The following is a 130724-nucleotide window of genomic DNA, read 5'->3' as shown; positions in this document are numbered from 1 at the left end:
ACTCTTTGTAGCATGAGTCCAAGAAGCATAAGTAGGAGTGCTCTGTGAACTAGGAAGGTGCATGTACTTTGGACCACTACCTACCCAAAGACAGAATTACCTAAGTGGGGCATCAAATATAAGTACCTATTATAAAAGCCACCAGATACCCAAGAACGTACCTATCTCGCCTATGTATCTGTGGCTTTAGAGTGGCTTTGCTTGGGGAGCAACCCACACCCCCGTCATCTTTTTGGTGGGACAGCTGGCTGAATGTCCTTACCTAGACAGTACCTAACACATGTACAGGTCAACCATACTTACAGTGAGGCTCTAAAGTTATCTCGCCAGTAACATTGCGACAGCAAACCGCAGGCCTCAACTCCTCCCCCAATTCTAGGCCTCATATTCAATTCTCCTTCCGGTACCTTGTTTAAACTGTCAAGATGGTACGGGTTCATTTAGTGCCTTGTTAACCATCATTGCAAGCTAATGCATGTGCTGTCTCTAGGTTGTTCTTGCGGCCTCCATCTGTACCCGCGGCGGGAAAGCTGTCCTTTCCAGGCAGTTTCGAGAGATGCCCCGATCACGGATAGAAGCTCTCCTGGCTTCATTCCCCAAACTTGCCGACTCGGGAACTCAACACACGACTGTCGAGCAGGACAATGTCCGCTTCGTCTACCAACCCCTGGACGAACTGTACATGGTTCTTATAACCAATCGACAGAGCAACATCTTACAGGACATCGACTCCCTCCACTTATTCGCCCAGGTTGTCTCCAGCACATGCAGAACCTTGGACGAGAGAGAGATTGTGAAAAATGCTTACGAGCTGCTCAGCGCTTTCGACGAGCTCGTCACACTCGGATACAGAGAAAACCTGACTCTCAGCCAGATCAAGACATTCCTAGAGATGGAAAGTCACGAGGAACGTATTCAGGAGATCATCGCACGGGTATGTGGACGCAATCCCAAGCATTGACAGCAACCTATTAACCTTCGTGACAGAACAAGGAGTTGGAGGCCACTGAGGAGCGGAAGAGGAAGGCTAAGCAGCTTGAGATGCAACGGAAGGAATCCGCCCGCACCGGCCGTCCCAGCGCACCACGAACTCCTGTGTACCCCACATATACACCTCCCAGTCGGCCAACTCCCACAGATACATATGATTCCTATGAAGCCGAGAAGAATAAGTCTTACAAGTAAGTTGAGTCCCTAAATAAAGGAACCACATCGCTAACTATGGCATAGGCCGGCGACCACAAAGGTGAAGGGCATGCAACTTGGGAAGAAATCCAAGACTACAGACATGTTTGAGCGTGTTCGTGGGGATATGGGAGCCGAAGTCGACGACACTCCACTGGTACCAGCCGCACCAGCCCCGGCTGCCGAGCCTGTTGCGCCACGTCACTCTTCAACCCTAGATCGTGATGCTATACATCTCACCATCAACGAGGCTATTGGGGCTAAGATCTCGAGAGATGGCTCGCTCACCTCCTTGACTGTTAGCGGTGACTTGAGTCTTCGCATATCCGACCCCAGCTTGACCAAAGTCAAGCTCCAGCTAACAGCCAACGCTTCGCATGGCGCCCAATTCCGCACACACCCTAATGTCGACCGTGGTCTGTTCACGAGCAACAAGGTCATTCAGATGAGCAACGTCGCCCGCGGCTTCCCTGTCAATAACTCTGTTGGCGTTCTACGATGGCGAACCGCGCCCAAGACTGATGATACAAGTGCTCTCCCTATTAGCTTTACCGTGTGGGTTAACAAGGGCTCAGGAGGTAACCACACAATTACGATAGAATATGAGCTCACGGGAGGCGATACGCTGAAGGATGTTTCTGTGGTTATTCCATACGCTACAAGTGAACCTTCAGTCAGCAGCTTTGATGCCGTCTACGACGTGTCTGGAGACACTCTGGAGTGGACAATTGGAACGATAGACTCTGATAATGGAAGCGGTTCGTTCGAGTTCGACGCCCAAGCCGATGATGAGAACGAGTTCTTCCCGATGCAGGTGCGATTCTCGAAATCTTCGCCGTTTGTTGATGTCGACGTAAGTGATCCCTGTCATGCTATGGTTCGTGGTGACTTGAAATTAACTGTTTCACTTCAGGTTTCGTCGGTGAGACTCGTGGAGGAAGACGAAGAAGTCGCATATTCAAAGGATATTAGGTCGGTTGCTGAAAACTTCCTGGTTGAGTAGACGAGCAGGTATTTGAATGATCAAATAACTTTTGCCTTGTGAGCGATTCACCTAGAAATGATGAGAGACGGCCGTTACATGACGGGGTTTGGCTGTATGCTATTGTGGTAGGAAAATATTACAGGAGTTGCTAGTAGACTACGTAGGTACTATATGACGGAAGGAGGGTAATAGTATGAATGAATACCATGAAGTACAGTAGGTCAATACGTGATTCACATAGCAAAAATCATGATCCTGATGTCTTGAGAATTGTGTCGCTGTAACTTAGTGCCTACAAGTAGAAAAGCGGGTCATTCCGGCGGTTTGCCTGGACACTGCACTGCAGGTGCTGTCGCGAAAAGCCCGTCACCTAAGTACGTTGAGCTTTCATAGCTTCAATGCTCCTCTATATATAAACGGTTGCAAACCGTCAGCTTGGAGGCTCGTAAAACCCCGGCTACATCGAGATTTGCATCATGAGCGATCGCTTGCATGCAAGCACGGCAACAACCCTTGTCACGCCGGTCGAGATATGACGGAACCAATCGAGCTCCGTCTCCTGCACGAGTCTAGGCTCGAGCCCAGGCTGCATGGTGGAATAGTAACATACAATCCCACCATCGAGCTATTTGCAGGAGCTGCTGGTCCAACTACGCTTCAAATATGGCGTGCGAACAATCAGGTCGTCACCAAGAACAGCCAGCGCGGTGACCGGGCGTCGGTACAGGCTGTCCGCTGGAAATCCGACGGTAACAGCAGTCTTGAAAGCCGCAAATTGTCGGTACGGTGCTGATGTGTGCTAGGCCAGTTTCTCGCTGTGGGATGGAGCGATGGCATTGTACGCCTGATGGGGCTGGAGACCAACAAAGCTGTGCATCAAATCACCATACCCGAAGCCGCGAAGTCAAGAATCACCTGCATCAGCTGGGCGCAGAACCTCGCTACTAAGCGTCCAGGTGCGGCCATTGAGACCTCTATCAGGACATGGGAGCAGCTTGCTTCACAGGGTCTCGATCTGACCAAGAAGAAACCTGCGGCGGATCTGCCACGAGAGCTGACATTCCTTGAGATTGAGACCGCTCTCCCTAAGCTCAGTCCCCTCCCTGCAGGAGGCTCGGGGTTAGTCCATGGATGATGATATTCGCGTGATTGCCCCAACGGCTAATGATGCCTGCTTTAGGGACGACACCTTCGTGTTCACAACAAGAGCTTCGCTAGAATTTCTATTTAGACCCTTCTCAAAAGATGACAGCGATAAAGTTGACGTTATGGTCGTGGGCACAGACGACGGCCAGATCCATATCAGCATCTATGATTCCTTCGTTATAGGCAGTTTTCGGTACTCCTTACCGCCATCATTCGGCAGAAAGACAGAGCTGAAGCTTTGTGGAAGCGCCTCACACCTAGAGCTTTCTACTCACATGCTTGTCTTCAGCCCATCTACGGAAGACAAGACCAAGACTTTATACCTTGTACCTATAGATCTCACTTTCATCAACTCATCGCCAGAGAATTTATCTCTATTAGCTTCCAAAACAACCACCCTGCAAAAACTGCTGAGATACGTCAAACAGGTGCAGACTCACATGTTGAAAGAATGGCAGTCAACGCGAGAGCTACCTAATCGCTTTCTGAATAGCATAAATCAGACCTTGAAAGAGTCCGAGGCTTACGGTGATATGAACATTGGCCAAGCAATGTATCATTCTGTCGTCACAGGTCACACGTTTCCAGAGGTCAAGGAATGGCTCGTGGATCAGCTGGCAGAACGGGTACGTCCCCTTCTGGTCTTAATCGTTCCAAAACTAACTGTTGGCTAGGGGCACAAGAGATGGGATAAGGCTGTGGTAACAGGCCTACAGGCCCTTCGGTCTCTAGTCCACGAGAATTTCCTCCCCGCGCTGGAGCGCGTCAGCGTCATCCTTAGTCGTCTGCTGGGTATTGCTAGGTTTCACGAATCCAAAGCCGAGATCGGGTTCACCAGCGCACAGATCATGAAGGTTATGGACATTGTGTCATGCTTGATGTTGGTCGGCAATAAGATTCTTCTCCTCGTGATGGAGGAGTTGGAGCTATTCCATGCCTTCTCGATCTGGCTTCGCCATGAAATTGATCGCTTGGCCTCATCATCCACCACGGATGATCTTACCGAGAAAGATGCTACGATGGAGCATGGCAAAATCCTGGCTTATATACAACAATATATGCCGGCAAGCCCGCTTAGACACTATCTAAGTGACATCGAAGCGGAGGACGTTGGACGAGATCGCAAGCTAGCTGATAGCGGTAGCTCACTTCTAGAGTTATTAACGAAGCAGATTCAAAAGCAGGAGTCTACTCAAGCTGATGCGGGATCGTATTCTCAGATAGAGTTCCTTTGCAAGTATCTGGACAGCCAGGCCGCTGGTGTTCTTGAGGGCATTGCGGAAGCCGAGCGGCGAAGTGTACGTTTCGGACAAGCGACGAAGATCGTATTGGATGGCAATGTATCGCGGTTTGATGTTCGGCTGTCCGCCACACCAGTCGGGGTAAGGAATATAGGTATTCATCAAAAATCTGGCGCTTTCAAACTAAACTGGAGACTAGGATGCATGGCGAGGCGTGACACACACGGCCTTGATCACCGAGGGTAATGATTCACAAGGTAAAACTGTCCCCTAATTACAATATCTAATCATTATCAAAGCTTACAATACATCTAGTTTACATCTTCCGAACTTCAACAACGATAACAAATGGCATCAGCAGCTCCGTCGTAGCCGAGCTATCCCGCATGACCCTCGGCGACGGCAAGATCGTCGATCTCAAATTCCTCTACGACGACAGTCTACTCGTGCTCTGGGCTCCAAAAGGTATAATTCATGCCCGAACACTTCCAACACTTCTAAATCAACAAGTGCAACATGGAACAGGTAACTAATCAATCCCCCAGATTCACCTCTCCGATTGATACGAATCCCACACAAGTCCGAAGACCTCGGGTACCAGCCCTACACGGCCGGGACCCAGATCGCCTCGCACGAGCTCTCCAACGAGCAGGTCACCAGCGTGTTCCTGAACATGATCGTCCCGTGCCCGCCGGGCTTCGTGCCGGCGCAGATGGAAATCAAAGAAGCTAGCGCCGAGCGCGGGACGTTGCCGCCTAGGCTGTGCCTCTTGGGCACCGATATGCAAACTTATATAGTCTTCGCCTTGCCTGAGGATCCGTTTGGGGAGGCGCTGGGGAGTCGACGGTGAGAATGGCGTAAGGAATAAGCTTTCCGGTTTCTGGTGTGGGTTAACCATGCTTGTTAAACAAGGGGGCGGTGGACACGGGTTATTTGCTTGCTATAGGAGATTCTCAAAAGTGACGGTGTTTACAGCCTTATTTATACTAAATGACACTAAGCTACAACCCGCGAGACTTTTGGACTCTTGTTTTTTTTTCGAGCATATGTGACTTCTCGAATGAATATATCTACGCGTCGTCCTCCGCTTATAGTATATACTATTCGTAAATCTCCTCTGTTCCCACAAACAACATCCTCACCTAATTCTCTGCTCTAGTAGCTCGTTCTATCTTGTATATCCTCCACTGCATCGCTGTCCAAGATCCATGGTATACAACCTCCCGAGTCGCTTCCTAATGCAGCTCGCGTCAACTAACTTCCCCTTCTCATCCACGCCTCTATCCCCCCCGTCAACCAACCAATCAATCAAGCCTTCCTCCCTTTCTTCGCCCACTCCCGCAAGACGTTCTTCTGGATCTTCCCCGTGCTCGTCTTCGGCAGCTCGGCCACGACCTCGACTTCCCGGGGCACCATGAACCGCGAGATACCGCTGTGGTTCTTGGCCCAGTCAATGACGGCCTCGGGCGTCGGCGTGACGGCGCTGTTGGCCTTCACTGTGAGATACGCCTTGACGCGCTCGCCCCATTGCTCGTCCGGGACGCCGATTACGCCTGCTTCTAGCACGTCGGGGTGCTGCACGAGCATGCTCTCGAGGGCTACTGAGCTGATGTTTTCGCCGCCTGGATGTGAGAGATGTAGATCGTCAGTATATCTTTTTTTTTTTTTTTCGAGTTTCTAAGTGGCTGAAAAGGACGAAGCACAGCGAATATTGATAAGAGGATAGACAGATGGGATAATAGCAACAGACTTACCGCTGATAATGATATCCTTGGCCCGGTCCTGGATCTGCACACTTCCGTCAGGATGCATGACGGCCAGATCCCCTGAGTGCAGCGCGCCGCCCGCGAAGAGCTTCCTCGTGGCTTCGGGGTCCTTGTAGTAGCCCTTGGCGCAGATGTTGCCGTAGAAGACGATCTCGCCGAGCTCCTTGCCGTCGGGCGCGACGTCGATGAGGACGCCCCGCTCCGCGGGCTCGGGCTTGACGACGCGGATGGGCAGGCTCGTGACGAAGCCGTGGCCTTGCCGCGCCATTTGCGCGTAGCGCTCCGCTGGTGGGAGGGTGTCCCAGGCGGGCATGTGGTACCCCTTGGTGATGGGGCCGTATGTCTCCGTCATGCCGTAGACGTGGACCGGGTTTAGGTTTAGGTTCATCTTTAGGTGGCGATGTAAGTATTTGCACTGCATCGTGAGGGTTGAGGGATATGGGATCTTTGAGACGCACCATTTGCTCGAAGAGATGACCAGTTGGCGGACTTGCCGCCACAGTCACGCGAACTGGATTGGGTAACCTCTCGGCTTCGGGCGATGCGCAGAGCAAGGTGTTGACAGTCGGCGCGGCGTTGAAATGTGTAATTCCATGTTCTTTCAGCAGCTTCCATATTAACGGGTAGTCGATTTTCCTTAGGCAATAATGTGTGCCTCTGACGGCTGTTACTGCCCACCTACGCGATGGTATTAGGTACTGCTTCTACAAAATCAACTCATCGGATTACTTACGGGAATGTCCATCCTACAGCATGGAACCTGGAAGTCTTTGATTAGCTATCTATGTTTGTTCCGGAGATAGCTACTTACATTGGGAGTGTCCACAGATATTTACACCTCCCCTGATGGTAATTCAAGCCGGATTCGATGACGTTGCCGATTGAAGCCAGATATGCGCCTCTATGAGTATAGACACAGCCTTTCGGTCGCGAGGTCGTTCCCGACGTGAAAGGGATCGCAACCATGTCGTCCTCTCCCGTACATTCTGGAAGGCCTGCCCAGCCCTGGATCTTCTGACTGTCCTCATATTGCAGACCCTCTATAACTGCTTGATCAAATTGCCCCGCATCAGGACCTTCTGTTGCTTCCGTATCCTGACCAGGCCGTTAACGAGAATATGAATCAGGGCGAGTCTCGATTGGGGGTTCTTACAAGATCAATGATGAAGCGGACATTGGGATGTGTCCTTTTGAAATCGTCGAGAAGTGGCAAGTACTCTTGGTCGACGATGATAGAGTCCACCTCGGCGAAATCGAAGATGTAAGAAACGTCCTCTGACTTTAGTCTGCATCACACATCATACTTAGTCACATTCGCCGCACCTCCCTCGCTCACAATACTATCTCATATATCGTGGTGCCGTCTGACGACCGCTCACTAACCTATAATTCACAGGCACTAGGACGCCTCCTGCCGCAACAATCCCAAAGATGGATTCCAGGAAAGCCGGTGTATTTGAGGCGAGCACGCCGACGCGTTTCAGGCCGTGCTTGCGCAAGTAATACGCCAAGCCCCGCGCGCGGTCCGCAAACTCGCGGTACGAGCGTCGCAGGATGATTCCATTGGCTGTGATGTGGTAGATGGCCTCAGCGTCAGGCTCAATGGCAGCTGCACGCTCGAGGAAGAAGGTCGGCGACAAATGGTGCAGATGGTGGGTGTGGTCGAATCCAGCTGGCGACTTGCTGCTCGTGCCGCTGAGGTGTCCGAGGATATTTTTCAAGCGCGAGGCCGCTCCCGACATGGTTAATTAGGCGAGACAATCCCAACCAAAGTGTATAACCGGTATATTTCAATTTAATGAGATTGATGTCGTATCCTGGACAAATGGTGGTTGCAGTTCGTTACTACTTCGTACGTCAAAAATGGTAGCCGGCTATATGTAACCATCACACACGGAAATATGCCCAATGGTGGAGTGAAGAGACCCCTAAATACCAGGTAAAAGAATTAAATACTTGGGTTTAGTAAGACACGGCATCATAATGAATTACAGCTGGTACTTCATATTACCGAGGTCGCAGCCAGCCTTCGATGTACCCGAGGTACTTTTACATACGAACATACATAAGGAACGCACAGTAAGGCATAAGTACACACAGCCAACTAGCTGCAATAGAGTGCCGAGCTGTCACGGGTAGCAGGCCGGGGAAGCGGGTCAAGAGGTTGGGGAACCTAGACGGGTTTGGACGGGCAGAGGCGGGGGCGGGGATAACAGCACTGTAGGTATAAGTAGTACTAGGCACGTACTTGGCGATTTTCGAATTATAATTACATGAGGCTCTTGTTGATGTAATGCAGCAGTGGTTAAGCCTATGCTACACTTACATATGTAATAATAAGGCGAGGATATCGTCGTCTGTCCTTTCTGAATGCTACACCTTGTCTGACTATCAAGGATTCATGATACTAACCCAGAGTTTTAAGACTATGTGAGTTATTACTAACAGCTTGTGTTAGGTACCTAAGGCATACTCTATATAGAGGTAACATGCACCTACAACCGAACATGTATTGCCTATGGCTACTGGTGCATGCTTTACAGAGGACCCTTTATGAGACATATGGAAATGCACGACTATATGGGGTTGAATAGACTTTAGAATTTTCGGGTTTTAAAGAATCGCAAAGGCTGTACTACGTATAGTATAATTAAGTGTAAGTTGGAAAAAATAGGAGGTCGGGGGAACGCGTCGCATTTTAGGTGGCTCGAATGCGGGCGGTTACCTAGGTGACCCATCTCAGTCATCAGCAGACCTCGACACGCGTAGCATATCATTATTATACTCTAATAAGATCCTAAACCCTGTATAAGCACATTCGGTATATATAGAGAACGAAGCTTATATATTTAAATAAGATGCATGTATTTAGTATTATCATTATTATTTCCCACCTATATACTCCGTATATAATTGCATTAACTACCTAAAGCTAGAGCCAATGCGGGAACAGGAAGAACTAGACTCTACATTATGAATGATGTATAGATATCAACTCTTATTCTTACATCCTTCATTCAGTTTATGAAGACAAATGATGTCATAAGTTTTATGAACGGAAAGAATAGGAGTAGAGTGTTGGCACGTGGTGCTTATTATCCATAGAGTCCAGTGCTTCGCGTGGGTTGATATAACAGAGTATGACTCTTTGAAACGAGTTCGAACTAATGAAGTAAATAATCCACATTCTTATGCGCCATTTCACCTATTAGATTTACTGTCTACGATTTCACATAACCATACCGGCGAGCCATGGCATTGTTCTGTGTTATATCGCTGGTGCCTAAGCTTGAGCCTGAAACTGAACGTGGACAATGCCGATTGGAGCTTCATTCCTCGTCAGAGAATTTCCATACTGCAAATTCGAAATAGACAGATATTTTCCCATGATCAATAATGAACCTACCCCTTGATAGATTTGCTCTAGATCGGTAGGGTGAGCACTGTTCAATATTGAAACGACGCTATATCTATAGGCTCTGTTTGTACCTTGATTGAAGTTCAACTGCAACAACCACCAATACTGAATTCCTTTTGAAACTTAGGCTTCTACCTTCAAGGGCGCCACGAGTAATAAGGCTGTCAAATGCTGCTGTCTAAGTTGTCTCGCAGGCTTAACGGGAATTCAGAAAGACTCCTATTCATCTCATGAAGCTGGTCACATAAGTGTCTTTCCTGGTTGTCATTGCGCTATGATTAAGATTAGCGTATGAAAACTCCTCTATTATATCGTATGCAATTTTAAAGCATTTATAAGGAGCATATATGTAAACATGCGAAGAGCTAAGGAATAGAAAAGGTTACAATTGATCCTAAGGGATGCTATATGTGATCACGAGGTTGCTTTAGAAGAAACAACCATGTCTGGGCGAAACGTGGCAGACTGTGAGATTAATTCACAAATTATTATCTTTTCTTCGTTGTAGTTCTTGTACCAAGACGTAGCCTTACATGTTAAATTCTCAGGGGTGTTCTTAAGAGACCTGTATGTGTCCGTTTCCTATTATGTTGATAATCTGCGAGCCTGCTTGAGACGTCAAGACTCACGTGTCAAGCCTATTGTTACTCGTCATTTTAGACGTGTTTGTTGTCCTACACGTCACGCCACTGAGTTTGCGCAGTGAAAAAGTTTTGCAGCCACCCTTACCAAGCCTTCTTATCAAGGGAGAACGATATGCCCTTGAATGATTCCTCAGTGAGCACTACTATGTTCAGCTTGGCTGACTGACTGTTAGCGAGGGAGGTAAATTACGCGGTCACGTCGCGAGTTACCATGTACCTGGTACTTCACCATGTACCATGTATGGAGCCCCCATGTAGGTAGTACTAGTACCAGCTTCTATAAAGGACCATAAGTATGTAAGTGCGAGAATTTGTCACCAACTTGGCACTGCTGGTGCGCGCCCCCCCTCCCGAGCTATGTGCTCGCCTGGAACTGTAGTCTACAGGAGGTTACGTTCACTGCCACTATCACATCATCCAATTAATTGCCCTAAAGGGGCTGGCGTATCTCAGCATGTACCTACCGTTTGGATGGATGGTAATGGTAGATGATAATAGCAGATTTGTGGATTTATGTCGTCAAGGTCGAGCGTACTTAAAACCTGTAGAGCCTCATCGTGACTTGGACGGGGATTTCTGTAATGTAGAAACATTCTAGTGTCGATTGATTCAATAGAGAAATGTTGTTGTCCAAACCGAGGAAACGCGCGTATTCTTCGTCGCCAGACTCGAATCCATCCCTCCGTCCAAAACACAAACAAAAACTCCGGCACCAGTCCAGTTCCACATATAAATCCACGAGACATCAAGAGGTAACTAACTACCTACACTCTGATGGTCATCATCATCATCTTCCCCTAGCACCCTTTTGACGGATGCCTCAGAAAAGCCGAGCATCACTACGGGCGACCCCTCCTGGGGCCATCACTCTCGCCTGTCCCTTCTACAAATTCAATCCAAAGACATACCAACCCTGTGCCCGCCTCAAGCTATCGAAAATCAGCTACGTGAAGCAACATCTAGTTCGAGCGCACATAGTCCCCCCACACTGTCCGCGATGCTTCGAGGTATTCTCCACGTTGCTAGAGCGCGATGCACACCTCCGTCGAACAGAAGAAGAGCACTGCGAGGTGAGGCCGGGCACGGTAGAAGGGATCACAGAGGCGACGAAGGAGAAGCTATCGCAGCGCTCCGACCAGTCGGTCGACGAAGCAGAGCAGTGGCGCGACATCTGGAAAATCATTTTCGACGAACCGCCTCCGCACTGCCCGTACATCGACCAGGATCTCCCGGAAGAAATAAACCTGTACAACGATTACTTATTTAGCGAGGTGCCCAAGCGGGTGTCGTCTTCGACGGAGAGGCGGGAGCTGGTGCAGCGCACGCTGGAGGAGGTTGCGCGCGAGTGGAAGCATCTCTGGCGACAGGGAAAGGTGTCGGCTATATAGCGGTCTAGACCACGGGTACTTCAGTACCACCGCTCACTGGCTGGCCTACACGCGCTTGCATAGGAGGAGGACTGTGCGTTCTGCGAGCTCAGACCTTCTTCTACCTAGTATAATATGAAGCATTTCATGATAATAACACCTTCTGTCTTCATCGGGAGAGGTGGCCATTTAATACTATTTAACGACTGACTGTTGAGAGATACAAAGGGGCGGTGCTTAGTACCTAGAATCTCACACGGCTTTTACCCACAGTTGATTGCACTATTTTGATCTGAAGCTAGGGTACGCTAAACCAGTATAACCATCGCTTCCTACAGTATGCAAAGGCATGTTTACCGTTGTAAGCGGGATCACGAGCAGATTCAACCTTGATTCTAATAATGTAAGTTGGGCTTTGTTTGCCTGAGAATCAGCTATCTAAGGTTACCTAGGCAATGATGGTGTTGATTCGTAGTGGCATGGTTGAATGCTACCACCTATATACAGTCAATAGACACTCCTGATAGAAAACAGCACAATAACGCGTTTACAATCTCGAATTAATCTAGACAAATAGGGTATTCTGATGCCTTGGTTGCCTTTTAGAGAAACGAGTTTTATCTGTTTTATTTTTTATTTTTTATTGTTTTTTTTTTTTATTGTTTTTTATTTTTTTGGCTCATGAACGAGGACAGGTATGTGGTTTTTTGCGCTGGGAAGACATTGGGACTTTGCAAACCGCTGAGTAGGCTTTCTTTGAGCCACTGTATACCTACTTAAAGCAGGCTGTATAGGAGTTCGATGATTGCTGTGTCGTATTCTCGATATGTCTTTGACCTGTCCGCAGACCAAAACACGGTGCTACTACTATATACCCTCTGGTCTTACAGGAGCCGTTAGGCTTGCTCTCTTGGTTGCCAATAGGTGGAGGGCACGCAACTGTGCTCCAATCTCATCTGCCGGGTGAGGGGAGAGGGCGCGCTATGCGGTTGCTGGGAAAACGTCCTCCGGAGAAATTAGTGAAGTTGGTTGGTGCGAACGGATTTATGCATACCTATATATTCGTCCGAAGTCGCGCATGGTTGAGGCGGAGGCGTCCTTGGGGCGGCTCGTGCCTGTTTCATCAACATCAACGTCAACGTCTCATCTAAGGGATCATCAAGGGGAATTCTACACTCAACATTCCCATCGCGAACGAGGATTTGTAGGCTAGGTAGTCTCGATCCTTGGCACTATGAGTCTGCCGGGGTCCAAGTTGGGCGCTAGGGTACGTGCCTTATACTAGTTGTTATATCTCTCCTCCCCTGTACTTGTCACGATCCTAGGGCTATACAGACCAAGGGTCTCTCTGTATATAGCCCTAGCCGCGGCACGAAGGCTTCTTCGAAACTGTCGTGCAATGGCAATTATCATACAGTGAGTACCCCCATGATGCAGCTGCCACACCCAGCTTCTAGGGTCCATTTTCACTTCCCTCATCAGAATCATCACTTTCGTCCATCTATCGCCATGAGCCAGGAATAGAGATGATATCTGTGTGTCATGACTCATAGCGAGGAGTGTGGGTATCCCGAGTTAAGAGTGAGGGTATTCAGACTCCTTCTGACTATATACTTTGAATTCCTTTATTCCCAAAACTGGCTCTATTGTAAGTGAAGAATGTATTGCGTACCGTTGTTTCGTTCAAAGTTAGTTCATACATGCCAGTTAGACAGCACTTGTCTCTTGAGTACGGTGTGCTGGATTTGGATCATAAATATACTCAATGTTAAGGATGTTACTTCCATAAGTGGGATTCACCTTTAGGATTTCTGTTAACATAGCACGGCCAGGATCTAAACAACGCGAATCACCGGTTCGAGAACCTACTATCACTAGTCTATCGTCTCTTCTAAAAGTCCAGGAAAACCTTGTTGAATATCGGAGAACACGGGTGAAGTCCTGAGATAAGACATCCCTACCTAGAAGATGCACAAGGCTTACTTATAGTCCTTTCCACGGTCATTCGATCAGGGACTCGATTCCTTGATGGCTTAAATTGGAAGGAGATAAACTCATTAGTCAGTTTTCCCCTTCGGATTCTACGGGATCTTGACATGGGCTTACGATCCCTTGCATGGGGCATATATAGCCCTAGGAGCAATCCCAACCAACATTTACAAAATTCTCACCTTGCTTCGCAGAACTAAAGTTAATGAGTCATTAAGCCGTGGAAAACCATGGAAGACGACTACTTGTGCATTTATGGGTTACAGGCATTCGAATCTCCTGATTACTCAGGCCACCATTTTATATGCGGCTGATCCCACCTCACGTGAGAGCCAGCCTTGGTCAGCCGACGCGCTTCAGCCTGCCTTGGAATCAACCCCTTTTTCTCTTTACTTTACTCGTTGGTATTATATATCATGGGCGCTGAAGTTTGGTGGTCTGAAGTTCCCTCGATATCATAGCAAAAGTAGGGTGAGTCAGTATGCCCGTCCCATCGGCAGTGCCTCCCTATCGAATTAGCTGACCATCGAACTAGTAGGGAAAGAGTCTCAGAATACTCACAGGGTCCATCTGCCTTGATCGTTCTGTTTGAGACAATACTAGCACCCATGGGGCATCATCTACAGCGTATCGATAGGATCACGGACAGAGTGGCGAAGCGGTGAAAGAAAAAAGTGAGACTCAACACCTCTGTGTTCAGTGTAGAGTCCCTCCCTTTTTTCTTGCACTGCCTCGAGTGGTACGATGGCAAATAGAGAGGAGCTGTCATTCATTCATTCTACCTTTTGTCTTTTATATTTCCTCATGCCATTGATGGCGCCAGTTTATCTTCCAGCAGGACCGCTCTCCTTTTTGCGGCAGGTAATGCCGTTACTACCCCAACAGCAGGATCCTCGTTTTATCCTCGTATAGCGCTCTTTTGCTTCATATCATGACAAACCACGGCGGCTGTTTCCTTGTGCGATGTCTATATTTGTCATGGTACGTGTGACGATGGTCCTCGAACACCGGGTAGGACGTGATGTGGGTGGTGGGATATGAGGGTCGGACGATCGAAGCTTACGCACAGGTTGTCGTTTCACAAGACGGGTAGCGGGGTCCGAACGATAGGAGGGACTACCTATTCAAGCTGGTACATGTTAGCAAGATCAGGTCCGGGAAATTCTCTGAACGAGCAAAGACGAGCAAAGACGATGCGCATACCTGCTAATGACGGTTGCCGTTCCGATCCTGTGGGTTCTGGTTCTGAGGAGGTGGGTTCGGTGGGTTCTGTCTCGCCGCTAGGTAGCGGGCTATTTGCGCTAGCCTCTCCCTTTCACGTTCGTCCCGCGTCTGGTGATACATCTCGAGAATGTACCTGAGTTCGGCTGGCCATGGAATGACTGTCAGTAAGTATCCCTTGCATACCGTATCACGTACTACTGGAAGCAGCAAAAGGTGTGATGGGGTTATGTGCACAAGGGATAAGGGGGGACCTAGATACCGGAGGTTTCAGCCCGCCTTGGTAACCTCCTCGTGGGACACACTGTGGAAGACATATTTGTTGAGCAGCTTAACTCGCAGGGCTTGGGAAAGAGATCGATTTGAAAAGAGCTCTAATAACTGGCGATACATGCATTCGATAGACGGTTGAGATGCCCAACTCTCTTCAAACCTCTAGACCACGGGCCACGCAAGGGAGGAAACAATCAGTGGCCCGACACTAAACTACTTACTAGGTACCTACCTACGCTAAAACTTACTAGCGCGCTTTTGCCACCATCACAATTGTTTGCATGTACGTATCCGTGCCGGGCTTATCAATTACACGTAATAGATCAATCCCATGAAACATTCTATACCAGATCTACTGGAGTTACGAGATGTTAAACCCGTAGGCTGACATTAAGAAGCCCCTGCGAAACAATCACACGCCGTGTTTCCATCGTGTAATTGTGAGGGAGAACCGGGGCTATCTAGGTACGTACTAAGTACCTAGTGAGATATCAAACAGCACGATCGTGCTAAGTTTAGCCCCTCAGTAACTCTATTAGTTACCGACCTTAGGTAACTACATAAGGCGCTAGGTGTGTGTGCTACAGGGTTCGGCTAGCGGCAATTCCACTATCAATATGCCGTGTAAGCCACTGTGGTCACCTAAACCACGCCTACAGCGTACCGCACCACTGGTACCTGCATCCCTGCACCGCGAACGCCACTTGTTTCGGCACCACAGTAGCCCGTGCATTACTTACGTATGTCCATCCTTCGTTGGGTTGTTGTGAATGTCGTACCTATTCCACGAAACATACCGGTATCGGAGTAGAATGGATTGAATATCCCTAAGCAGTGTGCGGAGATATCATGGTTGAGATTCTTTACAGAGATGTGAACTGGTGAGTGGAAGTTACCTAGGTAAGCAAGATACATAGGTACCTTATGGTTCCATTCTCGTCGCCACTTTACACACATAGATGAGTGATTCTCACTTTAAGCCCGAGTTAAAGATCATAAGTATCGTATGATGATATATCAGCTGATCTACAGTAGAGACTTCATGTGTACGCTATGTCGATTGGCTCCCGTGCTCGCTCATCCCATGCCTATAATTCCACTACTGTACTGTATGTAAGATGGAAGATCCCCTGCCGTAATCTCCCCGAGAGCCCGGTAACAAATGAAGACGAGTTTGATGATTGTGTAGATCCCGGGAAACATCGATCCTCGATAGTAAATATTTCCCTTTGGCTGAAGATAAATGCCGTCAAAAGAAGCAAAGCATACCTCGAGCAGGCTCGGGCTAAGAATGGCAACACCTCAATGGAAAATATGGTCCTTTGGTGTGTTGCCCGTGTTTCATTCATGCTATGTACGGTACTTACCGTAGGCACACACACGTAATGACGCTCAAATGATGAAGGTATATTCGTGCACATAGTTAGGTACAAGTCCTACCTCTACACTATGTTATCAGCGCCGTCACAGCTTGATAAAGATCGTAATTCTATGATATTGTAGGAAAACAACTAATATGTATGTAATAGAACTTAACAGGGCCTAACAGGACCTAACAGGACCCTATTTAGCAGCCTTCAAGCTCAGCTTTCTTGAGATTCCCAACGACAGACAGGAAATGAGATACATTATAAAACGACCGATGACGTCATTAACCCCGCCAAGTCGCTACCGGTAGTGGGTCTGCCAAGCCGCTATCAGCTGGCCCCAGTCTGTTACGTGCCTAAGGGACACGAGAGACCAAGTCCAGCAGCCAGCCCTAAAGGAGCTCTCTTCATCTGCAAGGGGCTCATAATCTGAATCCTAGACGATGCTCTTATGACTTGATATCGCTACCAAGGAAAAACACTAGGACAGCTGCAAACCTGCTTGAATGGTCAGTGCAAGTCGAGCCAAGGTGGCAGGGTTACGCTGCGCTTACGCTGCAGTGGCAGCAAATATCTCTTGAAGCGACGCCATCGTGAGAATGCTCATCGAAGTCGAGAATAGTCCCGTTAAAGCCGCAATGACACCGATCCGCGTAGGCATATCGCGCACATTGTACAGAACAACAATAGCGGCAATCGGCAGTGTACAAGCAATCAATACGGTGAAAGCTTGTGTGAACCGAACGATCGACTTATGGCTATATGTTACTGTATGGCGGTCGTCTTGGTAGTTTAGCGGGAGGACCGTTCCCTCTCTCGCTCGCTAAGTCACCTTCCGTTAGTCGAACAGAACGAAAGCACGCTAATTACAGTATAGAAAAAGATGGCGGTGTTCTCAGCGGGATGCGCATACGTGGATATGCCTCCCAATGAGGCGATGGTAGACGTCAATAATTGTGTACGTTACCAACGAGGTGAAACGGTCCATTGCCGAGTTCTCGAACGTCACCAAGTCAGCTACGTCGTAGTAATCCCATGTTTCCCAGTCCTTGCTTGTAATATGGATGAATCCCATTTCCGGACGCCGTATCCATTCACGCAGGTCTCTGAGCATTTTGACATGAGGTGTCCGAAGCGCCAGGGTTTTCTTTTGGTCGTCGAGTGCTTGATCTACCAAACGATTAGATGAGCGTTGTTAGCAAATCAGTCTGATCACTCCGAAGAGGACTAAGGCAAGATTCAGGAATCAGGACATACGGTACTGGGCCATGAGCTCGCGAAGTTTCATGATCAACTCGTACTGTTCTCGTTCCGGGCTTCCAGGTTTAAGACAAGCTGAGTAGGACAGTCGGTTCCATGACTGGAAATACTTTTGCCGAGCATCGTCATTCGTCTGGCTATCCTCATCCTGAACAAGCTTCAAGTGATTCTCAAGTTCTACGATCTCAGCCTGAAGGTACAACAGGTTCGCATTAGCCAAAGTTCCAAATCTTCGGAAGATAGCGAGTTGGGGCTGCTGGCCCATGTACTCGGCCAACCTAGTATATCCACCTTTCTCCACACGATCTAAGTCGATCGTCGCTGGCGTGGTTTCCTGGACCATGGCTCGGGGCAAGAATCGGGACTAGCGCACAAGAGACAAGACGGGATCCCGCATATTCCCCCCCATGGTGGAGTTTCTGGCTAATTGTACTCAACCCACAACCAGCAGAGCCGCACAAACGAACAACCTACCGCTCATACATGTAGATGGCCGGGGCGGTGCCCATGTAGGACTATCTACATAAGATGCACGTTTCTCCCTCCTTGAGTTGATCCCGTGGGCGAGCAAACCCCAATAAACGCGGCTCGCAAGTTTCGGTCAAGCTGTAAAGGGTGGGTGGTATGGCATCAGTCACGATTCACCAGCTTACCTTCATGGAGGTCGGTAATACTACCCCTAATAAATGCTCGTAGGGCGCTTCGCAGTTTCTTTCTCAAGTGACGATGTCTCAATCGGGACTTGCATGCTTACGCGAAGCCAGTCTTATCCCTGTGTGCCCATTGCACACATGCAACATCATCCATGGCCTTACTTGCTCTCTAAGGGATCATTTATACTGCCCCAAGTGCAAAATCAGGCGTATTTGGAGTTGGACATGGGTTTAGAAGCAATGATGAAGCCCAACCCAACGATAAGTGCACATCAGCACCCAGCCTGCTTGCCTTCTACGTTAGATTTCAGAATGCAACAACAAATTAATTGGCTGATGCTATGAGGTTTGTGCCATGAGAGAACAGGAGATCCCAGCGCTCCTATTCTCTCCCTCTCGATTCAAGCGAGAGAGATACGTTCCCAACCATCTTTCCTTCTCCGCCCGACGAAACAATAACCCCGCCATAGAATATAGAATCGATCAGTCAACCAACTAACAGGTTTGGTAATTATTCGACAATATGTTGTTCGTTCCCATAATATCACACGCCAAGGAATAATCTCAGGGATATTGAATAGACAATATTTTACTTAACAGTCAACTAGAAGGCGGCTAGTCAAAACACTCGTAGGGTTCGTACTAAACACTAATTAGCATATCTGCTGTCACGCGGCACTGCGTCAGGCAGAGCCAAACCTGCACATATCATCAATTGACTGTCCTAGTAAGCTCGATGTGCTACCACCTACTCGAATGGACTATAACATAATGACTATAACCAGCCCTGGTGCGAGCATGCTTACCTCTCTATTCTATTATCCAATCGGATATTCCTGCGCCAACGCCGTAATCTGCAGAAGTGGGCGAACTCGTGAAGTAGGAATGCTCAAACATAGCAGCCATATGACAATTCATTGTATTATCATGATAAATGACTGCATCTTGGGACTCACAGTCAAGCGACGAGGTATCTTGGTAAGACGATGGCCCGTCTATCTGAACAAACTGCGAAGGATCCGGCGACCTCATAAGCATCTTATGGCGTTCGCTTGCATCAGCACCATCCCAGATAAAAGGGCATATTTGAAGCTCGGTGTCGTAAGACAGTATTCCGGACTCATCATCCATGGCAAGAGCCTTCTCCTCATCGCCCCTGATGGCTGAGGGGCTTACAATAGGGTTTGCATTATGCTCGCCCGGCATTGGAGAGAATGAAAATGGCTCTTCGTCGTTATTCGTGCTTGGGCTTCTGCAAGAAACTAGCCAATCCGCGCCGTCAGCCCCGACGGAACGGGAAGACGAGCCGAGACCCAGGGCCTGCGTCAATACTCGGTGTTCAATCCTCCTAAGTAACCCGTCGAAAGCCTCTTGATACGTGCGGCCGTCTTTCAAAACATGCCGGAAAGCGTCCTCGAGGACGTGGGGCTTGGAATCGTCGTGGTAGAATGCTTGGATGGAGGACAGCACCTCGGCGAAGTAGTGGCTCTTGACGAAGGGCGAGTCGGGCTTTCTGGCGCCCGGGAACAGGATGGCCCATATCTGATACCACTTGACCTCGCATGTGATCTTACGCCCGGCTGCTTTCTGGATGTCCCGTTTTTGCTTGGCCGTCATGCCGTAGAGTGTGCATTGGCCTTTCTGGCAGTCTGTGTGGGAATCTTGCTCCGTCGTATTGATGAGGGGATTCTGGCATGTTGGGCGATCGCATTCCAGCGTGTCGTGATACCGCAGTAGATGTTGCTTTACGTAGCTTATCTTTGACATCTTGTACGTGAGGCATCGGTCGAATCTCCAAGGATCCCTTTTATAAAATGGACAGGCCAAGCCGCCCGTATCATCTGGCGTTATTCTTTTCCTAGCTGTACCGTCACTCGACTCCGGTTTCTCTGCGAGCTGCTCGCTCTCGAGTTCTTCGGAGTCTTTACGCCGCTTTAATAGATTGTTTCTGAATGGGCATCGTGAGGTTTCCGGATCCTTCGGGGCTGCTGAAGCTTCGCGCATATTCATGGCAGCCGCCATCCTATTAGGTTTTGGTTGATTGGTTGTATTTTTGTGCTTTATAACGCCTTTCTTATTGATACAAAGAAAATCCACTTTTAAACATGATCTTTGGTAAAATATCGAGGTGTGTGGGTCAGGATCACCCTGTTTTGCTTTTCGTTCCACGTTGTTCTGGAGACTGAGTTGGATCACGGCCTCGGTGCATGCATTTATTCGAATAGTCACACAACGAAACGTTTCTATGGTTGATAATCCATAGATATAGGACACGGAGATATCTACGCAATCATCGCGCTCGGCGATAGAGTGATATCCCCATGAACGTGATCCGGAGGAGCATATAGACCAATGTGTCTCCGTTTCGCCATTGTGGTGATAAAGATCACCGCGTATTTCGCTCCAAATAGAATTGTGTTGTGCGCTATGAGATATATCATCCTCGGGGCCGGTATACGTCTCTAGCATTAGCTGGTAGTAGAATCCCATTGACTGAATTGGCTCTGAAAGTTTTGCACAACTGTCCAAATCATTGTAATAGCCCAGGCCGTCCAGTTTTAGGAGGCCGTCTATTTCTGGTTCTCTGTCTGGTTTTCGCTCCTCCCAAGAAATTCGAATTTCCGTGATATCGGAATTCTTATCTACTGTGGTTTTTCGAAGGAATATGGTACCGCTTGCAAGCCGGTCATTTGATAATTTCTCATATACTTCCAGTTCGGCCGAAAAGGAAGATGTTGGACCAAACTCTTTGAGCACTATGAAAGCCCCGGCACAATGAGATGTGATGGTCTTCAGCAATAAGTTCTTCCGGAAACTTTCCAGGCCAAAACTGTCCAGGGAACTTCTGATGGATTCCCTTGGTGCATGATTGGTCCAGGGACAACATGGGAAATTTGAGATACTTCGGGTTGAATCCACGCTTTCCTCCTTGAACCGACTCTTGTAATCGAACTCATCGTTCTCTGTCAACGTCATTGTAGAGGCCATATTCTTCCGCCGTTGGGAGGAACTGATGTACCTGTCGTTATGGTATCTCTTCTTCGCACATCCGTGACGAAGGCAAAATTACGGGACGTTGTGCTATGGTGCTGACGAAAGGGGGTTAGAACTGGGCACAGCTGTGATGACTTGCCCGACCTTATCATAGCCTGTTATATAGAAGATGGTGGCGCAGCCCCTCAGAATGGTTGCATCTGATATTATCAGTTTCATTGGCTCGCTTGCCCTGGGCTTCTGTAGGCTCCCGGGCGCTTTTAACCCCCGATTAGATTGTCCGTATGTCTGTATATGAAATGCACTATAAGACGCAGCCTGCTTATGGATGTCGCACTCAGTGAAATTTCTAAGCCGCCGTGATGCGAGGATACTACCCAACCGATGTATCGCACCTATCGATAATGTTTACGCGGGCTATATTCAGCGAACCCGATAGCTCAAGCATAGAATGAGGCTCCTAACATCATTGATACGTTTGCACTCGCTTGCGGGATTTCTTCTAGCGTGTTGGCTTCTAAGAGGAGAAGACGTTGGGTGTACCGGAAGCTTGATTCTATTCGTTCACTAATATGTAGTCAGACCACCCCCTCGGGACCGATGGCATAATGTTGGTTGTTTCACGGGCAGGTAAGCCGGAAATGGATGGCGGAAACTTGGTTTCTAATTTGAAGAAGGACTTACTGTCCTCAAACTACGTAGATCATCAATACCTATTATGACTGTGACGGGTAACATTCGAGGCCGAGTTACCTAATCTTAAATTACTGTCACTGTGGCTGATCGTTGGGGAGGCTGGATTCAGCCAAAGAAGATCTTTGAATCTCAGCCCCGAGGCCTGAGCTTACATCGACAGGGTCTCTAAAAACATAAGGCTAGACACAGATAGATATCTCCCAATCCAAATACGTAAATGATAGGCGGAATCGCAACGACGTTAGAGAGGTCGGTAACATAGGCAAAGAGTGAGATACATTCATGGCGCTTTACCAGTAGAGAAGAGGCATCGTTGCCGATCTTTAAATTCAAGAAACAGGGGTATCTAAGTAAAAATAGTCCGAGCACTGGCCAAGAAAATAATAAAGCGAAGTCAGGTGTTATCCATCCTTCTCGAAGTTATCATTCAAATACACCACGAAGCTTTCACGTATCCTCGACGGACCCATATTCCCTATGCCCTCAAGACCAATACCGCCCCTATTCAGCCCCATGAAGGCCCTCCGTAACCTCTGAAGTTGAGGCAACCCGACTTTCCTACTAGGTAGTTCAACGGTCAAAGTGTCGTCTCCCTGCCCACTGGCCCGCGGTATCGAGACGTCGCCCCCACCTTCATCGCCCTGTTGTTCGAGGATTCGCTTAACGATATCCTGCGTTTCGCGATCCAGCACGTACAAATAATCGCCGTCAGCATCCCGACCCCGTTGCACAGTTGCCTGATTCGGCTTGACGATCTTGCGCGTTTCTCCCGCAATGGCCTCCCACAAGCTGTCGAAGACCTGCCTCGTCTGCGCTTCGCCGTCCTCCCATATCAGCGTGAAGAGCGGGCTGTCCCACCTCGTCATGGGATTCGGCTCTTCGTAGCGAAATACCAGGTTTTCCCAATTCGCCGGCTCGTACGCGCCTTCTGCGTCTTCGGCATCATTGCCTAACTTCCGCGCTTCCTGCGCGCCCGCTGCTTCGCCGTGCAAGCGCGCCTCGTTGATCTCGCGGGACTTCTCTTTCGAGCATCCGATCTGTAGTATGCAGCTGGGAGTGCGCACGGCCTTGGACTCGCAGTGCAGCTGGTAGCGCCATCCCTTGATGTAGTTCAGCCCGTCGAGGATGACGATGTCCTTGTCGCTTAGCACGCGCTTGACGGCGCCGTATATGGCGGCGCGCGCGTCCTTTTCCGAGGCGTTCGCGGACCGGGTGTGGGCGGGGAGAGCGGACAAGTCGTACACGGACCGAGATATGGAGAGCGTTTGATCCGATATCAAGTGCAGGCGATGCTTGGGGGTCGCACCGTCTGGTGTTGCAGCTTTTATGCGCTCGGAAAGATATGTGTGTAGTTGCTTTGCGCGGGTCGACTTGCCGGACGTGGGGAATCCGGTGACTATAATGAGCTTTTCGATGGGTTAACACTGATTCGTATAGAATAGCTCTGGTAATGGGAAGTCATACCGGCATGGCTTAAAACTAAAGCTCACGCAGAGGGATTAGGAGAAGGCGTTGTTTCTTGCAATGAGGTGAAGGGGAAATCTTTGGATAGGCGAACTATTCAGCGTTACGTGCCAAGAGTCAGTACCTCCCTCCCACCATGAGTGTGATTAAGTTTTACCCCGCCAAAAAAATCACCTGCCTAAACGCTCCCATTTTCACCAAGAGCTCACTATGGATATGCTGTGATTCTCACATGTTTTTTTCCTCCATTCCATGTTTGTATAAATTCTATTTATTCTAAAACATGTAATATATAATAATATTCGCGTCGTGCTTTTATGTCCAGCGAACAAAACAAAAGAGACCAGTTGGGTATCCATCTAAACGCCTCACGCAATAATTCCTAAAAACTCTTACACATGCCCCCAGAAACTTTTCAACTTCCATCATCCTAGCACTGCCCACATCATACCCCAGAAACGGGGCCATATCGTTGTTCATATCGTCGTTCATGTCGGCCCTGACGCCGGCCCTGACGCCGGGTCTGATGTTGTCCCACGCCTTGCATTTCAATAGCATCATAGCGTCCCTTGAGACGATCGTACAAGCGCCCCAGAGGCCGTGAGCCACCGGCAGGTGTATCGGCTTTTGGACGCACTTGGAGTGTCAGACCAACCACTTCAATAATCACAACGATGATGATCTCCTCAATGACGGCGGTCCCCAGAAAGACGTAGGCATTCCCTGACACGCTGTTGAACGCAGAATGCCGGTCAAAGGTGCCGATGGCCTGGTAGAGGAGGCGAACGAGGAGAAAGGGCAAGCAAAAGGCAATGGCCAGAACTAAGCGCCTCTCGCCGGCTTCGACGTGCGAGATGCTGAATAACAGCTGCGCTGTTGCGATGACCAACAGAACGTAACCGGCTATCGTGAGCCCGATACTCGCTTGCGACACGGAGGACGCCTTGTACATTCCTGTGTCGGCATAGTTGCTGCCCGCTGTCGTACCGCCAACGATGCCGAGAATCACGGCCACGAAGACGAGTAATTGTGCCCAGTAGAGGACGCGCGGGTTGACGAGGACATTTCGGGCTTTCTCGGCACTCTCACATGCCCTGTTGATCAGGGCTAGCAGCATGACGATGAAGTCTGTGAGTCCGATGGCTTGCAGGGTCAAGGCGCCGAAGAACAAGCCGATATTATCTGGCTGAGCTGTGGCTGCGAGCTGTAACGCCGCGCCAATGATGCGCAGGAGCGAGAATAAGAACAGGAATAGCCATCCTGCGTTCTGTCCGAAACCGTGTCGTACGCAGAGAAGCGTAGCAACTGCGAGGAATGGTACATAAAGTATGATTTGGGTAATGGAGATGCCGTTGCGCACGGTGATCTCCATGTTGAGGGTCGTTCGAGGACGGTATAGCAATTCCAAGCTACAATGGGTCGAAGTCAAGTGAATAAATATATAAGATGAATTCTCTATAACGAAGAGAGAGGTATGGAGATGGATGTCGATATTCAATGAGCTACATCTCGAGCCAAGACTACGCATACCTACCTCCTTATATAACTTTCACGGCATGCTATCCCGATACCTACCTCCACACGAAGGAATATGAAGCACCAAGATCGCGACCCTGCTATATTCTCACTCGTTATTCTGTCCAATGACAAGGACCTCAGCCAGGCTGCGCGGCGGAGCATGCTGTGTGTCGTCGTCGACGGCGTGAGGCGTTCCATAGTCGAAATCCCAGCTTTCAGGCCCTAGTCCCAAAGTGGGCAAACTAACGAAAGCGAAAGCGAGCTTTTGGCTGAGGAGGGCTTGTGATTGGACGCTGAAATTAATCGAGACGTGACTAAGCCTCAGACAAGCTTCTTTGACCTGCATGCGTGGATCAGGTATGATGTAGGTATGTGAGATGGTGAGATGGTATCTGACTTGCATTACATATTCGCATTCGCATTGAAGCTCAAGTGCAATTCTTCTATCTTTTGACCAAAGGAGGCCTCGTGATGATCATTGCTGATTGGTCTTTCTGAAAAGGGGAAAATAACCAATTGAATTGAATCTAGACAAGTAATCTTTGTGTCGGTTTCTATATACCTCCATCTCTACGAATAAATGGTCCTCAAACGCGTTTTACCATGCTATCTACAGGCTCTACCATGATGAATTCTACTCTATGAAAGCGCGGAGATCGTTCGGTATGAGTTCGAGGCTACTATAAAAATAGAGCAGTAGCTGAATCTGCAACGAAGGACCCTGAGCTTGAATCCTTTAGTACTAGCGTACCTAGCTGTTACTTGGCCTACATAATAGTCACCAAAACTTGAAGAACTCTCGACGTTGATCAAAATAAGCCAAGCAGCACTTAAGATCAAGTGCCGTTTGCCGCTTATATTCCACCAATTGATGGGTCAAATTCAATGCTTGCAGAGGACCCATCCGAGATCCTACAGGTAGATATATGCATATCCTTGTCTGTTATAATTCAGACAAAGAGCTTAAGACTGCACTGGGTTCAAGCCGTGATTTTCAGATCATTATGGCTTGGTATGACGAGAGTGAATTTAACAATAGGAAAAGAGCGTGGTTACTGCTTCGTTAATAGTCTGTGTCGTGACTGAGAAGGCACCTTCAAGAAACAGTCGATCTAGCTCTGCAGCAGCCGTTTCTTCATCAACCGCCAGCTTCAAGAAAAACCGATTCCGCACTTTTTCGTCCCATACCCATCGATTCGTCCCATCAGCTTCTACGTGATTATACCCATATTCGTTTCCAAACTGGAACAGACTCCCCAACCCATTCATGGCGTACAGAAGCGTCAGAGGATCCCATGATTGCCGCGACGAATAGTACGTGTAGTAGATATACGCCATTCGCGCCGGATCCGTGCTGGGTCCTTCAGACATCAGCCGTCCGCCGGATTTGACAGGCTTACCAACTTCTTCGCCCAGGAAAACCATTCGGCCCTCCCATGTGTGAACTACATGTGCCGTCAGACTGGCATTAGAGCCCCAGAAGTTGAATTCGTGTCCCGAGGGATAGCCACCGCCCATGATCACGAGCTCGGAGACCTTGCGCGCGACGAGTTCACGGCCATCAAGATCGGAGTAGTCATCAGCCGTCGAGTTTAACAATCCTGATAGCTTTCGTTCTAAAGTTAGAATGCTAGTTGTAGATTGCTTCATCAGACGACTCACATTATCGAAGAACCCAATCGACGCAATCGTCACCGTGCCATCCTCGGCCTCGGCAAGTACCTTTCTATACAGCGCAACGGGATCCCATGCCTCTTCCGCATGGCCCCACGGTAGACTCCCGCCAGACCAGTGAAATGCGATCTTGCTGGCGTATTCACCAACCTCATAGGACCACGCGTCGAAGAACGTGGCGTTGGTCAACGGACGTCGAATTCCAATTGGGATATCGGGGTGGCCATAGTGCGCCAGGATAGCCGATGCAGCAAGGGCTGAGAAAGTGGAAGGGTAGTTGATGTTGACGGCGAGGAGATTTACGCACGGCGATGTGGCTGCGAGAAGCAGGGCTCCTACGTCGCTGTTTTGATGTCTGTAAGTGGAGAGACTCGCGAGAATTATAGATATGGAGAGATTTATTTCCCCAGCGCTTACTCGACGTCACTGAAGAGGTCGGTGTCAATGATTAGATTCTTCTTAACTGCGAGTGCAGCGGCAGCAGTGGTTAGAAACTGCAGAAGGGTATTTGCCTTCATCTTAGGCACACACAGGAGTATCTCGCAGGTAGGTATTTGTTGTATTGTGATGATGAAGCTCAGCGCCCAAGTACTAGGAGCCCGACTTTCCCTTCAGCTTATCGTCGGGACGATATTGAAAGAGGTTTTATGGCCTCGAATATTAAGATCATATGTTCCTCAATTGTAAATCTATATTCTAGCTATATTCTACTGTATCACGACCTAGAAAGGCAGCTTTATGTAAGTAATGACCCTAAGCTTGCAATGAGGCGCATTGGGCATTTGGCAGGCCGAGTTAAACCCCACCTGGAGCTCTCCAGCTGTGCCCCTCCTTGGACCTTTTGGCTTCCACTGTACTTGACCTGCAGAGATGGCATCAGCTCATCTCAAAGTCTACTCTTATTATTTATTATAAAAGCTTCATCAACTTCTTCTGATCACTATACTTCGAAGCGTATGCTACAACTCTCTTGAGACCCATAGCAACCCCCCTTTATTAACGAAGATACACGCCCATCCCACCTATATATGCCATGGCTGCCCCGCCGATAAACCACCAGCAAGCGACGGTCATGAACCCGATCACCTCGATGAACGAGCCATGGCCGAGCCCAGAGCACCTAGCAGCAGCCACGACAACGCACAGACAAGGCCCCTTCGCGATATCCAGCCGGAAGCTCCCGATCTCCAAGGCCGGCCCGATCGAGGCCATGGAGAAGGCCATCGGGATCCCGGTGCCGGAGATGATCTTCGGCGACAACCTCGTGAGCATAGCGCACATGCCGAGCGGGTGGCGCATCGAGTTCAACGCGCGCGACGCCCTCGACGCCGTCGACAAGACGGGCAACAACATGCTACAGGTCGCCTACGCCGGCGAATGGAGCGCGAGCCGCGAGCAGACGAGCGCGGGCATCCGCGAGGTCGTGAGGCCGTTCGACTGGAGCTACAGCACCACGTACAAAGGGACAGTGGTGACAGACGAGCGTACCAAGACGAATTCCCCAGCCGGCACATCCGCGGAACAAAGCAGTAGGAAACTAGCCTTCGCCCCGACCGATACCCCGATCCCCATCGAGCTCCTCAAGAGGCGCGACCCGATCCGCTTCTTCGACGACGTGATGCTCTACGAGAGCGAGCTCGACGACAACGGCATCTCGGTGCTCAGCGCCAAGTTCCGCGTCCACGACGAGCGCATGCTGCTGCTCTGCAGGCTGTACATGCGTTTGGATAACGTCGTCTGTCGCGTGCGCGACACGCGCGTGTACGTCGATTTCGCGTCCGAGGTCATCACGCGCGAGTACACGGTTAAAGAGGCTAGTTTCAGCGATGTGAAGCAGGTACGTTTTTTTTTTCTCTCTCATCAAAGTTCTATTTTCTGGTGTCTAGATTTTCTTATGCAAAGGCCCTCTATAACCGTGGATGGGAATAGAGATATCCATAGCAGTGCCTGTCTGTATCAAGTTCCTTGCGCTCAGCTCGACAAACGCTAATCTCAACCCCGTTTCGCAGAAACTCTTGCTATCCGGCCTACGACCCGATGCGATAACGGTGGCGTTACGAGATGCGAACAGCATTGCGGAAATCCTGCCTATTGTTGACGGGACTCTCGAGAGCGTCTCGCTTGCCTCGTAAAGCATTAGCAGCCTGACCTTGACTGCTTGCCTAACTAGACAAGGCAGTTGATTCTAATGGCAGCTGTAAAAAAGACAGCTGCGCAGGGCGTTAATAGCCGTGTTGGTGAGCGCACAAGCATATCAGTAGCGTGCTCGAATCCAGTATAAAGTAGAAACCTCGATTGCGCAGGCTTAACTGTGTAGGCAATGACTCATGACACTGTAAATATAGAGGCGGCAAAGATTATAGAAATAATACGAGAGAAGGGGATCTTAGTGGTATTGAGTATAATAGCAAACAAGTTAATCGGACTTTCTTCTAGTTCATCCACGAAGATAATCAGGTATGTAACCTTCCACTAGCGAAGCCCCCCCAACTTCCACGTCTCGTTCAGCATATAAAATCAACAGCTGACACAGATGCGTATAAAAAGCTCATCATCATCATCATCGTTAACCCAAGCAAACTCCAATGCTGTTCGTTTTAAGTTACACGCCTCCCGCTCAAAACTACTACGAAGACGGAGCCACTCATCACCGAGCATCCACGGGTGAACTACTTCGCGTTCTCTCCTCGAATGAGAGCTCCCACTTGTCCACCTCCTGAAACTTGCGCACGGCGGTCTTGAGCTCTTCGCCTAATCTCTCCACTAGCATCTGACTGCTCTCCACGGCCAGATCGGCGACAGAGTTGCTGTCATTTTCACCCTCATCCTCCTCTTCATTTTCGTTCTCATTTTCATTCTCTTTGTCTGATAATCGACCATACGTCCTAGATATACGTTTATTAGGACCGGAAGCTTCTTTATCCTTATTGCGGGTTGGAGTTCGTGTTCTTGTAGTAGCTCTATTTTGGGTGTTTACCCGGGTGTTCGGGCGACGTCTCATACGGACGTCTAAGGTTCCGAGCTCATCTTCACGGGCACCCAATCCGGAAATATCAACTTCAGGTTCTGATTCATCCGCATCTATGTTGAAAGGATCATCACCGGTACCTCTACGTCGACGACGGGGTAGTAGCCCCGCGAGCTCAGCTGTGGTCAATTTACGCGGTGGCTTGGGTGCCGATGCTTTGCGTTTCGGTTGAGCGACTCGCGTGGGTGGTGGCGAAGATGAATGGGCATAATTGGGAGAATGTGTAAGTGAAGGCGGTGATGACATATCTGAGGCACTATCATCTTGGACTGGCGTTCGTCGTAGTACTGAAGTTGCCTGTCGCGTGCGTGCTTTTGGTATAGATTGTAGAGGGGGCCAAAGCTCTTCATCACTTTCCGAAGAGTCACTGCTGAGAGGAGGGGCCATCAGCTCCGGGTCCATTGGCGGAATTGGTGTCGAAGGTGCATGCTGTGGCAATGATAACGGAGAGTCTTCGTCTGAAGCTGGCTGCTCAATTGATTGGCGAATCTCATCTTGAACTTCAAAAGGAGACGATCGAAGACGTCGCTCGTGACCCTCTGCAGACTTTCTCTTGCGTGATTTTGCACTCGAAGTTGACTGCACAAGCGCCTCGCCACCGGAACTTCTCTTAGAGCGTCGCAGGGGTGTAGATTCGGCCTCTGGCGCAAACCCATCCTCTGCAATGCCATCTTCATCTTCCTCCTCATCTTCCTCATCTTCATCCTCATCCTCCAGCTCCCGCTCGGGTTCGGGACGCTGTGGCCTTGGCTTCTGGGCAGTACTGAGAATGCTGGGTTCCCTCGCCCTTCTCTTAAACTGGCCGAAGTTGAGGGTGGAGCTAAAGGCGGGAGTATTAGGACCCGCCCTACTACTAGGGCGAATTGGTCCATCATCGCGACTCAAAAAGCTGCCAGCGCGCGGTCGTCGTCTGAATTGGGAAACAGACAGAGTCGATGTCTCGGCGGATCGCTGGGCACTTGCATGTCCCACTGTATCCAAGGTAGTATCGAGATCATTGAACATAGAGTCATCCAAATCCAAGCCAGTTATATCCGTAGGCCTGCGGCGCGGTGGTGTCGCTTTTACTACGCCTTGACTTGCGTCAACAGAATCATTTGTGCTGGGAATGACGTCCTCTTCTTTAGCGGAGCTAGCTGTTGATGTGATATTCTCGAGTCTTTCCATAGCTTCATCACGTCTTTGTCTTGTCTTCTCCAGCTCTTTTTGTTGATGTATTGCTTCTGTAGAGGTAGTGCGGCTGTTGCGCAGTGACGTGCCATTGCGTAACGACTTGCGCCTCGTAGCAGCTTTCTCTTTCTCGCGGTCGCTCACATCGTAAATATCAGAGCTGGGCGCGTTGGCTTGGAGCGCAACCGTAGACGCTGACTCTGGTGCTGGTGCTGTTACTGCTGTAGCACTGGGGTTTGCTGCTTGGGTTGGGCGCGTTCGTGCCGGCCGAGACACTCGGGGTCGTGGCATCGCGAAACACTACAACTCGATGAAGAAGAGGGATTGGAGATGTCCGAGAACTGAGCAGGTGGGCTTGTACAGAGGCTGGCTGGAATATGCAGTAGAAAATAGGAATCAATGTCGGCGGTGTGTTGCGACTGCGCCGAGGTACCTAGGAATACTATGTACATGGGCGTTTGGGGAAGAAAGAAGCAAGCTGTGATGGTGGGGAATCATGACCACAATATCCAGACGCGTCGAAGCTACAAGCGTGTTTGTGAGGACTGTGCCCCACCCCGCCTTCCTTCCCCCATTCAGCCTTAAGTACAAGGTACCTGTATACCTGCCCGTTATAAGTATGCGAGCACTTGCATCTGGCAGGTACCCCCTCGTATTCTCCAACGTTTACCTAGAAACGCTGTAGATTTGTACTATTCACCTTCTCACGAAGTAAGTGGTACACTATGTTGAGAGAGATATCATTGGAACTCCAGTAGCCTCTATTCAGATGCTATGTTTCTCTTACCTTAGTAATGCGAGAGTACTTTTTACGATAAAAGCTGGGATGACTAACTAGCTACTGCTATATAACTCTTTCTACATAGTAAGTTCAGGTTGGCTAAACAATCAATCAATCAATCAATGAGTAAGACAGTGACAGTGAGAGTGGTGAGAATCACCAAGTTATTTTCTTCATAATATCTCTCATAGATTGAATTTTGAATGCTTAGGGTAGGTTTAAATCGTAGTGTCAGCTTAAATTTCAGGCTCAGAATAGGCCATGCATGCATTGTCACTCAATTGACGGCATTACATTAACATGAGACGACGATATGATTCCAAGATTACAAGATCGCATCATGTACCTCACTCGGCAGCAATCATAAACATTCAGTTAATTCACATGACAAAGTTACGTAGGCTCACGATATTTCCGCCAGCTTACAGTAAGCATCAAGGCTGTTGTTGTTTATGATAACATCCTCAATTCTAGAAGGATTTCATGCGACCTGGATCTCTATAGCCGGTTACCTCTATAGGTGCTCATGAAAGAACTTGAGTGCGAGCTGATATCCTCTTTCATACCCTGCTTTGACCTTCTCATCTTTTAGATCTGCCCGAGCGCTCATGAACCCATGAACCTGATCATCGAATCTCTCAACATACTTAGGTACGTTGAGGCTGTCTTCATAGGCCTTCACATCCTCAGTTGATTCGCCGTTAGAAGCAAGCAACATCGTAGGGACCTTAACCCGAGTCCCCTCGTGCGCGTCAATCCGCGCCGGTGAAGTCTGCATGGCAACCTTGAACAAGCCTGCTTCATCGCCCGCGACCAAGCTAGCCATCTTGCCACCCCAACAATATCCTATGATGCCCCAGGATTTGACATTTGGATTAAACATTTGGTCGGCTTGTAGAATCCCTGGAATCTTGGGCTGATGGATAGACCACAAGGCATCCTTGAACCACTCTCCCAAAGCAGCATTCTGCTCGTCTGTGGTAGGCGGGTACCATTCCATTTTAGCTGGGTTTCCATTAAAGAAGTCGGGCATGAAAACCTGGTACGACTGCTTTGCGTCTCCAGTGGCCAATATGTCGGCTCCTTGGAGGATCTGCGGCGTGAAGCCAAATATGTCATAGACAGCTAGAATGGCCTTGTCGGCGTCGGCAGGCCCCGTCACATCTTCGCACACACAGCTTTGATTAGTGAAGACTCTGACGATATCCAGAGCGGAGTACGACCGACGAAAACTCACATGTTTTGAGACCCCCCAAATCGAGGTATCGACCCTTAGGCTCGTAGCCCTCATCCACCACGGGCGGGATCCTAGATGAGCCTAGTCAGTTGCTCATATATCGCTATAGCTCAGTAACCCACGCACGTAGCATACATACATACCTACAACAAGCCTCACTATGCGTAGACATTTCTGCTCCCAAGACGTATAACTGGTGAAGTGTGATCAATATGTAGCTTAATTTGGAATCAAAACTTATAAATCAAATCCCACTACTTATCCCCGTGAATCCAAATATACTAACTATACTCTATCAAGGCATTCTTATCCACACCTTATCGTGTGCCTCATAGCCCAGAGCCAACTCCAACAAGGCGAAGAGACGGGATTTACGTGCAAGTCATATGCAACGAGATATCTATATAGAGCCAGGAATTGATCAACAACTTAGCTACCTTAATTCTATACACATTTCGAACATATAGGCCATAAGGTTGTACATTGAAAATGAATATTTCCTCATAGATGGTTAGGCCTCCAGTGTAATCCGAATACGAATACTAGCTGCGAAGGTCAACTATGTTGTCTATTCTGTTAGTCCCTTCCGGGAGAAAAAAAAAATGCTCTGAATCACGTGAATTTTCTTCTGGTCTCACTCAGCAAGACTTCAGAACGGACATCCGTGGTCGTCTCCGGCTCATACTTAGACACAGTTCCTAGGGTCGACGAACCGCCTTGTCTCCACATACGCCCTTCGTCTTACAGATGGAGTAGAGCAAATTTCTCTCATGAGCTCAACAGCTTGCCAAATTAGGTAGATGAAAGTTTCCTAGATAAGTATCGTGCTCTTGTGAGTAAAGTGCTTCATCTACCCTCTGGGTATTAGGCATAAAGGACCTCCAGCTCACTAGCGCCACTCAATATTAATCCAACCTCAAGAGTACAAATAGATAGTCATGTATGGATTATCTCAGCACTAAGTACCACATCGACAGAGACACAGACTAGATGTTTCCCTTGTGCCGGTAACCAGCGAATCAGCCCGCAGCGGGGGGAGTCAAGGGATGGGAGAGACATCCCCATCTTATCGGTACCGAACCGACGGACTCATAGGTATGACGGGTTTCGCCACGGAACCGAACTAACTTTCAGCTTCGCGGAGATCGCGTTACACGAGGCGGTGTAGAGCCGAGACTACGAGTGGCTCACGGCAGGACATACGTACGTCAGTCAGAGGCTGACTAGCTAGCTGGATGACTGGCCAGGTAGATCTCGTACGTCTTATCGATGCGCATAATCAAAACGGGTTGATATATCACATATCACGTCTAGCTGACTTCGTCATGCATACTAATTAGTATCTACAGGTGTGTATCTGCAGCGTACAGACGCCGAGGGCGTGTATACCGGTAGATCATATGAAACCCCTTGCATTGTTCACGTAGATAATCACGATGCTAAGGCTCGGTAATTCCACCTATCATAGAGTGTATTCTGCCGATGCATCTCTGTGCTACAGTAGTATACGTATTCTTCAGTACACACTAAGCTCGCCTATGCGCACGACATCATCAGTGTGGCCGGGCTTCCCTTGCTAAAGCACGTAAGCGGTATGATAGATCATAACCACGAGTTGAGCCTTCATCGTGTACTGTATGACGACTATGTAACTTCCCAAGAGTACTCCGCGCGAAGCACTACATTGGGGGGTGAATCTACACCAGCCAGTAACAATGAAGCCATTGACAATGCGCTTAACAAAGAACAATGGAGACGGACCAAGCTCCAATAGTTCCAGAAGTTACGGGGCTCGACGACAAGCGAGGGATGAAGATAGCGGGGGCTGAAAATAAAGAAAAACGAAGAGAGAGAGAGAGAGCATCACGTACACAGCGGAACCAACACACGAAGGAACTAACCAGGCTCCTCAGCGAAAGCGAAACAGCCCCTTCAACAGTGCGCAGAACCATAAGCACATGTCCCAACGATATCGTCGCCACCAGGGTATCTCTCGAGGTCTCGTGCACGACATCCTGGGTGGCTAGATACCAACAGCCCAGTCAGCAGCGAGCACCACCACAGACTGTGTGAAATTCGTACGGCAGTCGAATCTTGCCATGATCTACCTACCCGCAGACAGCAAAGGTCAGACTAAACATCCCCTGGCCGCACTGCTCATCCTCGTCTTCGCTATTAACACGGACATGGATCAACGTCAGGCTGAAGGATGTACACCACAGCGTACTTCTCCGCGCTAAAGGGTCTAGGAGTGTTCATTCCGGACAGGTTTCACTCCTCGCCTGCGTGGATTGGGACCGGGTGGGTGCCGCGCTTGTGCGATATGCTCGTGACGTATTGTCTTGGTCCTTGAGCACCAGACGTCTTGGGTTCCGACGCTGTGCTATCTGTTTGCGCAGGGTTTGTCCCTGCGGGTGACCGCTCTTTTGGATCTCTGGACGGTGCTTGCGGATATGCTGGCCATGTCCTATTCTCAGATGAGTGTGAGGGACGCAGGTTCATAGAGGATTAGATGGGGTAGATGATTGCATGATGAAACTGATCTGACCTGTTTGACATGAGCAGAGACAGGACCACAGAGACAGTTGTCACATTAGTATACCCACCCATACAATCGACTGTATCGAGTGATGGATGATGGCAGCGGAACATAGAAGAAATATGGAATATCATCTTTTAGGAGAGGGTATCATGATTTGTCCTTGTATTTCATGCTTCTTCGAAACCCATCAGTAGCTATACAGTTTGTGGGATAGGTGATATACATAGATATACAGTTCTTGTCGTCCAAGTAGGATGGAGAATACAACTCGGGAGATCATTAGATAGTTAGACATTAGATCAGCGCCTGACCCATAAACATGCTCTCCCTCACCTCGGCGACGATGTCGCGCCGGTCAGCCTTGCCTACTAATACAATACCTCGTCCTCGTCTGCCCATGCGTCCAGCGCGGCCCAAACGATGAATGAAGTCAATGGTCGTGTGAGGTACATCGTACAAGATTACGTGTCGAACGGCTATGGTATCAATGCCTCGTGAAGCAAGGTCCGTAGCTACGATGACTTTAGTGTTTAGAAGTGATCTTCTGCTTCGCCCAGCAGCCGGCTGCGATGAGCCTTCCGGAAGCTTGGCCCTCATGGGCTTAGCAGATGTGAATGATTCCAGCATCTCGGACTGGCGCTGCTCTTCGGTGTCACGATGAAGTGCCACGGCATCGATGCCTTTAGAGACGAGGTAGTCGGCGACCTCCTGAGTCTTCTCTCTCTCATTCACAAAGACCATGATACGCCTGATCTCGATCTCTCCAGATGTGGTGTCTTCGAAACGAGCGGCGTCTTTGCCGATAGACCAGATGGCATCTGCGCAAGCGAGATCCTTATTGTTACGATATGGGTCTTTTGACACATCAATAACACCAAGTTGAACACGGCGAGGAATTGAATGCAGCTTTGGTGTAGTGATTCGCTCCATGTTCGGAAATTCTCTTAATAGATAATTATCGAGCCGCGTGGGGATGGTAGCTGAGCACAGTATAAGTTGCTTGATGGAGGGTAGTGCACGATCTAGAATAGCCGTAGTCACTGGCGCGAAGCTGCGGTCGAAAAGCGAGTCCGCCTCATCAACGATTAAATGGCTGACCCGAGACAGAATGTTGGGGTCTGAATCGGCCATAGAAGCGAGCAGATGAGGTGTAGAAATAATGAGATCAATGCCACTAGGATTGTACATAGAGGCCTGTATCACTTTGGCAGAGACATTGGCCGAGAACATACAGGCTCTGAATTTGACGGCATGAGAAAGGGATTTGGCAACTGCGCCGACTTGGTCAACAAGTTCGGCTGTAGGAACAAGAATGATGACCTTAGGGCGTGCCATAGTAGGATGAGGTTCGAATTCCCGGGGACCTTCATATCCAGGCTCCTTCATCGCCGCACTTTGCTTCAGAAAATCCTCGCGGTAGGCAATGATTTCGGGATCAGCAGCCTCTGCCGTTTTCAACGCATTGATTGCGGGTAAAAGGTAAGCAAGAGTCTTGCCCGAGCCAGTCTCAGCCGCCAGGAGGTATTCTCTCCGGCCGCTCGGTTTTTGGCCCAGCAATTGCGGTATTGCTAATCGCTGGACAGATGTGGGCCTGACCTCTGTTTGCCCTTTCAATACATCGTCCAAGATGGCTGACTGCAAGGTGGGTAGTAGGGCGAACTGGTCAAAAGATTTGGTTTCGGCCATGCTCGCCTTCGTGCGTGTTCTCTCTCTATACGGTATGGTTTTGAGAGAGCTCTGCATCTTCATGGCCTTGACTCGTCGGCCATCCGTCCCGTCCCCGTCCCCCCGATCTCTGTCGTTGCGGCGGTAGTGAGAGGGTTGTCTGGGCGTATCTTCCCGTACTCGCGCAAAAGTCCGGTTCATACCACCGAAAGGACCCTCTGATTTTCGACGAGGTCTTCTTTTATCATGACTATCTTCATCTCGCCGCGGGGGGCGCGCAACTCGATCTGAGAGCACCATGCGTGACGGGCTCGCCTTCGCGCGTCCGGAGAAAAGTCGGCGGGAGGCCCAAGGCTGGCGTCCATTTTGGAAGAGCACTCGGGTGGCAGCCGTGAATAGACAAGACGGGCAAATGGGCTGAGAAGCGAGCGCATGCATCATTGCAGATACAAGGCGAACTATCACCAAATGACTCAGACACACAGCGGGCGAGTGTGTGCTGTTGCGTTGGCTTGTGTCTCTCGAAAAGTTTCTGTAAATTTTTAGATGGGATCTCATAGGTACTGTTATCGCGTATCGCGGTTGCTGATAGGTAGTACTCCGTACTTAGAGCGAGGTACTTAGGTATCCACCAGTACTGTGTACCTAGGTGCAGCGTAAGTGCTACTGTGTAGCACATGTACTCGGTACTCCGCACTATTCCAATTCTAGAGGACCGCTTAGCTCATATTAAATATTCCTAAAATGGAAATTTCGAGGCGTCCAAGTGCATGCTTAGGTAAGCTATAGACTTAGTAGGCAATTGATCCCAAGGACTCTCATTTTATATCGTCATGGAATGAAAATGTATGCCCAATCCCCCTTGGTAGGTTTGCTTATCAAGTTGATAATTTACCAGATTAACAAGCTATCTCGTCAGTTAAACTATCATCTATAGGGAATATTGGTACAAAGATTGCTGTTGATGCGCCTACAGTCTACCTAATGCCAATGAGTTGGGCAATTATCACATGAGTAGAATATGATATAGTTGTTGAGAGTGATAGGTAGCTTCAACAGTAAAAAGCTCATGAAAGAACTGCTCACCTCAAAAATACCTCGTATATCAAGTTTGGACAGGGTCTACCTTAGATGGATATCTGTAATTTGTTTGGTCTCCCGTTATTCCATGCAGACTGGGTTATTCTCGCTAGAATGTAGGTGTTGCGTAGCCACCTCAATGCAAAAAACGCGTTTTCAAGCGTTGCGGGTAGTGTGTTGCCTTTCTTATTAGACCCGCTCCGCTACATCAAATGAATGTCTAATTTTTATCGATACCCCGTGCAGGCCCGTGGTCTATTTTGATGAGACACTGGTTTTGATTCCCAGCCTTAAGTGCAAGTTCAAGCTGCATAGGTACTAGGTAAGACATCACCCTCGACAATTCAGCCCATCGATCGAGGCTAGTAGGAGAAAAAGAAAAAGGAACGTACAAAACCCTGCTTCTTGGACTTTCCAAAGACACTGTCCTGTCTTCGCCCTTTTCGGCAAGCTTGGTCTCAGATAATTATCTTAACACTACCTAAGCTCTACTTAATCGCACAGTGTGTGGTTTCAGGCTTGAAGTGAGTTGCTTTGATGAGAGCTGTGTTGTGCTATGTTACGTGGCATAACGAATTATCAGCTACGCATTTACTTATCTGTTATTATTCCCTTATATAGTTCATATCATAAGCTAATTAGTAGTTTCTCTAACCAAAGCGAGGCTTGGGTGACATTTTCTCTAATAGCATGTTTAACATCACGATATTATCCTGATTCAAGATGAGGGTGATTGGGATTGTGTAACGCTAGTAGAAACTGAGAGGGCTTCTATACTAGTTTAGGTACCAAACTCTGAGCCGGTTGGGTCAGAGACTGGGCAAATACAAACCATCCAATCCTATGGCGCAGACACTAGGATGGGATTGTCTGAGATCTGCGAACCAGATCCTGCGCTGTACATACAAACGGTTAGAATGGGCGATAGTATCTCTCTGCGGAGAAGATTGTACCTATTTCTCGGCCACTACACTAATCTGATAACTTTAGAGCATCTAATCCGAGATCGACTGAATTCAGCTGCCATATCGTAGAAAAGGTCGGTGCCACCAATCTCATCGCCCTCGTCAAGCTCCACTAGTCATATTCATTCATTGTGGCCGCCGATGTAAGAGCAGGACCACATCGTTATAAACGATCGACGGTGGTTGTATATCGCGTTTCCAAAATGAAACTGAATACTCTGTCTCATGTCCGGTCAGAATTTCATTACGTTAAAAAATCTGCCTGTCTCATGCCCACTTTACCGGCGCAGTCACGATGGTTAGAGAAACAGGAGTGCTTGAATAGGCGACATAAGCCAGCTCGTCTGAACCCCAGCATGTCTGAGCCTTTCATAACGCGCCTACTGATCTACGGAACTTACTTGCATACAGCGTGACGTACATGCTAGCGGAGATTAATCAATTTTCCTCTTCAAGAAACACTCACATGAAGCTATGGGTTTCATGTCTCATTGGTACAACGCGAGTAGGCGAATGAATAACTTGAGACAAGCTCACTGAGTAAGTACTGAGTCGTTCTAACTCATGCAAATCAAACCTACATGGTAGCTACGTTTCACCTGTCTCAAACCAATGAGAGGTATGTATCTGAGTTTCGCCTTGTGTTGTTGATTCTTGGTGACAGGCTAGCAGAGGGCCAGCATGAACTGTCGGAGAGATGGTCGCCGTTGGATTTGCAGATCATCGCAAATGATCCACGAACTAGGGATGAGAAAGCTTGGCCATTTGTCGATGAATGCCAATCACGCTAATTCAACACAAATTCTACATTGGGAAAGATTACCTTAGTGGGCTCCTGATCAACAGAAGCGACGCTACGCTTGGTGGATATTTCCTTACGTAGAGCCTGCGTGAAACTTGCATGGTTTGATAATGGTTTTCGTCCTAACCGCTGGTAAATCTATCTATAGATTCTGTATCTACTGTGACAGCTCCGAGTATCATTATGGTATGCGGTATCTCCGAGGTTGAATTCCTGATGGAGTGAATGACTAGTCTATGTGCATATACTACGTTATGAGGTAGCAACTTATTGTTTCTGCACCCAAACTCGCAACATTGTGTGTGATATAGCCGAAATAGACTCTACATGTGGTAGCCTTTCTCAACACTTGTTTCCAATATGGGAAACATAGAACTCATTGTGCCAAGATCATAGGTCGGCCTGATTGTTCATTTGATGAAGCTTTTGTTGACCCGTGGAGATTTCGGGATTTGGTATTCTTCCCTTGTCACAGCTGGACCTAAGCTCCGCAAATGGAACCCCGCCGGTGAGATACCACGCCGTTTCTATCGTCAAAAACCAAAAACCAAAACCCGCAAAATTGGCATTGAAGGACCATGGGTTCTATATTCTACTCAGTACTAGTACGTATAGTGAGACTTGTATGGATTTCTGCATACTCCTTTCTCGCACAAGACAATTGATAATTGGTGGACGTCTCGGACCCCACAGGCTCAACCTGGTTAGCCAAGGCCATGAAACTGTCTACCCCAGGTTTACTAGTTGAGATTGGCGATCCACCCTGCCTCGGATCTGTCGAAACGTCGCAGCTTGGCGTGTCGGTACCCTGTCATCACTAGAAATGGTTACTGAGGCCGGCGCTACGAGCTGTCACGACCTTGAAAGAGGCCCTAGATGTGACATGGCGATGTTTTGTGTGTTCTGCTTGAGGACGAACCAAGCGCCTGGAGAGCGATGGCACATCCTCGTCTTCATCGGCGAGCTCTGTCTATAAAGTGTGCTCTTTTCGTACTTCATCGAGAATGATTGTTCCTCTCCTCACCACAGCATCGCCTACAGCTTCAGATACTTCTTCGTTTTCTTTTCCTATTTTTGTGCTTTCTTCTTCGATTACGTGGTTGGTTTTCCACATTTTCGCCGTTACCGCCTAATTGCAATTGCTCAAGACCACCTTTCTCTTGACGAAGACATTCACTATCAAGCCGAAAACATGCAGTTCTGGCACATTCTCCTCCTCGCTACCTCGGCTACTGCCGTGGTATTGCCTCGTCATCATACCGGCCAGGGTGCTAGTAAGACAATTCCCGGGTCATATCCACCCCTAGCCTGTCGCTGACGATGATATTAATAGATAATAATGGCAAGGGCAAGGGCAACAATGGTGCAGCTAACTTCAACGGCAACTTCCGCAACAATAACAACAATGGGAACAATAACGCGGCAGCTTGCAACAACAATGTGAGTCGTCATGTGTCTTCATGCTCTCTCGAGATTCGAGTGGCTACTGACTTATCACAGAACAAGCGACACCATACTGGGCAGGGGACGAAGAACAACAATAACAACAATGCCGCCACTAATAACTGCAACTAAACCTGCAACGTGATGACATCGCGGGAAAGCGAAGATAACCACAACCACAGCCGGGCGTCTTCATTGGACCGTCTCTGACCGTCGAATGGGAACAGGGGTCTCGTTTGGATAGATGGAATGTCACAAGGGCAGAGTATCTCTGGGCTTGGGAATAGCTTCATTCCTAAGATCTAATAATTGGCTATGGCGTTAAAGGGCCTCTTAACCTTCCAAGTTCGAGAAATGGAGAAAGGGACCTAGCCAGCCTTTATATACATGAATTACCCCGCTCGAGAGGGTGGTCCGTGCTGTCCACGTCATCCGTGTGACACCATCTCCCTCCTTCGTTCAGGGCTCGCCCTCGAGCCCGCTGGACCTGGTCTTTGCCAGCGCGGTACTTCAAAGGGTCTGGTCTGAATGTCTGATAGTCTGAATGCCTTCCTTCCGCAGGACCTAGTCAAAGTCAGGCAGTGCCCGATCGCTAGCGCGGTTGGTTGGATACTTCTCGCAGGACCTGGTCTTTGCCAACGCGAAAAGGAAGAGGGGAAGCCTTTAAGTGGTAGCCAATTATTTGTCACAAGGGCAGAGTATCTCTAGGCTTGGGAATAGCTTCATTCCTAAGATCTAATAATTGGCTATGGCGTTAAAGGGCCTCTTAACCTTCCAAGTTCGAGAAATGGAGAAAGGGACCTAGCCAGCCTTTATATACATGAATTACCCCGCTCGAGAGGGTGGTCCGTGCTGTCCACGTCATCCGTGTGACATGGAAGGAGCAGAGCTACTGCAATGCACTACTTTTGTATATACAGAGCACGATACTAACAGAAATGAAAAAGGAAGCTTGAAAGCAAAACCATCGTTGATACCCAGTTGTATTATACATGCATGCGAGGAAAAGGAATGCATGTGTCGTTGTCTGAATGTGATAGAATGTCACGATATTATAGGTAAAGTAGGTAGGTGCCCCGCTTAACAACGATGGAATCTCCACCCAACGGTCAATTCAATTGCCTTGTGATGAAGATGTATCACGTATCATGGGGTGATGTTCAGTAATCACCCACCGTCTGCCATCTGCAGGCAATACGAAGTAGGTATGTGGTCCTTATTAGGTGCTTATTAGGTACTAGTCCCGGGAACTGGCTCGAGGCCATCTCCAAGGATCTATGAAGTACGCCCAGTTTGTTCGTCCTTGGATGGGCGTGAATTGATCATTGATGGCTGCATTTTTCGCACTGTCTTTGGTGTAAACGACGGGATTGTCTATAAAAGATAGGGATCCCTACGCTATCGCCTATGTAAAGAATCTACATGTACTGACCACTGACCACTGTGGTATGATGCGCAGGTACATATTTGTCTATATACATGTTTAAGCATCCTACCTAGGTAGGTATGTAGGTAGTTGTTGATGAATAGTGTAACTGAGAATACCAACAACCTTGAACCTTGGAACATGGGACCTATACTTATGTACTCTTCTACTGGTAAGTGATGAACAATGTATAGATACAGTGTCAGATACTGTTTTCAGCCACGTGGCTGAGGCCGAGTTGAAGAGCCCTGCTCTCTCGCCCGAGGTGGTACAGTGAGCACCAGCGGGCCGACAAGCGACCAGGGTTCGTCACATCCCGAGACAACAATAGGTATTGTACACATTCAAGTTGTAAATACAAGAATCAATTTCATCCGGCGTGATTCACTTGTTGCCAGCGATGCGCCGTTGGGTCGTTCAAGATTGTCTTTGATTGAAGATCCTCATACGATACACATAGCCGCGTGTGGTGTGTCTTTCAACTCAAGGCTTGTCTTGAGCTCGTAAGCGGCTCTTCGTCAATTGGGCAAGATAGCAAAGCATCTATATACCGCCTATCCCCTCAAGCTGTCGTCCTTGTTCTTGAGGGGTCCACCAGTCAGTTTCCTAACCGAACTTGGCGAGCTTTCCGAGGTCACACAGAGGGATTCATAAATCCTGGCCCCGACATTACCTGGCAAGCCACATCTGCGCGTCGACCAGCCACGCCAACCAAAATGTCACTAGAGGTCATATATGTAGTCCGCCACGGGGTAAGAGCTTTGCAACTCTGCGACGGGCGCTCAGTCGGGGCTGGCTTTGCATTGATAAACCACCGAGGGGTTGGAGGAGTGTCTGCCTCGCCCCTGGGATGGAGGTCCTTGACCGTCATCGCCACCCAATATTGAGCTGAAACACAAGCTGAGTTTTTCTCTTAGTTTAGGTCTGCCTGGAGCGTAGACCCCGTTACTGGTACCTACACTGCGCATATTCGGTCGCCGACAGGCTTGCCAACGGACCCGGCACTCACGTCTCATGGCGTTGAGCAGGCTAACGAGCTAGCTGTGCATTTGCTAGGCCTCAACCCGCCAATAGACCAGGTTTATTCCAGTCCTTACTACAGGTGCCTGCAAACGATATCGCCCTTTGTCTCACGGCACAACGACAGACGGGCCAAGGTCTCAGTGTCCGACGATGATATACCTTCTTCACGTTTGAGCATAAACGTGGACGCGGGGTTGGGCGAATGGTATGGACAAGCACACTTCGAGCACCCTACTTCCGCACCCCTGAGTGACTTGCATGGCTTGTTTGCCGACATTGATCCGAAATATGTCTCTTCACCTGCACCTCGCCGTCGCGGGGAGTCGATACCGCAACTATACCAACGCGTGTCTTCCTGTATAGAGCGTATTATTGCTCAATGTGATAGAGAGGGCAGGAGATCAGTCTTGATATCTACCCATGCTGCAGTTGTCATTGTTCTCGGACGGCTACTCACCGGCATGGTACCAGATGATACTACTGTAGAGGACTTTAGAGCCTTCACATGCGGGCTAAGCACGTATCGACGGCAAATGGCTGGTCAGGATGGCCGTATTTCATTGGATTCTCGGGAACGTGGTAGAAAAAACAACGGAGGACCATACCAGAGACCTGCCTTTGATCTATCCACCCGCTGGACAAGCGAGACAAATTCGGACTGTAGCTTCCTTCGCCTTGGTGAAGAACGTGGATGGTATGCCTCTGCCCTGCATCTACGATTTCTTCTTTCGACATCCAGACTAACCAGGGTCCAGGACGTTCTCGGGAGATGAATCGTTTGTCGAATTGGGTCAGGAAGACTCGCCATCGTCTACAACAGAATCACAGCCCAACACTGCTGTCAGGGAAAGCGGGGATAGTTCCAGCCACACTAATATCTCCAAGCTCTGATCCCTAGGCTCGGAAAACCTTGCAACTACCAGCCCAACAATGTAATAGTATCATTTAGCTACTTGGTGAGCATCCGATGACTGCAACAATCCGTCTTAGTCTGTATCACTTTTGTCAGCCTCGATTGCAACTCAAGGGTCCTGGGCGTACTTGGGGCGATCTAAGATGCTGTGCAGAGCAGGCACGATGTACTTACATTGATCCAGCTCTCCCTGTGTAGGTACTCACCTAAGGTACTTACATAGGTACATAGTTCAGTTGAGACAAAGCCCTTGCAAACGCAATCGCTGGACTCGCCCACCTAGACGCATCCAGCCTTTCTTCATCAACTCACGCTTGATGCTGCAAAGCATTTTTAGTCAAATATCCACCAAGGAAAGACACATGTCAACACATGACGATACGTCTGAGCTCATAGTCGCCATGAGAGAATGGTATGCTAACCACCTCACAAGTAGTGAAGGACACCAAGCGGTGTGGTTTAGGCCTAGCGCGGCCTACAATAGTAGCTCATGCTAGGTCTGTGTTTTGCAATTTCCTCGATGATTTTTTCTTTACTGAACAGGTGCCAACATCCTAGTCGTAGGGCTCATAAGGCTTGTACCGGGTAGACGGTGCTATAACTTATCCTCCTCATGTGACCAAGGACAAGGGAAGCCAAACCCGATGTGTATGCATGTTAGGACATATCCGACTCTGGAGAACCCTGCATCCGATCACTCCTATGCTACTCTATAATAGTACGTCACAAACCAATGTAGGCAATTTCTGAGCTAATAGGGTGGTATTCTGGGGCTCAAGTTTCGGCAACGAGGTCTCGTGGATAGCCAGCTAGACTATGTGCCTGTGCCGTTGAACCCAGCCAAGGGCAGAGAAAAGCAATCAGACGTGAGAGTATTGTTGACGGAGGATAAATGCCCTTGGTGCTAGTCAGGGATGAGCACTCCAGACCTACAGATGCGATCGTCCGTCTTTAGGATTTATCTAGAATCTACCCAGACTTTCCTAAAGCGTATCTATTCGAGTAGCCGCTCAAGTAACACAAGGAGTTGATCTAAAGTGGCACAACAAGCGCCAGGACGTTAGATGACAAGAATTGTGGATGTCGTGCCATGGGTATCACGCCATTGGTCGTAACGGTCGGGATTTGATTACCAGAACCATTTGGTTCGAGGGCGGCGGGTGCCTGCCCAGGAGGCTGCATGTATCTCGATGCCTCTGCTTCGATGCGGAGGATCTACACGAGTGTTGTACTAACATAGTCGAATGCCTTCGGATGAGAGACGCGCAGTATTTCTTTTCTATAGTGGCAAATCGTCTGCATGGCAGCTCAAATCCAATACAACCTTATGTCATGGGCACCACGGTGGCGTGCGACACGAGCATCGACAGCGCGCTACTACCATCTACGCATTATGCTACGCTGGTTCAAAATTGGCGTGGCTTGAGCACACACTGTTGGCAACCTCGAGCAGACTCGAGGTGTGTACATATATTCTAGTAGATTGTCTGAGATGACTAACCTGCTGCGTCAGAACCAGTCGGACGAGTCTGGACCACAGCGTCCCCCCCACGACGCAAGAGTCCAATCAATGACGAGGAAAAGCGATTCGCGACCTTGGGACCGAGATACTTGACCTGTTGGTTCAAGCCGCATACAAACGCTCGGCTGTAGCATTGTTAGGAAAGCCACATATTCGACAAGAGGGTTGGCAAACCAACGACGCAGGCTAGTTACTGCCGACTCGTTCCGAGGGAATGTACAGAAAGCTCTGATGGGATTGCCTGTCCTCTTGATACATACCACCTTCTTCCATGATCTGTGTTATGGACAAGCATGGACCGCTGGGACATTCTCTTCGCCTTCCTCCTCCGCTACAATACCACGAACCTCCTTGCATGGCACAGCCCCTCTTCTGTCATTTAACCCTGGATACTAACAGCCAATGGCAGTGGTGTTTGTTTACCGATGAGTTGGTTGCGGTTCAAAACTGACGAGTAGCGTAACAACGAAGAATCCTACAGACTAAGCTAGGACACAGTGCACGAATACATCCTTCTGATGGCTCCGGATAGTCGAAGCTGTGTACGTTCGGGTCCTTTCGATACCGACTGCGATACGATGCGTGAAGGGTAGGATGATCATAGCTACTGTCATATGGGCAGTTCTTCATTAGCTGAACGTCTAGCCTCTGGACCATTGACCTCTCCTCCCCCCATTGAAACACTCTATGGACAAGTGAATCCCTTGCGCCGCCCCAAGGCCAATCACTTCGGTGGACCCGCCGCTGAGCTACACGAAGCATGGCTGCAAGCTTCTGGCACACGCTACCTGTCTGAGACACATTCTCTTATCCGCAGCAAGCAGCACAGTACCAACCAAGGCTTTCACTGTTGTCTGTTGTCCGCTCGATTCTCTAACCAGATTGAGGTCATTTTAAGAGTGGCGTGCAAGAGCTGGAGAACAATTTATTGATACTACCACTCTATGTTCTGGGGCCCCGGAACTGGGATACCTAATACTTGCTGTGCTGCGGAGCGCTATCAACACCCTGGGTGTCCAACCGGTTCTGTGGGATGGGTACTTGCTCCCCTGGCTGGAGGCTTGTCCTAGATGTTGGATCTTCGGTCTATATTAGGCCGTCGGTATCTCTGCGTGAGTTCGACGGCACAGCCAACATCTTATTCATCCATTCCATGTTCATGACAACTCTTTCCTCCTCTAGTGCATATTATATGGTAGATATTCTATATCCTCTAGACCATGATGATCACCCCTCTGCCATCTCTTGATCCTTGGATCACTATGGCTTCGCCATTTCAGTTTACGTCTCTTCGTAAATCTCAAAACATTTCATACCACCCTTCCTGCCAGCGGACGCCGAGCCTCACGCCAGATTTTGGTGATGATGATACCTGCTCTCGGAGGTCGAGCGTGTCCGTTGGCTTCGACCCGATACTAGACAGGCTGAACAATCTCCGTGCAAATCAGAAGAAGCACCCACTACCGCTTCTCGATGGCCTTTGCCTTCAGACTCCATTCGAGCATGTGGAAATGGAGTCAACCAGCGAGATGCTCACAGCCGAAGAAACCGGGGAGTCAAAGAAACCACAGGAACAGGAACAAGGCGAAAAGGAGCCACATTGCAATCTCAAATACTTCTTCGAAGAGAGGGATTACGCCCGGTACCTCCGTGTAGACCTGGGTCAAGCATGGAAACCACTGGCGGAACAGTTCGCCCAAATGTTTCCCAAGCCGCGGAGCCCCGGCGGTCTACAGGGAGCGTACTACCGGGAACACAAGATACTTCCTCTCATAATCGGTGGCCAGCTCCAGTTCATGGAGAACGGCCACGTCGTGCCCACCAAGGTCCTGACACGAGACCAGTCAGAGATGAAGCACTTATATTCGCTGGTGTATCTATATCCAGAACGTGCGATGAACTACTCCTGGCTCCCCGCCGCTGAGCGCGAACGCGCATACCAGCTCAGTACGTTCCGTCTATTACCCCTATTTTCCTCTTTATAGTCTCATGAGCACGGATTCCCGGCCATCCGTCGATTGTATGGGTTAGTAGCAGTAATCGGCACTAACGTTGGGTGTAATTAGACCAAGAACGACAACCGCAGATAGAAATGGCACGGCTCGAAGCCCAGCAGCGCGGAACATACGTCGAGAAACTACCACCCGACGAGGAATGCGGCTGCTGCCCTAGCGAGGACCGCAAGCGGAATCCAGATCTGATGAAGGCTAGGCCTGCGCCCAAAAAGGCCATTGTCCGTCCCCTTTCTCGTCCGGTCCGAAGGCGAGCAATTACAAGAAGAGCGAGAGCTTATAAGCTTTAGGACAGGCTTGCCTATCATATCTGCCTGCCTGTCTGCTTCTATATCTACTCACTGCTCGATTGTGGTTTGTTTTTATTTTCCTGTTTACATTTCATGATCGTCTTCGACTGTCGCCATTACGTTTATGTTCGCACATTCACTGTGTTACGAACAAGCTGTCATATGTTGCTGAGCTGCTATTCAGCTATTACTCCAATGTTGAAGGGGTTTCATCTCCTTCTATTTCCCTACCTGCAGTGTCGATGCTGCTTTATGCTTTCAATGAAACACTTTGCTATCTTTCCTCGGGGGACACGAGAAGGTCCTACAAACTGAACCGACTACTTTTTCGAAACCAAGATTTCGAAAATATGAAACAGGACTATGGGATGACGGCACGAGCAAACATGTACTACTTGACGCCTTTTTTTCTTCCTTTTCCCCTCATTCACTTCTTCTTTTCACTCTTCTGTTTCAAATATTTCAGACCCACGTGCAAGCTGAGTTGTATGCCATGAAAAACGAAACAAATCAGATCAAGATGTCGAAACTTCGAAAAAGGGTTGCTATTGGCGGCGTTCTCAGACAAGGAATCACTTTTATTGCTTATCATTTCCAGATGTATATTTCTACACCTCTCTTTCTCAAATCATATCATGAATTTCATATTTTCCTTGTCTTTTACTTTCATCAACGTGGTATCATGACCGAATACACGGACCTTGAAGAGAAGAATCCCACTCTACTTACTCAAAATTGGTTCCTCATATTATAGATAAAATTCGCGCAATGCGATGGTTTGATTGGGTTGGGTTGGGCTAAGCGGGAGTGTCGTCAAGGTGCTGGCTGGTGCGGGGAACATCGAAATGAATGAACGGGATTAACTGAGTGATTGATTGATTGATTTAGATTATTTGGAATGAGAAAAGAATGAGATCACGCGAACTTTTTTACAAAACAAACTCGGACAAGCTAACGAGACTCGGAGATAAGGGAATGAGGACAACTGGTTGGTGCTACGGGAACACAAAAAGGGGGTTCGCGAAGTTTGTACGTCCGTCCTTTGTTTCGGACGATTTGGGGTGGTATTTTGTGAAGCGAGACGGGTTCGGCTCAGTGGACTCGAATCGCTTGATTGATTAATTCATTTTTGGAAATATATAGATATATTTATGCCATCATATCTTCCGTATGGTAACATTCACTGCATCTATATCGCTTCTCTGATATATCTGGTGGGAAAACGCCGAAATAGCCCCCGAGAGGGTGTTGGTAGTGAGTTTGTTCAACTCCGCATTTCATTCCACTTTCTCCGGCAGCCAGAATCTCACCGAGCGTCACCGAGGGAAAAATGCCTCCATGCTACAACGCTATAATATATGATAGGTCACACACGCGTTGTTCTTATCTTCCCTTGAAATGAGCTTCTACCTACCAATCATGATAAGATTATTAAGTAGGGGCCGGAGGGGATGCGATGAGTGAGTGGCACAAGCACCCCAGTTGCGCAAGGATATAGCCCGGTGGTTCCCGAATGCTTGGGTAGATAGGGCTGTGGAAGCGAAGAATTGGAGAGAAAAGGAAGCTTGTGCTATGGGGTTGTCTTGTCTTTTTTCTTCTCTTTATCGCCTGTTGGTATTTTTTGCTCTGCATATGCGACCGAGCCTTGGCCAACAGCGGCAGACAACGTATAACAAAGATTGAGATGCAGGTATTAGGTAGGAGTGTGGTGGTGACAATGCATATACCTACGTAGGTCAAGTGACCAACAATACCAGTGGCCTGGATGTAACAGTTGCACAAACGATGGAGGTGGCTTGCAGGGACGGTACTTTTTTCTCCCCCTTTCTTTCTTTCTTTCGATAACAATAGGTACACGCACATGCACACGCCCTCATCTGACATGCGTGCCAGGTATGTAAATGCAGGCCTTCGAGTTTTTCTGCATCACAGATCAACCCGCTATTTAGGGAAGGGAGCGGATTTCCTGCGGGGGTTTGTTGCTGCGGAATAATGCCCAGATCCCCGTTACACAGCCAATGAGAATAAAGACAAGGGAAACCCCAAGCCAATAAGGTTTGCTGAGGCGGCGCTGTCATAATAGATTATAAGATATGAGCGTGCTGTTGGCTGTAGAGCGTCTCGAAGCTGCAGTCCGCCGACCAACTGACTTCATGCGTCCCTTTTGGCGACACCCTGGGGGGTCCTTGAACTCCCACCATTCTGGGCCTAACACGTTTGCTTCTGTGCTGTGACAAAGTACCATGCTTTAGAGCCGACATGACAGGTTTCCCTTGCCTCGTCCTCTCCGTCCGTGTCACCCTATGAGCCCATGGGGAAATCAACGGCTCTTTCGATAAAGATATTTGGAATTATGTATAGAAGGGTTTAGTAGCGTAATGTAGATCCATTTCGATATCCGAGATTGACACGTGCGTCTGATCGTGATTCACACGCTGATTAGGGAGGTACTTCAGGGTCTAGTAGCTTTCATAGATGTCTACTCCGAAGCCCATTTCGCCCTATATACGTCCTGAACTGGCTCTTAGTGTTCTCCCCGTCAGGCTCATCATCGCTATGATCTATATCATATTCCTCTAAATCTGAAGCATTGCCAGTCCGGAATGAGTAAGGGTTCTTGTCGAACTCGTCATCTGAGGCCACCTCTTCGTCGGGGTAGTCTGCCGTATAGTAGTTTTCAGCTAGAAGCTGTTAGTAAGGTCGCACTGTGCCCAAGGTAAGTCAATTAGATATGCAAGGCCATACCGTTTTCGTCTTCTTCATCTTCAGCCCATTCATCTTCGCTCTCGTCGTCTTCTCCGTAGAAGAACTCTATATCGGGCTCCTCATCAAACACCAAGAGTCCCACACTCTGTGGTGGTACGTGGTCTCCCATGCTGCTGGCTGGAACACGAACGTAGGTCTCGATGATGTAGTCGCTGTCGTCGCTATCACTGTGTCCAACATCAACATCCATCATTTCTCTATCGGTTGGTTGTGTGGCCTCTCCGGGATGACGTTCTGCATAGCGCTTCGCAGGAGGCTTAGGCTTGAATTTGAGCTTGGATGGAGTGCTGTTCCTTGCCCTTTCTTGCTCGCGTCTTTCATCCTCAGCCCTCTGGAGGTTAAGGCCTATTTGCTGCATTGCGTACGCTTCCATATCAGCGGTTAGCTGCTGCATGTCGACATTCCAACGATCCGTCATAGATTTAGGTAGCTCTGGTCTATCCTTTGCTCTATTATCCTTGGCTGCCAGCTTCGCAACGCCGGGTTTCTTGAACTTCCTAGGTTCAGGCTGATCCAATTGCATAGTTTCAGCCGTAGAGGCGTTGGGGGGCAGGGGTTCAGCGGCCAAGTCATTGTTGGCGGCATGAAGCTTTTCAAGAGTGCTCGAGGCAACGCGTTTTATCTTTCGCTCGACGAACATGGCGGGCGCAGCCCTTTTCTTGGAAATGCCTCCATGGGGGCGACCTGGGTGAGGAGATGCAGCTAACAACATATCCTTGCGCGACATGTGAAACCGTCGGGGTTCGGACGTAGAGGCAGGGACGGAGGCGGTGCCGAGTGTGTTGGTGTTTGTAGGGGCGTTGGCCGATTGTACTCCATTACTATTGTCAATGGTCGTGTTCTTGGCACCAGAAACATGTTTGTTAGGAGGGATATTTTGTCTCGCGGTGCTTTGGAATGCTGGGGTTCGGCGGCTCTGGGGCGAGGTGTGGATGATGGGCTTCTGAATCTGGGCAGGAATGTTTTCGGCAAAAGTGGCTTCCTCATTTTGGCGCTGGTAAACAAAGACATTACTCCTGTGTCTCTTGGTTTCCTGAACACCTAAAAGCAAGCTTGGATTAGCTGGAGCCCATAAATTGAGGCTATAGATCTATATTCATTCTCATGACGGCTTACGTAGATACGAAACAGGGGCCTCTTCAGTGGCCTTGCGCTTCACGCGAATGAGCTGTGGTGGTACAGACATTATGTTGATCTGTATGAAGAAGATAAGGGATTGACACAGCAGACAAACCAAAGCACAAAATGACGTAACTGACGTTGTTGACTTGAGGATGGTCTCAGACCACGAGATATTTTTTATGGCTGGCGTATGTTTCCGGCATGTGATAGCCCAGGTAGGTAAGTGTATGTAGTTCGTGGTGTTGCTGTGTCCCTGCCAATTTCAATTACTTACCTAACTTGGGCTGCTCTTTGATGTGTGGCTAGTGACATGTGGCGCGAGCTATGGTGGGTCCCGCTGCAGGTGGACCTAGCTATCCATCTTTTATGCAATTATGGCAGGTGCTGGGCAGGCATGGAGAAACCCTGTCAATGTCATCATCACTTTCATCCCGAACCTATTTACATGAGGCTATTGGAAGGACGTTGATCTATCCTAAGCCATGGATCAACCATATATCTGTATGTACACTCGCATAAATTCTGTCTATTATTAGAACCAAGCGATGCGAGGGTGCCATGCCCGGCTAGGAGTGCAAACGGTCCTTATTACTATGTATTCACTAATAGTGTTGTCTTTGTGTTGTGGTAAAGTGACTGCCCTGGGACTGTCGACACATTTAGCTACTAGAAGCTTATTTGCGTACAGTTCACATCATACTTAGTCATCGTCTAATTCTACCTGGGTAACAAGATAGAGAAAGAGTCGCTCCTGGCATAAGATATCAACGGCGCCCCTCTGGCTCTACTGCTATCTAAATGGTGATCCCACACACACCACTGCTGGCTGGCCGTAGGACGAGTTTTTGCCCCTTACCCAGGATATCCCTGGCATTCAAGGACTCGCGGCTATCTGATGATGCTAACAACCCGAACCACTAACCTCAGTAGAGCAAGATGTGAGGGGATGGATGGATAGGAGAGTTTGACCCGGTCTGCTATAGTTTCCAAGCTCCTCTAGGCTACCCTACCCCTCCATCTGATCCTTCATCCTCAAGAGTCAATCTGCTCGCCGCTTTCCTCTCCAAGCCCAGCATGACGCTTACCAGTGCTCTCTGAGTCAATGAACGCTTACGAATGTGCTTGCCCCAGGTACCTCTCAGCTGGCGCACAATGAATTATGGCTCTTTGTTCCTCTCTCTTTACCCGCCGAACGTATGTTACATGTAGTTTAGCAGCGGTGCCTGCCTCGTAGCTTTATTCAACTCCCAGCTAGTTGGAGGTTGCATAGGATATCCATCTTTGGCTTCCAATTTCGCTGCCAAAATCTGTGAAACCCCTCGCGGAGCACCAGCCAATCATCCTCTCTATTATGGTCACGAGGCCGCTGACCTCAATAGAGTCTTGAGGGTTGACCTCGTACCAAGTCTCAATTTCCTACCTTATTCCTATACTTCAGAAATCGTCGTCATTTCATCGCCAGATAGCTCTGGGCCTTTGCTCAGCATAGCAGCAGGCGTCACCTTAGACCTTTTGAATTCAAATGCCCTATCAACCTCCTACGGACATGTCTTCTCGCCACAAAGTTCCCGTTACATTTACCTTTCATCGAAAAGGCGTTCATCCTCCACTTTTCGTCGCCGGATCGTTCACAAATCCACCGTGGGAACCTCAGGAGATGACTGCGTCCATAGACCAACATGGAGACTACATCTACACTAAAGAGGTTATGGTAGATGAGTGTTCGGAGATCCAATACAAATTCCGACATGCATCTGGTGATTGGTGGGCTTTGGATCCGGATGCTGATACAGGTGAGATTCCTCTGAATTGAACATTTTCGAAGGTGCTGCTCATATTGACATTTACACGCTCTCTGCTGCAGCCACGGATGAGCAAGGCAATATCAACAGCTTGTTATACTCTCCGAATATTAGGGCAGCTCAAGAGATAACACGGCTACAAGAAACACACATCCCTAAGCCTGAGAGCACGGCTGCCGACCTCAACAATACCTCAACAACCGAAAAAGCCGGAGTTGTTCCTAATACCCAAGATACGGAAACGGATATTACCGACCTGAATTCTCTCAACGAAGACCTCAACAAGGACCAGCTACTACATCTATCTTCTACTCCAATCAATGAAGTTACTCACACTACCCCCGAAGTCGCTGATTCGGGTTCTCAGCTCGATGAAGACGAAGAAATGGCGAGTACTGCAGCCGAAGTTGCTGACTCCGCTTCTCACCTGGATGAGGGCGAAGAAATTTCTAGCACTGTCGCCGAAACAAGTGACTCCATTTCTCAGCTTGTTCAAGATAAAGCAGTCGCTAGTATTGCTGCCGAAGTAGCTGATTCTGCGTCCCAACTAGATGAAGGCGAGACTGAGACTGATAGCGACGATACATATCCCATGTTTAGCCATGAATGCTTTGCTTCTCAACCTAGTCAGGGAGAGCCACAGTCAGAGCCCCAGCTACAATGTGACGCAATGGAATTCACTCCACAAAGCATTGACGATTTGGATATGGATTTCGATGACCCTCGGCTAGAGCATTTCCCCTCCGACCGCGAATCTATCATGGCTACAATGCGGCGTGTGTCAGCCACCGTGGACTCAGATCCGACAGTGGTAGATAAAGTCACCCTGTCACCGGTCATCACGAGGAAATCATCTGTCGCGAGCAGCTCTTCCCCTATGCGGGACTCGTTTGGCACCGATGATGACGTAGACACTGCAGATGAACAGACAGAAGCTATAACTCCACCGTTTGTGGGCAATGCGTCTCGACACTCTCTACAATCAATTGCAGAAGGAGAGGAGGTCCCTTTCGAGATAGAGTCTCGAGACGAGTCTACTCCAGTCCAGTATATCGGCCCTATCGAGAAAAGCATGCCCCCTCTCCTCTCGCTGGACAGTGACGAGGGAGTTGTTATGAACACAGCGGCATCTCGTAATCCAAACAGTGAAACGAACGACGCTATAACAACGGATGATAAGGCAAGGCTTGAGCCCAGCCCTACTATCATCGACGAAGTTATCGCAGAAAGCGCTACCCCGACTGAAGATATTTCAAGCAGCAGCGTCTCAAGTAGATCAAAGTCTAGTGAGCAGATTAACCAGCCAGATCTGAAAGATCCAACTAACGATGAGCGGCCATACTCACCCTCGTCGGCGCACTCTATCCACGACAAAGGGAGTGACTCCTGGATCCACACCTTGTTCCGCACGGTGTTCGTCGACTGGATCAGAAATCTCTTCTGCTGGCTCTGTAGCCGGAACCATAACCAGGTGTAAGAAGCTCATTTGCTATATATCTCATTAGCGTCTCCCTATTTCTTCAACTCCCCCTTTTCATCACGCGAAAACTTTATCATCTTTAAACTTAACCTACGTATTCTAACGCGCGGGGGTTGACTCGAGAGCAGTCTGCACTTTCCCAGAGTCTCTAGGACAGGTGGCGCCTTGATCGTCGTCGGCGCAGGGGTATCGCTGTGGGCTTTCCGGGACCGGTTGCCGTCGGTCGGCATCCCTTCGCTTGGGATTCATTCCTAGATTGTGCGCGGGTCATCAGGCGTTATGGAGGGAACTCGGGTGTTAAGTGCGAATAGGATTCTTTTGACCTTGGCTATATGTATGAGTAGAACAAGGTGAGAAGAAGTTGCGTCGCTTTGAGTATTTTAGTACCTACTTAATTTACTTCGATCGTTTGGACTACCTACTTATTTACAAACGACTACCATGCCTGATTTGCTGTATTTGCCGTGATTTATAAATTGGACAGGCTGCTGGAATTCCGAGTTATCCATCATCTTTATCTACGAGAGGAGTGAAACTCCTGGACGTTCAGTGACCTGGATGAAAACGCATGTTACGTTGAAATAGACAGTTGAATGATTCGGGCCGTACTTCTATATCTTTAGTCATTGTCTCCATGTCGTTCTTATCAATCAGAATTTGAAATAGAGACCTTTAGAAGAGTCTCTACAAATACACTCATACCAAGATATATCTCAGGGCGCTAGAGAGACACATAAATAAGGTGCTACACAAGTAAGCGGCATCATCATAGGTATTTCCACCTTTCTTATTCCAAGAACCTCTATACAATTCCCTATAATACATTCTATCCTCTAAAGCAAAAGTCAACGCCTACCAAACCTTAGGCCCAAACGTCTCGCCAGGCGGTAACACGACCTGTATAGCCTTCCCCTGATAATCCAACGTACTCGTGACGACCGTGTTCCCCCACCACTGCGGCGGGTCTACATCGTTCAGCGTGAAAGCAAGGAAGATGACGATGGTGCCGATCGCGAGGCCGAGATCGAGGCCCGCGGAGGTGAGGTAGTTAAGCCTGCTCCACCACCTGAAATGGCGCTTCTTGATCGCGAATTGAAAGACGTAGCCGACGATGCCCCACGACAGGTAATTCAGCGGCGTGGCGGGCGGCATCGAGCCCGCGCCGCCGAAGATCAGGGGCGCCATCAGGTATTTCGCGGGCGATCGCGGATAGCGCTTCGCGTAGAAGTAGATGGCCACGGGCGTCGCGGCGCCGATGGCGAAGAAGGCGAGCAGACCCGAGTATATCTGGCCCGGGGAGAAGACGCGCGCGGGCCCGATGAGGCCCCATATCACCGAGGCCGAGAAGAACACGCGCCCGCCGGGACATGTGAAGCGCTGGGGCTGCGTGGTCTCGCAGACGCCGTCGATGGTGTCCAGCGCGTAGTTCAGGACCGCGACTTGGATGAAGCAGGATATCGTTGTTGCGACGACTTGCGCCATGAACATTGTGCGCGGCGGGATCTTCATGTAGTGTCCGAATTTGAGGTCTGCGACGAAGCTGAGGGCTTGGGACCTAGAAGGGGAAAGGTTGGGTTAATAGGATGATGGGTGAGGAGAGCGGGATGGATGACACACATTGTTATGAAGCCGTATGTTTTAAAACTGCGGAAGATAGCGTTAGCATCAATGAGGATTTACTGTAGCTGAAAAGGGGGCACTCACAGCATTAACGCTAGTGGTCTTCCAGGCTGGATATAGCCGTAGACAAACTCTGTCAAAACATTCAGGCCGATCTCTTGGCTTGTAATAGCTTCTATGATCCCGATGGGAAGGGCGAATACGAATGCGATCGTCACCGCAAGTAGGAAAGCCCACCACTTCAGATTAGTGGGATAGAAGAGCACGGCAATGAGACTCAGCGCTAGGACCTAGAGATGATAAGCGGTACTTTAGAAACTCGGGACGAGGAGCACTTACTATGAGAAAGAGAGCAGTGTACCACCACTGGGGCGCCTCCTTGTATTTGCGCATCAGCTTCATATGAATATCCGGTTTTTCGTGCGTGCTATTCTGATACTGGGCCCATATAGTACCGCTATAGTGTAGGAAGGTATGTGTAACGAGCGCAGTTATGGCGGCGAAGGAAAGCCCATAAGATAAAGCAAATGTAGTACTGTATTTTCAGTCAGCTGTGGTATTTTCACATCCGTAGAGCGTGGGGACACGAGCCTGATAAATAATGGGGAGTAGGCTTTGTAAGCGCCTTCATCCAAAGTGAGTTCCGGCGTCAAGACGCGCGTAACATTGTATATAGCGCCTGTGTTATCATATGTTGAAGCGTCGCTCATGGGTAGGAATTGAGAGTACCAAGCACCGGTATAGTGAAGGAATGAAGTGAACATGACGAAGAACAGAACAACGCCGATCAGAGTGTTTGCTATTCCGTGCCTAGGGAATGCTAGTAAGCGATCTGCCAAAGATAAACGATAGTACTCGTTCTCACCATGGAACAATCAACGGGGATCCTATGTAACCTGCTACCTGGGTCCAGTCAAAGGTGATGGGAATAAGTGATAGCCCAGTCGTGCCGCCGAATAGCTGGTTGATGATGGGGTTCTGCGGTGCTACCCATGTTGCGACGGCGGTGACGCTTAAGAATTGAGCAAAGAACCCGGGGATGAAGTAATAGACGCAAGATGCTATGGTGATAAGACCAAACCACCTGTATCGAGACATGTTTCCTCCGATGATTGTTGGATCCTTGACCTGATGGGTTTCGTACATTGCATTCATTAGCGCGATGGCAGCCAATCTGGAGTGTGATAGTTAGCACTAGGTCATTGAACTAAGGATATGGAGTGAGATGAGTAAGGCATAACATATTTAGCTTCTCGTGAGAAAATTGTCAAGTATACTTACGTATTGGGCCATATCATAGAGGCAGGATATACTGCATGCTGTCAGTCATCAGCCATTCTCAATCTCGAGTATAGACTCACCAAGAAACTTCCTCATGATGCCTGCAATCCCATACCCGAGGGATTGGGTCGAAATGACGATAAGCAATTGAAAGACGATGCCGAAATTCTGTTTATAGAAAACCAATTGCGCCAATATGACATCTGTGGCATATGCGACTGAGAAAGACACACTGGCCATGACCACAATAATCGAGTGTTCCTTGATGTTGAACGGTCCCGGATTCAGATCGCACGAAACTCCAAAAAGAGTGATCTGCTTTTCAGGGACCATCCGCTCCCACACTCGCCCCATGACCCAGGCAAGAAGTTGAGCGATGAGAGGGCCAATCCCGATGGACGGGGCTCGAAGCGAGAACAAAGTGTTGAGCCCCGCGCCGACGAAGGTCAGAGTTAGCCCGATAGTCCATGCTCGAATAGTGCTGCATGGTAAATCTTCGTCGAAGTTGCGTACAGCGGCTCGTACTTCTTCATAGGGAGAATCTTCCTCGTTCGATTTGGCGGCGACTTCGCTGTCGAATGAAGCAGCTCTTCCTAATTCAAGAGGATCTAGTTCTATATCGTCATCATCATCGGGAAAATTGGGGTCGAGTAGACGTTCATGTTCTTCACCCTCCTTATCTTCAGCGGTACTTGGGACGTCTGGCCGTACCCAGTCGGAGAGTTCATGGCTTTCATTATGGTCACCATTCTGTATGGCTTTTTCTTCCCCTCGCGCTCGCCTGCCATCCTCGGCCATTATCCCCGGAACTCCGGACCTCAAGTGTCCTCGATTGAGGATTGAGGTGTTCACCTCAGCTCGCAGTCCAATTTACCGCTCAGTCGAGGTACAATTCATATATGCGCGGACTCAATAGCCTGAGATCGTGGCGCTTTGTATAGCTTGACTTCTGAAACGTGGTCCGAAGATCTCAGCGCCAGTACTTGTCGTCTCACAGGGACAGTATTAAAATCAAAGGCAAAAGTCCTCAGATTAGGTGTCTGATGTGAATTGGACTTATAGGCGCGTTTCCTTCGCGCGTCTGCGTGCGCAAGGTCAGCACAGATGTCCGGCCCTCTAAGTTGAAATGTCGCCTCTTCTAATCCATCCGTTTCGGTACGGAACTTACCGATTACTCTGCTTCACAAAGACATATGTAGCCCTATCACACGTTTCCGTATAAGACAATGCGAGGCTTCATACGTAGGGTTTCCAGATTAATCAATATTGATGATCTTATGAAGCACTGATTAAAAGAAGCGTTTTCAGTTTGAGGCTGAGTATGAAAGACTTCGTAAGACAGACAGAGGCCTGTATATCTCGACCATGTAAGCAGTTTCAGCTGAGGGACGTGTGGTACAACGTGGCTGTCTGGGGCTGTGAGCAGGGGTCAGATCTAGGGGTGCTTTGCGTTGCGTATCAGCGCATTAAATGTGGGGAACAGCCGCCCAAGCTGCATACCTAGGTGGTATGAAGTATTACTTACCTACTTAGGTAGTTATGCAGATCTAGCCTTAACTATTTCGGGTATATCACCAAAAATGCAGTTTACGGCTCACGCGTGAGCGATAATACAGCGTTGTACTTAGTTCTACGTTAACTACTATGTATGTGAAACTTGTAAGAAAAGGCACAAATTCCACATATATACACCATGATACCTGTAAACAAGAGAGTGCAAGTGATTCATTACCATAGGTCCATTTTTTGAGTTGGGCGTTGTTATTATGATGGTGCTGAGATGAGGGGATCTTGAGCCTGTCGTTTCTGGACAGGGACGCTTGCTATATAATATACAGCGTTATATGATACAATACAGGCGAAACGTTCATACCTATGTACTCTTTACGGGTACTTTGAGAAGACCAAGGTAGCATTAGTTCCCCCAAACCCGAAGCTATTCGATACAGCCACATCGACAGTCTTCTCCTGCGCTTGGAGAGGGACGAGGTTGAACTTCGGCTCGATGTCGGGGTCGTGCAGATTCAGTGTGGGCGGAAGTGTATTCTACCAAGCGTCAGTTATCTCGTCTCAGTCAGTACGACACAGGTATCCATGAAAACAACTCACTTCAGTAATGGCGAGGATAGAAAATACTGCTTCAATGGCGCCAGCCGCGCCGAGAAGATGACCTATAGAGCCCTTGGTGCTGCTCACATTGACTTGGCTGTCCTTCCGATACCCTTCCTCGCCGAGCATGATGGAGCGAATCGCAAGTGCCTCTGCAGCATCGCCGATAGCCGTACCCGTCGCATGCGCGTTGATGTAGTCGACCTGGTGGGGTTTGATCCCCGCGTGCTTCAAAGCCCGCTTCATGGCGAGGAAAGCGCCGGACCCGTCCTCCCGCGGGGCCGTCATGTGGTGAGCATCACCGCTGCATCCATAGCCCCTGAGCTCGGCGTGTATGTGAGCACCGCGCGCCTTCGCGTGCTCTAATTCCTCCAGCACCACCACTGCCGCGCCCTCGGAAACTACGAATCCATTCCTTTGCCGGTCAAATGGACGACAGCTCGAGGAGGGGTCGCTGTTGAAGGCCGTGGATAGTGATCGTGACCTCCCGAATCCAGCGAATGTTAAAGGGTGGATGCAGGACTCGGAGCCGCCAGCGACCATCACGTCTGCGTCTCCGTATGCGATGAAACGAGATGCATCGCCAATTGAATGCGCACCGGTTGTGCAGGCGGTAGTGGCCGCGTGATTTGGGCCTTGAAAGCCGTATTTCATGGAGATGTGCCCAGCAGCAAGATTGATGAGGATCTGAGGCACGAACAATGGCGATACCTTCTTGTAACCCTAGTGTAGTGTGTTAGTAAGATTAGTGATCCTCATCGGAGACTATATATGAACCTTACGCCATTATCGAACGCGATACTAGTCCTATAGAGCTCTTCCAGGTTGCCAATACCGCTTCCTAAGCATACTCCCGTATCCTGCAAGTCGCCTTTTCCCTCAGGCATCCATGCTGCGTCTTCGAGAGCCATCTCGGCAGCGGCCATAGCATATTGAGAAAATGTCGACATGCGTCGCTGATCGGAGGCAGAGAGCCACTCATCGGCTCGCCACAGCCCATCCACTTCACTCGCGCCAGTGGTCTTGGGAACGATACCAGCGACGGTACTCGTGATTTCACGCCATCGCTTCTGTGGTTCAAAGTCGGCAACGCTGACGATGCCTGAATGGCCGGCTACGAGCCTATTCCATGTGCGTCGAACACCGACGCCGAGAGGTGTGACGGCGCCCAGACCTGTGACAACGACTCTGCGCATTCTTTGCCATCCATAGCCGAGTCTGGGCTATAGTCTCATTCAAGTTGTTTCTATTTTCAAAAGGAAAGGCTCGTTGCTATCATTAGATAGAATTAACTGCCTCGAAAAACACAATTACACGTAGAATAATGATTACTTGCTAGAGTATTGACGGGGATGAGCTCCAAAATCTGCCAAGCTTTTTGGAGCATGGGTTGGAACTTCCCTGTATCCCAGTAGCTGTTCCGGTGACCCGCAAAAAGTGACATTCATTTTTTTCCCTACCTAACCTACCTAAGCTCTGGTGACTCGCGCATCGTCGCTCAATGACGTGAACCAATCTTCAATCGAGGTGTGCACCTCCCATAAGACAGAAGAACACGCCACCCAATGCTTATGTTGCCAGATAGGTCTCTGACCACTGAGCGCACACACAGGTAGCAATGGCGTGTCGAAGCTGCAAGCGACAGCTTCTGCTGGTCGCTAGACAAGCCAACACCCCCGAGTTGTACAGCGGTGCCGCTGTTGCTGCCCAGCTCCGAGTCGCCGCCGCACGCGAACAGAGACGAGGCTTCCGATGCACCCCGCCTAGATCTGGCATCTTGGACACCATACGCAACAGCATTCAGCGGTCTAGCGAACCGTACAGAGTGGTCGCAGCGACCAAGGAGATCTACGACGCATGCGCCAAGGCAGCGCCGTATAAAATCGACCCCATAGCCGTTAGGGCAGGGACAATACCCAAGACCGAGGAGGGCGAGGACATAGGCGAGGGCAAGGGAATGTGGCATGACGGTACGTCCCTTCATCCGTTGTTTTGCGACAGTGTGTTATGATCATATGAGCGCAAATCAGCTAACGAGCATCGGCACACATCATAGAATTCAAACTCCCGCCAACATTCAGCACCTGGTCCCAGGTAACCATGCTACACATGTACCTCGTGTTCGCGCGCCTACGGAACCTGAACCGCGACGCCGCAAAGTCATGGCAGGCACAGCTCGTCGACCACTTCTTCTTCGACGCCGAAGAGCGGATGGATCTGAGCCACGGGATATCGTCCCGAGCGCTGCGGGGCCGCTACCTCAAGGATCTATTCACGCAGTGGCGGGGTATCGTAGCGGCTTACGACGAGGGCGTCGCCAAGGGCGACGCCGTGCTGGCGTCCGCCGTCTGGCGGAACGTCTTCAAGGCCCGCGAGGACGTCAACGTGCGCGATCTCGCGGCTACTGTTAGCTGGATGCGGCTTTGTCTGAAGATGCTGGATCAGATGCCCGACGAGGCCTTGTTCACGCGCGCTGGAAGTGCGCTCCGATGGCCTGCGAAGAATGAGTATGCTGTCGTTGATAATCCCACGAGGCAGCTTGCGGATCAATTGGCCTCGTTTACTACCACGCCGGCTGGAAAGGCAAACTAAATCGATAAATGCAAGGAAAAAAACAAAAGCTAAGATGTTATGTATGACTATTATGAGGAAGGACAGGGTGGGTTAGAAGCCAAGGTTCGGGACGTCAGATGGCTCACTCAAAAGATAGACACGGGCGTCATGGAGATATCCCCCCTAAGTATGTATACAATAACTATGCCAATTACAACAATTGTAGAAATTAAGATTTAAAAAAAAAACGCATTATTCAACTCTCTCCCACATCTGGAACTCGTACTGTATCTCATTCTCCTCCTGTACACCCTCAGGCACCGTCTCCCCCGTCCACGAGTCCAGCTCATCCTTGGACTTCCTAACCCACCGCTGGCCCCTAGAATTATCTTCCTCCTCGGAAAGCTGCAACGGGAAGAACGTATCGCACTCAAAGTCCGTCGTGACACGTGTGAGCAACACCCTCTTCGCCTCCGGGAGCTGCAGTGCGGAAGCGTAGATCTGTGCACCGCCTATTACGAAGACTTTGCCTGGCTGCGCGGCGGCGGATTGGAGGTACTCTGTAGCTTGCTCCAGCGAGCCGACCTTCACGGCTTCGGTCTCGGGATCGATGTCCGAGGCTGGCGGGTCCACGTGAGAGCGGCTGATGACGATGTTCAGACGGCCTTTGAGAGGTCGGAATTTGGGCGGTATGCTGTCCCATGTCTTGCGGCCCATTATCACTGCGTTCATGGCGTGCGATGAGCTGGGTTGGTTCTGGACAGGCATTAGGACCTAGACGCCAACCTATATAGATTTTTGGGAGCTTAGATTGAGAATTCGCATCTTACGAGAACGGAGGGTAGACGTTTGGTTACGCGCGCGAAGTATGCCATTTCTTTCTTTAGACCTGTCCATGGGAGCGTGCCGTTGCGGCCTATGCCCATGTTCCGGGTCGCTGCCACCACGAGGGTCAATTCGAGGGGGGCCATTGTGGTTGTGTTGACGGACATCTGTTTTCCTAGAACTTTAGGATCTATTTGTATGATGAAGGGGGTTTTCAATTGATTATAACGACGTGGAATATTCAAAAAAACGTTGGGTTTCTCGTAGAGATACAGGGTCGAGATATTTGGTGGGGTTCAAGTGGCTGGCTCAGGGCGTTGTTTTAACACGCTGGAGTTTTAGTGGCTGCTGCAACTCATTTTCGTGCTTCCGAGTGTCGTCGTCGTACATGAAAATGAAATCCATAGCCAACAGATTCGTTCTATGAAATGGATGATGCTAGATTAGTCGTAGAAATTTACTTGTTTGGAATTAGATAATTGATGCTAAATAACTATCAAGTGCCTACATTTAAGACGTCAATCTCCCTATCCCGGCCCGAAGACAAGGCAAAGTGTCAGCGCGTAAGTGACACACACATCTAGATTGCCTCATGATACCCTTTCTTACCTCCAACTATCTTGCACAACTATCTTTTAACTGAAATTCAAGCAGCAGCAACAGCCACCTTCTGCTCCTCCTCCATCCTCTTAGCCTCCTCCTGCTTCATCTTCTCCCAGATCCTGACGCGCTCCGGGACGACAGCCTCCCTCGGCCCCGTGATCTTCCAACCTCTCAGCATCTCCTCGCCGCCAACACTCTGCATCGTCTTCTTTTCCACTGGAAAGAGAAAAAAGAGAGAATTGATCAGCCAAACTCGTATATATATATATATATATCGTAATCAGAGCTTGACATACCTAGACTATAATTCCCATCCGCCCTATCGAAACAATGCGGCTCGTTCAACGACACAGGCGGATTCGTGATGATCCGCACATTGCGCAGCGGGTTCGAGCTCGCGACGTGCATCATGAGCGGATGCAGGAGATAGACATCGCCTACGTCGCCAGTGGCTTCGATGAAATCCTCTTCGGGCACGTCTTTCAGCAGGTCTTTATACCATTGGTACTTCTCGGTCTTAAACGTGTCCGAGCCGCGCGGCTGCATCCACGGCGACATACCCTCCGGGTGCGCGTGCAGCCATTTGGCGACGATGTCGATGCCCTTGGGGAAAATCACGGTGCCGCCGCCTCGTGGCACGATGTCTGTGAATAAAGGGATTACGAGAAGGGCTTGTCTGTAGGTTTTGCTAGTCAGTAACTTTTCCTTGGTAAGGTAACTTGAGAGGTTTTTTTTTTATAGACAATGGTCGCTTCAACGTGCAAGATATGGCTTTCACTAGCGGCCGGAAAATCGCTACGAGGATAGCATACTCAGGGCTATCGAGGTAGTGCACGAAGAAATCCCCGTCAACATGCCATTGCGGGAGATCTCGCGGCGAAATCATCTTGCCTTCGCCTTCGGCTGTCCCCAGGTTCACGATCAGCGAATCCCGCCACTCCCTGCTCTTGGGCAGCTCTATGCGCTCCTCGCCGCCGCAGAGCTCGCAGATCGCGGACCACACTTTTGGCGCGAATTCCGAGACGTCGAATGTGCGGTGTGGTGGCATCTGCGATGCTTCATGGTCAGCGAGTTCTTTTCCATGAATTTGTTACTTTTGTCTCTTGTACTTGTGCTGGCTAGCTAGCTAAACCGCAAGTATAACTTCTAGTATTTTGAGGCGCCGAGTTTCCTTCTGGTGCCCTGTAGATGTCAAACAGTCTCGACGAATGGGATGTTACGGGTGAATCACATACATTTGTACGCCCCTTTGTCCAGGTGCTCTTGTCCGTAGGCGACATGCCGAGCCGTGTCCACACACCTTCACAGACCTCAGCGGCCTGTTCGCGCGTGAAGCAGTCGGTGAGTTTTAGGTAGCCATTCTTGAGAAAGAGCTCTTTCTGAGCTTCTGTGAGCGGTGCCAGAGGCGATGCCATTGTGCTAGTCAAATAGGTCTTTTGGGTTAGAGGAGTGGTACTTTACTATGAGTTAGCTATTATATAAAATGGTTCAAGAAGCAAGTCACATTCTCGTCGTGATGAGGAGTCGCGACTTTCGCTTCCCAGAGCGATCCATCGGCATTCAGCTAGGAAATACCGGCCCGTCAACCGTATTGATGATGTCGTGGCTACCCTCGTGGGCACCCCGCCGTGTGCGGAGGCCGGCGCCGGCGCGGGGTGATGCAATTCATTGGATAGGGGGCATGGAAGTTGCGGGAAATGTCACGCGATACTTTACCGTGCATCATAATGCGTCCTGCGCGTCCCGTGCGCCCTCTGGGCTCGAATCACAATTACAAATGGCGAGTAGTAACATGGCATCGTTAGTGGTGGCCGATGACTCCTAAACCGGCGATTTCAAACCCACGAGGTACCATGTTGGGGCTGTCCACGCTCGTATAATTCTAAGATTCTTTCTTTGGTTCTCTAGATATCTATGTCTACCGTAATCGGAAATTCCGAGGTCTATCTATGACCATAGCGCTTCATTCTTTCTAGTCGTTAACAAGGTCTAGAACTCCTCTATAGGGCTCCTTATGAGCTCGCACCTCTGAGGTCTGCGAGCTTGTCGACGTAGTATGCGGGCACATAGGCGGCGTCCTTTGCCTCCCATTGCTCTTTCTTCGAGACACCCGTCAGCACAGCTAACGTACCGCCGAGTCCGCCGTCGATACCAAACTGGATATCGGTGTCGAGGCGGTCCCCAACCATGCATGTCCGGGCACGGTCGAGGCGAAACTTGCCTTCAATAGCATCCATCATAGCCTGGGAGGGTTTGCCAAGAGCCGTGGGCTTGTGGCCTATCATGTTGGCGAGCGGAACGGAGCAGGTGCCTGCGCCGGGGAAGAAAGCGCCGCTCATGGGTAGCGTGCTGTCGAGGTTTGTTCCGAGGAACACGGCGCCGCGCTGCAGATACTGGAATGCCATGGCGATCTTCAGGTAATTGATGTGGAAATCGAGGCCCGCTAGCACGATGCCAACTTCCGGATCCAGCATCGAACCGTCGGCGAGCCCGGCGAAGTCTGCTGGCGTTATGTCTCGTCGCAGCGATGGATCGGTGCCGCCAATGAATGGCACATTCTCAGTCTGCAGCTCCTGCTCGATCCCGCTCTCGCCCAGCACGAAGACCTTATTGCGGGGTCCTGGAAGCTTGAGGATGCGGGAGATGTAGATGGCAGATGAATAGGCCGATGCGAATATTTCCTCTACATTGCTGGGTATGCCCATGCCCGTCAACTTCTTTTGGTAGTCCTGCCGAGATTTTGTCGAGTTGTTCGTCACGAACACGACACGTTTTCCTAGGTTTATCAGCGCGAGATAGTTCATTAGATAGGAGATATGAATAGAGTTTGGTTAAGATACACAACTTAGAAAAAGACATTAGCTTTACCTTTCGATCTCAGTAATTCCAGGGTCTCAGGGATCCCCTCGAATAAATGGTCACCAGACCATAGAACGCCTACGTAAAGAGTCAAGGATCAGTCCCCCAATATTGTTATAATAGGGTACATTTGGACTCCTTACCATCGCAATCGAATAGGAATACCTAGGACATATTGTGAGATCAATGCGCGGGTGGTGAGAGTGTGGTAAGTCGTAGAGGGATTTTAACGCACATCAAACTTATCCAAGAACTCGTCGATGGCGGCAGAATCGCCGCTCAGGTACTTTGACTGGCCCATTATTCTACGGATAGTAGGTGGCTATCTGACTGTCTATTGCAGTAGCGATGGGATTCGGATTGACGCTATCGTCGAGATCTCCGATGCCTCGAAGTTTGTTGTAGTGTAGGTAAGCGTGGGAGAGCGAGCACGCTACCGGTGTTGCGGCCCGACGACTCACGGCGTGGTCAGCATGTCCGGTTTGCGGCTGACAGCTGACCCCACGCCGAGATAGCCTTTACCCTCCGTCCATCGATCCTTTGATGTGTGTCATCCCAGTCTCACGATATCTCTAGTCAATAGCCTCTGCATTTTTTATAAATGTTGGCGACTATTACATTGAATCTTCTTGCTCTCCCTTCTCCTTGTGAATGGCATAGCATTCTTACATATTAGTCGGGGATTAGACGGAGCTAGAGATTGCGGAGACCAAGCAAGCTGCTACCAACAGTCCTTCATGGTTGATCTATGCCGGGTTGCTTACCGGATTTTAACCTACTTATGCGTACATTGGCCCACTGACACTAGATATCACACTAGATATCGCCCTTGTACATACCGGTGGTAGGCATATCGGATAGATGCCCCACGCTTGCCACAGGCGTCATTCTTACAATAACATCACCGGTTGGAAGGCGCACATAATGGTCAGAATATCGTCAGATTTGTTGCCGTTAGTGAATTCGCCTCTCATGTCTTGAGCACTAGTATTGTTACAAACTAGAGCGGACTTTGCAATGACAAGCGGTGATTCCTAGTAGTCAGGAAGGTTTTCTCTCAATGCGACGACTCACAGCGATCTATTTTCCGACGGTGAGTGAACTTCGAGAAATTGAATTCTGCATTAAGCAAGACCAAAAACTTCCATGAATTACTTCCAGATGAATGCTCTCGTCTCTTGATTATGGCATCAACACACTTTTTGTACTTTTTATTATTACTCTTGTGATGTGCCCGCACGTTCCGTGAAAGATAGAGTACAGTATCTAGTACAGTATAGATCCATGATAGGACTATGAGGAGGTACCGAATACTTGTACACGCATGGGTCTCAGTAAGACATCTATTTCTGCAGGGCTTCCCCCTGCTCCCCTGCTCCCTGTCCCTCACCCTAGCATCACCCTAGCGGCCCCTAGCAGCGACCCAATTGGCCAGGTTAGTGAAGTGCTACGTCAACATCCCCGCTGTAAATTTATTTGACAACAGCGGCATTTTACCCCTCCACGCGCGCAAACACCTGCCTGGATATAGCCAGTACGAGCGAATAAAACAGAAACTCAAAAGGGGCCGATGATGTGGTGTCTAAACTAGAGTTTGCGATACTGACTTGATTGGCCCTTGACCTCGAAGAATCAGTTGGAAATAACGTGGCCTTATGTTAAGCATGGCTCTATTCCTTGAACTACACGTGTGTGTACTTATGTGTGTGTGTAAGTATACCAGGCTCTACCGAAGGCTGAGTGAACCCTTATGCACACACATCCCGAATCCCACGTACAGCAGGGAGGTGCAGTAGCATCTAACCCCACGCCAACCAGATCTCATATACTACTGGAATCGTAGATTTCGTGGGCCATCTATTGTTGTAAAAATGGCACTTACATTGCACTTTCATTGCTTGTGACGGTGCCACCTCGAGTATAGGGTGAAGGATGACAGAAGAGCCCCGAATACATACACTGGCATCATGATACAAGATTGAGGAGGCACCGGCATCCCTTCCGGGGCCACCAATTAGTAATTAAGAGATACAGTAAGTAGTACAGAGGGCGATAAGAACCTTGGAAGAAGCTAGGGAGCAGAGTAGCATCCTCCATGCAAGTACAGAGCAGAGTATAGTAGACACGCAGTGGGCATTGCAACCCCACCATTCCATCGTCACATCACAGCCTCCGCCTGCGTCTTGAAGTACGTAGGTCACTATCCAAGTATCTACCTACTTGCCTGCCTACTTGCCTACAGCTGCCCCGCCATTTTATATAACCATCTCACTATATTTTCCCTCCTTAGCACTTCCCACAGCCTTGTGCCGTTTTCATTCATCCAATCTCGATTTATCCAAAAACATCCGTAATCACCGGCCTCAGACGCCTTCTATTAGCCACAATGCCGGGAAAGCAACCTAGTCTGTTCGCTTTCAGCGACATCGGTGCCCTCGCACCTGCACTCCGGTCCTACATTGTCACCAGCCAGAACGCCGGCCTGCTCCGCCACGAAACCTTCAAGGTCGCCGTGTCTGGCGGCTCACTCCCAAAGACCCTCGCCCAAGCCTTACTTGCTGAGCCCAAATCTGACGAAGACGTAATCAAGTTCGACAAATGGGAGCTCTTCTTTGCCGATGAGAGAGCTGTGCCGCTAGACCATGAAGACAGCAACTACGCCCTCATCAAGACGGAGTTGCTGGACAAGATCCCTGCCTCCCTCGGTCAACCCAAAGTATACCCCATAAATGCTGAGCACCTGGACGATACCCAGGAGCTGGCAGATCAATATGAGAAGCAGCTTGTTGAGTCCTTTGCGAAAGGCGATTCAGTCCGACTTCCCATTTTCGACCTCCTCCTTCTCGGCTCCGGTCCCGACGGCCACACATGCAGCCTGTTCCCCGGCCATCCTTTATTACGTGAGACAGATGCCTGGGTCGCCCCCATCGACGATTCGCCCAAACCGCCTCCGAGACGTATCACCCTCACACTCCCCGTCGTGACACATGCCGTCAGGATCGCATTCGTGGCTACCGGCGCTGGGAAGCAACGAATCATGAAGCGGATATTCGAGGCGGGCGACGGACTCCCATGCGCTCTAGTCAATGAAGCCGCAGGCGACCGCGTCAGCTGGTTTACCGATAATGCAGCCGTTGAGGGCGTTCAATTCCCTCGCCGTAGCTTTCTATAAGCTATAACAACCACTATAAGACGTCATGGGTCATATGGACATCACGAAAATTAGGTCGGCGTTCTTCTGTTAAAAGCGGGCAGCTGTCACTCGACTTACGACTCGGTTCGGCTTCTCCATATAAAGCGTTGAGCAAAAGAGTGTCATTCTGAACGAAAACAGTCTGCACTCTTCTACGATGTATAGATGCGACCGATGTGGCCCCAGCTTGCTCGCTGAAACGTAGGTGCCGCTCTATCCTACACCCATTACCACATCACATCCGACTTTGACGCGTTATGAGATATCGACGAGTACCCCCAGATAGATTTGATTTATTTTCCAAGCTCTATCCTTGCACGGCTAGCTCTCCTCATCCCAACTTTTTTATGGGGAAAAGGAGACGCACGAGAGGTCCGGATCCGGCGCAGGGTAGCAATTTATTGCATTCGTTCATGCACGGTTATATGCGTGGGTGATATCACCACGGCATCAGTGCGCCCGTCTGCGTTATTCCCCACATATAGAGAAAATTGCCATCAAATAAAAGTTATGTGAAAGTTATGATCCGTATCGTATGATCAGACTCGCGTGATTTGTGAAAGATGACTGCTATATATCTCAATTTTGTCTACTCATGAATAGCCCTCTATGGAAATGGGGCTCTTTTCGATGCCAGTAGCTCTAATACCTAAAGTATGATGTATCTATATTCCGTCATGTGCCAGTTGATATCAATCAGGCTCAATTTCATAACATCATCAATGCTGTTTCATAAAACGTTAAACTTGACACATTGTTTCAAAGTGTTGTCTCCGACCGTTTCTCTAAACCGCACATATAGACCAGCTACCTATCGAGCTTCTTCTCCTTGATGAACAACGACGAGACGATAGCGAGGCCCGCGAAAACCGCAACAGGGACGAAAGCCCACTGCGTCGCGATAGCGTAACACTTCCGCACGATGATCGCGACTTCCGGATCGAGCTTCCGTATATAGTCCAGACTCAGACGGACCTGCTCCTCGATCTCCCTGGCACGATCTGCGCCGCCTAGCCGCTCGGCTAGATTCACGCGGAGCATCTGCTGCAGCGTGGCCGTCGTGACGCTAATGCCTATCGTCGTGCCCAGGGAGCGGAAGAGATAGGAGCACGCGATGGCCACGGCTGTGTCTTCGGGCGCCACGTTGGCGATTATGGCGATCAGGGTCGAGGTAATCGCTGATGCGATCTTGTTAGCATACACCGTACAGCCAAGATATTGAGAAGAAGAAGAAGAAAAAAGTGAAAATGAATAGAGAAAATAGATTTCTTACAGATACTGCTTCCGAGCGCGACTACAGCAAGACCAGCAATGGTAATGATGGCCGACCGCTGCCCTGCGCCTATGACCATCGGCACGCACCCCAGTATCGCAAGGCAGTACCCCGTCAGAGTAAGCCAGAAGAACCTCCCCGTGCGCCTCATCGTGATCCCTCCGCCCAGGGACCCAGACAGCGAGAAGAGCGTGCTCGGAATGAAGACCAGCCCGGACCGAGTCGCGGACAGACCGACCGCGGCCTGGAAGAACAGCGCGATGAAGAAGTACAACCCCATCTGGCCCGCGACGCCGAAGAAATTGGCGCCGTACGCGGCGAGCAAAGGCGGGTCGAAGATGACGTGGCCGGGCGCGAAGGGCTCCTTCGCGACGTAGGCTTCGACGAGGACGAACACGATGAAGAGGACCGGGGTCAGCGCGAGGGGGATGTACGTGATCTCTTTGTCCCAGCCTTCGTTGCTCCCGTTGTCGAGGCCGAATAAGAGGAGGAAGACGGCGGAGACGAGCGTGAAGGCCCCGATGAAGTCGATCCGGAGGAACTTGGCGCTCCAGTGGGAGTGGTCTGTGTGAGGGAGGTGCAGGACCATGTAGACGGATGTGAATGCTATGAGTGCGATTGGGCTTTGGAGGATGAAGGCCCTGGGTATATTAGTACGAGGGAGATTCTTGGGAATATTGTGGTGGGTTGGAATAGGGGGAGAAGAAATGGCTTACCAGCGCCACCCGATGTTGTCGGCGAAGAGCCCGCCGATCGGGGCCCCGGTCGACATCCCGACTGCCCAGATGATGTTTATGTAGCCCTGCCAGACGCCGCGTTCGCGCAGCGAGACGAGGTCTGTCACGAGGATGGTGACTACGGCGTTCACTGTAACGTGGTGTGTTAGTTATTAATGCCATGCCAAGCGAGTCGTCGGAGCACCACATGAATATGAGCCCCTCTCATTCACCACAATGCAAATGAAAAAGGAGCCAACGAATTTCTCAAAGATGAAAAAAAAAAAAAAAATGGTAAAAAGAATTTCGTAGAAAAACTTACTCCCACCACCCCCAACACCCTGCACAGCCCGCGCAACACACAACTCGACGATATCCCTCGCAAGCCCACAGCCCAGACATCCCAGGCCGAAGACGGCGTACGCGAACAGCAGACACGCCTTGCGCCCGAAGATGTCGCTCAGCTTGCCGTAGAGCGGCTGGAACGTCGTCAGCGTGAGGAAGTACGACGTCGCGATCCAGCTCGTGCTGTTCAGCGCCTGCAACTCGCTGCCGATCCGGCCGTAGGTGGCTATCGTGAGCGTCTGGTCGAGCGCGACTAGGAAGATCTGCGTTGTCTTGTTAGATGTCTGCTTTCTTTCTTTCTCTTTCTCTCTCTCTCTCTTTACTTGTTGCTATTTGTTCGTTTGCGTGGGTATGAGATGAGAGGGTGCTGTCTTACACCTGTAGCCAGCGCCGGCATGAGCGCCGCCATTTTCACCGCGGGTTTCGCGGGCTCGTCGTTGGAGATGGTTCCGGAGGCATTTTCCGCCTCGGGAGTGTTATTCCTCGGAGCATCGGGTGAGTTTGTCGGTGGTATGCTGTTGTACGATGCCGCTTCGTTGGAAGATCCGTTCCGGGAGCCCAGTAGGGGAGCCGTCTCGGAGCCGTCGCTCGCTAGGACTGTTGTTGATGACTCCATTGCTGGTGAGTCCAACTCAGTATATTTAAAGCAAGACAATTGGTCTTCTGGGGCAATGAACGTCGTCCACCTCGCTCTTGTTCTCTACTCAGGAGGTACTATTTATCTGTTTGATGATTACTAATCATCTGCCTCCCTTTTGTTGTTGTCGCGGCATAACCACACGCCCGGGATTTGAAACTGCGAAGTTCGGATGCAAGGTTAGTTAAAGAGAGGTGCGTGCGATCGGGCTCCAACCGATGTAACCGAAAACTTCCCAACTTTACAGTAGAATTATTAGTAACTTTAGATCTGAGTTTAAACATTTTGAAGGGATTCTTCAATAGATAAGTAGAGATCTTTTTTTTTTTTCCAAGGTTACAATCTCGATGGATGTACGGGGTGATAGCGGAGAGCCTGCGCCGAGTTTTCCGAACTCCGGAAAACATGCATACTCTGAAGAGCTTCACCGCATTTGCTGATCACCCTGTGGCCCTCATCATCGAACTCACTTGAGCAGTGTCAAACAAGATGATACCTACTCACTCTTGTTATACCTCGTCAATGATGCGCGCGTCTTTACTGATAGACACTCTTTTGTGCGCTAATGAGATGAGATTACCGTCATCAAGTGAGTCTATTCAAGGCCTACAACGTAACTAGATTGGCATCTCGGCATGAGTCGTTTCCAGTTAGGGGGTTGAATTGAACGAATTGTATAAGTAACGAGGTCGCTGCGTGCTGAATTACTATGTATGTGATGATGCACTGGAACTGAGGAAAGAGTTGGATGCGATTCCAACAGCGCTGATAGTATTCGCTGCGTAGCCCATCTGACGCGACACGGTGATGAGCCTGAAAGAGAAAATGCACGAGTCGTTTGAATTAGGTAGCAACACACAAAGATGAACGAGCTCATGATACACCAATCTGCGTATCCCTCAAGTTTGCTCCTAGGGCCGAGACATTTTGTACAACCGTGTATGTAACCGTAATTTCCATGGCCTCTCAAATTCAGAACCAACGACACCTGTTTTGGTGCAAGCCAGCCTCGTATCCCGATATTGACACCCTTCTTGTCATCTACCTATTACCGCTTTCGATGACTGCAGCAAATATTGCATGGCGGCCTGGCTGCTTTCACTTCAATGTACTACCCACCTACATGGCCATATCGAAACAACTGCCACTGCGAACCGGGTTCGCGGAATGAAAGCTGCTCGCAACCGCAAGCTTGCACGGCAGATCATTGTTGCAGAGTTCGAATAGAGACAGAGCTGGAGGGTGTTCAAGTGTATCTGTAAGTATAGATATATACTACACTAATCTACCTAGGTTAGATGGGTTAAGTAGAGCCCGCGAAATCCGAAGCAATTCTGAACGTGAGGGTAATCTTCGGGGACAGCAACGCGGAGATTTCCAGCTTCCGAGTCTCCCGACTTTCCTCATGGTGGGCACTGCATGACGGATTTTCCGCCAAAACCCCCCTGGTCGCGACTTTTGATAGGTTCCCAAAGGTTTCGAAACGCACGATTCCCTTCTCCTCTCATTTGCCTCGGACAAGGATTAACATGTCGCTACAACGTGGGGTGGGATGTTGGTGGGAAGCATTAGGTACAATGTAGTGCACACTAACCTTACTGACACGGGTAGGTGATGCGAGCTCTGGTGTAGTTAGTGCGCACTATGTCTGCGATGTGCTCCGTACAGATCCGTACTTATGTAAGTATGTCCGATGCGCATTAAAAGAAATGATAATGGGGGAAAAGGGTAGATATTGAAAAAGTTTTTAATTCTTAACGAGTGCTCTATGATCTTTCTCAGTTGAGCAGAGGGGGAAAATGACACCAGCTACTAAGTACCGTCAAAGATGCCATTTACCCCTGGACTTCGCCCTAGATACTTGAACACTGCCATATTCGTCTTATGCCGGTGACCGACGCGCCTCTTATGACGCGTTTTGCCATCTTAACTGACGTGGTTATAGTGGCTGTGAATGGGAGTGGCGTTTGCAATCAAACCATGGCAATGTTGGAACACAGTTCACGGCGGCTCTCTTGTTGCGTTCATCAAACAAGCGAAGCAACAACATGAGATGAACATAGGTATGTACATATATAGTTTACCTACTGTGTTCTCCAGTTGCAACCTACACGTGTTGTTGTAAGTACTAAGTGAGTAGTAAGCTAGGGGGGCATGAGCTTGGAGCAACCGCCAAGAGACTGTGTCACGAAATTAAAAGAGCCATATAGGGACTCCACTGTTGAGCCGATGGTTTCAGCCTACCGAGCGCCATCTTCCTACAGGAACTTGACGCAACCCGGGGGGCCCGCACATGCCGTGCAGCCAGTAGGTAGATAGATTCAACCCAAGATACAGCACAAGATAATTTGCTGAGGTAGCCAGCCTTGGCTGGTCGTTCGTTCGTTGGCATGTTCTTGCTCGGCCCAGGTTTAGTTCGCTAGAATTGCCCAAGGTTCTACTTAGTTATACTTATCCTAACTTATACTAACTAGTCCATCTATGTGGTAATCAATTTCTCACATCTTTCTTTCGCATACAGGTATTGATTGCAGTGGTTGATAAATGTTTCTGTCCTACATACCTACCTATTTACTTAGATATTATCACATCGCCTATGATCCCGCGAGGACACAAACCAACCGTCCAATCAAAAGACCTCGGCCGAGCAAGATTGATGAGTTGGTGCTCATGATACTTAACAAACCCTCCCAAGCCAATATATAACGTCATGCACCAATAACAGGCCCCATTGAGCATCGTCCAGGGGGGTATATGCAACACAACCATCGCCCCCTACGTCAACTTGTTGTCGAGTGTTTGGGGTCCCCTGAGCAGAACTCGGGCTGCAGTACCAGCACACACTTTACAATACACTGCCGTGTACCTGCATGGGCGTCCATCGATGACCTCTTCAGAAGTCGTATCGTAGTCCTTGGTCTCGGCAGCTCACCTGGGAACCCTTCTCGCCCTTCTACGTTCCTTTCCGCCGTTCGCTTTGAGGGCTGTGTCCTCCAGTTTACCTTCTCCCTCCCTCCCTCCTGCATGGGTTGGGTTCTCAAATCTAAGCGGCCGAAACGTAGCCTAGGACAGACCTACTTAGGACAGACCTAGGAGTTCGCATTTATAATTTATACAGCCTGGGACAGATGCGGGTCCTGGGGATCTCGTCCGCCAACCCGAACAGACGTAACCACCCAAGTTGTTAATGGTCATCTTATTGCCGTTTCAACTACCTGTACACCCATCCCCCGTCAGCCGACAGGCGCAGTAGGATGGATATATCTTCGCTCCAGGTCCCCAGGGCGGGCCGCTCGCGCTTCTCCAAAGCCCTTCCCACCCCTCCAGACTTCGATGAGGAGTTCAATAGGAAAGCCACACCAACACTGCGCGGCTTACCAGATGCACCACGACCTCCCATGAATAAGCCTGCTCTGGCCACGAGCATTTCCACCCCTAGTTTGCGCTCCAAAGCTTACGACTCACCTCTGCCACTTTTGCCCATTATGGCGGAACCCCCACGGCCCAGAGCTCAAGCTGGTCCTATTGCTCGGAAACCAGTGGCACAGTTGCCCACTCCGCCAGCCAGTGTAGAGCCCAAACCCAAGACAAAGGCGGCAAAGAGGCAGTCGTCGATATCAAGCCTGCTATCTGCCTATTCACGCAGCTCGTCAGACTGGGCTCAGAGATCATCACATGAAAGTGACTTTACCAAAGAGAGTGAACCATCATATTCACCAGAACGAGAGGCCACGGACATCTTACCGCCCGTGCCCTCCAAAAATAGCCTAGAGACAACGCACGATGCTACTAGTGATAAAGCAAGTGAAATAACGTCTTACACAATTATAGACAACTTTCCGCCTCCTCCACCCTTGAAGAACCCGTCGCGGCCACGCACACCTTCAGGTAGTAAGCAGCCGTCGGACGGGCCTAAAGACGGGGAAGGTGGGTCATCGTCATTGTCGCCGCCGTCTTCACTTACAAGCGGGTCCCCACGTGCAGGCCGAGAGATCTGGCGGAGGAGGGCATCGTCGAGGTCAGATGCTGGCCTAGTCATCACCGAGCTTAAACTACCCTCGTCAAACGGGTCTACGGCCTCGACAGCCTCTACCTCTACAACCTCTACTATACAACCCCCTCCGAAAAAGACGGAGCTTCCTTCTACACTTCCTCCACTGCCTCCTCCTCCTGCATTACCTGCGAAACCAGGACAACAACAACAAAAACTCCCACCACCCCCTCCACCTCCCAAGCATCAACGACTACCACCCCCACCACCAACACAGCAGCAGCAGCAGCAACAATCTATTACCTCTTTACCGCCAAGGTCAGCATCTCTGCCCGGCAGGAATATCCGTCCTGTCAAGCAGGCCGAGTCAATAGATAAAGGTGACGAGATGGGCAAGTTCCAGAAGCTCAAAGGGCTTCTGCGTCGGGATAATGGCGATCAAGATGGCGACGAGAAGCAAAAGTCCCCGCAACAATCATCATCAAAGAATCAGTCCCGTACAATAGGTAACACCGCAGTTTATAAGCCCGAACCGCCTGCAAAGGCCAGCTCAATGCAGCCGCAGGACCATGCACCGGCACCTGCATCTGTCAAAGCAAGTTCGTTATCGGCCGCCTCGTCAGATACGATAGTCCCACCTGTAAATGAATCCGGCAAAGCTACAGGTGCAGCGATTCCGCGTCGTCCGGTTGGCGCAGTATCCAGACCAGGCATTAACACACCCAACGTCGTGCAAAATCCCTCGACTCAGACTCCGAGCACCTTGCAACCGAGCACGCCAGCGGGCAGTCTTCCTCACCCACGCCAACGCCAACCCCGACCACAGCCATCATCTTCAGCTCTTCCCCAACAGCCCCAAAGTCATCGTCCCAGCAGTCCCCATGGTCCCACTTCGCCGACGGGAGGAACCCCGAGATCTGGCTCCACAGCCGCCCATCCGAGTCAATCGTCAGCCCCAACTGCGTCCTCCGTCGGGTTCCACCAAGGTCCGGGGATCATCAGCGCGAGCAGCCCTACCTCTCAGCTTCAGTCTCAACTTTCAAAATCATTGTCGCCCATCGACAAAGACACTTACTCGCTGCGGGACTTGCTTTCCTCGCCACTACCAGCCGTATCGGCTACGCCAAATGCGTCGTTCCTCAGCCTGCCGACCGGACCTGGCGATGAGCGAGCGGCCGCTGCACCAGGCGCGGTATCATCGCCAGCCACGTTCGGAGAGAGACCGTCGCCTCTTCAATCACCAGTGACAGGTCCCGTTGCCGACGCGCTCGCCCGCTTCCCCCGCAACACGCAATGCCAGCTCCAGTGCACTGTCGACGGCGTCTGGCCTGCTAATCCCCTCGAAGGACGACACTACAACTGCCACGTGCAGCACAATAAACTGCTTCCCTCGCGCAATTTGACCTACCCGCTCGCCTGTCAGACTTGTGGCATTGCTGACGCCGAGCGTCGGTTCATGTGCACTTTCTGCAATCTACGCATTTGTGTGCCGTGCAGCGATGTTCTGGTCGCGAACGGGCGGGACTTGAGAGTGACTATGGGGATCCTGAGAGAGAAGGGCATGATGCATGATTGGGCGCAGTACCCTAAGCGAGCGGGTCGATAAAAGCCTCCGGGTACCTATTTCGAACATTTGTGGTGTTTTGTCGTTGGCGAAACGTTTGGCGTCACTATTCAATATGTTTTATCGACAAATACTACGGCATAACGCACCAGAGCAGGGTGCTAGGTACGAGGCTACGGCTTCCTTTCGCAAACCTTCTCTTCTCGTATCTTCTTATTTTTAAAGACTTTTCAATTCTCTGTACAAATTACTATTCAGGCATCACCTACTGGAGACGGCGGTTTTTTATTTGCTCTTTTTATTACGATCATGTGATCGAAAATACCTCTTTCGTCATGGATATAGATGGATCGGACCAGATCAGATCGACACGATTAGAGTGGACCGGGACCGGTAACGAAGATTTCAAGAAGTGCGGTGATACGCTCTTCGACATATGGATCTTAGGGAGAGATGGAATTGTTGATACTGGGAAAAGGTTCAGAACGCGAAGTAAATAAACGATGATTATGACGGCATATGTTTTGTCGGATCGGCATTTTTTTTTTCTCCATCTGGGTTATTGGCACTGCACACTATACACTACCTGCGCAATACATTGCACACAATACGACATGCATATATGATACGATCCGAAGGAAAGGGAAAGGGAAGATACGGCCTGGATGCGTTACATCCACCGTTCGTGTAAAAACGCGGTCGGAGTTCGAAGTTTACTCGATGTATAGTGAGGAATTGATCATTGTCATGTCCTACGGTTGGACATACGATTATAACACACCGATACCAATACCAATACGCGGATGGATATAGGCGGAAAATCGTCTGGTATGATACCTAGGGACATGCATAAAATGTTAAGGGGAAAAGACGGAGGGATATGGAGTTGGATTTGGAGGTGATGATATGTGCTGTGCTACTGTCTAGATTCTGTATGCCATGTTTCGGCTGGAATAGGCGGAGCCTTAAGACAGGAAATGGAAATACCAATGATATTTCTTGCAATGACGTGTTAATTACTTTGGGGCTCCTTTGAATCGTGAAATGTGTGAGAGTGTGAGATTTAAAATGGGAGTTCTGGTATGTGTTTGGGGAGTCTGGGGTGAGTCACCTGAAGGTATGAGAGATATGAGTCAGGTATGCCTGCGGGTTGACAGTCCGGGCTAAGTATTTCTATTGCTTGACATATCGTGCGTGTAAGTGGAAATACGTCAGAAAGGCCGTACAAGGTATACTGTAAGACTTTCATCGCGACACAAGGTCTAAAGGTCAGAACTCTGAAGGTAGGTATTCAGACTTCTCTCGCTATGTACAATGTATCTCTTCGTCCCTCTGTCTCCTGACTCCTGACGAAATTGATGCATAAGTACAGCTAGGTAGCCTATACGTAGGTACGTAGCAAGTAACCTACGACTCGCACATGTATGAAGAACTCGAGGCCAATGTTCGCGTTCGAAGATATGCCGCCATGACTAATGAGGTATAGAGTGGGCGAGGTTCGATTCCTTTCAGGGCTATAAGGTTACTTGCTTTTGGCTCATTTACGATATGCTATCTTAGGAATGTTCATGCAGCGTATAGAAGGAATATGTCTAAGACAGGAGGACGAAGGTTTAAGTTAGACTTAAGCTTGTCTGAGTTACAGGGCTATATGTCTCACAGTGTGGCTTGGATATTAGGGGTCGATAGCTAGATTAGTCAGTTCATAGCAGCATGGTAACAAACACAACATGTAGCTTCTCGGCTGTCGCAGCCCAGTCGAAAGAGAACGCACCAAGCGCTTTGCAAGAATAGGAGGGTATGAACTGTCCGGTTCCAAGGAGTGGGCTATACCTCTTGCTTCCTGCGTTTATCGCAGAGTCTTATATAATACTTGGTATCTACGTTGTGTATCATGGCATAAAATCGAGGCCAGTAGGACTTATGGCTGGCGGTCTCTCGAAATCCCCCTCTCGATCCATGCGTTCATAATGAAGAGTATCATATATACTTGCTGCACTTCCAGCCACCACGTACAGCCAACCCATATACTCATCCGTACAGCCTTTAATTTCAGGATATCGGCGATAAGGGTACATATACCGACCATTATATAAATAGTCCCCATCGATTATCATGACAACAGTATCTTTAGTGTTAAAGTATTGCTTAAGCATATTAAGGCATTTCTGGTTAATATAGAGATAGTATATAAAGTGTAGCAGACGAAGGCTTTCGTAAATCATCTAAAATATACTTTATCTTATAATAACGTTTACCTTAAAGAGCTTTCTTTCGATACTATACTAGTTTTGCTACTATACGAAGCATTCGTACACCTATTGCTTGGAGGCGCCGTTTAGGGTCCCCTCGTCCTTAACGACAATCCATTGCGCATATTGTTCCAAAAGCCAATTACGACTATAGCGCTCCAGAGCTTTATGCACCTACTCCTTAAAGGCCTCCATGTAGCGATTCCACGCCTCGTCGTCGCCGTAAGTGCAACGGTAGATGAGGAACCCCCATGTCTCGAATCCAGTGTCCCGAACGCGCAGTGGTCCCCATGGCGATCCTCAGAAATCATCGGTGAGGTCGGATAGCGCCACGTTATACATGTTGTATCGACAGAAGTTCCCGGCTTCTACGACGGCCTATTCAATAGAGTGACGGACTAAAAGAGATTGATGAAATAGTCCCTCGTTTGATTGCCAGAGAGTGAGGCCGAATGAGTACAGATAACGGAGGTAAATAGATGGGTAGATGAAACGGTGTGCGACAAGATCCCGTCTTGCAAGAAATGGAAGAGCTTTTCTCATTACATTTCAAGCGACAAGTGTGCAAATTAGCTGTGAGTGTCTTCTTTCAGTCTTGTGCTATACCAATTGGCAGTTAGCTTTTTCTTGGCTGTTGCCTGTTGGCTCTTAACTGTTGGTTTCGTACCTGCATGCATACCTGGGGTGTACGAGAGGCAATGACTAGACGATGCTCTCCATTTTAATTATTTGTTTATATGTTATATTTAGTCCCAATGCTCTAGTATACCTGATTATGACAGTAATACTGCATTGGATAGTATAAAATAAGCACATCAATAAACATTTAATAACTGCTAGGATTGGTAAACGTAATGATCGCTAAGCAACAGAGTAGAATTTCAAGAAAAGAACCTCATTCACGAAAAGTTTGTGCGCGTCTCTCCTTAAGTGCTTGCGTGAGGCCATCATGAACTTTATATTTAATAAACGAGGTAAACTCTGGGATCCCAAACTGATTGTTGATATCCTTTCGCCTACTTCTTCAGTACCCTCAGCACATATACTTACTACGTCGTCGTACTCATTCCCATCTCGGTATCGGGCTTTCGTGGCTCCCCATCTGTCGACTCTGTCATACGGGCTTCATCAGCCTTTTGTCTGATGTATTCTCGCAGTCCTTTCTTTCCCCAGACATGGAGGCCTGTAAACCGTAGTGCAGCCCACATTGCTATTAAGGTAACAGAAATCGAGACAAATTCGGTAGCCACTGATGTTACTATTAGCTATAGGTTAACGTATGAGTAAACTGTATACTTACCGCTCCATTTGCCAACGTAAATGGATGAATATACTCCGTCCTTATCATTCCCAACCTTCCCTTCATTGAATTTGTCTATAGGGAGCGCAAAAAGCGCAACGATAAATGACAGAGGAGCGAAAATGACCGTGATAATAGTAAAGCCAAAGATCGTCGCGCTTAGCACAGCTAATGAATGAGCTTCCTTCATGGTCGCATGCTTTTGCTTTAGATCCAGCTGAATCTGAATATCTTGCTCGACTCTCTCTGCATCTTGCTCAAGTTTTGTAATTCGCCGTCGGTATTTGTCAAACGTGGCCTTAAGGCTCACGGTATCTTTGGTCTTCGATTCTTGAGTTTTTGACGGCTGCAGTCGCGATTTCTCAATCTTTCCAAGTCTGGTGTGTTGCTGAGGCCATCGGGAATGCTCTGCAATTGCGGTTTCTTTAGATCTGGTACATGGTTGATCGTCCGCGGATGCTGCCTTTGGCAATACAAGACCCAGATATTCGTTCCATACTTCCTCCTGCTCAGCAAGCACCGATTTGATCATAGATAGTTCTGATTGAAGATCGCTAATCTCGTGAAAGAGCTGTTTCTCTTTTTCGAGATCAATATCCTCAATGCGGGCTTTCTTCACATACTGGTTCACATTTTCTGAGATAAGAGATAATGCATTCTCATATGTCTTGAGGAGTGGCTCGTTTGTCGTGGGTAATAAAGGGTTGTCTATCGTGTATATAGGGTCGCCGAGAGACTTTACGATTATATGCAAAATATTCGTAAGGGAGCCGAATGGGTCGTCTGGCCAAGGAGGGAATTGCGATGCCAGCAGACCGTTTTCAATTAGCTCTAGAGGTAGCTCGGGAGGGTTGATTATGATCTCGTCGCCAACCTTCCAAATCCAAGCTTGGCGGACGAACACCGCATGATCCGGTGGGGTACGCTTGGCTGCTACTTTGGTAGGTTGTTGACCACTCAGCTTTCTCAAGCATGTTCCCATCAGTCTCCATAGGTCACTCAGTAACGCTGAAGCATCCCTTTTAGGACGGGTTGGCGTCTGCGTCAAATTATTCCTTTCCTTCTTAGAGCTCTCATAACGACCTAGCACTTGATCCCAATTGCGGTCCTTAAGAACGTTATGAGACAACGCAGGACTACAGTACTCGTCCAGAGTAAGTGGCATACTGCCCTTGATAAAGTCGTGACTCTTGCCAACACAGGCGTGCAGGTACTCATTTGTAGGGTCCTCCATGCGTGCCTCAATGACTGCCCAATTGTAGACTTGAATAAAAGGCACCTAGAACAGTCAATTCTTCCTTCTAGATTGGGCTTGGTTGTGTCCATCGTACCACAAGCGAAACAAAGTCAAATGACTGGTGGCCTTCATGGCAGGAGTATTCCAGCTGCTGAAAAATACAGGAGGGCTCTCGTGATCGAAGACGTGGGTATGCCTCCTGATTGTAATGGAAATCATGCTTAATTCGACTTATAAGTTCGGTCATAATTCCAATGGTTTCGCTCGTTTCGATTTGGTTGTGAGGTACCAGCTTGCCTTGTAATCTTTGAACATTGAAGCATAGCTGTATCTAGCATAATGGTTAGTAACTTGAAATTTAGTTGCTAATTAATGTGTATAGCCACATACATAAACTCCGATCATTTGCTTAAAGCATAGGTTAGTTACTTTTGATGTATTATTTGCGCGGGAACTGAGTATTCTTACATTCTTACGGTCCAGAATTTCTTCCGATGGACAACTGAAGCTGCTTTCATGAAGAATGAGAGCAGAGATGGCCTCCAATGTCTCTGCTATTACTGCTTTATCCCAAGCAGTCTCTTTGTTCCTATCCTCAATTTTTGGATTTGTGCCTTTAAGTAAGAGAAAGTAAGCGATATTGCCACTACCATAGTGACATGCATAATGAAGAGGAGTCCAGCTGCGATTACACTGCATTTCGAGGCAAGTATTAGGAGATATGCTGATGAGCGTTTCCACAACCTCAAGGCATCCTTTCTGTGCTGCGTAATGAAGAGCAGTTCGCCCTTCATTGTCCCGCGCAGTGATATACTTATATGTGGCATCATTGTTCCCGGCCGTATTGATAAGTTGCTTCACCACCTCAGTATTTCCATTATAAGCTGCGCAATGAAGAGCAGTTTGCCCTTCATTGTCCCGCGCAGTGATATACTTATCTGTGGCATCATTGTTCCCGGCCGTATTGATAAGTTGCTTCACCACCTCAGTATTTCCATTATAAGCTGCGCAATGAAGAGCAGTTTGCCCTTTACTGTTCTGCGCAGTGATATACTTATCTGTGGCATCACTGTTCCCGGCTGTATTGATAAGTTCCTTCACAACTTCAATGTTTCCCCCATAAGCAGCGTAATGAAGAGCAGTTCTCTTTTGATTGTCCTGCTCAGTGATATACTTATATGTGGCATCACTGTTCCCGGCCGTATTGATAAGTTCCTTCACGACCTCGATATTTCCCGTATAAGCTGCGTAATGAAGAGCAGTTTGCTCATCTGAATCTGCCCTAGCCACATATTCTTGTTTTTTTTTGGCATATTCAATAAGTTTTGCTACTATGAGAGGGTATCCGTCCCCTTGTATCCACATAGTAGCGTGGTGGAGGGCAGTGCGCTTAGATGGGTCTGTTGCAGTAACATAGGCATTTGCTATGTCTTTAGGAGTCGACTCATTCAAGATCGATTCAATTTTTTCCAGATCTCCTTCCAATATATAACTGAAAAATTGTTCTCTATCATGTTCGTTTATTACTCCTCCTCCTCCTTGCAGTGTGGCATCGCCATGTTGAGCCATGGTTGGGATAGGCGGGGCTGCGTTGTCGTCTATAGTAAAAACCAGGGTTATTCATGAGGATTCTCACCACTAACACAATTCAGGGAACAAGACATGTGTTGTCATACCTATATCTGTTCCAGCCATTGTTCAGCTGTTCCCATTTAGATGGTAAGGGGTTTGAGGGGGTCCAGAGTTAAGGATTGCTTGCTGATTGTTGAGAAGCCTGACTGTGCGTGGGGTTGGAAAGGTTCAAAGAGCAGAACAGAATGGCACAGAGAATGGGCGGTCAGCTTGTACTTAAAGCTTATCATTTATCTTTTAATACGAAATTCATTTACCGAAGGGAAGACTTGCGTTTCAATATTGTTGCTTACCTGCATGTAGGTGTTCTCCGATCTTTTAGATGGCTACCTGTAAGCAGATACAATGGAGTAGGGTTGTAGTCCATTGAAACAAACGATTGTCTCGTAAGCACATGAATAATGCAACAGAAAGCGAAAACGCAACTGCAATTTTACCGTATTGATTACCACGTTCCAGTATAAGCACCCTCGGCACCCACCTAAGTACCTAGTAAAGATAGGTATTGAATAACCATTACCTTAGTAAAATCACTGTTCATGTCAAACCGAGACAGAAAACACTCAGTACCGTTTGAGAAGTATATACCTCTATCTTCGTGTTGGTGATAGTTGTTTCTGTCGCACTAGGTACTTGTTACTATAGCCCACTGTTTCTGCTACACATATGTATACTACATAGCATAATGCTATAGAAGGGATCTAAATAAACCATTTGGGCCCTGCAGCCATTTATAGAACATTGTATACTGAACGGAGTCACTTTCACTACATGTCACTAGGTATTACATGTAGCATCTAGCTAACTTGAATAGCAATATCAGACCCGACAAGGCGGAGACCCTACCTAGATACCCTTTCTCCGGAACGCCATATCTTACTCATCTAGTGGATTGCGCATCAGCAATGGTGCATTTTATGACTGCTTTGGGTTGCGTTTAGTCTCATTGCCCGCCACGCCACGCGGAGAGACTCGCACAAGCTTGTGGCTTTATCTCAAGTTGAACACCGTGCTCATCACAGCTAGAGAAACGCTTCTCTTGTCAAGAGAAGGGGGAAACTGAGCTTTATAGACGGCTAGGTAATTGTATCTATACAAATGACCACAGGCGCCCCTTTTAAATCCCTGCGTATGACCATTTCCTTTACTTATTACGAGTTGAAACCCCGCGCACAGTCACTGACTACCACCCTGCGTTCGACAGCATTGGACTTTGATACTATGTCAGTGTATTTATCTTTCTAACCCTCCAATTCATCTAATCCAAATCTTCCTCAGCTGCCGAGAATCCCAAAGACAGCAAAGAGTCCGGCCATTACAAGTCCCGCCGGTCCTAACGCCATTGACACCCCAGCAGCTACGCCGGTTGCAGTAGGAACTGCCAAAACAGCGCCTCCCGTCGCTGCGTACAGACCAGCACCAGCTACAGTCACACCGATGACCCTTGCCACCCTCGCCTCATCCCAGGAGCCTTCTTTCAGATCAGAAACGGCACCTGCGACCATGTTCATATGTCCAGGCGCGAGCCTAGGAATTGAATTCGTGTTGCTCTGATCAAGGCTGGGACTGGCGCTCGAGTTGGGCACATGGTGGCGAGCGGATGTGTCGATTGGCAGATCAAGGTAGGAAAGATCCGACCGAGTCGGTCCTCGCGCGGGAACTTCGATACGCCCTTGAGCGGCTTGGGCTGATGTATAACCTGCAAGATCTAGGTAGGAAAGGTCTGGCTGCGGCATGATCAAGTTTTGTCCGCTTAGAATGCTACGCTCTGATAAGAAATTTGGTGTTTGTAGATTCCCCCATGCGTGGTAAGGAGATACCCTTCTAGAGCATTCCCCTTGGGGGACACCAACGTGGGCGTTCAGAGCAGAATTTATCTCATCTCCTGCCGCGTGAGGCAGGGTCTTGAGGCCGAGGCCAACGCCTGCGAAGCAGTAAGTTCTACACCTAGTATGATGTATCATTCGATAGGCTCACCTGGAGGCTGGTGAGTGGAATCCCTGGTTGATGGCGTGAGCATCATTGTGAGCGCAGTTAGACGTCTCGGTGCCGGGATTTCCAAGCCGAGCCACCTTCTGAGTTCCTCCTGCGCTTGGTGGCAGTTCGAGGTGCGGAAGTTGTAAACTGTGGCGTGACTAAGCTCAGCTATGAATTCGTTTACCTGGCCTCTTGTTACAATCCTTGGGACCTTGTTCCCGATGAGCTGTTTTGACCACACTTGTCCATCATCTGTTACTATCTTCTCATATTTTCGCATGCGATTCGTTTGAATAATTTCGTAGCTCACATCGCGGAAGTCTGGTAAAGATCACATACTTAGTCTACGTTGCTAGATATACTAATACATCTTACATGGTTAATTCTTGATGCAATAGATGTGCTTTGCTCACCGCTTCCGTGTGGGCTACCTAGACGTTCTGCAATGAGGGCTTTCCCATTCTCATCTATGAGAAGAACTGCAGAGTGGGCTGCAAGGTCCGCCTGGATTGGACTACCCTTCAATGGCCTGCGGATAACAAAGGCATGGGCAATTCTGGCGTTCTAGAATTATGTGAGTCTATGGAACCACGAGGAGTGGTATACGTACATCTTGCGGCATTATACAATCTTTGCTGAAGTTCTAAAAATCAAACTGTTATGAAGAGTATGTCTGTGTTCAGATTGCACAAGGAGCCAGGCCGGGCGTTGGAAGAATCAATATTGCATATATGTGGCGCTGTTAGACCTCCATTTGGTCATAATCCGGTGTATGCGGCCTTGTCAAAAATGCCAACACAGTCGTCAGCCAGCCAGCCACCCATCAGTAAAATGCAGGCTCATACGAGACAGCATTGCGCGGTATATCCCACTGATTGGCCTACAATTCGTACTTTTGAGGCAGGGTAGATCGATTCTTACCGCATTGAAGACATGCCACTATTTCATTGGGTCCCAACCTACACACCATCCAAAAGGTTGCCTACCTAGCTGGTGGGTGCCTCATGCGTGGGATTTGCTCTTTATCAATCAATGAAAGTACTTATTCAGAACTGAATGGCTTGTCCCCCCGCGCGGGGTAGCACCGTAAAACTCACAATTAGTCAATTAGATTGATTACATTTGTCAACTAGGTAGGTAACGAAAGTGAACAATGTACCATGCCTACGGTCACTCAAAATCGGGGTCGACCACACCTACTGCGTAGGTCCAACTGCAGTTCGTTAGGCAAATCTTTGGTGATGCTGGGGCGGGTAAGCACGCATACTCCCCGATGAGATTGCTAGGTCGCTATCCATGCACACATATATACAATTTTCTAGAAACAGATGAGTGGGAGAGCCACTGGCTTCTTTTCGACGTTTGGTTCCATCTGGATCAGCTGCATTTCCGCTCCCGAGTCGAAGACGAAGTCCAGACAGCTGTTAGGATATAGAAAGGCTCGTATGTAGGATTAGTCCAGGTCTGCCGGTAAGCGTAGGCTGTACCACTTCGTAATAAAGATTTGGCGTTTTATTCAAATGCTTTATATCCTAGCGTACATGTAGTATTGATTGAGCGAAGAGTTCGCCCGAGGATGGCTTTTCATCTAGAAAACTATACCTAGCCCATCATCGTAGAGAGGCTGAAGTGCTAAGACACGCTACCGGCCGGCACTTACCGCTAGAGGCTCCACTATATCGGCATGCCAGTGGGTACCAGCGCCGGTCTAGCAGTGCTCTAGAATCAAGCTTAGCCCAGGGGTGCAGACGGCATGTGGAGCTCAGTCTGGTACACTCACTGTCGCTTCCCCCAGCTTAGTCAGTACTTAGACATACCTTACACCCATATAAACTGGAACATTTTCCAGCCTCGAAAACTCCCTGCAATGAACCATGTCCTCAACAACTGGACTCAGTCGAACACGCTCGGTTCGAAATACGGCAGCCAATGGTAATGATTCGACAAGTAAGCCCGCCGTGGGCCGCAATGATGCGAGGAACGCGTCGCCAAGTCGGTTACCTATGAGGCCCCCAACCACGCGATCAACCACCTCCTCGACGACCGCTTCGTCTTCAACAACCTTGACACGCGCGAGAGCACCTACCAGCTCAACCTCAAGGCAGGTTTCTGGAGGCTCATCTGCCAAAGCGCCATCGAGGGCGACTGGTCCGACAACCTCATCAAATAATAAGCCCGTCGTCAGAGCTCAGTCAGTCCGCCAGCCACCGTCCACGACAACGACGACGGCATCCTCCGGTGGCATAGGTCGATCCATTAGTACCGCTAGACCGAGATCTTCAGCAGGTCTCCCCTCCAAAAATCCTCCACGCGAGCGACATCTGGGACATTCTAGGGCAAAATCGACTGTCACATCCCTTACCTCCGCGACAACACTACGGCCAGTGTCTCGCGTTCCCTCGAGGTCGAATCCGAGCCCAGCACCCTCTACCGCCTCATCTACTAGCACAAGCACCCAGACGACGACAACGACGTCAACACGGACACAAACGCGCTCACAAACGCAACACGCACGCGTGGGCTCACAATCATCAACCACAGCCTCAACCCTCGCAGCACGACGGCCGGCATTTAACACAAACCAACAACATTACAGCCCCGCCAAATCCTCTGCCCCGAAACCCTTAACATCAACCTTCCTAGCACCGGCCTCACCATCCAAGCAGCCAGTAAACGTCGCCTTAACAGCAGAAACAAGCCGTCTACAGACAGAGCTCCTCCAACTCTCCCTCTTACACCGCGAAGCCCACGCCGTCACAGAATCCTGGCACGCCAGCGCCAGATCCAAGCTCGGCGCGCGCTTCCAAAAGCTAGTAATCGCAGACGAGGCACTGCGTGCCCTCGAGCGCGACGGTGCCGAAGAAAGGGGAATACAGGACTTGATTCGCTGGGGCGAAGCCGGTCCCAATTCTCCGCAAAAAGGGTACAGAAGGATAAGCAGCACAGGCGGTCTACCACTAGACGAGAAAATCCGCCTCCTAGACCAAGTGCTGAACGGCGCCTGGGCCCTCGGTGAGCCAGGTGGCCGGTACCAGCGGACGGTGCGCGCCTTCGAGGACTGGACGCTCCGGGTCTCTGAGATCCGCGCCGCGCAGCGGGGCGGGGATCTAGAGGGCCTATTGGCGCGCAGCGGCGGAAGAGAAGAAGACGTCGGGATTTTTGTCAGCGATTTAGATGCCAGCGCGTGGAAGCGCGATCACGCGGGTCTTGTGCGGGTGCTCGAGGGATGGCGGAGGACGCTTGTTCAGCTCGGTGATGTCGAGAGTGAAGATGGGGGGGAAGGGATTAGTAAGTCCCTTTCTGGCCTTGCACGCACGTTAAGGGGATGCAAGAGCTTGGTACATGATATGCTCGCCGAACTGCAGATCATGGAGCAGATTGAGGCTGATGCCCTCGCCGCTGAAGAGGATTGGATGGGGAATATGGAAGACCGGATGAATAGTGAGGGAGAAGCGGGTTCGCGGCGTAGGAGGACGGAGGAGGTGCCGCCTTGGAAAATGCTGGCTTTGTAGATGGGGTGCCGTGGATGAATGATTGAACCTTGTTTACTGTTTTTGCGTTAGTAAGAAGGGTGTCATGCGGCGTTGCATAATGCATCTTGGTAACCCGGTTCTTTAGATACGTTGTGTATATATCATGACTCATGATGCAATGGAAGGCAGGCAAGCTACTGGAGCACAAGATTGAAATTACTAGAATACCCTCACAGATAGAGACGCGCGCGAATCATACTTCTTAAGTAGATAATGTTGTTTACGAAAGCTAGTAATATTGCCAAGGGCGATGGGAACGGATACATCTAATTTGGAAATATCTGTCTCACAACGAGATACGGAGTCGCATTTCGCTATCAACTTCCTCTTTCGTGATGAACATAAGATAACATAAACCCCCGTGGACTAAATCCCTCATCTAGGTATCTATCGATAACTCAATTCTGGATTCGCCCTGAAATTACACCGACACCGACACTCGGGGACAGGACACTCGGCGTGTCTCGCGAACCACTGCCGCGCGTGGTCCAGATGCAGAACGTGGTCGCACTTGAGGCAGAAGGTCGGGAACTTGGCCGCGAGCCGGACCTGCGGGTCCGCCGAGAGCTCGGGGCGGTCCGAGCGCGGGATGCCGACGGTCTCGAGACACACGACGCACCGCGGGAGATGGCGGCCGCAGTTCGGACAGCTGACGCCCGCGTTGATGCTCGTGGCCATCAGGGGGTTGATGTTATGCGTCTGGGGTTGCGCCGGCGTCGACGGGGCGGTGTTGTGAGAAGAGGGGCCGCCGGCTTTGGAGGTGAGTTCGTACTCGGCGTCGCAGTAGACGCAGCGCAGCGCGATCTGGCGGGATGGGGGTGTGATGGTGGGGACGCCGCCGCGCTTGCTCTTCTTGGTGCTTTCGACTTCGAACTTCGTGCGCTGGAGGAATGCTTTGTGACGCTGGAGATACGCCCTGTAGGCGTTGCGCCAGACTGTGCAGCGGTAGTCGTTGATGTATCGCGGGGAGCAGATGGATAGGACTAGCGTGGCGGTTTGGATGTCGTTGAATTTCTCGATGTATTTGGCGAAGATGTCGACTAGATTGTCCGTTATCCCGGTTAGCACTATCCCTTCGATGTCGCCTGTTTCGATGGCTTTCTTGAGCTCGTTGTCGAGCCACTCTGTTAGCTTGTCATCGTCGAAATTGCGGAGCGCTATGTAAGTACGTTCACGCAACGGTAGCGACTCCTGGTTTGCGATGGTTTCCCAATTGTTAGTTGCGATCAGTGATGAAATGGCCCGGAGATATGGATCTGTCTTCGAGGCGACGGCATCATCGAAGTCTAGCTGCTCCTTGGCCATACTGTTGTCTCCCCTTTTCATTAGCTGGAGGGCGAGAGAGACAAATAGGAGTTCCGGGTACTCCGAACTGGCTGCCTTGAGAATTTTGACCGCTTCTGTGATGTCACCTTCAAAAAGTGCGCGGGCGGCTCCTTTTGTGAATGACGAGGATGTCTTTTCGGATGCAGGAATCCTCATGTAGTCACTCCACTCCGAATCTATAGATGCCTTTCCCCACTCACAAACACGCATTGCCGCTTCCCTACGGCCCGGTTTCTTCGTCTCGAGCTTGTCAAAACTTAAATCTCCAGTCTTAGTGTTTGATAATCTTTGTAGACCACGGTCCCACGCCGCATCATCCGGAAGTGCCGATCCGTGAGCTAGGCGAAACGTTCCTTGACGACCTAAATTGAATGTTTAGTGCGTGGTCCCAAATATCAAATACGCATGACTAACCCAGATCTTTAGTCCATATTGGTATAACACCTAGAAAGCTGTAATCGACCCCTTGAGATACCATGGCATCATCGTAAGCTGCATTTGAGGCCCCTAAAAAAATGCGTCAGTTGTTATTCGCATTGCGAGACAAATGATACGTACTGGCTACCCAAAGCCACAAGTCCTTTAACCATGGGTCATCAGCAGTGATATTAATATTAGCTTGGTAATCAAATAAGTACTTTTCTTGAGAGCGAAGCAGCATGATATGATCAAGAACAACCTGTGCCGTTTTCGAAAATCCCTTTGTATTAAGTGTCGTTGTTAAAAGATTTTCATGTGCCTGTCGGTTCGATACTAGCCCAGGTCCACCCCCTGTAGTATCCGATGGCGTTTTATCTTGGACCTCCCCCGTCGTCGCCGAATACCTATTATTATTTGACGATTCCTGAGATGGGTAAGCCTTTTGCGCATATTTCCTTAAGGCGAGAATCTTCGCCGCTGTTGTGGTTGCGTCATGGTATGATTCTGGTAGACCGTCGTTCGCTTCAAAATCCACGACAGTATCTATGTCGGGAGGGTGTGACTCTAAGACCTGTGAAACAATTGTTGCAATTGCCTCCTTTTCACTGCCGAAAAGCGGGGCATATTTCACTGCATCATCAATAAGGAGCGATCCCATCACCTCTGAATACTGGGTTTTATCGAATTGCATCAGACTATGGTAACTAGTACCCTCTTTCCGGTTGTCAGCATGTGCTGTGCTGTGAGATGTAGTGTAAGTAGCGTACCTTGAAGTCCACGGTATGGCGCTTGCCATGGCACCATTTTATATATGTGATCTGAAGTATGAGATGGCTTCTCCAAGATCTCGTAGGCCCCGCTAGCACGTAAGACCAGTGCTCGAGGCGTCAACGTAGATGAGTTGAGCGTGACCCAATCAAAGGATACGATGTGATCCTGTTTTCGATTTCCTTTGGTAAAACTCATATCCAGCTCATATGAACTTCTTGCCTCTAGAAGCTCTGGACTTTTCTCGTATTGATGGTCCATAGACACGAACTCCTTTGTAGTTTCAAGAACACGTAGTTGCCCTGTTCGAGAGAGTACAGCTAACAAGCCACGACGGTCTCGGCAGAAACGGATCGAACGAATGAGAGAGCCCCTGTCAGGAGCATTACCCGGATTTATGTCGATTGCCCTATCCAAGCTGAGCGCGGCACCCCAAGGCAAACCACTTGTATCTACGGCATCGAGATAGGAGGGTGAAGATGTATGTCTCGAAGAGGTCGCCCGACGGTCCCATATAACGATACCGGGGCGGTCTAACGACGAAGAAGCAAAGTAGTTGCAATCCACATAGTCGATGGCTATATTATTGTTACACTTGGTCTGGTAGTTGACAACAGCACCATTTGGGTCTCTTTTCGTCAGCCTAGGAAATACAGCGTCGGACGGATAGTATAAGTACCTCTGAGATCGTAGATCCGTATACCCTGGTTCTTGATTCCAACAACCAGTGTCTGTGGGCTATCCTCAAAGAACTTGGTGCTAGACACGGTAGTGGCAGGCTCGAAGCGATGTACCGCGTCACCTAGAATTGACCCATCCAACGACGGCCATGACGTATTTGGCTTGATATCAGCGAGACGGTTAACATCCCAGATCTGGAGGCACTGGTCATTTCGCACGCGCTCCAGACCAACGGCTAGTAGAGTCCCCGTGTTGAAGGCGATGGCCTGACAAAAGCGAGTGAACTTCAACCTCTGCTCTAGGTAGTGGTTGGTCGTGTCATTGAGATTGAGGATGTTGATTGTACCCGAGGCAGTTCCAATGGCGACCAGGCCGGGGTAGCGGGGCGACCAGTCATAGGTGCTCAGAGGAGGAATATCATCAAGTTTGGCAATCCTTTCATAGTCGAACTTGCCACGACGAGCATGACCGGTAGGCTTATACAGCTGAACGACGCGGTGTTGCAGGTTGACATGCAGGAAGCTGTCATCAGCCGGGTTCGGGGACCACTTGATGAGGCCAGGTTCGGGCCGGTCAAGGAGCTTGGAGTTGGAATATTGGGCCATACCAGCGGCTGATGTGGCTGTTCGGCCAATGCTGTGTTATCTCACACTATATTAATTGAGACAGTCATCTGTAGTTTTGTTGCGATGAGCAATGAGTCGTCAAAACGCAGGTAACCCGGGACTTCTTGACAACTCATACTCATGCGCGACAGCGTTGGTGGCTAGATCCCGTCTCAAGAGGTCTCAAGAGATTTGGTGGCAATCCATCGTGTAACTATATTGATTCCTGGGGTGCTCTGTTTGATGAATGAATGAAAAGACACCAAACACGAGTTTTCACTGCGCTGAATGCCGATGCGATATTGAAGACGGTATCAACCACCAGCGTCTTGCAACAGCTTTCTTATTTAGTTACAGTGACGAGTCGATGAGATGAGATGTGAGATGCTCTCGAGACCCTCTAGCTCAGCCTACCTATCTAGGCGTACCTAGGCAGTGCTTAGTGGTGTTAGGTACAGGTACCAACTTATAGTAGTAGACCCATAAATACCGCCTTTCAACCCAATCACAGATCCCTTTCAGTAGGTAGTCAGGTCCCCTACTCAGCTCCAAAAAAAAATGCATGAAGGGGTAGTTAGGTAGTTATCTCTATTTCTTCAATATCTACATGCCCAACCTACGTGCTTCGAATCACTTAGTAATTAACAACAGAGTCACCGACGCGAGACACAATATAGCACCAAGATGAGCTCAAAGAGGAAATATTCCGAATTCAGCGCCGGGCACTCGGTCGCTGGCGAGTCGCGCGAACGTACATCCAGCTACCAAGCATCGAAGCATAAGAGAAGGAGAGATACCGCTGGGGACAAACCTACCAGCATCAACTGGCTCAAGAAACGAGCGAGGACAATAGAACGGCGACTGAATCGCAAGGATAGCTTGCCTGCCAATGTACAGCATGAACTCGAGAAGGAGCTGGACCATCACAAACGGAAGCTGAACGATCTCGCCGATGGGAAGAAGAGGGGCGCCATGATCAAGAAATACCACATGGTTCGGTTCTTTGGTGAGTCATGATTTAGCGCGCGCGCGCTGTCGCTATGCTATTGGAACGACCTATTTACAAAATGTACGATTTCTAGAGCGGAAAAAGGCAGACCGACTTGCAAAGCAAATCCGGACGCAGCTCGAAGCTACAACAGACGAAGAAGAGAGGAAGAAGCTTCAAGCCGACTTACATACCGCTGAGGTAGATTCCCTCTACGCAAGATACTTTCCCCACCGAGAGCGCTACGTCAGTCTGTACCCAGTCTCATCGAGCAATGCGGAAGGCGAAGAGGGGGCCAAAACAGAAGATGCGAGCACGGCCGCGCGGTCGTTACGAACGGAAAGACCGCCATTATGGAGTGTAATAGAGAAAACGGCCAAGAAAGGCCATTCGGCACTAGTGCAGATTCAGGAGCGAAAGTCAACAGGAGACTCGAGGAGTAAATCGCCACAAGAACGGCCATCGACGCATCCTCAACCTAAGAGTAAAACCTTCTCTGCACCAGAGTCGGAAGGCTTCACCAAGGGCAAAGGCAAGCACCCACAAGGTTTAGGACCTTTAGATCACAGTAACGATGATGATAGCGACGGTGGCTTTTTTGAGGAAGGTTAATGAGCAATTATGTAACACCCAAAGTAGCGGCAAGAAAGCAAAAGGGAAAGACGGAACGACAAACCCAGATTGCAGGTACCGCGACCTGACAATAGCCAATGATACCCCGAATGACTTCATAGATAGATTCGTGTTGCTGTGAAAGTTGTATCCTTTAGATATTGATGTGCCTGCGTGAAAGCTGAACAGTTCGAAAAGTGAGAATTGATTTGTGTGGCAAACTGAGATTGATGGTCCATAGGATCGCTGTCTACTTCCAAACCACGCAAACACGCTTGTCAAAGTTGCTGTTGCACGTATTTGTAGGTTGTCGATTTTCGACACACAACCTAGGATGTGAACTCCATTACCTGAAATTATCCGAATTGGTTGCGTGGCTTGGTGCTTCCTCCAATCAGATAGATGCCCGATACCTATTGTGTGCGCAAAGCCTACCTCTACTGCCAACCTTTGGAGCATGCCATCATACGTACCTTCTTATGTAAGGCTCTTTTTGGGCCTCAGCCTCTTCAGTGCCTACCTAGATTGGATTTATGGGCATCCGGGGAACGCGTCCCTTCGTACCTTAATGTGACAGGTCAAGGTTCTGTTGCGGTGATTGTTCTTCATGACCCTTTACTTTAACCCCCCACCGTCCTCACTTCCACCTACACCCATACGAATCTTGACCGGTTCTCTTCATCCCAGATGAACCAACAGCCATACCATTATCCTTTTGGACATTCACGAGCACAGCTCAGTAATCTCCAGACTTCTTAATTCAATATCCTTCGTTCGTATTTCTTGAATCGTAGTCTACCATGGCTGCACAGATGCCAACGAGTGTGCTAGCGGTTGAGGCAGAAAGCCATAACTGGGGAAGCTGTAACTGGATTGGATTGATTTCAGGCAGGTTCATACTAGTTGACACCCCATCATTCATTGCAGCTCTAACTTTACTCTGCAGAGTATGGTGCCGTGTATCATCGCACTGGCCAGCAAGCCGTCTTTTCCTATTACACTGTAAAGCCCGATGACAAAGAGGAATATTGGACGTGTGATGTTACGCTTCCCGAGGACCCAGGCGGCACCCTTCCGCGTGAGGCTGATATAAGGTTCTTCTTACGCAAGAGAGAGGCGAAACACTACGCCGCAGAATGTGCCGTCAAATGGCTCCGGGCAGAGGGATGGATGCCAGAAGACGGGGTTAAGTTCCCAAAAAATACCCAGCGGCCTTATCGTCCCACTACTGCCACTCTGGGCTCTCCATCTCCAGAGAAATCTCCATCTAAGGCGAAGGATGAGGTAGCGGCCCTTTGCCAAGAACTGGGCTTTCATGGTCCAAAGTACACCATCAAACCGCACGACGGGAATGATCTCTGGTGGTGTCGTGCGGATTTCGGCCCCGGCGAAGATCTGATGCCCCAGCACATCCTCGCTGCGCGCGTCGCTGTAAGAATGCCCAATAAGAATATCGCCAGGGATACTGTCGTCGAGAAATTGCGAGCCGTTCTAGTCGAAGAGAAGAGAATCCGGGCTGAGCAGAACCAGGCCTTCTTGAGGAACCAGCAGCCGAGCCACAATTTGATGAGCCTGCCCTCGTCAGCACCAAATGTTCGCGGTCCTCAAGTCCATCAATCCTCCATCGATCCCCATGGCCGTCTTACAACACCAAGCCTATTGCCGCAGTCCCAACATGTCCGCGATATCCAACTCGGGCACCAGCAATACGCTAGGGAACTAGCCAATGCTCGATTAACTTCTCACACGGCTTGTGGACTTAGTGACTTATACATTGATCAATATGTTTCTCGCCCCCCTGGTGAAATTACTTGGGACTCCGTTGATCGAGTCTTTTCTCAGCAAAATCTTGAAGCTAGTTCCCAATCCAATGCTCAATCCGTTTCTCAAGCCATTCCTGATCTCGATTCCCCGCCCGGTCCTCAACCCGATGCCTCACCAAGTCCTCAAGACGATGTCTCACCCAATCCCGAATCCGATCCCCAGCCCTCCGGTCCTGAGTCTGATTCTGATTCTCCACCCGTTTCTGACTTCGAACTCCTAGACATGAAAGATTACGACCCCAGTCAGCAAAATGGTTGCCCAACTAGACCGTGCTCGCCCCATTGAGCTAATTGCCCGTAACGTACGGAGTTCGACGGATATCTGGTTCGGATCGAATTCTTGAAAAACGAGGGTGGTTCGGTTGTAATGGTGAGAAGGCTACCCTGGGAGGACTATACGGGGTGGGACATTATTCGACAAAGTTGTCTGCTTTTTAATGAAAGCGAGCGTCAATATGTGTAAATAGTATATTTTCCAGACAGCGTTTTTTTTGTTCTTTTTTTTGGAGGGATTTGGTACCGTCGTGTCTGGGCTTAATATAAGCTCACAACGCATACCCCGACGCCGGCGAAGAATGTGCGTTTACACAGCGACTAGAGCAGCATAGCTAGACAGTCTGAATGGCGATCACTTTTTATTTTGAGAAAAGAAACAATGTGTCTCTTCTGCTGATTTTGCCTTCTTATCTCAATTCTTCTTCAAGGCACATTCTCAACTAAAAAGACGCTTGTCCAAAACGATCCATTCACCTACCTCTCCCCCTCCCTCTTTCACCTCCCCTCCCCTTTCCACCCCGTCCGCTTCTCCCCCCACCTCTCGGTCTCCCTTTCCCCTGGGGGACCCGAGCGACAATACCCTCGGGTAAATCAGCGACTTTCTCGCCGTCCCTCCACAAGACGCCGACGCCTTGCCGTCTCCCCCTCACCTCCTTGAAGTACTTGAGCGGGACGACGCCTTCGTCGTCTCCCTCGGTGAGAACGACGTTGTTCTCGCTCATCCACCACCGTATACCTGTAGTTTTTGCCTCATCCTTATGTTCTGTGGAAGGAGAAGGGATAAGAACATTAGCATCGCGTAACGCCCTCTCGACGTCCACGAAAATAAGCAATTCCGCATCGGCGCGCATGCCGCTGATAACCTTGGGTTGTTTGCCGCCGTCAGCAATTTCGTCGCTGACGTCGTGGACCTGTGTATTACTACTGCTGGTCGCCTCGGTAGTGTCGTCGCCGGGGACGCCTGTGCCGAAGTGCACGTGCGTGCGGCCCATTCTCTTCAGCCCGCCGGCTTTGACGATGGACGGCCAGAACGCGAAGTACGTCCCGTGGACGACGACGGGGGGCACATTGTCGAAGGTGATGGGCGTGTGCAGACCCTCTGACGCGAGGGCGATGCTGTGGCCCTGGTTGGCGCGGATGAGCCAGTGCGCTGGGTCGTCTTGGCCGAGGGCCTGCGCTTTCGGGTCCGGGTTGGGCTTCATGCTGAAGCGCTGCTTGGCGTTCCCGGCTACTTCGTTTTGTATCTCGGTGATGCTTGGCGCGAGGTTGGCGAGACGCGGCCATTTGAGCTGTTTGGTGTTGATTAGTTCATTTTTCGTCTCTTCTCTATCTAATAGGTATGAAAAAGCATCTTCTGTTTTTTTTTTTCCTTGCATCTTTGCCGTAGCGCTCTGAACCTGTGCCTGAATTTTCCATGCTCGTCCCTCCCTTACGAAGATGTGATATAAATATACAGCTACAGACGGGTATAGACATGGAAAAGGGAGAACGAGTTCTATAGCAATGAGACATAGGCGCCGAAAATATATGCAGAGAAAAGTGACCGATGAAGTAGAAAAAGACCAAAAAGAAAGAAAGAAAAAAACTCACAACTTGATCCAGCCGCGCAAATCCTTCAGCATCGAGCTTGATCCCAGCATTCCCCGCCTGATGCCGCAGAAGCGTCGACAGCGCCTTAGAAATCAAGAAGCCTCTATTCTCTTTAGGCATCCCGGATTCGATCAAAGAGAGCTCCCAAAGCTCCCGGTGGTCCTCCTCAGTGAGGCAAAATTCCGAAAACCAATCGTAAATGGTTTTTTCCTCAACAACCGTCAAGGTACTATGCCCCCCCTTAACCTTCTGGGGCTTGATTTCCTTTCGCGATTCCTGCAGATCAGGATTCTGCCTTACTTCTTTATGTTTGCGTTTTGCTGGCGCGCTCGTAGTTGAGAATGCTCGAGATGATGATGATGGGCCCACTCTCGTATTTATGGTAGACAGAGCTGCGGGCGGAGGGAGTCTTGATGCTACACCTCTGAGCTTACTCGGTAGCATCAAGTACTACGAGTACAGGGAGCAATGGATCACAGAAAGCCAGCTATAGGTAAGCTTCTTTAACACTTTTAATTTTATATATGTTGCTGAGTAGGTAGGTAGGTATCTTATAATAGTTGAGTCGAGGTAGCCATAGCGGCAGGTGGTAGACAACCTTAGGTAAGAGCCCCACTCCACAGTCCGGCACTGAGTCACTCACTCACTCACTCATTCTTACTCAAAATGAGACATTGTCTCAATCTTCCATCTAAAAGACACAGCTCAATTTTGTAACACAACCCCGCTCTCGCTATGAAAACTGATCAGAAAGGAGAAAAAGAAAATAAACCCATGGCATGGGTAGAGGTAAAAGAATGCATCAGCCGTGAATCGAACACGGGGCCCATCGATGGCAACGATGGATTTTACCACTAAACCACTGATGCCTGTTTGGAACAACACATAGGAGCCAAAAGTAGACCCATAATGGTGCTTAATCCGGGTCCAAAAGTGACTCCTGTTAACTTAGCCTGCGGTATGAGGTACATTGCGCTACATCGTATAGACTTTCATTGAGCGGTTACAATGGGCCCGACTATGGCTGGTGCAGCTCGTATCCTATCCACAAATAACCACTTAGGTATCTGATCTAAAGCAGAAGCAAGACAATTTGAGACAGCTCTATTAGCCGCCTATCTTAATCCAGCCCTGTATTTTCCGTTCCTGGATAGTCGGGATAGTCGACGCAGTCCGCCTCGTAGCTCTCTCCGAATCTCGCGCGACAGTTCTCATCCGTGAAAACCTCCTCGGCACTCTCCCGGCCACGATAGGTATAGCACTGGAAGATACAGGTGAATATGTTAACAGTCAAAGAGAAAACAGCAACCAAGGCTTCAGATGGCAAAAAGGATTCGTACCGTCATCCATTGGATGCCCCCTATAACTCCCCCGGGCGGTAGCGGATTCCAAACACCCCCGTAGGTAAGCTACGTTGGCGCGCCGCCTGCAGCGCTGCAAAGCCCATCTACTTTAGCAGAATGCGTTTCTTTAGACGAGCAGTTGCAAACGACGGGTACGATTTGTCGGACGTTGTACCCCGAGGTTGCCGGCAAAGCCGCAAGGAGGGACATAGCTAGAAACCTGGCCAGCTTTGAAGACGACATGTTGAATCTCTCCCAGTTGGCAATAGATATTAATTAATGTGTTTGGTGGATGGAAGCAAAGAGGAAAGGAAACACGAAACACCAACCCTCGTAGTGCAAAGGCACGACCAACGCCTGAGTATATAACTGGCACCCGAAATATACACATTGACTGCCGGTAGCTGCTCACATACTGCGGGGGGTGATGTACTACTAGAAGATATCTCCCAGCTAATTTTCACACATATAAGTGCGCGCATAATCATTAACCAAATATTTGCTCCTTTAATAAACCGATATTGATAGACTATAATCGGGACATGCGATAATATAGTCCAATATATTTTTACCTGGACTGAAGACATGCGTCTAGCAACGGTCGTCCCAACGAAGGAGCTAATCCATCGAAAACCCGACTCCAAATTGTAACGTAGTATCCTCTCTCTATCCATCTCTAGGAAGCTGTTGCTACCCTAAATAAGAGCAAAGCTAAATGGGCAGTTATCGGGCTGCTACAGCTGGCTGTCGTCTGGTTATACAGTTTATGTACAGTTCCCCACCAAAACTACATCTTGCCTTGACAATCCTTCATAACCTTCTGATACTCACCCAATAACCCAACAACCTACCTACCCACTTGCACCCGCAACTTGAAGCTATCACCAACCCCACCCCACCCCACCCACCTCTAACTTCAACACCTTCACCTTCAACACTTCTGCCTTCAATCAACACTTCTACTATTAACAACTCTACACGCTTTCAACTTTTCATCAATTTTACGATGCCTCCACCAATAAACTCACGATCTAGCACTCCAGCGTCTTTTTCAGCTTCATCGAACAACATGGGTGGTACATAGCGTGCCATACTAATTTTGGTGGTATACAGTGTAACTAATACCGCTACAGATGACAGGCAACTGGAACAGCCCGATAACTGCCCATTTAGAGTGGATCTAATTGCCCATTTAGCTTTAATCGTAAATAAGTCTAATCACCTTAATAATATAGCGTTTTCTTTATAATTATATATTAATATTATAATATAACTTATAGTATACGCTTTATCATGATTGGGGTTTTAGGGCATAGCTATATTAATGCTATAGATAAAGATTTTAAGCTAAGGAAGAAAGGAAGGTAAGATAAAATTAAAATATAAGTATACGTGGAGATATATATATATTAATAGCTATTATAGGTTATATAACCTTATTAATATATATTTTATATATTTTTATAATATCCCTTTATAATATATATAATATTTTAATATAATATATATTTAATATATTTATTATACTTTTTCCTATTAAAATTAAAATATAGGTATAAAATGGGTTAAGGAATTATTTATAGCATTTAGTTTTAATTATAATGCTATTTTATATAACAATATTATTATTAAAGTAGTTAATAGTAAATTTATTAATTATTATAGCTTTTATTTATTTATTTAACTATTTAAACAGTTTTAATATATTAAGCTATCTTTTATAAAACTTTTATATTTTAATTAATAAGTTTTTAAAATTCTTTATTAAGTATTAAATATTATTAAAGTTATAATCTTTTTAAGCAATTTAATATTATAGCATTTTATTATATTTTATTATTTATAACTTAAATAACTATTTAACTTTTTATTTTAATTCTTCTTTAATATTTTTAAGTTTTAATAATAATTAAGTTTATTAAAGTAATAGATTTTTACTTACTTTATATAGTTAATTTATATAAAAGAGGTTGGTTATTTTTATTAACTTTAAAAGGTTTAATATATAGCTATATCCTTTCTTTTTAAATATTTTAAAGGGTTTAATTTATTAAAAGTCCAATTAAGTAGTTAAGCTATTAATTATAAAGCTTTTTTTTTTTTAAAAAGACCTTATTTCCTATATAGAAGTTTATTAAGTATTGCTTTTTATTTATTTATACTTTTTATTTCTTTTATATAGCTTTTACTACTTTATAAACTACATTTTATACCTTATAGGTTTATTATATTAATTATTAAGCTAGCCTTTTAAGTATTATCTTTTTAATAATATTTAATAAGAGTAATAATAAAGGATTTTTTATATTAATTCCTATTAAAACCTTTAATAATATTATATTAATAATTAAATATTAAAAAGTATTATAACTATATAAAATTTAATATAAATAAATAGGAGCTTTAATTATTTTAATATTTATTAATATAAAAGTATAACCATTAATTTAACTTTTAATTTATAAACTTTATAGCTCTTTATATTTAAAGGTAAAGGGTATTCCTATATTAATATTTAATATAGGTTAATTTATTAATCTTTATTAAAAAGTGTAAAATAAAGGGTTTTATATTATTTAAAATCTATACCTTTAAAAAACTTAAAAAATAATAAATATATTTATAATATTAATATATTATATTTTCTATTATATTATTTTTCTTATTAAGTATTATAATTAATAAACGGTTAAATTTATTAATAAATGCTTATATATAATTATAGCTATATTTATTTAAAGGTATATCCTTTTTATTAATTATAATATAATGCTAAATAATTATAAGGATTAATAATAAATATAATAGTTTAAGTGTTTTATTTTAAGGAATTTTATTTTATTAATAATTATAATAATTATAAATATATATTTAAATATTTTATTTTAATAAGGGTTAATAGTAATCCTATTTAATTATTTTAATGTATTTATTTTGCTTAGGGTAAATAGCGATTATTAAATAGTGGGCTTTTTTAATTAAAGCTGTTTAAAAATAAACCTTTAGGTTAAAAGTTTGCTTTAAGATAATTAATTAATAATTTTTACATCCTAAACTTTATTTTTCGTTTTTTTATTAAATTAAGTTTATTAAGTTAAAGTTATATAATATTATTACTTTCTTTTTTATAATAATTATTAGCTTTTTTAAAGCTTTAAATAGGATTAAAGCTATATTATATTTTTTAACTTTATAAGCTTTAATGATTAATAAATTAATTATTTTATAAAATAGTACATTTATTATTACATTCTTTTAATTAAACTAATATCAAAAGGTAATATTAAAGTTAAATAAAAAGTTTACCTATTTTATTTATTTTATAAAAAGGATTCTTTTAATAGTAAAATATAATAAAGTTTAATAGTTAATTATTATAAAGAACTTTATATTTAATAGCTTTAAATAATTATACTTTATAGTTTAAATTATAATTAATAGTTCCTTATTTTATATAAAATAGGTTTATTTAATTAATAATATAGTTTTTAAAAAGTATTTTATAAGCTTTTAAATGCTATTTTTTTATTATTATTAAATAGCTCTATTAATAATATTTTAAAAAGCATTAATTTTAATTTTAATTAATTGGTTAAGTTAAAAGAAGGTTAATATTAATACTTTATAGGTTAACTTTTTTATTAATTTAAAAGCGCTTTATTATTTATTATTTATTTTAAATAATATACCCTTTTTAAATAAACAGTTTAAAAGTTTAACTATATTATTAATATAATATATAAATATTTAAATAAAGTTATATAACCTTAAAAATAAATAAATAGCTTAAATATTAATTAGGTTTTTAAATTTTTAATTAATAATAGTATTTATTTTTTTAAGGTTTATTTAAATACCTTATTTAGCTTTTAAAATTATATTTAAATAATTTATAAAAGTTACATTAAAGCGGGATTTTTTTATATTTCTTTAAAGTTTAATATTATAAAGGTAATTTAACGGATATTTATAGTTAACGGAATTGAACCGGCGTTTCTAGGCAGCGTTTTTGAAGTTAAGTTGAAAGCATTGTTTTATTATTAATCCCGCAATAAAGTACGTAGAAAATTCTAACTATATAGGCGTTCCGGCTAATCCTCGGAGTGTAATGCCCTTATTAGAAGCGCCTTTATAGGTGCGCTTTTACCGGGGCATAGTATACCTTCGTTAGAGGCGTATTACGCTATTGGCTAGAAGCGCTGCGCTATTAGCAAAAGTGCTGCGCTACTGGCAAAAGCGCTACGCTATTGGTAAAAGCGCTGCGTTATTCTATTATATACCCCCTAGTTAAATAATATTGCTATATAGTTAACTATTTAACTTTAACGCTTTATATAGTTAATAAACTATAGTATATTTAATATTTCCTTTATATATTTGGACCTATTTTTACTTTTTTAACTTTAAGGGTATTTTTACTTAATTTCCTTTTAATATATATTTAACCCTTTATTAATTAAAATAAATAAAATAATTTAAATACTTTATATTTTACTTTTTATTAATATATTTGCTTTAATTAATACTTTTTAAGTTTATAATATTAGGTTATATAATTATTTTTATATATTATTTATAATACCTTACTTTTAATATTTATTATAGTAGCGTTTAAAGTTAATATATAATGTTTATATTATTAACCACTTAATATTTATTAAAATAACCTTTATTACTTATATTTATTAAATATAGCATTTAAGGTTAATATATTAATAAATACTTTATTAAAAAGCATTATTATTATATAAAATCTTATTATTTATTTACTTAATATTATTATAGTAATTATATATTTAAAAGTATAATATATAAAGGATATATATCCCCTTTAATATTTTAAAGTAAAGCTTTTTCCCTTTTCTTTTTTCTTTTTATCCTTTTATAATTTTTAATATATTATATAATATATATAATACCCTTTATTTTATAATATATTTATTAACTTTTTGCTTTTTATTAATAGTTAAAACCTTATTTAATAAGTTATTTTTTTTATATAGTATTATTTTCCTTAAAATATATATTTTTTAAAAGTATATTTATTATAATTTAATATTATTTATATTATTAACGTTATATACTTTTAAGGTTTAAAGAATTATATTAATATATATATATAGAAATATTATTATAAGCTTTTTCCTACCTTTACCCTATTAGTTTTTCCTTTTTAAAAGAGGGTAGCAATTTTAATATATAAATATATTTCTATAGCTTATTTTTAATTAATTTTTATAAAGTATAATATACTTTTATTTAAAGTTTATAAAAAATATAATATAAATATTAATATAGGAAAAAACTTAATATAAATTTCAACCTTCCTTTTTTATATTTATTTAGCTTTAGCTTTACCTCCCTTTTTTTTTTTATACCTATATTACCTTTATACCTAGCTCCCCCCCCTTACCCGCTTACCCCTATTACCCCTATTATTACTATTACTAATAATAAGGATAAGGATAAAGATAAAAATAATAATAATAATAACAAAAATAATAAAAAAGAGGAAAAGGAAAAAAATACTTTAGCTATTATATATATTACCTATATCTTTATTTATTTTTACTACGCTTCCTTCCTTATTATATCTTTATTTGCTTTTTCTATTGCCTTTAGCTTTAGCGCCTAATTATTAATAGTGTTAAAACTTACTCCAATTTCCTATAATTAATATGCTTAGTCCTCCTTTATAAGAAGGTTAAGCATTTATAAATAGGTAGCTAAGAAGGGTTTTCGGTACTTTTAATGCTAAAAGAATTATAAGCTATATATACCTATATAAATACTTTAAATATTTCTTTTCTATTATAAGGTATCTTTAATACTTTTAGGTTAATAATATAAAAAAAGTTAAGGTAAAATTATTAAGCTTTTATTATTATAAAGTTTATAATATATATTTAATTAGAATAATTAAGCTAATTAGTTTTATAGCCTTTATTATATTATTATTACTACTATTACTATTATTACTACCCTTTTAACTCCTATAATTAATAAAGATATAAGTTTAATTTTTTTTTTATAATTTTTTTAATATACTTTAATTATTTAATAAGCGTTTAAGCTATTTAAAAGGTTTATATAGCCCTTTATAAAGCGTTTTCTTTAAAGGATACCTTTATAAAGGCTATTAAGTTTTATTACGCTACTTACTCTTTAAAGTAATAAAAGAAAAAAAAAACGAAAAAGAATGCTATACCTTTTCTTATTAATTAAGTAATACCCGTTTTTAATATTATTATACCTAGTAATTTTTTATCCTTTAAGGATAAAGATAAAAAAGATAAAGAAGAAGAAAAAAAAGATAAACCTATTATACCTAGTTCCTTCCTTTAAAAAGGATACTTTCCTTTTCCTCCTTTTCCTCCTATTACTATACTATTATTTCTATAGGGTATAGTCTACTACTTATTATTTTAATTTAGTTTAAATTTTTAAATAGAAATTAAAAGGGGCTTTATACTTAGGATTAATTGTATATTTATTTTTTTATTTATTCTTTATAATTATAGCGCTTCTATCTTTTAAGTTAATAAATGCCCTAAAATGCTTGAACTATACTTTTAATATATTTTTAATAAGTTTATTAATGGGTATTTATACTATTAATAAGTATATAACTTTAAAAGATCCTTTAATATACTTTTATTTTATTTATATATTTTAAATATTTATATAATAAAGCTAAATATTAATATATTTATTTTTCCTTATTATAAAATGTATAGTTTATTAATTATTTAAAAAGATTATTTATACTTCTTTAAGGTTATATATAATATCTTTAAAAAGCTATTTAAATATTATTATTTCCTTTCCTATAAATAATAAAGCATTTACTTTAGCCTTAATTGTTAATATAATAACTATGCTTTATTATATTGCTTTTTATATAATTATACCCCTAAATAATAAAATAATATACTTATATAAAAAGCGCTTAGTTTTTTAATTATTTATAAAGGAGGTATTTCCTACTATAATAAGCATTTATATATTTATATTTTAATTGTTATATATAATATATAAAAACTTTATAATATATATATATTTAATAATTTAGTTTATTACCTTTAAGTAATCTAGTTTAAAATTAGTTAAAAACTTTAATAATTATACTACTATATAGGCTATATTTAATCTTAATATAATAATGTTATATAGAATTATCCTAATACGCTTTTGGAATGCCTTGATTTTACGCTTTATAGCCTATCCTAAAAACTTTTTCAATTCCTTATATAATAAAGGAATTATTAATACCTAGCTTTAATTATTAAGTCTATAATGCTTTACTATTTTTTTAATATATTAATTATAAAGCAATGTTATAGTTTTTTTTTTTTTATCTTTAATTATCCTTATATTAAAAAATTATAAAGCATTTCTTTATTCTTTAAATTTATAAATGCCTTTAATTTAATTAATAATCTTTTACATTTAGAATTAATAATCCTTTTTATATAAAACTAAAAAGTTATTAATATAAAAGATAATAAATATATAATAATTTAAAATATAAAATAGGTATAGCTTTTTTAGAAAAGCAATTATACTATTAATTTAAAGCATTTTTATAAACTTTTTATATTATAGCAATAGTAAATCCTATAACCTATATAAAGTATATATTAATAGACTAACTTTATTTCTATTTATAAATCCTTTAAGGAGATTTATTATAATTATACTTTATTCTTTTTAAATAATATTTAAGAATACCTTTATTATATTATACTATTTAATTTCTAAGTTTAAGTATACTGCTAATGCTATTATTAGTTTAAACGTTTTTATAGCTAAAGTTATAGCATAGGTTAACTATAGGGTATTTTCCGCTTAAAGGTCCCCTTTTATAATTACCTATAATTTATATATTTTTAAATAGCCCTTTTTATTAAACTTATAAATAAATACCTATTTTAATAGTAACGGGGCATCTTTAAACTATTTCTTAAGTATAACCTTTAAAGCGCCTATATTTTTTAACCTTTAAAATTCCTTTTCGGTATTCTTTTTAAACTTCTTTTTTAGGGTGTATATCCTAAGATTTTTCTAACTTTTAAGTGGCGGATTTTCCAGGTTGCTATAATATATATGCCCTTAATAGGATCCTAACTATACTTTTTTATTATAAGCAACTATAGCTACAAATATAATATAAAGGGTTTTATATTTTTTATTCCCTTAATATAATGCCTTTATTATATTTAATAAAAACGTTTATAGGAATGCTTTTTAATATTTATTATATAGGATATATATTTTATTATTAAAAAATATTATAGTTAAAAAGATAGCAGCGTTAATATTTCTCCTTAAATACTTTTAATCTTTATTTTAAAGCTTTAAGGCTATACTTTTAACTCTTTAACTTAACTTTATTATTAAAGGGAATACCCTTTATTCGTATCTTTATTTTTTAATTAATGGTTAAAGCCTTACTTTAGGTATAGGAGGTACGCTTATTAATAATAACCTATTACTTTATATACTTAATATAATAGCTCTTTAAAGTATATTATTTCCTATTTAATTTATATTGCTAAAGTTGCTCTTTATTATAAAATGGTACCTATCTAGCTTAGGTGTTTTTTAAGGAATTATAAGTTTATATTACAGACCCCTAAGGGATCCTTTTTCTTAATCCCTAGGTATACCTACCTTTAACTCTTACTCCTTTAAAAGGGTAATAAAGGGCTTAATAAAGTTATATAGTATTTTCCCCCTATTATTAATAGGAATATTTATATTTAACTTAAATATTATATCCCTTATTTTTAACCAGATATCCCTAATATTATTAAAGTCTTTAACCTTTTTTATAATTTATAAAGGCTTTATATATACTTTAATAACCTTTATTATTAAATACTTTTACTTTTTATTATAATAAAGCTTTTTATTAAATTTAATATTCCTAATAATAATAACCTTTTTTAATTAAAATATTTATATTTAATATACCTTAGTTAATTTATATTTTATTAGATATTTAATATATATTTAAGGTTTAACCTTATAATTATATTTATATTTATTTATATTACGGTCCTTTTTTAATAAATATATTTTATATTTATATATATAAATACTATTCCAATTAAGCTTTAAATTACTTATTAGCTCCTTTATTTTTTTAGGTATATATTATTAAAAATATTAAATAAACTAACGCTTTAATACCTTATAGGGCATATATAAATTATATACCTTTAAAGGGCTTATATTGTATAGCTAGGCTATCGTTTAGGCTGCTTTAAGCTATAACTTCTTTAGGAATGCTGCTTTAAGTAATATTTTTAATACCTTTTCGATTATTTCTTTTCCTGCTCTTTTAGCTCCCCCGGAGCTTTCCTTTTAATAAAGTAAAAAGAGTTTAGCGTTAATTCCTTCGTTTTTTACCTAAATCTTATAATGCATTTTACCCTTTATTACAATTATTACTTTTTTATTATTACTTTAAAATTTATAAATAGGAAGTTAAAAATAATATATTATTTAATGTTTAAACCTATATAGTTTATTAAAAACTTTATTTAATAATTTATTTATAAATAGGTATACTTAAATATAGCTATTAAATTTATCTTTAAATATAAATAACTAGTTTATACTATTATAACCTTTTAGGTAATTAAATAAGTTTTAATTAATTCTTTAAAATAGTTTTATAGAGTACTTTTTTAATGTTTTTTTTAAAAGTATTTAATAAGTGTATATTACTATATAGTCTTTATATTTAAGTTTAGGTATACTTAGTATTTTTATATTCTATGCCTTATATATAAATGCTTAAAGCATATATAGTTTTAAATATTTTAATTTAAAATGCTATAGCGTTTTTATATCCTTTTATAGTTTTAAGGGATTGTTTAATAGCCTTTATAAGCGCTTTTATTTCCTAGCTTTATTAATATTTATAATTAATCCTATTATATTTATTAAAATTTTTATAAAGAAATTTATTATTAATATTATAAGGAACTTATTTAAATAAATAAAGATAGATTTATATTTAAGGAATATTAAGTTATATTATTTAATTAGCTTTACTATAAGGATATTATTTTTAATTTTTTTAAAATGTAATATATAGTTTAAACTATAATATTAAATTTTACTATTTTATAAATATACTTTAAAAATAATGTTAATATAAAAGCCTTTAATAAGTATTACTTTAATAAGTATTAAATTTATAAAATATAACCTATATTTACTATTAAATATATTTTTAATAATCCTTTTTTTTATATTAAAAATTAGGAATTATATTATTTTTATATTTATTATTTTTTTATTTTTAATTAAAATAAATATTTTTAATTTTAATAATTCTTTTTAGTTTATTAGGTATAGTATATTACAATTATTAATAAGTATATTATTTAATAATATATATAATATCTAGCTAAAGGTTAAATATATTCCCGGATTAAATTTATTTAAAAGGTAGAATAGGTTAATAATTGCTTTTATAAAGTAATTTTTATTAATAATTTAATATAAAAGTATAAAGTGCAATTTATAAAGCGTTACATTTTTATTATTATAGTTTAAGGAAATAAAATATATTAGTATATAGATTATTATTATTATTTGCTTAAAGCTATATTATATAAGGATGCTTTAATGCTTTAAAAGCTTTTTAAAACTATATTGCCTTTATTTATATTAGTAATAAATGCTTTTTTAATTTTATTAATATTAAATAAGTATACCTTAATACTTTAAATGCTTTTTAATAATGGATTATTAGAATTATATAAAATTAAGGTATTATTTATAACGGGAGTATAGTTCCTTTTTCTTTAAATTAAGTCTTATTAGGTATACCCTTAATAATAGAAATGTTGGGCTAATTATAATATATATAACTTATCCGTTAAGGAATTTCTTTTTCCTATTTGATTTTTAATTAAATGGGGTTCCTTTATAAGTAACCTTTTATTTATTAATAGAGATAGTTTTATATAGGTTATCCTAACGAATATATTTATAATACATTTTAATATCCTTAATAGTTTACTTATTTAATAGTTTTATTAAATATAGGTTACTTTTTTTAATAATTATAAATTATAATCTTTTACATTTTTATAGTTTTTATAAATGCATTTCTTTAAGGTTTAAATATATAGGTATAAATATCCCTTCCTTTTTCTATACGCTTTTAAAGATTTCTAAAAGGCGCTATTATTTAAATTATTATTTAAAGAGGTTATATTAAGCGTTATAAAAATCGTTATACCCTTATACCCTTATATATTATTTTTATTAATAAAGCCTTTAAATACTTTATTAAAATTATTTAATATTATAATTAATCTTTTTAGCATTTTATCCTTAATAACTTTTATTAGCTATATATTTATTTATAAAGGTATTATATATTATAAAAGTACTTTTAGGAAGTTTTTTATTATTAAAACTTCTTTAATATTTAAAATATCCCTTACTTTAATATATTAATATATTAGGTCCTATTTTTAATACTATTTTATTATATTAATATTTCTAACGTTTGCCCTTTTAAGCATAGTATAATAATCCTATTAGATTATTATTAAAATATTAAACTTTAATAAAATAATAGTATTTTAAAGCGCTTTAATAAGGTTTTAAATCTATAGTTTATTATTATTAATAATTATTATATAAGCAATTTTAAAGTAGTTTTTATTAATTATATAATTAATTTAATTAAAAAATATATTATATTTAATTATAAAAGCATTTTATTTAACTATTTTTAATAGTTATATTATTATAATATTATTATATTATTCCTTAAGCTTTTTATTATTAATATTTTAATTTAGGATTAATATTAGTTTGTTAAGATTGTTATGCTTTAATCCCTATTTAATTATAGCTTTAATATAAGCTACTTTTTTTTAAGTTATAATATTTTCCTTTATAAACTTCTTTATAAAAGTTAAAGGTATTTAAGGGTTTAAAAAAGTATTAACCTCTTTAAACGTTTATAAAGAATTTAGGTTTACTATTCTTTAAATGTTATATACCTTTATATATATTTAAAAATAAGTAAACTAATTAATCCAATCTTTAATTAAATATAATATAGTATTATTTAGGATAATAAATTCCGTTAAGTTTAATTTAAACATTATATATTTATAAAGTATACTTATAAATATTAAATAATTAAAAGGTAAAAAAAAAAAGTACGCTTTATATAATTAATAGTAAAAGAATATTAATCCTAATTAAAAACCTAATTTATAAATAAACCAGGTTTATAATTTTAACGGATATTTATAATTAATAAAATTAAACTAGCATTTTTAAGTAACGTTTTTAAAGTTAAGTTAAAAGTATTATTTTATTATTAATCCTATAATAAAGTATATAAAAAATTCTAACTATATAGGCATTCCGGCTAATCCTTGGAATATAATGCTCTTGTTAAAAGCGCTTTTATAGGTGTGCTTTTACCGGGGCGTAGTGCGCCCTTGTTAGGGGCGTACTATGCTACTAGCCAGAAGTGCTACGCCATTAGCGAAAGCGCTGCGCCACTGGCGAAAGCGCTGTGCCGCTAGTAAAAGCGCCATGCCGCTCCGTCACAAGTAATATATTACTTCTTTATATTATTCTTAATATTCTTTTTTATTATTCATAAATATTAAAATATTATTAATATAAGTATTAATAAAAAGGTTAAATAATTTATATAATTAAGAATTAATAAAGTTTTACTATTAAATAAGGTTAATTTTTAATTTAAAGGGTAGGATTAATTATTAAAATACTTTTTATTAAATTTAAAATATTATTAAATATTAAAATTTTAAAGCTATCCTTAATTTATAAAAGGCTTTAATAATATTAAACTTAATATAATGTTTAACCTTTTAATTATTATATATAATATTATTTAAATTTAATGTTAAAATAATATAATCTTTTAAATATTTATTTCTTTATTAATAATTAATATAAAACTATCTTTTAGCTAAATTTAGTTTAAGGGTAAAAAGAATAAGGGAAATATTTACTTTTATATAAGGTTTAATAAAGCTATAGGTTAATAATTTATCTATTACTTCTTTTTTTAATAATAGGTATTAAATTAAAATTTAATATTAAGGGGAGCTATTTAAAAGGTTATTAATAATAGTTTTAAGAATTATATTATATCCTAGTTATAATAAGGATAATTTATTAACTTTTACTTTTAAAAAAAACCCTTTTAAATAAATTAATTACTTAAGGATTAAGTAATAAATTAGTTTAATATATTTAAGGTTTTTATTTTATAAAAAGGAAATATATTTATTATTAAAGGTTTTTTAAATCTTTTTTAATATTATTATAGCTATCTTTAAAGCTACTTTAATAAATTTAATAAATATTAATTTATTTAAAAGTACCCTTTTCTTTTATTGTTTTTATTTAGGGTTTAATTTAATCTTTTTAATAAATTATTAAATAATCCTTTTATTTTAAAATTGCTTTATTTTTGGGCTTTCCGGTTGGATGTTTTTTTAAAGGTATATAGTTAATTACTTTAAAATAATGTATTTTTTTTCTAAAGCGGCATCCCTTTAATTAGCGTCCTATTGGATAATAAGGTTAACTTATTAATTATTAAAAAACTTTTATACAATTTTAATTATAGGTAAAAATAAAGTAAAAGGAAATAAATCTTTTAATTAATATAATATTTAATAGGTATAGTTTAAAATAACTTTATTTTTAATTAGTTACTTTAAATTAATTATAATATTATATTTAATATTAATAATTTAAAAGGTTTAATCTTTAAACCTTTATCCTTTTACTTTTAAAGTAACGGTAAGGTATTAATTAACTATATTAATAAGTTATCTTTAATAGTTAACTTAACTTTTAATTAATAATTAATATAATAAGTTAATTTATAATTAATTATTAAATATATTTAAACTTTAATATTATATAATATAATAGTTTTTATTTTAAGATTATTTATTTATATTTAAATAAAATATATAAATTAAATAATATTTTAATTACTTTTTATATAAATTAAAGATAGTTTATAAATTATTAAAGAATTTTTTAATAATTTAATTAATTTTTTAACTTAAATTTAATAAAAGAGGAATTAGTAAACTTTTTTTTACTTTTTTTATTTTATATTTAAACTATATTTTTACTTTTTCCGGAGTAATTTATAATATAATATCCTATTTTATTATAATTAAAGTAAGTATTATTTTTTTAATAGGTTTTTTTCTTTTTCTTTAAAAGTTTTATTCCTTTAAGCTTTATTATAATATTTCCTTTATTTAAGTTCTTTTTATTATTAAGGTTATAATTAATAAAGCTAATAATTTATCTTTTCTTTTAATAATTATAATAATAATTATAATTATATATTACTTTTATTACTTTATTATAAAAATGTTTATATAATATTAATAGGTTAATATTAGCTTTAAATACTTTAATTTTAAGGTTAAAGCTAATATATTTTTATAAGAATTAAAACTATTTAAACTTAGGTAACTTTAACTTTAATACTAGGAGTTATAGATTGTGGCCAGTGGCAGTAGGTACCCATGTACCTCACGCGTATAGGGCTACCGTACGGCCCACCACACTTGTGTGCGCCTACCAGTCTGGACAGCTGTTGCCACCTGACCCATAAACCGCAATTGCCCTTAACCTATAAAGGACCTGGCCGGAATGGGCCACTGTACAATAGTTCTCTTTTCTTCTTCATACTTGAATTAATATACAATTTTAGCTGTTATACGAAGCCTTACCTTTAGAAGTGAAGCCTCCGTATAACACTAGGTTGTTAAATTGAAAAATAAATTAATAAATATTAAAATTTAATTTAAAGTAGAAATTATTTAAAGTGTTTTATATTTAAATACTTTAATTTAAATTATAATAAATTATTTTTAATATTTATATTATTTTAATTAAATTATTATATAGTTAAATAATAAAATAAAAGTAAATCTTAATTACTTTTTTAACATTTTCCTTTAAAAGGGATATAATATAATATATTTAACTTTTTTTAATATAATATATTATTATATCTTTTTTAAGTTTATTAATTAGCTTTTTTAATTAATTATTAAATAAGTCTTTATTTTTAAAAAAGGTATTTAAATTAGTTTTATAAGTTTTAACCTTTTTTATATATTTTAAGTTTAAGCTTATAAGGTTACCTATTAAACTAATTATTTTAAAGATAGCTTATATAATTATATTAATTAACTTAAAGTTAATTCTATTAAAGGTACTTTTAATTATACTTTTTTATAATATTAAAGTTAAGCTATCTTTTTTTATTTAAGTTTAAAAAGCGGTAATTTATTTTTATAATTATTAAATTAAAATAGTTTAATTAATAGCATTTATTTTATTTATTAGTTAAAGTAGTTTTATTAATCCTTTATTTAAATTAAGGTTTAATAATAAAAGCGTTATATCTTTTAATTTAAGGTTTAAAAAGTTTTAAAAGCTATTTTTAAATTTAATATTAATTTCTTCTTCCTTTATTAAAGGGATAAAATTTTAAGTTAATTATTTATTAATTATAAAAATGTTAAATATAATATATAATAATAATTATTAAAATCGTTTTAAATTATTTATTTTAATTGGGGTTTTTTTAATTTTAAGGGGTATAAGGTTTAATTTTATTAATTAGGTTTATTATAAAGTTATATTTATTTATTATTAAGTATAAAATATAATAATAAAAGGAGGAAAGGTTTAATTTATAAATTATAAATAATAATAATTAAATATAGGTAATATATTTATATAGTATTTATTAATAAAAAAAAGGAGCTTAAAATAATATTATAATTAAGGTTTTAAGGTATAGCTATATTAATATTATAAATAAAGATTTTAAATTAAAGAAAAAAGAAAGGTAAAATAAAATTAAAATATAAATATATATAAAGATATATATATATTAATAGCTATTATAGGTTATATAACCTTATTAATATATATTTTATATATTTTTATAATATCCCTTTATAGTGCGTATAGTATTCCAATATAGTATATATTTAATACATTTATTATATGCTTAAGTATAATTAAAGTAAGCTTAACCTTATACTTTATTATAATAGATTATATATATATAAAATTAAAGGATATTAATTATAAGAATATAGATAAAGGTTTTAAAATTAGATTAATTATTTAAGTCTTTTTAAAAAGGGGAAGAAGTAAGTTTAACTATATATACCTAGAATCTTATAAGCCTAAACTTCCATGGGATAGGGGACATGTCGCCAGGCCGGTAGCAAGGTCATGTTGACCCTGGCCTTATAAGCCTGTAGACCCACTTTTCCGTAGCATCTACGTTATCCGGGCTCTCGTTATGTTGCATTGGTGTACAAGGCACGGGAAAATAGCAGCAGTGCCGGGCTCACCAAAATGGATGAACTTCAGGGCGGTAGCGAATGACAGAGCATGTGTGAAACTTCATATTTCCCCATCACACGTTTCGTCAATACGAGATATTACGACCTGGGGTTGAAAAGCAAGAGATATAATGATGTCCTCGTTCCGCCCGCTATGGCACACCCACATCAAGCCATTACACTCTCAAGACTCGCCGCCGAGCAACCTCATACTATTATCTTGGCAGTCACTCCATCCCCGAGAAGAAGGTTATCATGAAGTCCATCACCGGAACACTCTTCACACTTGCGGCGGCTGGGGCTTCTCCAGTGCCACCCGCCGCTGCGGCACCCATTGAGCAAATCATCGTCAACGACTTTGTGCGCACCAGTCTAACCGGCGAACCAACGACGGTACATTTCTCGCTGTTAAACCACTCCATCACCTGCGACAGCGGTGCGTTGGCAGAGTACCCATCGCAGCGCTTTACTTGCACCGACCATGCCTACACCTTCTCGGTCTTGGACAGCCCCAATCCCAACTCATGGACTCTGGAGATTCAACACACTCTTGAAGATGGGTGAGTTTTACATAAACACATCTTCTCCTATCATGCTGAAGATGTAACTCGTTTGATCCCGTAAAGTGCGTGAGGTACTGACAAAGATACTGCAGCACGGAACTCGCTGGCAGTTTCCACACAGGCTGCAATGGGCCTCTGCCTACCCTCTGCTTCCAGATTGGGACTGCAAGTATTGCTCTTGTAAAGAGAGAATAGGGGCAGATATGGGCCTCCTAAGGCGAGACATGGGTGCATGTAAAATAATAATACGGAGAAGAGCCACTGAAATAAATTATCTGGAGAACAAAACAACTTGTAACTATGGATTATGACTCATAGCGCGCCCGTTTGAAATTTCTATATCTATTGAAAAGTCCAACGACTGCGATTACGCCTCCAGACGTTCGATATGCTTGCCGAGAGGCCGATTTAGAGTGCATTTAATTGATGCAATATTTCGTCTTTGCATACTTAGCTGCTCTCCTGAAGGCAATAGTGCTATATGCGGCGCCTTTCGTGGAAGTTACCGGCTATAAAGACCTAGACTGTTGGTGCTTCACTAACTCCTATCTCGCGCACGAGGTCTTAAGGCTGCGCTCTCGTGTACCCCCGCTGGGTCGCACCTATGTTGAAACTGAGAGCCTTGTTAAGATCGGTAGGAAGATTGAAGACATTGATGCAATTGCAAGTCGTGGTTCATATGGCTTTGGCTTACCTAGGAGTTTTGTATAAGGCAGACACTGCCTTGGTTTCTAAGAGGGTTGTACGAAGTATCCTACATCAAGTATGGTGGTTAGCCAAGGAGAGATCTGCCCTGCCTGGCGACATGTCCCCTATCCCATAGAAGTTTAGGCTCATAAGATTCTAGGTATATATAGTTAAACTTACTTCTTCCCCTTTTTAAAAAGACTTAAATAATTAATCTAATCTTAAAACCTCTATCTATATTTTTACAATTAATATCCTTTAATCTTATACGTATATAATCTATTATTACGATGGGCATAATGTGCAGTATCGTCGGTAAATACTGGAAACATACTATTAATTATATGGTGACGAAGTAAGGAATGACTTGCCAGGTCATAACCTTCGTCAGGCTATATACGCTACGGAAGGCTGTACGCACTGACCACTAACTGAACCACTGACGAGGGCTAAGTATTCAAATAGCTCATTTGAACGGCAAACAATCCTAATAGGTGCGTGATCTTGAATCATACTTAGGTATACATTATGTATATACACATCACTACGAGACCCAGTAATAAGACCAAATCTTCTAATCAAAAGCATCACCAGGTCCTCTCAGAGCCGAATGAAATTACGTCAACTCCATCTCACTACTTTGCACGCAAGCATACAACTCAGCGAATAGCATAGCATAGCATAAATCTTAAGAGTGATCATTGATCAGATAACTACCTAGGTAGATATATCAAAAACAACAAGTAAACATCAAAAAAACAATCCATATATTATAACAATCACAACACGCCTCCAACCCCCATCTGTCTCTGTCAATGCTTAAAAAACAAAAAATGCTTTTCTTTTTTTCATTCCGAAACCATAAAACCGCCAGGAAAGGTTAATTTATTGATACATTATATACGGCCACTGACCCTCCACCACTTCGGTGGATATTCGCGGGTTCCTTCCAACAATCGCCCTCCAAGACCGAACAAGCGGCTTTCATAAAAGTTCCAAATAGAAAAAAAGGGTATTCGGAAGATTACGTCAAGTAAGATAAGAAAACGAAACAGAAGCAAAAAGAGGAAAACGCCTATTCATGCTAGATGCTGTTACAAAAAACGCCTTTTTGTCCCACGGACACATTTATTGGTACATCGTCGTTATGATCGTGATAGGCTCGTTCAGTTATCATCTATAATAACTGGTCGTCGTATTGGAGGGCGTCGCAATCATACTCTGTCGGTTGGTGGCCCGACGATTCAGGCTTCCAGAACGAGCCAGAGAGAATTGCCGTTGTTGAGGTCGATCACCGCTCAGTCCATCCGCGTCAAAAGTCACTTCCCGGCTTGGCGTGGTTCTATCAACATATCGTCTGTTCGGTGTAATAGAAGACGGCGTTTGTGGTGTCGTCACTGTTGCTGGTTGCGTCATCCGTGTGTTTATGGTCGCAGAGCCGACAAGACGCCTTCTTGGAAGAGCTGAGTTTGCCAGGGTATCGACGTCTTTGGTGATAGGAGGTGGTGGGAGATGTGATATGTATTCGCGTGGCCGGGAACCATTGACTTCAGTTATAGCTCGTGAGGGTGTACGGAACCGGGGGTCCTCCTCACCGGGATCGAGCGTTGCACGACGTCCACGAACTAAGATGGGCTTTCGATCCAGTCCATCCTCAGGCTCCTCTGTACCAGCACGGCGACTTCTCAAAAGGGTCGAAGTCCTACGGCCATCTTCAGGTTCTTCGGTTCCAGCACGGCGAGCTCGTGAGAACAAAAGCGAGCTTTTACGACCTGCGCTAGTAGCACTGATGGCATCTGCCGTTGTAGGAACATTGCTACTGTATCGTGGGCTTGGTAGAGCACTGGCGGTTAAAATAGTAGCTCTTTTTTCTTCGTAACGGGACATAGTTCTCGGGCTTGTCGGCAGCTCAATAGGTCGGTTTGCAGGGACACTCGGCCGTCTCTGTGTTGCTATTCCCGAAAATTGCATGATCGTAGGACTGGTCACTGTGGCATCTTCTGGAGGTGGTGCAACTATTTGTTGATGTTTGGCCGCACCTGCGTGTTCACTTAGTGCCAGGCATAATTCCGTGAGGCTTCGACAAACACTGTCTGCCTTTTTCCTTAGCTGGCGATCAGTGACCGCTCCAGTACTGCTGCCAATATTGCTTGCCCCACTAGAGATTGGACCTGGCTGCCCAGCAGTGCCCATCATGGCGGTAAGAGCTAAAGCATCTACGGTTGCCGCTTCTAATGCGTCATAAACCTCGGGTACCAGAAATTCCTTAGATTTCGCTAGAGCTGAGTTGAGCAGCGGGTGACTATCTTTTGGCGCTGGCGTTGCTTCTGTGCTCTGTACTACGCTCGAAGAAGTACCACGTTTGGGCGAGGCCGATAATGTTGTGGCATTTGTATTTGCAGTCGGTGGGCGTTCATCAGACGCTCGCGATATAGCGGCGCTCGAGGTGGGCGGAAGTTTCCCAGTTAATTCGAGGCGATGAATCCGTGATTTCAACTCTTCTAGCTCATCCCAAACTGTCGAAGGTGCAGCAGTCGAGGTTGTCGAATCTGTGCCCTCTACAGGAGTTCCCTCGTTGGGTTGCGCATCGTTCCTGTGAGATTCTGTAGTTTGCGGTACCAGAGGAGATGAGTTGTACGCTCGAGGGTGGCTATAATTAACATTTGCTTGTTTCAGGGTGGCTGCTCGAGACAAAACGGCAGAGCTGCGATCAATGGAATGTTGCCGTCTTCGGTGTGTAGAAGAAGGCTCTGATGAATCCTGGTAGGAAGTTCGGGGCGTAAGAGGAGATGGCCGGACTGATGGGCTAGTGCCTCTAAGTTTGAAATCTTCTGAGTGCGGCTCCCTGGTGTGTCCTCGGTAAGACACAGGCGGACCTGTTCTCTCTCCTGGTTCATAGCCGAGACCTCTGACCCGAGATTCCTGTTCAGACATGCGCCGAGACATGCGAGGAGGAGACGGGGATCGGTATGAAGGTGATTGGTATGGCGATATGGCCACTGAAAGAGGCCGGCGAGCACTACGTGCTACGCGAGACTAGAAAACAATTAGTCGTTATTAAACAAGATTCATACAATAGGAGCATCATCGGTGTAGGGTGGTTAGTAGGAAAAGAAAAAAAAGCCGGGCGCAATGAGTACTAGACATGCATACGTCTAAGAACAATAGAAATGAGAGGGCTTGGCTTACGATTGCATTTAGGTTATCTATATGGTACATCTTGCTACCGTCAGTTGTGCGCTGTGAAGAGTCCTCTCGGGCGATCTTCAGAAATAAGTCTCCTGTATCATCTCCATCGGGTCGCTCTCCGGCGGAGTCGGGTGGTGTCCACTGCATGATATCCTCACCTCGTCTTCCCTCTAAAGCACGTAGTGTTCTATCGCGATGGCTCGAATCACCATGATCGTCTCCACTGTCGTGGGTGCGCGAAGTTCTGAGGTTCATGTCGAGCACTAGGCTACGTCGTTCACCAGATGATCGAAATGACCGAATAGGTGGTATGGAGGCGCCAGTGGCAGAACCCCCGGTACTAGTGCGCGGTTTGTATGATATGGGGGGCTTCCTCGATATGGAAACCCTCCTATCATCTGATGCGGTTCTTTGTAATGACTTGGGTAGTAGAAGCTCCCGCTGGCCGGAAAAACTACCCCTTGTTGTCGCCTCAGCGGATAACCCGCCGGCGGCGGCGTCGACGTCTTGTTCTGACGGCGTACTTGGAGATGTGGAAGTGGGTGCGCGTCTTTTAAGAACCGTGATGACTGTCTCAGAAGAACCCGAAGGTGACTTAACACCTGTGGTGTTCGGGGGAGCGCTGGCGGTATCCAGTGATGTGGATCGCTTCAGATTGGTTGAAGACGTGGTTGCGGGGAGAGAAGCCGATTCAGGTTGGAAGGTAGATGCCCGAGATCTGACTGCATCTACCTGTGTTGATGGCGGAGGGCGTGAGACAACGTTTTCTACGTCGCAGGACTTGCGTTTCCTAGAATTGGTATTTTGGGCGGCACGGGTCTCAGAGGTGCTTGGTGGGGAGGAGTGAATAACAGTATTTAGCAGTGTTTCGGGACGCTGATCCGAATCAGGTGAGACAGGCGAGGGTGGGATGCGGTTATTTTGCGGGTGCTGCAACAATAAAGGCGAAGCAATTGACCCTTTGTTCAAGTCGGCAAAGCGATAGGCCGGCAGCTTGGACGAGCTATGGCTTTGGCGGTGTGCGTGGAGAGTGCGCGGTCTGGTGAGAGGCGGGCGGGATTGGGATGGGGGAGGATGGAAATTGAAATCAGGTGGTGATGATGATGATGATAATGGCGTTGAGGACGGGTGGAAGGCTTGGGGGGCTTGCAATGGTGCGGTAGTGGCAGTAGTAGTGGCAGGTGCAGGTGCAGGTGCAGGTGCCCGTGCGTGCACCGAACTGAAAAAACCCGATCCAGATCTGCCGCCCAGCGCTGGTGGTGCCGTTGCTGCTGCTGGAGTTACCGCTGTAGTTACCGTTGGGGTCACCACTGGGGTTACCGCTATAGGAGACGTTACCGCTGTCGCTGTCGCTATCGCTGTCGCTGCTGGGCTGTCTTCATTACCACTGCTACGGCCCCTGTCCGCGTCGGCCGTGACGGCCGTTACAGCCCTCGCGCCAGAATCGTCTCCAACGCCTGCTGTTACAGCGCCTAGTAGTAAGGACGAGGACCCATGATCAGGAACGGCATGGGTCGGCTCTGCGAAACTCGAGTCCATCTCTTCTTTGTTCCTTGGCCCGGGCGGCTGCTTCACAAGTCCTGGTAGCTCCCGGTACTATTGTTTCGGACGCCTGTTGAGTAGGCGTTCTATTGTTGGTTTAAGTTCTTCACTGCTGAACTGTATTGAAAGCGGACCAGGGAAAAAAGAACATAAGTATTGTGTGCCGCACCACCGATCCGACCAATAGTCACATAGGCTGGAAATCTACCTTCGAGACTGCCTGTGCGATGAGTAAGAGTAGGGTGTGAATGCATGCAGTGCAAAGGACTTCGGTAGAATGGATCCAAGCTGGTCAGCTTGTCGAAGCAAGAAAAGCTGCTTAGAAATGATGAGGGAATGCGCAATGGTTGGTCCCACGGCACGTTTCTTCTAGCAGAGGGCGCTGCGAGGGGTTTCACAAAACCAAGGAAATTTGACGGGAAATGGTAAGGGGATTAATTGTGATTGTTTTGCTGATCGTGCCCTGGAATTCTTCCCACATCAGGGTCCAAGTGGAAAGGAAACGGACGACTAGGAGCAGGAGTTTTTTTTCTGCTTGCTTGCTGCAAGGATGCGTCTGGAGGAGATACCGTATTGGCGCCTGATGCCCCAGTATGTCCCTCTCCCCTATTCGATCAACGGGTTGGCTCGTTGTCAACTTTGACGCTTCAGGCCGTTGAGTTATAGCAGGGATGGAATAAGGTGGTCCGGGAGGAGGGCCATATGTCTTTTTGAGGTCAAATCGAAGCTGGATTAGTTTACATGTAGACGACAAGGTCTACCTACTATGTAATGTATTATTACATAGGCAATTCAAACACAAACGAAATGCCAGAGACGCGCTGGCCGGCAATCGAGGTATTTTGGCACCAACCGGCCGGTGACGGACGTGCATCGTGCGTGCCCCTTTCCTCGCAACCTAGTCCAGTCCGTCCATCTTCGCATGGGCCCTTTGACCGGGGCTTGCCTGCGGGATGCACGCTACCATCACAAAAGGCAACATCGCGCTGCAAGTTGTTGGTGGTTGGGGATATCGGTCAAGGAAAATGTGGCCTGTAGGGTGTATAACGATGCGAAATCGGCAATTCAAAACGGATATGCACCTACGCTGATCGTATACAATTATCGCATGTACGGAAGCATTATTACCTAGATACACCTCATCGAGGTCTCTACCTATTTTGCTATGTACGTACGGCCTGCTTCTGCGAGTGTTTGGTAGCCGATTTGCGATTTACGATTGACAAGATCAACTTCGCCGCTAAGGCACGTTCCGTGAAACGCCAATAAACGGAAGGGGTTGGATCTCCAGTTTGGGGAAGGGTGCAAGACTAAACGGGCCGCTACCAGCGCGGTCGTCATCCATTCGGGCTAAAATGCTACGTAGCCAGGGATCCAGCCAGCAATTCAAAAGGGCTCAATCGACCAGATCACCCCTGCATTCATTTACATATGTATGTCGACGCGGAACGAGAAGGTCTGTGTGTTCTCTCCCACATCTATATACCATATCATTAAGTTGTTAGCTCGAATGTGGCGGCATGGTACTATGGACGCCAGGATCCGTTTGCAAAACATTTCGCAGGGTTTCCAACGCCGGCGCGATACCGATTGTGTGGAACGGGCAATGGTAGAAACAACCGGATGATGGTACGGCTGCTCGTTTGAGGCACATAACGTCGTTAGACAGCTGTTGTGTCCGGCTCTGAAACCCGCAGATTGTCACACTGGCTAGCAAACTGAGGTATATCCGTCATGTATTGGCGCCCTTCTGGTAATGAAGCGAAATCGTGTTACGAACGGGAAAACTGCATGACAGCTGAGGCAGTACGGAGTACGTACTGAGTTGTGACAAAGTTATGTTCCAAGCTACCCTACCCAGTAGATGCCATGTGTGTTACTCGAGTGAGCCTTGGTGTTGACTGTTTACAGAAATACGCCTTAAAATATACATCTCGATGAGATTGTTGATATTGGAGCAAGGGAGTTGATAGCCATCACTCGGTCCGTCTCTACATGGACTATCAGGGCACGAGGAGCTCTATTCATAACAGTCCACGATCGACTGGTTTACTGAGGCCGTCGATGTTCGACGCGTCATCGTTAATGAGCAGTGCCGAAATTAGCTCAATTGACTTTTAAGGAGAAGATACTTGGCATGGATTGTCAATTTCACGTATTCTGTTTGTTTGTGGCGTTGGAACAGCTGCTACTGACAAGCCTCGGTTGAGTATGCACACAGGTCTGGAGCCAGATGTATACTGAGGCCGAGATGTCCATCTAGGTAGATAGGCGGAAAGGAATGTTGTCTGCCTACTTTCTGGACAATTGTACAGGCTTTGATAGGCAGTACGCGGCTTATTTGCAGTGATTTTGTTTCGTGAGCTGTTTGCACGTCGCATTAAAGTGAGAAAAAGAAACGGGCAAAAAAGACACGGTCCCAAATTGCATCATCCAGTGCCATACAGTAGGGTACCTTGGTAGTGGGTATGAGAGGCGTCGAGAGGCTGCGCCAGTCTCGTCTCGTTCCTTGGAAATGAAACAATTAGACTTGCTCTACTCTCAACTTACTTAGTACAATTGTAGGTTGAATCACGAGTCTAGAGAAGCGTGGGTGTTTAGGCCAATGCATGTCAGCATGCAGGTGATATCAGAGACCATCACCAACCAACAATTTGCACGATACAGTAGCACCAAACATCTTACCTACCTCCCGTACCTACACTACCTTGCATCTGCTGCACTGTATTTCTTCAGCCCCTTTCTGATCACGTAGAATGGTATGTAGGTATAAGGTATGTCATCGTGGAATGTAGTTGAATTGAAAGCTTAATACTCGGTTCTATCGTACAAGGGGACCGGGCTCTGATGTCCGAACTGCAGCACAGCACCACAATCGGAAATTTGAGGGGGCTTTGCAGCTCGCTTACCCTTTCTCCTGGGAGTTCAATCAAACTGTTTTTTTTTTTTTCGCAGCCTCATTCATGACAGGGAAGCTGCAGGAAAACTGACAGCATTCGACACCTAAGTAGACTACCTACTCGGGCTGTATGGGTTTGTTTGTCCAGGTGCGAGAAATGGGCCCCGCGCATTAGAAGAAGAAAAGCTTCCCGTCGCGATCGTCAAGTGTGATATAGGGGCATAGCCTTGGGGAATGAGTGATATGAAATGTCTGCTTTTTGATTAGTTACTATAGGTATATCGACAGACTTATCGAATGCCCACTCGGCGCCGCCCGTGATCGCCCCGGTGTGGCTGATACTGGGAGTTGTTCCCATTTTGGCCCAGCTCCCGGTATTTGCTGGGATAGGTATGCGATTCTGGTCATCTTGAGGCACTACCGGGATGCTCCAGCACGCGTGTTCCCAAGTTCGTGTTACCTGGGCACAACGATCCTTAACCAAATTGCAGGCAGTCTGCTTCTGGCCAGGTGCAGCTGCGTGAGCGGAGCTGTCTTCTTCTTGAGCCAGGCTGGTTTGATTGAGAAGATAACAGAGGTCCTGAGATTGTCGTGCCTCACTGCTCGTCCCTGGCATTCGTCAATCGAACTAGAAATTTAGAGTGTACAGTAGTGTAGATTGCAGTGTCCATGCGTCGATTGTGGATTTCGGACCCTTAATGTAGTATAGATTTTGACTTGGCCATGCCCAGATGCTCTTACCGGTACGGGATTGTTGAGATGATGCGAACAGGCAATCGGTTCCTGCTGACATGGCATCTTATCAAATCTTCCTTGTAGGAAAAGAAGCCAAGATTTGTTGCCTCGCTAACGATACCCGTTGTCCGTCATCTTCAACCAACTCCACACGTGGTAGTTAGTAAGCGTAGTGTACAACTGGCAGGGTTGAGGCATGTTTGTGGGGGAAGGGGAATCGTAAACGTCTTGGGTTTGCGATGTCATCTCTCTCCCGTGATACGAAAACGCTCTCTATCAGTTGTACCTCTTTTGTACGGTGAGTTGGTGACAAATTTGGCGTGACTACTGCGTACTGTAGATATATCAATTCTAATAACGATCTTCTCATTAGCGCCTTGACGCTCGATTAGTTAAACTAATTCGATGTCTAAAGGAAGCTTACCAAGTTGGTAGTTAACGTCTAGTCTAGAGAAAAAGCACAGACCCAGCACGTTGAATGAGTAGTCTACCTGCACTAACTTAGGTTTCTCGTAGATAGGGCTTGGTTCAAACTTGGCGAGGTAGGTCGTCATGTAGTTCGGCATCCGAAAAGCAGTATATCGGAGTTCATGAAGTCGTACAAGTTGATGCAAAGCTGCCAATATTCTCCCAGCTACTGTGTAACTAGACCCTATAATACCGGCGAAGTTTCGGGAAGTTGACCGCTGTCATGGCGAATTCGTACTCTCATCTGCAGTAAGCGTTTGTGTGTGACAATATAGATGTGTAGTGTTCCGGCATGATGTTCCTCCGCAGAATCTCTCCGGGAACTCATATTATTAGATCAACACTATGTTCACAAACGTGTCACTGAAGAGGATCACGGTGAGGCCGCGTTAATCGGCGGAATCATTTAATTATCATGAAATCCTATTGCTTTTCTCAATTAGCAGCATTCAATTCGAAGAATCCTCGGCAACGTCAAAGAGATCGTATATGTAAGCATCTGTGCACATGAAGGCTGATGAGAACCACCTTCCAGGCTAATCTGTTAGCGCAACGCTTAGTGAAGATCACCCACAAATCTTCACGGCTACGAGATACGCGTTGGATTTGAACACTAAGTAGACGAGATCTAATAAGTGGGATACCGTAGTGCTGAATATCGACATTTGTTTATATGTATACAGCTGAGCACTAAGACGCGCTAACAGAAGGACGGATCTCACGAGATACACAAATTGAAGAGCCTCAGCCTCAGAATAACGTAATTCTTAAGCCCTGCTTGGCCCTATCGCCGCGCTGAAGATTCCGCACAGCCAAGCTTCCATATGACGATGATCATAAGTTGTAGAAAGTGCACTACGGTAGTAAGTGCAGCCGGTGTAAGTGCGCCTTTTCCCACGATGGATTGGATGGTTTGATATGAGACGACTGAGCGAGCTAGGTAGGCGGAAGGTTCGATAGACTGTTCAACTTAACGTTTCAGACTTGCCAAGGCGCCATTCAAACGCTTCACGCTAAGTTAAGTGTTGCCCAGGCCCCTGAACAGAGCTGAATTGTCTAACCTACAATAGAGTAGATTGAATACTAGCTTAGAATCAACGGGTTCCATGTGTGTTCCGTAGCGTCTACTGATGAGTATCAGATTTTTCTTCTCTGCTGGAAACTAACGCATACTTACACTAGATACAGGGTATGCCATTTTGTAGGTATTCCAAGGTGCATGCTATAACTCTTTTATTCCCCTCTGTATTTCGAGCTTTCTGGATTACATATAGGTAGGGTGTTTATACCCTTGGTGGGGCATATATATATATGGTGGGTTAGGTTCGATTCCTTCCAGCGCTATGGCCATTCACTTTTGGTTCATCTCATACTTACTTACATAGTACGCATAGTATACGAGGCGGGTTGGTGAAATGACTCGGTGACGCGATCTATCACGATGTTCAGCTAAGCCGGACACACGCTAAACTACATGGATTATTGCCCATGCACGTGGCTTGCTGCTAAAAATGCATGCACATACACGACTACTTATCCAACAATATAGGCACCCTTGCCACCACAAGAGTTCATATTGCAGTGTATCTTATGCTTATGTAAGTACGTGGTGCGAACTCTTGGTATGGACACACTGGCGTGCGTAATAGTAAGTAATTCCAGCGTCATCCTATTCAGTTTACTTCAACTAGCGATTCCTTCAAATCAAATCTATATATAGTCTGGGGTTTCTTAGAAGTTAGTACGAAAACGGACAATGCTCTCATTAGCGCAAGGGAGTTCCTTGCCACTAAGAACTTGGAATGAGACAGAACCATTTTCTTCTTTTCCGGAAAGTGAATGGACACATCTGTACTTGGACGTGTACACATATTAACGTATCCAGGAAGCCCTGTAGCGGAATGATGGGTTAACTTTGAACTGAAAGCCAACATTTGACTCACTGCTGAAGGAATTGTAGGTAGACGGTAACGGAGTTCGCGGGTTCCCGCAGCCCCTAAATCGGTAAATGGGTTATTTTTGTCTCAGGTCAAGCCGCCGCTTTCGCCCAACATGCCAATGCAATATCCAATGAAAAGCTGATAATGGCGGGTCTTGTGCAGGTGGGTAGCCTGCACAAACGGAGTGTAGGTCAGAGAAAACATGAATGAGGCTGCGTAAACCACGTGAGGGTTGTAGTGTAGGTGATAGTGTAGGTAGCGTAGGTGTTTGTCTACATAGTAGACGCTAGCGAGATCGAGACGCTGCGATGAGTTCCAGGACAGTGGATGAGCCAAGTTTTCCCGTGACAGACGACTGCCGACCATATAACATATAACCCCGGGAACCCGTTAACCAAGACAACACAGCTCAACA

The 130724-nt window shown here is 45.5% G+C and overlaps 37 protein-coding genes and 1 non-coding gene across 38 annotated transcripts; 17 read left to right on the top strand and 21 right to left on the bottom strand.

The window, feature by feature from the left end:
• Positions 1-407: 407 nt before the first annotated feature.
• F5B22DRAFT_582495 (putative coatomer subunit delta) lies at positions 408-2440 on the top strand (the record flags this gene model as incomplete). Its single annotated transcript, XM_047973302.1, has 4 exons — positions 408-934; positions 988-1181; positions 1231-2038; positions 2099-2440. Coding segments are annotated over exons 1-4 (1466 nt in total), but the record flags the coding sequence as incomplete, so codon positions are not given.
• Positions 2428-5553, top strand: F5B22DRAFT_582492 (anaphase-promoting complex, cyclosome, subunit 4-domain-containing protein). Its single transcript, XM_047973301.1, has 7 exons — positions 2428-2919; positions 2974-3289; positions 3351-3942; positions 3991-4698; positions 4757-4814; positions 4873-5022; positions 5103-5553. The coding sequence occupies exons 1-7, from the start codon at positions 2703-2705 to the stop codon at positions 5405-5407; spliced, it is 2346 nt and encodes a 781-aa protein (XP_047836213.1). The 5' UTR covers positions 2428-2702; the 3' UTR covers positions 5408-5553.
• Positions 5554-8352, bottom strand: F5B22DRAFT_582491 (AMP-binding domain-containing protein). The gene is made up of 7 exons (XM_047973300.1): positions 7707-8352; positions 7477-7609; positions 7135-7418; positions 7057-7083; positions 6782-7001; positions 6312-6711; positions 5554-6179 (listed from the first exon to the last, which is right to left on the bottom strand). The coding sequence occupies exons 1-7, from the start codon at positions 8063-8065 to the stop codon at positions 5866-5868; spliced, it is 1737 nt and encodes a 578-aa protein (XP_047836212.1). The 5' UTR covers positions 8066-8352; the 3' UTR covers positions 5554-5865.
• Positions 8353-11200: 2848 nt separating this feature from the next.
• On the top strand, positions 11201-11773 carry F5B22DRAFT_640797 (uncharacterized protein; the record flags this gene model as incomplete). The annotated part of the gene is made up of 1 exon (XM_047977895.1): positions 11201-11773. One exon carries the CDS (start codon positions 11201-11203, stop codon positions 11771-11773), a length of 573 nt encoding a protein of 190 aa, XP_047836211.1.
• Positions 11774-16723: 4950 nt separating this feature from the next.
• On the bottom strand, positions 16724-18376 carry F5B22DRAFT_5248 (uncharacterized protein). The gene is made up of 3 exons (XM_047972654.1): positions 17860-18376; positions 17516-17772; positions 16724-17425 (listed from the first exon to the last, which is right to left on the bottom strand). The coding sequence occupies exons 1-3, from the start codon at positions 18203-18205 to the stop codon at positions 17153-17155; spliced, it is 876 nt and encodes a 291-aa protein (XP_047836210.1). The 5' UTR covers positions 18206-18376; the 3' UTR covers positions 16724-17152.
• Positions 18377-19049: 673 nt separating this feature from the next.
• On the bottom strand, positions 19050-22054 carry F5B22DRAFT_5246 (uncharacterized protein). Its single transcript, XM_047972653.1, has 2 exons — positions 19322-22054; positions 19050-19234 (listed from the first exon to the last, which is right to left on the bottom strand). The coding sequence occupies exon 1, from the start codon at positions 21501-21503 to the stop codon at positions 19326-19328; it is 2178 nt and encodes a 725-aa protein (XP_047836209.1). The 5' UTR covers positions 21504-22054; the 3' UTR covers positions 19050-19234; positions 19322-19325.
• F5B22DRAFT_5267 (chromatin associated protein KTI12) lies at positions 22055-23894 on the bottom strand. Its single transcript, XM_047972677.1, has 2 exons — positions 23670-23894; positions 22055-23611 (listed from the first exon to the last, which is right to left on the bottom strand). The coding sequence occupies exons 1-2, from the start codon at positions 23673-23675 to the stop codon at positions 22607-22609; spliced, it is 1011 nt and encodes a 336-aa protein (XP_047836208.1). The 5' UTR covers positions 23676-23894; the 3' UTR covers positions 22055-22606.
• Positions 23593-25706, bottom strand: F5B22DRAFT_5244 (uncharacterized protein). The gene has a single exon (XM_047972650.1). It carries the CDS (start codon positions 25195-25197, stop codon positions 24115-24117), a length of 1083 nt encoding a protein of 360 aa, XP_047836207.1. The 5' UTR covers positions 25198-25706; the 3' UTR covers positions 23593-24114.
• F5B22DRAFT_5265 (inosine/uridine-preferring nucleoside hydrolase) lies at positions 25707-27602 on the bottom strand. The gene is made up of 3 exons (XM_047972675.1): positions 27279-27602; positions 26850-27204; positions 25707-26795 (listed from the first exon to the last, which is right to left on the bottom strand). The coding sequence occupies exons 1-3, from the start codon at positions 27377-27379 to the stop codon at positions 26217-26219; spliced, it is 1035 nt and encodes a 344-aa protein (XP_047836206.1). The 5' UTR covers positions 27380-27602; the 3' UTR covers positions 25707-26216.
• Positions 27603-27712: 110 nt separating this feature from the next.
• Positions 27713-29213, top strand: F5B22DRAFT_5085 (TIP41-like family-domain-containing protein). The gene is made up of 2 exons (XM_047972506.1): positions 27713-28698; positions 28871-29213. The coding sequence occupies exons 1-2, from the start codon at positions 27895-27897 to the stop codon at positions 28991-28993; spliced, it is 927 nt and encodes a 308-aa protein (XP_047836205.1). The 5' UTR covers positions 27713-27894; the 3' UTR covers positions 28994-29213.
• A 295-nt stretch (positions 29214-29508) lies between these two features.
• On the bottom strand, positions 29509-31350 carry F5B22DRAFT_640791 (uncharacterized protein; the record flags this gene model as incomplete). The annotated part of the gene is made up of 1 exon (XM_047977894.1): positions 29509-31350. One exon carries the CDS (start codon positions 31348-31350, stop codon positions 29509-29511), a length of 1842 nt encoding a protein of 613 aa, XP_047836204.1.
• Positions 31351-32303: 953 nt separating this feature from the next.
• F5B22DRAFT_582455 (Alpha/Beta hydrolase protein) lies at positions 32304-33777 on the bottom strand. Its single transcript, XM_047973299.1, has 3 exons — positions 33221-33777; positions 33078-33148; positions 32304-33004 (listed from the first exon to the last, which is right to left on the bottom strand). The coding sequence occupies exons 1-3, from the start codon at positions 33247-33249 to the stop codon at positions 32355-32357; spliced, it is 750 nt and encodes a 249-aa protein (XP_047836203.1). The 5' UTR covers positions 33250-33777; the 3' UTR covers positions 32304-32354.
• A 2136-nt stretch (positions 33778-35913) lies between these two features.
• On the bottom strand, positions 35914-37722 carry F5B22DRAFT_632399 (ATP-dependent RNA helicase mrh-4, mitochondrial; the record flags this gene model as incomplete). The annotated part of the gene is made up of 1 exon (XM_047976692.1): positions 35914-37722. The coding sequence occupies one exon, from the start codon at positions 37720-37722 to the stop codon at positions 35914-35916; it is 1809 nt and encodes a 602-aa protein (XP_047836202.1).
• Positions 37723-41323: 3601 nt separating this feature from the next.
• F5B22DRAFT_640788 (uncharacterized protein) lies at positions 41324-41706 on the top strand (the record flags this gene model as incomplete). The annotated part of the gene is made up of 3 exons (XM_047977893.1): positions 41324-41405; positions 41465-41571; positions 41632-41706. The coding sequence occupies 3 exons, from the start codon at positions 41324-41326 to the stop codon at positions 41704-41706; spliced, it is 264 nt and encodes an 87-aa protein (XP_047836201.1).
• Positions 41707-43716: 2010 nt separating this feature from the next.
• Positions 43717-44914, top strand: F5B22DRAFT_632398 (histidine phosphatase superfamily; the record flags this gene model as incomplete). The annotated part of the gene is made up of 3 exons (XM_047976691.1): positions 43717-43752; positions 43918-44717; positions 44779-44914. The coding sequence occupies 3 exons, from the start codon at positions 43717-43719 to the stop codon at positions 44912-44914; spliced, it is 972 nt and encodes a 323-aa protein (XP_047836200.1).
• A 2806-nt stretch (positions 44915-47720) lies between these two features.
• F5B22DRAFT_640786 (uncharacterized protein) lies at positions 47721-48760 on the top strand (the record flags this gene model as incomplete). The annotated part of the gene is made up of 2 exons (XM_047977892.1): positions 47721-48405; positions 48525-48760. 2 exons carry the CDS (start codon positions 47721-47723, stop codon positions 48758-48760), a joined length of 921 nt encoding a protein of 306 aa, XP_047836199.1.
• A 2365-nt stretch (positions 48761-51125) lies between these two features.
• Positions 51126-52882, bottom strand: F5B22DRAFT_4834 (uncharacterized protein). The gene is made up of 4 exons (XM_047972275.1): positions 52786-52882; positions 52643-52721; positions 51506-52567; positions 51126-51441 (listed from the first exon to the last, which is right to left on the bottom strand). Exons 2-4 carry the CDS (start codon positions 52710-52712, stop codon positions 51230-51232), a joined length of 1344 nt encoding a protein of 447 aa, XP_047836198.1. The 5' UTR covers positions 52713-52721; positions 52786-52882; the 3' UTR covers positions 51126-51229.
• A 1312-nt stretch (positions 52883-54194) lies between these two features.
• F5B22DRAFT_640784 (uncharacterized protein) lies at positions 54195-55927 on the top strand (the record flags this gene model as incomplete). Its single annotated transcript, XM_047977891.1, has 2 exons — positions 54195-54441; positions 54513-55927. 2 exons carry the CDS (start codon positions 54195-54197, stop codon positions 55925-55927), a joined length of 1662 nt encoding a protein of 553 aa, XP_047836197.1.
• Positions 55928-56508: 581 nt separating this feature from the next.
• Positions 56509-59629, bottom strand: F5B22DRAFT_652945 (OPT oligopeptide transporter protein-domain-containing protein; the record flags this gene model as incomplete). The annotated part of the gene is made up of 8 exons (XM_047979675.1): positions 56509-57485; positions 57548-57574; positions 57635-57840; positions 57890-58085; positions 58136-58360; positions 58416-58724; positions 58832-58862; positions 58912-59629. 8 exons carry the CDS (start codon positions 59627-59629, stop codon positions 56783-56785), a joined length of 2415 nt encoding a protein of 804 aa, XP_047836196.1. The 3' UTR covers positions 56509-56782.
• An 801-nt stretch (positions 59630-60430) lies between these two features.
• F5B22DRAFT_582406 (3-oxoacyl--synthase) lies at positions 60431-62290 on the bottom strand. The gene is made up of 3 exons (XM_047973298.1): positions 61723-62290; positions 60941-61663; positions 60431-60877 (listed from the first exon to the last, which is right to left on the bottom strand). Exons 1-3 carry the CDS (start codon positions 62134-62136, stop codon positions 60716-60718), a joined length of 1299 nt encoding a protein of 432 aa, XP_047836195.1. The 5' UTR covers positions 62137-62290; the 3' UTR covers positions 60431-60715.
• Positions 62291-63741, top strand: F5B22DRAFT_582404 (uncharacterized protein). Its single transcript, XM_047973297.1, has 2 exons — positions 62291-62910; positions 62997-63741. Exons 1-2 carry the CDS (start codon positions 62559-62561, stop codon positions 63530-63532), a joined length of 888 nt encoding a protein of 295 aa, XP_047836194.1. The 5' UTR covers positions 62291-62558; the 3' UTR covers positions 63533-63741.
• A 4-nt stretch (positions 63742-63745) lies between these two features.
• On the bottom strand, positions 63746-66336 carry F5B22DRAFT_632392 (dihydrofolate reductase-like domain-containing protein; the record flags this gene model as incomplete). Its single annotated transcript, XM_047976690.1, has 6 exons — positions 63746-64249; positions 64324-64485; positions 64986-65137; positions 65218-65597; positions 65734-65969; positions 66157-66336. The coding sequence occupies 6 exons, from the start codon at positions 66334-66336 to the stop codon at positions 63746-63748; spliced, it is 1614 nt and encodes a 537-aa protein (XP_047836193.1).
• A 503-nt stretch (positions 66337-66839) lies between these two features.
• Positions 66840-68459, bottom strand: F5B22DRAFT_4590 (4-nitrophenylphosphatase-like protein). The gene is made up of 4 exons (XM_047972048.1): positions 68016-68459; positions 67924-67945; positions 67790-67858; positions 66840-67697 (listed from the first exon to the last, which is right to left on the bottom strand). Exons 1-4 carry the CDS (start codon positions 68079-68081, stop codon positions 66934-66936), a joined length of 921 nt encoding a protein of 306 aa, XP_047836192.1. The 5' UTR covers positions 68082-68459; the 3' UTR covers positions 66840-66933.
• Positions 68460-69870: 1411 nt separating this feature from the next.
• F5B22DRAFT_582392 (nagb/rpia/CoA transferase-like protein) lies at positions 69871-71498 on the top strand. Its single transcript, XM_047973296.1, has one exon. The coding sequence runs from the start codon at positions 70167-70169 to the stop codon at positions 70950-70952; it is 786 nt and encodes a 261-aa protein (XP_047836191.1). The 5' UTR covers positions 69871-70166; the 3' UTR covers positions 70953-71498.
• On the bottom strand, positions 71486-74238 carry F5B22DRAFT_582390 (MFS multidrug transporter). The gene is made up of 5 exons (XM_047973295.1): positions 73684-74238; positions 73285-73570; positions 72963-73113; positions 72247-72887; positions 71486-72151 (listed from the first exon to the last, which is right to left on the bottom strand). The coding sequence occupies exons 1-5, from the start codon at positions 73921-73923 to the stop codon at positions 71781-71783; spliced, it is 1689 nt and encodes a 562-aa protein (XP_047836190.1). The 5' UTR covers positions 73924-74238; the 3' UTR covers positions 71486-71780.
• Positions 74239-77084: 2846 nt separating this feature from the next.
• Positions 77085-79779, top strand: F5B22DRAFT_4515 (uncharacterized protein). The gene has a single exon (XM_047971967.1). It carries the CDS (start codon positions 77199-77201, stop codon positions 79539-79541), a length of 2343 nt encoding a protein of 780 aa, XP_047836189.1. The 5' UTR covers positions 77085-77198; the 3' UTR covers positions 79542-79779.
• Positions 79780-82545: 2766 nt separating this feature from the next.
• F5B22DRAFT_4466 (uncharacterized protein) lies at positions 82546-84560 on the bottom strand. The gene is made up of 2 exons (XM_047971922.1): positions 83052-84560; positions 82546-83000 (listed from the first exon to the last, which is right to left on the bottom strand). Exons 1-2 carry the CDS (start codon positions 84283-84285, stop codon positions 82801-82803), a joined length of 1434 nt encoding a protein of 477 aa, XP_047836188.1. The 5' UTR covers positions 84286-84560; the 3' UTR covers positions 82546-82800.
• Positions 84561-86871: 2311 nt separating this feature from the next.
• Positions 86872-89020, bottom strand: F5B22DRAFT_582377 (uncharacterized protein). Its single transcript, XM_047973294.1, has 5 exons — positions 88995-89020; positions 88508-88917; positions 88311-88461; positions 87898-88218; positions 86872-87844 (listed from the first exon to the last, which is right to left on the bottom strand). The coding sequence occupies exons 2-5, from the start codon at positions 88517-88519 to the stop codon at positions 87195-87197; spliced, it is 1134 nt and encodes a 377-aa protein (XP_047836187.1). The 5' UTR covers positions 88520-88917; positions 88995-89020; the 3' UTR covers positions 86872-87194.
• A 36-nt stretch (positions 89021-89056) lies between these two features.
• F5B22DRAFT_582374 (uncharacterized protein) lies at positions 89057-89576 on the top strand. Its single transcript, XM_047973293.1, has 2 exons — positions 89057-89110; positions 89165-89576. Exon 2 carries the CDS (start codon positions 89171-89173, stop codon positions 89330-89332), a length of 162 nt encoding a protein of 53 aa, XP_047836186.1. The 5' UTR covers positions 89057-89110; positions 89165-89170; the 3' UTR covers positions 89333-89576.
• Positions 89577-89664: 88 nt separating this feature from the next.
• F5B22DRAFT_4427 (uncharacterized protein) lies at positions 89665-91665 on the top strand. The gene has a single exon (XM_047971878.1). The coding sequence runs from the start codon at positions 89772-89774 to the stop codon at positions 91407-91409; it is 1638 nt and encodes a 545-aa protein (XP_047836185.1). The 5' UTR covers positions 89665-89771; the 3' UTR covers positions 91410-91665.
• F5B22DRAFT_4429 (uncharacterized protein) lies at positions 91614-95627 on the bottom strand. Its single transcript, XM_047971884.1, has 5 exons — positions 94624-95627; positions 93944-94573; positions 93315-93890; positions 93171-93263; positions 91614-93118 (listed from the first exon to the last, which is right to left on the bottom strand). The coding sequence occupies exons 1-5, from the start codon at positions 95228-95230 to the stop codon at positions 91818-91820; spliced, it is 3207 nt and encodes a 1068-aa protein (XP_047836184.1). The 5' UTR covers positions 95231-95627; the 3' UTR covers positions 91614-91817.
• Positions 95628-95760: 133 nt separating this feature from the next.
• Positions 95761-96945, top strand: F5B22DRAFT_4367 (uncharacterized protein). The gene is made up of 2 exons (XM_047971810.1): positions 95761-96236; positions 96313-96945. The coding sequence occupies exons 1-2, from the start codon at positions 95915-95917 to the stop codon at positions 96828-96830; spliced, it is 840 nt and encodes a 279-aa protein (XP_047836183.1). The 5' UTR covers positions 95761-95914; the 3' UTR covers positions 96831-96945.
• Positions 96946-97630: 685 nt separating this feature from the next.
• Positions 97631-98939, top strand: F5B22DRAFT_640769 (uncharacterized protein; the record flags this gene model as incomplete). Its single annotated transcript, XM_047977890.1, has 2 exons — positions 97631-97652; positions 97777-98939. The coding sequence occupies 2 exons, from the start codon at positions 97631-97633 to the stop codon at positions 98937-98939; spliced, it is 1185 nt and encodes a 394-aa protein (XP_047836182.1).
• Positions 98940-99399: 460 nt separating this feature from the next.
• Positions 99400-100639, bottom strand: F5B22DRAFT_632385 (RNA 2'-phosphotransferase, Tpt1; the record flags this gene model as incomplete). The annotated part of the gene is made up of 2 exons (XM_047976689.1): positions 99400-100218; positions 100520-100639. The coding sequence occupies 2 exons, from the start codon at positions 100637-100639 to the stop codon at positions 99400-99402; spliced, it is 939 nt and encodes a 312-aa protein (XP_047836181.1).
• Positions 100640-101317: 678 nt separating this feature from the next.
• F5B22DRAFT_t1 lies at positions 101318-101388 on the bottom strand. The gene has a single exon. It is a non-coding gene; the product is annotated as a tRNA-Gly (tRNA).
• A 16860-nt stretch (positions 101389-118248) lies between these two features.
• F5B22DRAFT_582362 (uncharacterized protein) lies at positions 118249-119627 on the top strand. Its single transcript, XM_047973292.1, has 3 exons — positions 118249-118845; positions 118941-119462; positions 119544-119627. The coding sequence occupies exons 1-2, from the start codon at positions 118542-118544 to the stop codon at positions 119042-119044; spliced, it is 408 nt and encodes a 135-aa protein (XP_047836180.1). The 5' UTR covers positions 118249-118541; the 3' UTR covers positions 119045-119462; positions 119544-119627.
• On the top strand, positions 119161-119643 carry F5B22DRAFT_4308 (uncharacterized protein). The gene has a single exon (XM_047971751.1). The coding sequence runs from the start codon at positions 119276-119278 to the stop codon at positions 119558-119560; it is 285 nt and encodes a 94-aa protein (XP_047836179.1). The 5' UTR covers positions 119161-119275; the 3' UTR covers positions 119561-119643.
• An 817-nt stretch (positions 119644-120460) lies between these two features.
• F5B22DRAFT_4275 (uncharacterized protein) lies at positions 120461-124476 on the bottom strand. Its single transcript, XM_047971723.1, has 2 exons — positions 122726-124476; positions 120461-122572 (listed from the first exon to the last, which is right to left on the bottom strand). Exons 1-2 carry the CDS (start codon positions 124262-124264, stop codon positions 120710-120712), a joined length of 3402 nt encoding a protein of 1133 aa, XP_047836178.1. The 5' UTR covers positions 124265-124476; the 3' UTR covers positions 120461-120709.
• Positions 124477-130724: the final 6248 nt, after the last annotated feature.

The sequence above is a fragment of the Xylaria bambusicola genome (genome assembly GCF_022495145.1).
Source record: "Xylaria bambusicola strain CBS 139988 unplaced genomic scaffold F5B22scaffold_1, whole genome shotgun sequence".
In the NCBI taxonomy this organism is placed as follows: domain Eukaryota; kingdom Fungi; phylum Ascomycota; class Sordariomycetes; order Xylariales; family Xylariaceae; genus Xylaria; species Xylaria bambusicola.
Note: the sequence above shows the minus strand (reverse complement) of the source record. Positions and strands in the feature narration are given on the sequence as shown.

What these genes read in the sequence shown, in the direction of transcription:
- F5B22DRAFT_4308 (XM_047971751.1), top strand. Translation starts at nt 119,276, where the DNA reads ATGCAATATTTCGTCTTTGCATACTTAGCTGCTCTCCTGAAGGCAATA.
- F5B22DRAFT_582377 (XM_047973294.1), bottom strand. An exon ending in AGGTAGCCCACACGGAAGCG is followed by an intron (nt 88,219 to 88,310) that starts GTGAGCAAAGCA and finishes GATCTTTACCAG; the next exon opens with ACTTCCGCGATGTGAGCTAC. An exon ending in TTCCACTCACCAGCCTCCAG is followed by an intron (nt 87,845 to 87,897) that starts GTGAGCCTATCG and finishes ACTGCTTCGCAG; the next exon opens with GCGTTGGCCTCGGCCTCAAG.
- F5B22DRAFT_5265 (XM_047972675.1), bottom strand. Translation starts at nt 27,379, where the DNA reads ATGAAGGCAAATACCCTTCTGCAGTTTCTAACCACTGCTGCCGCTGCA. An exon ending in GACCTCTTCAGTGACGTCGA is followed by an intron (nt 27,205 to 27,278) that starts GTAAGCGCTGGG and finishes ACATCAAAACAG; the next exon opens with CGACGTAGGAGCCCTGCTTC. An exon ending in CGATTGGGTTCTTCGATAAT is followed by an intron (nt 26,796 to 26,849) that starts GTGAGTCGTCTG and finishes TTAGAACGAAAG; the next exon opens with CTATCAGGATTGTTAAACTC.
- F5B22DRAFT_4367 (XM_047971810.1), top strand. Translation starts at nt 95,915, where the DNA reads ATGAGCTCAAAGAGGAAATATTCCGAATTCAGCGCCGGGCACTCGGTC. An exon ending in CCACATGGTTCGGTTCTTTG is followed by an intron (nt 96,237 to 96,312) that starts GTGAGTCATGAT and finishes TACGATTTCTAG; the next exon opens with AGCGGAAAAAGGCAGACCGA.
- F5B22DRAFT_582491 (XM_047973300.1), bottom strand. Translation starts at nt 8,065, where the DNA reads ATGTCGGGAGCGGCCTCGCGCTTGAAAAATATCCTCGGACACCTCAGC. An exon ending in GCTGTAGGATGGACATTCCC is followed by an intron (nt 7,002 to 7,056) that starts GTAAGTAATCCG and finishes ACCATCGCGTAG; the next exon opens with GTGGGCAGTAACAGCCGTCA. An exon ending in CAAGGATATCATTATCAGCG is followed by an intron (nt 6,180 to 6,311) that starts GTAAGTCTGTTG and finishes TCTCACATCCAG; the next exon opens with GCGGCGAAAACATCAGCTCA.
- F5B22DRAFT_5085 (XM_047972506.1), top strand. Translation starts at nt 27,895, where the DNA reads ATGGCTGCCCCGCCGATAAACCACCAGCAAGCGACGGTCATGAACCCG. An exon ending in GTTTCAGCGATGTGAAGCAG is followed by an intron (nt 28,699 to 28,870) that starts GTACGTTTTTTT and finishes CCCGTTTCGCAG; the next exon opens with AAACTCTTGCTATCCGGCCT.
- F5B22DRAFT_582362 (XM_047973292.1), top strand. Translation starts at nt 118,542, where the DNA reads ATGAAGTCCATCACCGGAACACTCTTCACACTTGCGGCGGCTGGGGCT. An exon ending in TCAACACACTCTTGAAGATG is followed by an intron (nt 118,846 to 118,940) that starts GGTGAGTTTTAC and finishes AAAGATACTGCA; the next exon opens with GCACGGAACTCGCTGGCAGT.
- F5B22DRAFT_4466 (XM_047971922.1), bottom strand. Translation starts at nt 84,285, where the DNA reads ATGGAGGACCCTACAAATGAGTACCTGCACGCCTGTGTTGGCAAGAGT. An exon ending in TTACGTTGGCAAATGGAGCG is followed by an intron (nt 83,001 to 83,051) that starts GTAAGTATACAG and finishes TAGTAACATCAG; the next exon opens with TGGCTACCGAATTTGTCTCG.
- F5B22DRAFT_582392 (XM_047973296.1), top strand. Translation starts at nt 70,167, where the DNA reads ATGCCGGGAAAGCAACCTAGTCTGTTCGCTTTCAGCGACATCGGTGCC.
- F5B22DRAFT_5244 (XM_047972650.1), bottom strand. Translation starts at nt 25,197, where the DNA reads ATGCGTAGTCTTGGCTCGAGATGTAGCTCATTGAATATCGACATCCAT.
- F5B22DRAFT_4590 (XM_047972048.1), bottom strand. Translation starts at nt 68,081, where the DNA reads ATGGGCCAGTCAAAGTACCTGAGCGGCGATTCTGCCGCCATCGACGAG. An exon ending in ATTCCTATTCGATTGCGATG is followed by an intron (nt 67,859 to 67,923) that starts GTAAGGAGTCCA and finishes CTCTTTACGTAG; the next exon opens with GCGTTCTATGGTCTGGTGAC. An exon ending in GGAATTACTGAGATCGAAAG is followed by an intron (nt 67,698 to 67,789) that starts GTAAAGCTAATG and finishes TGATAAACCTAG; the next exon opens with GAAAACGTGTCGTGTTCGTG.
- F5B22DRAFT_582406 (XM_047973298.1), bottom strand. Translation starts at nt 62,136, where the DNA reads ATGCGCAGAGTCGTTGTCACAGGTCTGGGCGCCGTCACACCTCTCGGC. An exon ending in GTATCGCGTTCGATAATGGC is followed by an intron (nt 61,664 to 61,722) that starts GTAAGGTTCATA and finishes ACACTACACTAG; the next exon opens with GGTTACAAGAAGGTATCGCC. An exon ending in CTATCCTCGCCATTACTGAA is followed by an intron (nt 60,878 to 60,940) that starts GTGAGTTGTTTT and finishes GACGCTTGGTAG; the next exon opens with AATACACTTCCGCCCACACT.
- F5B22DRAFT_4515 (XM_047971967.1), top strand. Translation starts at nt 77,199, where the DNA reads ATGGATATATCTTCGCTCCAGGTCCCCAGGGCGGGCCGCTCGCGCTTC.
- F5B22DRAFT_4429 (XM_047971884.1), bottom strand. Translation starts at nt 95,230, where the DNA reads ATGGCCCAATATTCCAACTCCAAGCTCCTTGACCGGCCCGAACCTGGC. An exon ending in ACGGATCTACGATCTCAGAG is followed by an intron (nt 94,574 to 94,623) that starts GTACTTATACTA and finishes TGACGAAAAGAG; the next exon opens with ACCCAAATGGTGCTGTTGTC. An exon ending in GCCATACCGTGGACTTCAAG is followed by an intron (nt 93,891 to 93,943) that starts GTACGCTACTTA and finishes ACAACCGGAAAG; the next exon opens with AGGGTACTAGTTACCATAGT.
- F5B22DRAFT_4427 (XM_047971878.1), top strand. Translation starts at nt 89,772, where the DNA reads ATGTCCTCAACAACTGGACTCAGTCGAACACGCTCGGTTCGAAATACG.
- F5B22DRAFT_582390 (XM_047973295.1), bottom strand. Translation starts at nt 73,923, where the DNA reads ATGGAGTCATCAACAACAGTCCTAGCGAGCGACGGCTCCGAGACGGCT. An exon ending in GGGTGTTGGGGGTGGTGGGA is followed by an intron (nt 73,114 to 73,284) that starts GTAAGTTTTTCT and finishes ACCACGTTACAG; the next exon opens with TGAACGCCGTAGTCACCATC. An exon ending in GACAACATCGGGTGGCGCTG is followed by an intron (nt 72,888 to 72,962) that starts GTAAGCCATTTC and finishes TAATATACCCAG; the next exon opens with GGCCTTCATCCTCCAAAGCC.
- F5B22DRAFT_582455 (XM_047973299.1), bottom strand. Translation starts at nt 33,249, where the DNA reads ATGTCTACGCATAGTGAGGCTTGTTGTAG. An exon ending in CATAGTGAGGCTTGTTGTAG is followed by an intron (nt 33,149 to 33,220) that starts GTATGTATGTAT and finishes AGGCTCATCTAG; the next exon opens with GATCCCGCCCGTGGTGGATG. An exon ending in TTTGGGGGGTCTCAAAACAT is followed by an intron (nt 33,005 to 33,077) that starts GTGAGTTTTCGT and finishes GTGTGTGCGAAG; the next exon opens with ATGTGACGGGGCCTGCCGAC.
- F5B22DRAFT_582374 (XM_047973293.1), top strand. Translation starts at nt 89,171, where the DNA reads ATGAGATTGCTAGGTCGCTATCCATGCACACATATATACAATTTTCTA.
- F5B22DRAFT_582404 (XM_047973297.1), top strand. Translation starts at nt 62,559, where the DNA reads ATGGCGTGTCGAAGCTGCAAGCGACAGCTTCTGCTGGTCGCTAGACAA. An exon ending in CAAGGGAATGTGGCATGACG is followed by an intron (nt 62,911 to 62,996) that starts GTACGTCCCTTC and finishes CACACATCATAG; the next exon opens with AATTCAAACTCCCGCCAACA.
- F5B22DRAFT_5248 (XM_047972654.1), bottom strand. Translation starts at nt 18,205, where the DNA reads ATGGTCCAGGAAACCACGCCAGCGACGATCGACTTAGATCGTGTGGAG. An exon ending in CGAGCTCATGGCCCAGTACC is followed by an intron (nt 17,773 to 17,859) that starts GTATGTCCTGAT and finishes ATCGTTTGGTAG; the next exon opens with ATCAAGCACTCGACGACCAA. An exon ending in TCATTGGGAGGCATATCCAC is followed by an intron (nt 17,426 to 17,515) that starts GTATGCGCATCC and finishes AAGGTGACTTAG; the next exon opens with CGAGCGAGAGAGGGAACGGT.
- F5B22DRAFT_5246 (XM_047972653.1), bottom strand. Translation starts at nt 21,503, where the DNA reads ATGGCCTCTACAATGACGTTGACAGAGAACGATGAGTTCGATTACAAG.
- F5B22DRAFT_4275 (XM_047971723.1), bottom strand. Translation starts at nt 124,264, where the DNA reads ATGGACTCGAGTTTCGCAGAGCCGACCCATGCCGTTCCTGATCATGGG. An exon ending in TAGATAACCTAAATGCAATC is followed by an intron (nt 122,573 to 122,725) that starts GTAAGCCAAGCC and finishes ATTGTTTTCTAG; the next exon opens with TCTCGCGTAGCACGTAGTGC.
- F5B22DRAFT_582492 (XM_047973301.1), top strand. Translation starts at nt 2,703, where the DNA reads ATGACGGAACCAATCGAGCTCCGTCTCCTGCACGAGTCTAGGCTCGAG. An exon ending in CGAGGGTAATGATTCACAAG is followed by an intron (nt 4,815 to 4,872) that starts GTAAAACTGTCC and finishes CAATACATCTAG; the next exon opens with TTTACATCTTCCGAACTTCA. An exon ending in CGTGCTCTGGGCTCCAAAAG is followed by an intron (nt 5,023 to 5,102) that starts GTATAATTCATG and finishes TCAATCCCCCAG; the next exon opens with ATTCACCTCTCCGATTGATA.
- F5B22DRAFT_4834 (XM_047972275.1), bottom strand. Translation starts at nt 52,712, where the DNA reads ATGTCTGTACCACCACAGCTCATTCGCGTGAAGCGCAAGGCCACTGAA. An exon ending in GGCCCCTGTTTCGTATCTAC is followed by an intron (nt 52,568 to 52,642) that starts GTAAGCCGTCAT and finishes GCTTGCTTTTAG; the next exon opens with GTGTTCAGGAAACCAAGAGA. An exon ending in AGATGAAGAAGACGAAAACG is followed by an intron (nt 51,442 to 51,505) that starts GTATGGCCTTGC and finishes AACAGCTTCTAG; the next exon opens with CTGAAAACTACTATACGGCA.